General features: G+C 57.5%; 12 protein-coding genes across 16 annotated transcripts; 7 read left to right on the top strand and 5 right to left on the bottom strand.

Annotated features, from left to right (window-relative positions):
* Positions 1–1,522: 1,522 nt before the first annotated feature.
* LOC308530477 (leukocyte immunoglobulin-like receptor subfamily A member 6) lies at positions 1,523–6,966 on the top strand. The gene is made up of 4 exons (XM_081107152.1): positions 1,523–2,067; positions 3,581–3,868; positions 4,022–4,327; positions 5,900–6,966. Exons 1-4 carry the CDS (start codon positions 1,743–1,745, stop codon positions 6,034–6,036), a joined length of 1,056 nt encoding a protein of 351 aa, XP_080963278.1. The 5' UTR covers positions 1,523–1,742; the 3' UTR covers positions 6,037–6,966.
* Positions 6,967–14,323: 7,357 nt separating this feature from the next.
* Positions 14,324–38,131, top strand: LOC308530702 (immunoglobulin superfamily member 1-like; the record flags this gene model as incomplete). The annotated part of the gene is given in 19 exon segments (XM_081107390.1): positions 14,324–14,364; positions 14,366–14,424; positions 14,427–14,462; positions 14,465–14,512; positions 14,686–14,976; positions 15,123–15,425; positions 15,641–15,937; positions 16,192–16,494; positions 17,183–17,233; positions 18,266–18,553; positions 18,707–19,012; positions 19,234–19,515; positions 19,815–20,114; positions 21,779–21,895; positions 32,430–32,717; positions 32,855–33,166; positions 34,594–34,713; positions 35,631–35,683; positions 36,476–38,131. Coding segments are annotated over 19 exon segments (3,654 nt in total). The 3' UTR covers positions 36,635–38,131.
* Positions 38,132–38,841: 710 nt separating this feature from the next.
* On the bottom strand, positions 38,842–43,163 carry RPS9 (ribosomal protein S9). The gene is made up of 5 exons (XM_081106999.1): positions 42,774–43,163; positions 42,391–42,506; positions 41,990–42,112; positions 40,130–40,316; positions 38,842–39,089 (listed from the first exon to the last, which is right to left on the bottom strand). Exons 2-5 carry the CDS (start codon positions 42,485–42,487, stop codon positions 38,912–38,914), a joined length of 585 nt encoding a protein of 194 aa, XP_080963125.1. The 5' UTR covers positions 42,488–42,506; positions 42,774–43,163; the 3' UTR covers positions 38,842–38,911.
* A 3,349-nt stretch (positions 43,164–46,512) lies between these two features.
* Positions 46,513–52,165, bottom strand: TSEN34 (tRNA splicing endonuclease subunit 34). Of its 2 annotated transcripts, XM_081106997.1 has the most exons (6): positions 51,912–52,112; positions 51,056–51,302; positions 50,852–50,895; positions 50,652–50,808; positions 50,248–50,505; positions 46,513–47,009 (listed from the first exon to the last, which is right to left on the bottom strand). In XM_081106997.1, exons 2-6 carry the CDS (start codon positions 51,296–51,298, stop codon positions 46,701–46,703), a joined length of 1,011 nt encoding a protein of 336 aa, XP_080963123.1. In that variant the 5' UTR covers positions 51,299–51,302; positions 51,912–52,112; the 3' UTR covers positions 46,513–46,700. The 2 variants fall into 2 exon arrangements, with proteins under 2 accessions (XP_080963123.1, XP_080963124.1); XM_081106998.1 differs by having other exon boundaries at positions 50,652–50,895; positions 51,912–52,165.
* Positions 52,166–52,684: 519 nt separating this feature from the next.
* On the top strand, positions 52,685–65,105 carry MBOAT7 (membrane bound acylglycerophosphatidylinositol O-acyltransferase MBOAT7). Its single transcript, XM_081108049.1, has 8 exons — positions 52,685–52,912; positions 53,469–53,547; positions 53,645–53,774; positions 54,325–54,451; positions 57,366–57,525; positions 59,044–59,404; positions 61,161–61,337; positions 64,299–65,105. Exons 2-8 carry the CDS (start codon positions 53,472–53,474, stop codon positions 64,681–64,683), a joined length of 1,416 nt encoding a protein of 471 aa, XP_080964175.1. The 5' UTR covers positions 52,685–52,912; positions 53,469–53,471; the 3' UTR covers positions 64,684–65,105.
* A 226-nt stretch (positions 65,106–65,331) lies between these two features.
* On the top strand, positions 65,332–74,640 carry TMC4 (transmembrane channel like 4; the record flags this gene model as incomplete). The annotated part of the gene is made up of 15 exons (XM_081107388.1): positions 65,332–65,410; positions 66,084–66,294; positions 67,730–67,875; positions 68,328–68,569; positions 68,656–68,777; positions 70,032–70,179; positions 71,082–71,249; positions 71,471–71,634; positions 72,307–72,433; positions 72,648–72,745; positions 73,050–73,230; positions 73,578–73,708; positions 73,808–73,963; positions 74,196–74,274; positions 74,378–74,640. The coding sequence occupies 15 exons, from the start codon at positions 65,332–65,334 to the stop codon at positions 74,444–74,446; spliced, it is 2,121 nt and encodes a 706-aa protein (XP_080963514.1). The 3' UTR covers positions 74,447–74,640.
* Positions 74,641–74,934: 294 nt separating this feature from the next.
* On the top strand, positions 74,935–78,158 carry LENG1 (leukocyte receptor cluster member 1). Its single transcript, XM_081108218.1, has 4 exons — positions 74,935–75,100; positions 76,285–76,464; positions 77,042–77,301; positions 77,875–78,158. The coding sequence occupies exons 1-4, from the start codon at positions 74,969–74,971 to the stop codon at positions 78,086–78,088; spliced, it is 786 nt and encodes a 261-aa protein (XP_080964344.1). The 5' UTR covers positions 74,935–74,968; the 3' UTR covers positions 78,089–78,158.
* On the bottom strand, positions 78,126–93,386 carry CNOT3 (CCR4-NOT transcription complex subunit 3). 2 transcript variants are annotated; one of them, XM_081107485.1, is made up of 18 exons: positions 93,299–93,386; positions 89,186–89,260; positions 89,011–89,078; positions 88,556–88,630; positions 88,327–88,416; positions 88,106–88,234; positions 87,918–88,013; positions 85,853–86,075; positions 85,627–85,760; positions 85,237–85,293; positions 83,694–84,063; positions 83,417–83,540; positions 82,437–82,635; positions 80,941–81,040; positions 80,654–80,852; positions 80,248–80,380; positions 79,522–79,647; positions 78,126–78,485 (listed from the first exon to the last, which is right to left on the bottom strand). In XM_081107485.1, exons 2-18 carry the CDS (start codon positions 89,208–89,210, stop codon positions 78,387–78,389), a joined length of 2,247 nt encoding a protein of 748 aa, XP_080963611.1. In that variant the 5' UTR covers positions 89,211–89,260; positions 93,299–93,386; the 3' UTR covers positions 78,126–78,386. The 2 variants fall into 2 exon arrangements, with proteins under 2 accessions (XP_080963611.1, XP_080963612.1); XM_081107486.1 differs by having other exon boundaries at positions 85,853–86,072.
* Positions 93,387–96,916: 3,530 nt separating this feature from the next.
* Positions 96,917–109,294, bottom strand: PRPF31 (pre-mRNA processing factor 31). Of its 3 annotated transcripts, none has more exons than XM_081108679.1 (14): positions 109,176–109,294; positions 107,131–107,315; positions 106,976–107,036; positions 105,255–105,338; positions 104,354–104,451; positions 103,442–103,548; positions 102,691–102,860; positions 101,311–101,468; positions 100,040–100,129; positions 98,646–98,773; positions 98,492–98,564; positions 97,871–97,999; positions 97,458–97,556; positions 96,917–97,293 (listed from the first exon to the last, which is right to left on the bottom strand). In XM_081108679.1, the coding sequence occupies exons 2-14, from the start codon at positions 107,305–107,307 to the stop codon at positions 97,168–97,170; spliced, it is 1,500 nt and encodes a 499-aa protein (XP_080964805.1). In that variant the 5' UTR covers positions 107,308–107,315; positions 109,176–109,294; the 3' UTR covers positions 96,917–97,167. The 3 variants fall into 3 exon arrangements, with proteins under 3 accessions (XP_080964805.1, XP_080964806.1, XP_080964807.1); XM_081108680.1 differs by having other exon boundaries at positions 107,131–107,318; positions 109,176–109,235; XM_081108681.1 differs by having other exon boundaries at positions 107,131–107,294; positions 109,176–109,226.
* Positions 109,295–109,297: 3 nt separating this feature from the next.
* TFPT (TCF3 fusion partner) lies at positions 109,298–113,754 on the top strand. Its single transcript, XM_081108678.1, has 6 exons — positions 109,298–109,743; positions 110,354–110,612; positions 111,008–111,078; positions 112,942–113,011; positions 113,095–113,313; positions 113,609–113,754. Exons 1-6 carry the CDS (start codon positions 109,721–109,723, stop codon positions 113,726–113,728), a joined length of 762 nt encoding a protein of 253 aa, XP_080964804.1. The 5' UTR covers positions 109,298–109,720; the 3' UTR covers positions 113,729–113,754.
* Positions 113,755–113,808: 54 nt separating this feature from the next.
* Positions 113,809–117,204, bottom strand: NDUFA3 (NADH:ubiquinone oxidoreductase subunit A3). Its single transcript, XM_081108735.1, has 4 exons — positions 116,566–117,204; positions 116,278–116,352; positions 114,168–114,245; positions 113,809–113,979 (listed from the first exon to the last, which is right to left on the bottom strand). The coding sequence occupies exons 1-4, from the start codon at positions 116,573–116,575 to the stop codon at positions 113,888–113,890; spliced, it is 255 nt and encodes an 84-aa protein (XP_080964861.1). The 5' UTR covers positions 116,576–117,204; the 3' UTR covers positions 113,809–113,887.
* A 312-nt stretch (positions 117,205–117,516) lies between these two features.
* On the top strand, positions 117,517–125,966 carry OSCAR (osteoclast associated Ig-like receptor; the record flags this gene model as incomplete). Its single annotated transcript, XM_081107387.1, has 4 exons — positions 117,517–117,525; positions 122,827–123,190; positions 123,649–123,927; positions 124,975–125,966. The coding sequence occupies 4 exons, from the start codon at positions 117,517–117,519 to the stop codon at positions 125,133–125,135; spliced, it is 813 nt and encodes a 270-aa protein (XP_080963513.1). The 3' UTR covers positions 125,136–125,966.
* Positions 125,967–133,641: the final 7,675 nt, after the last annotated feature.

Here is a 133,641-nt window from a genome sequence, read left to right as displayed (position 1 = left end):
CACACCTAAAGGACAATGGAGGACTATTTAAATAAGAATCAGCCTAGCTGGTGTGGCTCAGTGGTTGAGTGTCAATCTATGTATGATCCAGGAGGTTGAATTTCAATTCTTAGTCAGGGCATATGCCCAGATTTCGGGCTCAGTCCCCCATATGGAGTGTGTAGGAGGCAGCCGGTCAGTGATACTCTCTCCTCATGGATGTTTCTATCTCTCACTCACTTTCCTTCCTCTCTGAATTCCATAAATAATATATTTTTAAAATAAAAAGTAAATAAATAAATGAGATCAGTTATGTTCCCCAAACCAGAGCAATAACACACGTATGGTCACTGACTGTGAAGACAGGAGCCCAGGACGAGGAGGAGAGATCTTCCTGAGGAACAAGGCACTGAGGGGAGGAGTGACTCAGCGGCAAGTTCCCCCACTAATGGGGTGGATGCTGTTGCAAGAAAGGGGTGTTGACCAGGGGCTGGGACAGGAAGAGAAACACACTCTGGGGCCACAGAAGGGACCTGTTTCCTTCCCTTATTTCTCTGCATTTCCCTCTGTGCTCACTGTCACAGTGCAATCACCCTGAGCCGCACAGGGAGAGGGTGGGCGTGTTCTTGATGATCCAAGCTCTGCAGACTACAGGGATCCATATCTTCCTGTAAGCGTCTCAAGGTCCGGGTGACACTGACCAAGGTGAGGACCCCAGGGAGGTGCTGATGGACGGGCTGAGGAGGAAGGAGACCCTGTCGGGGAGGCTCCGACAGGGAAGGACGTGCCCTGGGTCACCTCATCTGCAAGGGGCGTCTCAGGAGGCTCAGGGTCTATTTCCTGCTTCACCATGGAAATGAGAGCTGGGCTCCTAGAGAGAGGCTGTGCCCTCCCCTATAGGCTGCTGATGTGACAGCCCTGTGCCAGGAAGTACCGGACTACAAGTGGCCACCACCCGTGCGTCTGTCTGTCAATCCCGCTGGCCTCGTGGCCTCCATCTGCTCAGCTGATGCCAAGGAAAGAACATTCCATGACCCCTACCCTCAGGGCCCTGCTCTGCCTCGGTGAGATGGGAGGGGCGAGGGGACTCTGGACTATCAGGACCCCAGGACTCAGGAGGCTCATGGGGAGGAGGGTGCTGCTCAGGGTTCAGGGCAAATCTCTCACAGGGACTCTCTTCCAGGGCTGAGTGTGGGCCTCAGGACCCCAGTGCAGGCAGGTGAGTCTGTCCCCAGGTTTCCCAGGTCCCACTTATCACAGGGGCATGGTCTGTCTGACAGACGGGGAGCATCTGGGACCGAGAGCTGGGACCAGAGGTGGGAATGTCCTGTGACCCAGCCTCTGATTCCTTCCAGGGCTCCTCCCCAAGCCCACCCTCTGGGCTGAGCCAGGCCCTGTGATCCCCAGGGGGAGCCCCATGACCATCTGGTGTCAGGGAATCCCAGGGGCTGAGGAGTACCTTCTGGATAAAAAAGGAAGCCCAATACCAGAGAAAAGAGAGAAGCCATGGGAGCCCGGGGACAAGGCCAAGTTCTCCATCACATACATGACAGAGCGTGATGCAGGGATATATCGCTGTCTCTATCTCAGCCCTGCTGGCTGGTCAGGGCGCAGTGATCCCCTCGAGCTGGTGGTGACAGGTGAGAGGAAACTCAGGGGTCCCAGCCTCAGGCTCTGCCCTCAGGAAGGGGCTCTGCTCTCAGCGTGTCTCCCTCTCACAGCCCAGCCCTGGGGGACATGAGGGAGGTGTGAGCCCATTTAACATGCTGCCCCCTCCACTCCTAGGATCCTACAGCAAACCCAGCCTCTCAGCCCTGCCCAGCCCTGTCGTGACCTCAGGAGGGAACGTGACCCTCCAGTGTGGCTCAGGGCAGGGATTTGGCAGGTTCCTTCTGACTAAGGAAGGAGATCACAGGTTCTCCTGGGCCCTGGACTCACAGCCACAGCCCAGTGGACGGTCCCAGGCCCTGTTCCCTGTGGGCCCTGTGACCCCCAGCCACAGGTGGACGTTCAGATGCTATGGCTGTTACAGGGACAGCTCCCAGGTGTGCTCACACCCCAGTGATGCCCTGGAGGTCCTGGTCTCAGGTGAGGGCCCCTGACCCTCTCTGCTGAGCTGTCAGCCCAGGGTCCTGTTCCCAGAAGGATTATGGGCCGAAAGGGAGGGAGGGGCTGTAGGGATGGTCACCCAGAGGAGATCTGCCCCTCAGACACCCCATGTCCCCTCCCCACCCCTCCCCCTCACCTGGTCCAGAAGGTATCAGGTGGGCGCTGGGAGGGACTTAGTGAGGACTCTGATGCGGGACTCCATGGTCAGCCCCAGACTCTCCCCCTCTTCCTGTCCTTCCCAGACCCCCTGGGACCCAGCCACCCTCCCACGGGGTCCTCTTTGTTCAGAGGGAGACAGCTCCCCTGGGCAGTTCTGAGTCTGAGGACCTAATGCCGCCCATGCACTAAGGGCAGGCTGTGTCCTAAGGCTGCTAGGAGCTGGGACAGATTTCAGGAAACCAAGGCACCCCAGGGGATCGGAGGCTCGGTCTCCCCCATCCAGGGAGTCAGGCGCACAGAGGGGATGTGGGGGTCTCTGCGGGGAGGTGGTGGGTGCCTCCATGGGGACAGGGGCTGAGCCATGTGGGAGTTCAGGCCCCTCTAAAGTCTCACACATGGACCCGCCCTTCCCCTGTTTGGGCCTCAGTGTCTCCAATTGTAAAAGAGAATCCTTCCCCAGAGTTACATTTCCTGTAAGTTCTGGCCCTGACCTCCTGGGAGAGGGGCTTCACAGGGAAGCCCCATGGACTTGATGCTATGGGGCCTGTCCCCTCTGTCTCAGTGACAGTGACACTGTACAGGGAGAGGCTGGCATGACAAGGGTCCTGGCACCCAGTCCTCCCCCTCAGCTCAGGCTCAGCTCAGAGGAGGGAACGGGGAGGATCAGCCCTGGCTCAGCTCCAGGCTCTGCTGCTCCTGCTGTGGGGCTGGGAGGTCCCTTCTCTCCTCTGAGTGTCGGGTTCCTGTCTGCTCATCCCTGGTCCCATCCTGCTCACAGGCTGCTGGGAGATGAGGTGACATAAGGGCCTCACAGAGCTCAGGAAGGCAGAGCCCCCACCTCAGCCCGACCTTCCCAAGGGGGCATCAGGGCCTGCTGGGTGGGGATGGATGAGGGAGAGACTCAGAGTCCACCTCTCACCTTGCCCCTCCTGTCCCTGCTGTGCTAGGGGCAGGTAATGAGGAAGGACCCTCAGCTCCAGATGAGACATGGACAGGCCCCTGCAGAAGGGGAGCTTGGAGTATGGAAGTGGAATCCCTCTGGGGGACAGCGTGAGAACAGCACAGGGAACCCTCAGTCCCGGGTTCCAGTCCCAGCCCCGCCCCTTCAAGGCTGGGTGACCTGGGGCATGTGGTTAATCCCTCTGAGCCTCAGTGAAGTGAGTGGTGGGGTCAGCATCTCTGGTGCATGACTGCTGTGAGGAGAGAGGAAATGAGTGACAGACCCCAGCACATACCTCACACACAGTAGGTGTCATTAAATGGCATCACTGGCTCATTCATGTCATGAGGGGAGAAGGACTCTCCTGACATTTCATGTCTGATTCCTTTCCAGGAGACGTCCCCAAACCCTCCATCTGGGCTGACCCAGGCCCCGTCGTCACCAATGGGAGCTCTGTGACCATCTGGTGTCAGGGGCCTCTGCAGGCTGCTGCCTACGTTCTGTATAAAGAGAGGGGCTCTGAGCCTTTGGATACGAGGATCCCACAGGACTCCAGCAACAAGGCCGGTTTCCTCATTGGAGCCACGACCCCATCCCACGCAGGACTGTACCAGTGTGCATATTACACGATTGGGGACATATCGTCACATCGGAGTGACCCCCTGCTCCTGGTGGTGACAGGTAAGGGAGACACCGGGTCCCCTCCCCACTGTGGGCACCAGGTCACAGGCAGAGGGAGTAAAATGTGGCCTCAGGGGACCTCACCCCTCACAGAACACACCTGGGGCATGAGGGTGACAGTCCCTTTAACACAGACCCTTTCTCCTCCCTCAGGAGTGGGCGGTGCGCCCTCCCTCTCAGCCCAGCCAAGCCCTGTGGTGGCCTCAGGAGGGAACGTGTCCCTCTCCTGTAGCTCTAACCTCACAGCGGGCCCTTTCCATCTGCTGAAGGAGGGAGGGGCTGACCCGCCCCAACACATGGAAGCAGAATGGAGGATCCATGCTGAGAGGTGGCAGGCCATCTTCCCTCTGGGCCCCGTGAGCACCTCCCATGGGGGGACCTACAGATGCTTTGGTTCTCCCAGCTCCTACCCCAACGTGTGGTCACAGCCCAGTGCCCCTCTGCACATCAAGGTCACAGGTGAGGGACAGACCCGGGGAAATCCCCATCTGTTTCCTGGGCCCAAAATGACTGTGCTGTGTGTCCATTAGGACCCTGGGCTCATGGGGATCCATGACACTGGCTTCTTAGGGACAGACCCACAGGTGGGAGGTTCAGGAAGGGACTTGTGAGAGCTCTCACTGCAGCCCAGTGGGCGATGTGGGGTGTCCCCTGGTGCCATTGTCCCCTTCTCCCAGGTGTGCACAAGGAACCTGCCCTCTCGACCCAGCCAGGCTCACTGGTGCTGCCTCGACACAGCCTGACCCTCCAGTGCCAAGCAGAGGCCGGCTTTGGCACACTGGCTCTGACCAAGGACGAGGGGCTCACACACCCCCAGCGCCTCTTCTGTTAATTAGGGTTTGCTAGGGATGCTCTCTTTTCCTGACAGATACACATCCCCCCATAATTATCTTTTTTCTGACTTTTAACCATATGACACACATTACAAAGGCTTCTTGGTGTCACCCATTTCGATATTAACCCAACTGAGTGACACTGATCATTCGTGTGCATTTTCTGAATTGTGAGGCTGACATTTAGAGTTGTTGCATGGATCACTGTAACGAGGAGAGGTCATCATTTGGTTTAAATCTCCGGTTTTATAGCAAAATTGGGGAAGAGATTGACATGATTTTCTACTTTGGGTGCTCACTCAATAATGAATTTAGGGGGGTTATCTCTGTGACTTAAAGTTTGAGCCAGAAGTGTGGACTTCATTGGTTATGACCTTCCTTGTACTTTGAGATTTAAAAAAACTCACACCATTAGCATCCATATGCCCACAATTTTCATCTGGTAAAATATACACCACTGTAGGTATTCATTTGTATAATTGTAGAATAAATGAGTTAAACCCTAGCTGGTTTGGCTCAGTAATGGCGTATCAGCCTATGGAATGAAGGCTCTCAGGTATGATTTTGGCCAATGACACATGCCTAGGTGGCAGGCTCAGTCCCCAGTAGGGGGTGTGCAGGAGGCAGCGAATCAATGATTCTTTCATCATTGATGTATCTATCTATGTCTCCTTCTCCCTTCCTCTCTGAAATCAAATAAAATATATTTAATAAATAAATAAATGAGTTAATAGAAGAATCAGTAGATGAACAATTCCAGGTGACAATGAAAATGCGGATCCCAGAGAGGAGGTGCCTGGGCGGGGTGGGGTGAAGAAGACCCAGCCCAGATTTTCACCCCTTTGTGCTCTTGAGATTCAAGAGTCCCTGACACCAACCCCTCTTCCATGGACCCTGGGTCCCCAGCTGTTGAAAATGTGGAATCTCAGCTGTAGGGGAATAAGCTCATGGGGTCTTGAGTCTCAGGCTGAACATGGAACACACAGCTTTTAGTTATTTCTGAATTGGGACCATTAGTCCCCTCACCCTCAGTTCTTGGGCACAGCTAACTCTTATCAAGGTGACTCAGAACAGGTGCTGAGTTCAGACATCACAGGGATGCTGATGTCAAGAGGAGGTGGGAACCAGGGTTGGCGCCAGAGCCCTGGAGATTTTAGTCTGCCCTGAACTTTCTGACCTTTGTATCCACATTTTCCAGCCTCTGAACCCCAAGACTACACAGTGGAGAATCTCATCCGGATGGGCGTGGCTGGCTTGGTCCTGGTGGTCCTCGGGGTGCTGCTATTTCAGGCTCGAAACGACACCAGAAGGACCCTCGATGCAGCCAGGATGTGAACACAGAGGGGACAATGCACCGTTCAGAGTGGGGGGGGGGGGGGCCTGGAGCCCATCTGATGAGCCCAGGAGCTGCTGAAAGAGAATGTGGACCACAGTTGGGGAAACTGTCTGCTGAGAATGTCCAGGGGAGGAGACGTGAGAGGCACGTTTTGGGTGCTGGAGAACGTGGGTCATGTCCCTGTAGAGGGCGCCTCTTCCATCCACATGGGGTGCTCTCCCTGTCTCCCTGACCTTGCTCACTCTCCTTCACTGCCCTTCTATTCTCACCCTGTGACGTGAGGGCCTGTCCCACCTGGCTGGTTTGGATTCCCATCTAAACACCCCTTCATGTTGGGCCACATCTGTCCCAACAAAATGTGGTATCTTCATAACACTGGGATTGTTTATTTTATTTCATTTTTACTTTTTTAACTATATTTTTATTGATTTTAGAGAGAGACGAAGGGAGAGGGATGGACAATAGAAACATTGAGGAGAAAAAAACATCAGCTGCCTCCTGCACGCCCCCTTTTGAGGATGGAGCCCTCCATGCAGGCATGTGCCCTGACCTGGATTTGAACCAGTGACCTCCTGACTCATAGGTTGGTGTTCAACCACTGAGCCACACTGGCTAGGCTGTGGGATTACTTTTAAACCAAGAAGAACTTAGTAAAAAAAAAAAAAAAAAAAAAAAAAAAGCGCTGATACCTGCTCCATGTGGTCCAGCCCACTGCACATCTGCAACCTCCTACCATCTCCATGGGGGTTCTTCTTTGTATCCTTATCTGGGACCTTCTGTTCACCTAGATTCCAGGTGGTTCTTAATGCTGCTTGCTCTGTAGTAGTTGTGATTTCACTGTGGTCTTTGGAGGATTTGAGTACTTCCTTTAAGTCTTCTGCTATCTTGAGCAGAAGTCGTAATACTTTGATAATAAATAAGTAAATTTGAATTGTCGGTATCATTTTATTTAAGTAATGCGTAAGGTTCATTTTAAGTAGCTTTTTATAAATTTTCCAGACCAGTTTTAAATTGATTCAGATTCTTTTGTTTTATACATTTACATCAATCACTTTGGAGGTCAAACGTGCATTTCCAATAGGAACAGTTACCACCATTGTTAATGTTGGTAAACGGGTCTGTAGGCCAATCAGTAGCTGCAACAACCATTCCTCCTGGATCGATAGGGTCACTGTGCCTCAGTGTTTCTACCAAAGGGGCACTGCTGATGCCGGCTGCACTGAAAGGCTCAGCACCACACGTGCCCACAGGGTCAGGAGAAGATCGCCTGAGAAGGCTGTCCAATGTACATGGATCTGAACCCTTGAAGGATCACCTCCTAATAGATCAATTTCCCCAAAAGGATTGTCCTTGAAAGGATCACTGCCAACAAAAATATAAAACTGGAAACAATCCAAGTCTCTACCTGCACCTGGATCTGCCAGGGACCTGGATGCTATAGTCGGTGGGTCTTCCTCATTGAGGTATCCGTCACTGTAGGATTCAGGACAAACTCGTTCTTGTCAGCTGCATGTCCATTCCCTTCACAGGAGCCACCGTTCCCACACCTGCCTTCCCCACACTAATGTCTGTGTCCCTGAGCTGTGCATATATGCATATAAGGCGCCGGTTAATTTTTCCTCACCCACCCAGCCCCCTCCTCCTTCCCTGGAGATCCCACAGTCTGTTCCGTGCTTCTATGTCTCTGGATCTGTTTTATTCTTCAATTTATATTGTTCCTCAGAATCCACACACAAGTGAGATCATGTGATACTTACCTTTCTCTAACTGGCTTATTTCACCTGGCATAATACTCTCCAGGTCCCTCCATGCTGACTCAAAGGGTAAGAAATCCTTCTTTCCTACAGCTGCATAGTATTCCATGGTGTAAATGTACCAGCTTTTTTATCCACTCATCTATTGATGGGCACTTGGGCTGTTTCCAGATCTTACCTATTGTGAATTGGGCTTCTATGAACACCAGAGTGTATATGTTCTTTCTGATTGCTATTTCAGGGTTCTTAGGATATATTCTGGGTGTGGGATCACTAGGCCAAAGGCAATTCCATTTTTAATTATTTGAGGAAACTCCACACCATTTTCCCTAATGGCTTCACCAGTCTGCATTCCCAACAGCAGTATACCAGGGTTCCCTTTTCTCCACAACTTCAGCAACAATTGTCATTTGTTGATTAGTTGATGGTAGGCATTCTGACAGGTGAGGTGATACCTCATTGTTTTTTTATTTTGCATCTCTCTGATGATCAATGACTGCACCAATTTCATTGATTACTATGGGATTCCAGCTCTTCCCTTTCCATCCCTTTCCTTTTCATCCATTTGCATTGAACTGATTTCCTGCTATGAACCATGCAGGAGCCACTGAGGGGGTCCAAGGTGGCCCTGGCCTGACTCCTCACTCTCCCCCAATCCTGCTGTTCCTTGCTGAAGGCTACTCCACTCGTCCCTATCGTTTGGCCAGCTCTTCCTGAGAAGCTGAACTCTGCAGTTCTTAACTAGTTCCTTCGGCTTCCATGGATGTGACCAGCTGGGCCTCCTCAGCGCATTTCCCGCTGACTTCACTGAGTTGCTCCTGCAGCTGGGATTCCTGCTCATGGAGCCCATTAAGGAGACCCTGTCCTTGCTGTGTCTGGGCCTGTAGTGTGTGCAGACTAGCATGTGCCCTTTGAAGTTCATCCTGAAGACCATGAACCTCGCCATTCTCTGTTTAACCATCTATCTTTCCCCCAGTTGGTTGAGCATTAGCCTGTGCACTGAAAGGTTGTTGGTTCAACTCCAGGTCAGGACACACACCTGGGTTGAGGGTTCAGTCTCTGGTTGGGGCACCAGTAGAAGGAATCTGATCAATATTTCTCTTTCACATCCATGTTTCTCTGTCTCCCTTTCTCCTCCCTCTCTCTAAGCATGTCCTCAGGTGAGAATTCTTTAAAATAGATCATCTTCTTTCTCCTTAAGGTCCTCTTGCACATTATTCTTGTCTCTCTTTAGGTCAATGGTATCATTGATCAGGGCATCTAGCTCCTTAATAGCAGAGAAATCTGTAACAGGACTGGATCCTATGATGCTCTTTGGTAAACCGGCCCTGTCTGGTGGTGGAAGCATCTCGGGAGTAAAAATGTGAGGAGGATCAATGCCCTTTATTAACTTCTGATTGATTGAGTGAAAAGCCAAAGCCAGGCGTGGGCAACCTTTTTGTGAGTGCGTGCCAAAACCAGCAAAATCTCTGACTCAAAATTCTTCTGTGTGCCAACCCTAACTTTTCGAGAACATGTTATGCCTACTTGATATCTCTTAATGTGTACATATGTGAAGAACCTTGAAGAAATTATAAAATTCATTCGAGCGACAAAAACACAGTATATGATGATGAAAAATACATTTATTTTTTAATGTATACATGTACACTGATAGTCTGACAGAAAATTTTATGACTCCGTTTGATATTACCAGTGGGACTTTTACTGCTGCATCACTGATGACAGAGATTTTACATCAGGTTTATATTTCGTGACCTTCAGAGATATGCACGAGCTACTACTTTCATCCGTCAGACTACTCCTATTACGAGACTTAACAAAATTCATCACTGAGAACAAAGAGTCACAATTGTAAATGGAAGATTATAAGAGAGGGTTTCCCGTGCCAGCAAAAGTTACTGGCATGCCATGTTTGGCACGTGTGCCAGGGGTTGCCCACCCCTGGCCAAAGCAAACAAATCCTTTGAAAGCTTCCCACAGAGTTAAAAAAAAAAAAAAAAACAAATGTCAGCTAGTCAGGTAGAAGATAAACCTGTCTCCCGGAAGATCTCACAAACTTCCAATCCAGACACAAACTCATCCATGTCCTTATCAGTTTCCAGGAAGATGCCATCCTATTAAGATTTTCTGCAGGGGATACAGCCCATGTTCTCCTCTTAGCAGGTGGCACAAGGCTGGAGGCCAGGACATGGGCCTCCATGCTTACTCCAATGTGCCCTTTACCAAGCACATGGCACCTGCAGACTCATCTCCGTGAGCATCGCACCAGGGCCCACACCACTCAGCTCCCAAATGCTTCCAAGGGCAGCCACAGGCAGCTTCGAGGTGAGCGACGTTGGTTCCCTTTTTTCACCAACAGAAATCGACATACAGGGCTCAAAACGATAAAAAAAAAAAAATGGCACCATGCTTGGCCTTGTCTTCGGATTTTATAGCCCACAGGAGCCCCGATGCAGACGTCCCGCTATCCAGCAAGGCACTATGGGTGTGGTGAAGTGTTGGTGGAGAAACAGCCAGGTTCAAGTTCCTCAAAGACACTTGCAATGCATTCTGGGTACATGCACAAGACACAGAGCAATGAACAATTCCCCTTTGCTCAGGAAACCTTTGCCTTCTGGGTCAGCAAAATCCCAAACTTTTCCCAGTATCGGATCTAGGAGCCTGGTATGTTCAGGAAAGCAGCACCAGCAGCAGCCAGTACCCTCAGGGATGGCCCGCACCCCCCTCTCTGTAGCATTTTCCACATGAAGGGGTCCCACTTGATGACTGTGTCAGGGAGAGCTGGGCTGTCACAGCCATGGTGCCCCCATCCTGTGGGGGGTGGGGGAGGGGAAGGAAGGACAGGCAGGCAGGGGCCAGGTGTGGAGGAAGGGGAGGGTGCAGGGGAGGCAAGCCCTTCCCTCCTCTCACCCCCTGGGATTTCCCTTTCACCTCCATTCCTATTGGACGCTCCCCTCCCACACACCTGCTTCTCCACAGAGAGTCCCTCCCAGGCCTGTCCTGATGTTCAGGACACAAAGAGATAGAGAGTGGGATCTGCCCTGCCCCATGGCGTCCTCTCTCCCTAAGTTAGCATCTGACTGTGATGTGCCCAGCAGGGCTCACACCAAAGGTGAGCCTCACACTCACACCTGGGCAGATGCCCACACGCGACTAGAATGGATTGAATCCATTTCAGTCACACACACAGGGGACCTGGCTCCATGCTGACCATGGGCTGGGCCTGTGGGGAGAGAGACCCCAGTGCCAGCATCCAAAGCATGTGGAGGGGCAGCCCCACTCCAACTTTCACCCTGAGTCCATTCCCCTTCCTGTGAGTGGCCACTCTGGGTCACTCTCTTGTCCACACAGAGGTGTACCCAATGCATTATGGGAACAGCAACGCTGATGACTTCTGGTTGCACGCAGCCACCAGTGGCCACTCAACTCTCACAGTGGTTGTCTATTCTGCTTCCCTCTCCATCTAGGGAACTTCCACTTCCCTTTTTGGGCACTGAGGATGGCCACCTGTTTCAGAAACAGTGTGCATAGCCTGTCTCAGTATCAGGACCAGGTGGGGATTTGTACGTGGGTATAGGAATCACCCAATTCCTGTGAAGTTCTAAACAACACCGCTCATGGCTCACCTCACAGGGCCTAGTCAGGTGTGGAAATAAACCAGGATGGCTCCCTCCAGGTCCCCGCAGCACCCACCCCACAACCACTGTAAGGAGTTGGGTTCTTGACGACGTGCTGCATGAGAGGAAACTGAGATTCAAGACAGTGTATGTTGAGGGTGAAGGTCAAATACCTAATGGACAAGGGAGGACTATTTAAATAAGAATCAGCCCAGCCGGCATGGCTCAGGGTTTGTGCATCATTCTATGAACCAGGAGGGCGAGGTTTGATTCTCCGTGAGGGCACCGGGCTCAATCCCCCATGTGCGGCATGCAGGAAGCAGCCAGTCAGTTGTTCTCTCTCATCATGGATGTTTATATCTCTCTCTACCTCTCCCTTTCTCTCTGTAATCAATAAAAATATATATTGAAAATAAAAATAAGAATTCGATTAGTTCCCGAAATCGGAGCAATAACACACTTATTGTCACTGACTGTGAGGACAGGGGCCCACAACAAGGAGGAGAGATCTTCCTGAGGAACAAGGCACTGAGGGGTGGAGGGACTCAGAGGCGAGTTCCCACCCTGATGGGGTGGATGCTGTTGCAAGAAAAGGGTGTTGACCAGCGGCTGGGATAGGAAGAGAAACACACTCTGGGGCCAGAGGGGAGACCAGTTTCCTTCCCTTATTTCCCTGCATTTCCCTCTGAGCTCATTGTCACAGGGACATCGCCCTGAGCTGCACCGTGAGAGGGTGAGTGTGTCCCTGCTGATCTGAGCTCTGCAGGCCACAGGGACCCACGTCTTCCTGAAGTGTCTCCAGGGTCAAGGTGGCACTGTCCATGGTGAAGACCACAGGAGGTGCTGATGGACGGGCTGAGAGGGAAGGAGACCCTATTGGGGACGCTCTGACCAGGTGTCCTACCTGCAATGGCGTCTCAGGAATTCCCGGGTCTATTTCCTGATCCATCATGGAAATGAGAGCTAAACATCTGGGAGACACTGTTCCCCTTCCTGTGGGGCTGCTGAGGTGACAGCCCTGAGACACCGAGGGCCACACCCTGATGGCACCTTGGTCTCCTCTATCAACAGCCAGAAGGAGACAAGAGACACCATGACCCCCACCCTCAGGGCCACGCTCTGTCCTGGTGCGATGTGAGGATTTATTTTCCAAGACGGTCTCTGGGATAAATAGAAAATGTGAAGCCTTGTGGAACCAGTCAGAATATCATCTGAAAAGTGAAATCATCGCACACAATTAACTCCAGGCCCACCCAGCACGCAGCGAGGTCATCTGAACAATCCCGGGACATTGGACACTGGTGTCGTAGACACTGTGGCAGAGCAAACGCATTTAGAGAGGCGAGACGAACATCTGAGAGGGATGTTTCTAGTCAAAATGCACACTTAGGGTTTCAACCTATAGTTAGATGCAGAAAACTTTTAAAACTGGACGAAGAGCCCGGCCAAGATGGCTCAGAGGTTGAACGTCAACCTATGAACCAGGAAGTTGTGGTTCAATTCGCAGTCAGAGCACGTGCCTGGGTTGCGGATTCGATCCCCAGTGTGGGGCGTGCAGGGGGCAGCCATCAGTGATTCTCCCTCATCATTAATGTTTCTCTCTCTCTCCCTCTACCTTCCTCTCTGAAATCAATAAAGATATATATATATATATATGTTTTAAACTTGTTGGGGGGGAAAAAGGAAGAAAAAAAGTATGAATGGCACTCGTGCTGCTGGCCCTGGGGCCCACAGGAAGTAGGACTGCTATGAAAACAAATAAGTGTGGAAGCTGTGGCTTGGACCAGCTCTGTTGGTTTCAGGCGGGGTCTGGGGACCAGAGGGAGCTCACAGCTGCCTTTAAAGCTGAAGGTGTGTGTGCGGGAGATGGAACTGAACTCTGTCTGGGCAAGAGATGGGCTCCGTGTACAAAGCAGAGCAGCACAGTGACTCCTGGTGGCAAAGCGCACAAATCCGGAGTCACCTGGGGAGAGGGAACTCGTGCTCATGGAGACAGTGGACGGTCCTGCCAAATTTCAGAGCAACCGTCCTGCTAAGACCATTGGGCACTGAATCCGTGTAATGTAGTAACCCTCCAGGAGATAAACTCATTGAAGAGTAAGTAAGTAAGAGTGGGTGATCTCTTGTAAAAAATGGAAGAAAACACCTGATTGAGACATTATTGCTCAGTTGAAATAGGAAGCATGTGGGACACAAATATTTAACTAAAGAGTTTACACAACAAATCAAAGCTCTAGACCAAATGACAGCTTTCTAATGTCTAGGACAAGCCATGGTCCCAGGGGGACAGCTCTGCCCCAGGAACGAGGGTCCCTGAGCAGGGAAAATGACCCTGAGGCGTGTTCCCAGGAAGGAGGGGCTGAAGGCCGTGGCTAAGAAAAAGGGAAGTTCATGAGGAAACATGTGATAGAAAGAAAACCCAGATTCTGGGGCCACAGAAGAGACCTGTTTCCTTCCCTTATTTCCCTGCATTCCCCTCTGAGCTCATTGTCACAGAAACATCGCACTGAGCTGCACAGTGAGAGGGTGAGTGTGTCCCTGCTGATCTGAGCTCTGCAGTCCACAAGGACCCACGTCTTCCTGAATCGTCTCTAGGGCCCGGGTGGCACTGTCCATGGTGAGGACCCCAGGGAGGTACTGATCGATGGGCTGAGGAGGAGGGAGACCCCATGTGGGAGGCTCTGAGAGGGAAGGACGTGCCCTGGGTGACCTCACCTGCAAAGGGCGTCTCAGGAGGCTGCGGGTCTATTTCCTGCTTAACCATGGAAATGAGAGCCAGGCTGCTAATGTCAGAGCCCCGGGACAAGGAGGATCAGCCTCCAAGTGACCACCACCCTTGCATCTGTCTCTCTATCCTTCTAGCACCGTGGCCTCCTCCATCTGCTCAGCTGAGGCCACAGGGAGAAGACACCATGACCCCCACCCTCAGGGCCCTGCTCTGCCTCGGTGAGATGGGAGGGGGAGGGGAGCCCTGGTCAATCAGGACCCCAGGACTCAGGAGGCTCATGGAGAGGAGGGTGCTGCTCAGGGATCAGGGCAAATCTCTCACAGGGACTCTCTTCCAGGGCTGAGTGTGAGCCTCAGGACCCCAGTGCAGGCAGGTGAGTCTCCCAGGTGTCCCAGGTCCCACTCCTGCCTGGGGAGAAGGGCCACCCTCCAGGCAGCAGAGGGAGGAATACAAATCTGTCTGAGAGACAGGAGGGGGAGCATCTGGGACCGAGAGCTGGGACCAGGGGTGGGAATGTCCTGTGACCCAGCCTCTGATTCCTTCCAGGAACCCTCCCCAAGCCCACCCTCTGGGCTGAGCCAGGCCCTGTGATCCCCCGGGGGATCCCTGTGACCATCTGGTGTCAGGGGACCCCAGGGGCTGAGGAGTACCGTCTGGATAAAGAGGGAAGCCCAGCACCATGGAAACTACAGAAGCCACAGGAGCCCGGGGACAAGGCCAACTTCTCCATCCCACACATGACAGACCATGATGCAGGGATATATCACTGTTACTATCACAGTCCCACTAACAGGTCAGAGCGCAGTGACCCCCTGGAGCTGGTGGTGATGATGACAGGTGAGAGGACACTCAGGGGTCTCAGCCTCAGGCTCTGCCCTCAGGAAGGCGGTCTGCTCTCAGGGTGTCTCCCTCTCACAGCCCAGCCCTGGGGGACATGAGGGAGGTGTGAGCCCCATTTAACATGCTGCCTCCTCCTCTCCTAGAATCCTACAGCAAACCCAGCCTCTCAGCCCTGCCCAGCCCTGTCGTGCCCTCAGGAAGGAACGTGACCCTCCAGTGTGGCTCATGGCAGGGATTTGACAGGTTCATTCTGACTAAGGAAGGAGATCACAGGCTCTCCTGGACCCTGGACTCACAGACACAGCCCAGTGGGCGGTTCCAGGCCCTGTTCCCTGTGGGCCCTGTGACCCGCAGCCACAGGTGGATATTCAGATGCTATGGCTGTTCCTGGAGCAGACCCCAGGTGTGCTCACACCCCAGTGACTCCCTGGAGCTGCTGGTCCCAGGTGAGTCCCATTATTGTCTTATCCATGGATTGAGGCACCAGACACATTATGGGCATATTGCTGTGAGCAGAGCCCCATGAGACAGGGTGGGGTGAGAGAAGCACAAGGGCTTCTGGGCTAGGTACACAGAGAGAGACAGTGAGACCTGGGGGCCAGGCCAGGAGAAGGAGTTTATGGGAGGAGGAGCCCCTATCACTCATGTCTGGTCTCCCCAGGTGAGTTTGGGAAGCCCTCCCTCCTGAGCCAGCAGGGCCCCATCGTGGCCTCTGGACAGAGCCTGACCCTCCAGTGTTGCTCTGATGTCGGCTATGACAGATTCGCTCTGCACAAGGAGGGGGGATGGGACTTCCCCCAGAGCCTTGTCCTGCAGCCCCAGGCTGGGCTCTCTCAGGCCCACTTCCCCCTGGACACTGTGAGCAGCTCCCACGGGGGCCGGTACAGATGCTACGGTGGATACAACCTCTCCTCTGAGTGGTCGGCCCCCAGTGACCCCCTGGACATCCTGGTGGCAGGTGAGGAGCCAATGGGTTCACTCAGGGACCCAACTCTGCTCAGGCCCTGCTGGAGTCTCAGGGGGTGAGGCCAGAATGATAGTGCAGGGCCCCAAGGAGGGAGAGAGACAGAGAGAGGCAAGAGGTGGGAGGGGAGAGGGGAGACTCAGAGAAACAGAGACAGACATAGAGGAGGGTCCTCAGAGAGAGGCCTGGTGACTCTCAGGTCACAACAAAGTGGGCAGGCAGCCCTCACACTCCCTCTCTCTCTCTAGGACACCTGCCTAACACACCCTCCCTCTCGGTGCAGCCAGGCCCCAGGGTGGCCTCAGGGGAGAACGTGACCCTGCTGTGTCAGTCACGGAGCCCAATGGACACGTTCCTTCTGTCCAATGAGGGGACAGCCAATCCCCCGCTGCGTCTGAGATCAAAGCACCGAGCTCAGAAGTACCAGGCGGAGTTCTCCATGAGCCCTCTGACCTCAGCCCACGGGGGCACCTACAGGTGCTACAGCTCACGCAGCACCTCCCCCTTCCTGCTGTCACTCCCCAGTGAGCCCCTGGAGCTCCTGGTCCCAGGTGAGGGCCCCTGATTCTGTCTGCTGAGCTATCAGCTCAGAGTCCAGTCCCCAGAACAATCATGGGCTAAAGGGGTCTCTAGGGATGGTCACCCAGAGGATTTCTGCCCCTCAGGGCCGCCCCCCCAATTTCTCTACCCCTGTCCCTCACCTGGTCCAGCAGGTTCCTATGGACACTGGGAGAGTCTCGGGGGCCACAGGGAAGATGCAGGAGGAATTGAGAGAGGTTGAGACTCTAGGGTCAGCCCAGACCCTCAACCTCTCTGTCCTCCTTCCCAGGAACCTCTAGGACCCCAAACCCCCCCCCCCCCCGACATACACACACACACAGGGCCCATGTCCAAAGCTGATGAACCACTGGGTCCCATTTGCTTAGAGAGGCACTGACTACCCAGAGCAGTTCTGAGTCTCTCAGAGGATCTAATGTCCCCCAGTCCGGACACAAAAACAGGCTTATGTCCCAGGGGGGTTGGGAGTGGGGGAGAGATTTCAGGGAACCACAGGGCTCCAGGGACTGGAGATTTCACCCCTCCCCCACCACACAGTCAGGCTTGCCCAGGAATAAGTGAGGCAGGGACAGGTAGGGAGGTCATGGCAGAGGGAGATGTGGGGCCCAGCTGGGGGAGGGGGAGCTGTTCTCTAGTGGGGAGAAGACAGCCCCGCCCATCACCTGTCATCCTGATCCCCAGGAGGCTCTGATGATCAGCAGCTCCCACCCATGGAGTCAGGACCCCAGAGGGGTAAGTGGGGGGCTCTGTGGGAGGTGGTGGGTGCCTCCATGAGGGACAGGGGCTGAGCCATGCGGGGGTTCAGGCACCTGTGGAGACACTGACTTGGACCCACCCTTCCTCTGTCTGGGCCTCAATGTCTCCAAGTGTAAAAGGAGAGAATCCTTGTCCAGAGCTTAGATTTCCTGTCAGTTCTGACCCTGACCTCCTGGGCGAGGGGCCTCTCAGGGAAGCCCCCAGGACGTGATGTTATGGGGCCTGTCCCCTCTGTCTCAGTGATGGTGACACTGCACAGGGAGGGACAGGCAGGACAAGGTTCCTGGCACCCAGTCCTACCCCTCAGCTCAGACTCAGCTCAGAGGAGGGAACCGGGTGGATCAGCCCTGGTTCAGCTCCTGGCTCTGCTGCTCCTGCTGTGGGGCTGGGCGGTCCCTTCTCTCCTCTAGTGTCGGGTTCCTGTCTGCTCATCCCTGGTCCCATCCTGCTCACAGGCTGCTGGGAGATGAGATGACAGAAGGGCCTCACAGAGCTCAGGAAGGCAGAGCCTCAGCCCAGCCTGACCTTCCCAAGGGGCGTCAGGGCCTGCAGGGTGAAGAGGGATCCAGGAGAGACGCAGAGTCCACCCCTCACCCTGCCCCTCCTGTCCCTGCTGTGCTGGGGGCGGGTAATGAGGAAGGATCTTCAGCTCCAGATGAGACATGGACAGGACCCTGCAGATGAAGCACCCAGAGCACCAAGCTGCTGTCCCCCAGGGGGCAGGGTGAGGACAGCACGGGGAACCCACAGTCCGGGTTCCAGTCCCAGCCCCGCCCTGACCTTGCTGGGTGACCTGGGGCAAGTAGTTAACCTCTCTGAGCCTCAGTGAAGTGGGTGGTGGGGTCAGCAATCCCTGGTGCATGACTGCTGTTAGGTGAGAGGAGATGAGTGACAGACCCCAACATGTGCTTCGTACACAGTAGGTGCTCATTAAATGGCATCACTGGCTCATTCATGTCATGAGGGTAGAAGGACACTCCTGACATTTCATGTCTGATTTCTTTCTAGGAGTCGTCCCCAAACCCTCCATCTGGGCTGACCCAGACCCCATCATCACCAATGGGAGCTCCGTGACCATCTGGTGTCAGGGGTCTCTGCAGGCTAGTGCCTACGTTCTATATAGAAACAGGAGCTCTGAGCCCTGGGATACGAGGACCCCACACGACTCCAGCAACAAGGCCGGTTTCCCCATTGCATCCAAGACCTCACAATTCGCAGGGCTGTACCACTGTGCATATTACACCACTGGGGACATACTCTCAGAGCGGAGTGACCCCCTGCTCCTGGTGGTGACAGGTAAGGGAGACACCAGGTCCCTTCCCAACTGTGGCCACCGGGTCACAGGCAGAAGGAGTAAAGTGTGGCCACAGGGGAGCTCATCTCTCAAAGAACAAACTTAGGGCATGATGGTGATGGTCCCTTTAACACAGACCCTTTCTCCTCCCTCAGGAGTGTACCCTGCACCCTCCCTCTCAGCCCAGCCCAGCCCTGTGGTGGCCTCAGGAGGGAACGTGTCCCTCTCCTGTAGCTCACAGCTCACATCAGGCCCTTTCCACCTGCTGAAGGAGGGAGGGGCTGACCCGCCCCAACACATGGAAGCAGAATGGAGGATCCATGCTGGGAGGTGGCAGGCCATCTTCCCTCTGGGCCCCGTGAGCCCCTCCCATGGGGGGACCTACAGATGCTATGGTTCTTCCAGCTCCAACCCCAACGTGTGGTCACAGCCCAGTGCCCCGCTGAACATTGAGGTCACAGGTGAGGGACAGATCCGGATGCATCCCCATCTGTTTCCTGGGCCCAAATACCTGATCTAAATTGTGTTCCCAGCGGAGCCCTGATTACATGGGGGTCAGTGACACTGGCCTCTTGGGGACAGACCCACAGGCGGGAGGCTCAGGGAGGGACATGTGAGACCTCTCACTGCAGCCCAGGGGGCGATGTGGGGTGTCCCCGATGCCACTGTCCCCTCCTCCCAGGTGTGCACAGGGAGCCCGCCCTCTCGGCCCAGCCAGGCTCGCTGGTGCTGCCTGGACACAGCCTGACCCTCCGGTGCCACGCGGAGGCCGGCTTTGACACATTCGCTCTGACCAAGGACGAGGGGCTCACACACCCCCAGCGCCTCGATGGGCAGCACAGCCCCCACTTCCCCCTGGGCCCCGTGAACCACACCCACGGGGGCCGGTACAGATGCTACAGTGGACACCACCTCTCCTCTGTGTGGTCGGCCCCCAGCGCCCCCCTGGACATCCTGGTGGCAGGTGAGGAGCCAGCCCTGCCCCTGTCCTGAGGGTCTGCTCAGGGCTCTGGGCCCAGGGTCACCTGGGGGTGATGGGGTCCAGGAGAGGGGCCTGGAGCAGAGGCCGAGCTGAGCAGATGCCTAGGGAAGGGAGTGAGGAGGGGGGTGAGGGCCATGGAGATAAACGACACCCCCCAGGGGAACTGAGAGGTGGTGGCAGGGGTCACAAATTCTCTGGAGAAGAACTAGGTCCCTCAGCTCAGGGTCAAGAGCGTGAGGGAAGGGGTGGCTCTCTACACATCACAACCTTCCTCCCCCCAGGAATGTACAGGAAACCCTCCCTCTCAGCCCAGCCAGGACCCTCAGTGCCCAGGGGGGTGAACGTGACCCTGCAGTGTGGCTCTGAGATCTGGTTTGACACCTTCCACCTGCACAGGGAGGGGTCACTGGACCCTCCCCAGCACCTTCGTCTGCAGGACACGTCTGCACCCTCTCAGGCCACCTTCACCCTCAGTTCTGTGACCTCAGGCCACCAGGGGACCTACAGGTGCTATGGCTCACGCAGCACCTCCCCCTACCTGCTGTCACAGCCCAGTGACCCCCTGGAGCTGGTGGTCTCAGGTGAGGAGCCCCAGCCCCACCCCCGTATCCTCAGATCAGTTCAGGGCCCTGTCCCCAGGGGACCTTGACTGTAATGGGTGTGATGGGGTCACAGAAGGAGGGTCCCCCAGAGGGAACTCTCACCTCCCAGAGGGATGGAAAGAGCCAGTGCCGCTCACATCCCTGCCTCATCCCCATCCTCCTCCCTGAAGACCAGGCAGAGGGAGGCTGGCGAGGATGGGGCTGACCAGGAGGAGAAAGGCCAGAGGCGCCCATCCTGACCCTCCAGTCCCCAGTCCTGTGGCCTCAGCCAGAGAGACCAAGACAGGAGTGTGACCAGCAGAGGCTGGATTCCCAGAGAGAGCAGGACCCCTGCTGGCGCTTGGCCTGTTTCCCAGGGGGGCTCGGCAGGGGGCGGTCAGAGATGCTGGGGGACCACCAGGGGAGGAGCAGCCCTAAACCCTCGCCTCCCATCCTGATTGAGGAGCCTCTGAGGATCGGTCCCCCAATGGGAAGTCAGGCCCGCAGAGGACTCAGTGAGGGTCTGGGGGGAGGTGGTGGGTGGGAGGAGCTCAGTGTTGGTCTTGGCTCAGCCACTTCCTGGGTAATGGCCTGAGGAACGTTCCTCCTTCTCACTGGGACCAAATTCCCAAAAGGCTGCCAGGACACTGTGTGTACAAGTGTGCGTGTGCGTGTGTGTGTGTGTGTGTGTGTGTGTGTGTGTGTGTGTGTGTTGGGGACTCAGGTGGTGTCTGAGTCTCCTCCAAAGCCTTCCAAGGAGCAGTCGCAGAGTCAGGAGGAGAAGCCTGAGCCCTGGTTCAAATCCCAGCTCTGCTACTTCCCGCCTGTGGGACCTTGGATAAGTTTGTTCCTCTGAGTCCTGGTCCATGGGCTGTGGGTCAGACCCCCACCTCCGACAAAAGGGAAGGCCCTCAAAACACAGCCCTGCCCAGTTAGAGCTCAGGAAGGACCCAGTCCTCTCTCCTGCCCTTCCCGGAGGCGCCCCATGTGCACAGGCCGCACTATGGGTTTGCTTCAGGCTGCAGAGTGAGACATTAATCTGGGCTGGGATGGAGAAGGGTGGGTCTACCTGCAGGTACAGGGACAGCATGAATAATAATAATAGTAATAACAATAATAGTAATAATGCCCTGACCATTTCTGCTCCGTGAGTTAGAGCATTAGCCCTCGGACTAAAGGGTTGCAGGTTCAGTCCCTGGTGAAGGGCACATACTTTAGCGTCAGATTTGATCCCCCACCCTGGTCAGGGCACATGCAAGAGGCAACCAGTCAATTTGTCTCTCTCACATCAATGTTTCTCGCCCCCCCACCACCACCACCTCTTCCCCTCTCCCCTTTCCCTGACTTCCACTCTCTCTCTAAAGATCAATGGAAAAAATATCCCTGGGTGAGAATTTAAACAATAATAATAGTAACAACAACACACAGGGATCCCCCTGTTTCAGGTTCCAGTCCCAGCCCTCCCCCGCCCAGGCTGGGTGACCTGGGGCTTCTGATTAACCTCTCTGAGCTTCAGTGAAATGGGTGGTGGGGTGAGCACTCCCTGTCGCATGACTGTTGTGAAGTTAGTAGAGATGAATGACAGACCCCAGCATGTGCCTCACACACAGTAGGTGCTCATTTATTACGTCATTGGCTCATTCATGACATCACTTGTGTTCAAGATCACGAATGGAACCTGATCATCCTGATCGGGGTCTCAGTGGCCCTTGTCCTGCTGTTCTCCCTCCTTCTCTTCCTCTTCCTCCGCTTCCGGCGTCAGAGCAAAGGCAGCACATCAGGTGAGTAGGGGTGACCTGGGTCACAGGAGGAGCTCAGAGCACCTGCCACAGGAAAACAAACAGCTGGAGAAGGTTAGCTGAGTGGATTCTCCAGAACCTCAAATCAGGAAATGTGGAGCCCTAGCTGGTTTGGCTCAGTCGATAGAGCGTCAGCCTGTCCCAAATACCCCAGGCTTTCACTGACCTTGCCCCCCCCCCATCCCTAACCCTCCTGTCTCCTCCCCCAGCTGCAGCCCAGCTGCTGATGCCCAACAGGAGCCTCTCTGTGAGAGAAAGAGACAGCTTCCCTGGGGGAGAGACACAGGGATTTCAGGGGATGACTGGAGAAGGGAGGGTCTGGGAGGGTGTGGGTCATGGTGGGAAGGACTGAGACCCACACTGTGTGACCTGGCTCTGCACCTCACCCTGGGTTAGTGGCCCATCTGGGAGCAGGTGGGTCTGCAGCCCTGAGATCTCGGGGACCTGCCAGGAGACACCCCCCCCCCCATTCTGCCCCAGCAGATGCTGCCATGAAGGACCCCCAACCTGGGAAGAGCCTGGAGCTGGACCCGCGGGTGAGACCCCTGCTCCTGTCCAAACCGCCAAGGACCTTCTGTTGCCCAGTTTAATCCAATGGACCCTCCCCTGTCCCACCTCACCTGCTTCTCAGCAGCGTCCACATTGACCTCCCCTCTGGGCCCCCAGGTCGTCCTGCTGTGACTCACTCCTCCTGGTTTCCTTGTGACCTCATGGCCCCTCCTACGTGGTCCCCTATGCCGGCCCCTCGTCCTCTGTCTGACCTTGTGCAGCCCCAGGTCTCAGGAGGAGGCAGGAATGAGTGACTCACCCACAGGCCCCCTCGATCCCCTTCATTCATTCACCCAGCAGATGTGACAGGGCTGTTTCCTGGCTCTATTTAGGGCCCACGGTGCAGCCCTAAGTCACACTGTCTCCACACACATCGAGCTCCCCTGTGGGTGAGGGAGACAATATGCAAACAAGCAGACAGTGTCCCAGAGAGCAAAGTGCTGTGAAGGAACATAAAGCAAGAGGAGGGGATAGAGTGCATGGTGGGGGGACAGGGAAAGAGCGGGTGCAAAGGTCCTGGGGCAGGACATGCTTCTTCAGGTGGATGGGCCATGAGAATGGAGCCCAGTGAGCAAGAGAGAGTGAGTTAGGATAAGAGTCAGAACCATAAAAGCATCCAGAGGCCCAAGGCTCAGGAAGTCCGTGCAGATTCCATCAGGAAGGGGACCTGATCTATTTAGACTGTAAGTCATTTCTCTGGAAACATGTGGATACTTGACAGGAGGCACTGTCTCCAGCAGAACAGGCAGGATGAAGACCCCCAGGGAGTGACGTACGCCCAGGTGAAACACTCAAGACCAAGACCCCGGCAGGGAAAGGCCACCTCTCCTTCCTCCCTGTCAGAGGAATTGCTGGACACAAAGGGCAGACAAGCAGAAGAGGACAGACAGGTGGACAGTCAGGTGAGTCCCATTCTCTGCAGAACTCCAGGTTTCCCCAACCCCAACCAAGTGTCATCCCTCTCTCTCCCCCTGCTCCAGGCTGCACCTGAGGCCCCCCAGGATGTGACATACGCCCAGCTGAACCTCTTGGCCCTTAGACGGCAGAGAAGTGCACCCCCATCCTCCCCATCAGAGGAGCCCCCAGAAGAGCCCAGCTTGTATGCTACTCTAGCCATCCACTAGCCCAGGAAGGACCCAGACCCCACACTTCAGGGAGGGGGCCTGCAAGGACCCCAGAAGGCATGAGTACTTCCCCCATGGACTCTCAGCTAGTGACCCCCGCCAGCCTGGAGACCAGACATGCTCCCCCGGCAGCTCCTGGGACCCTCTGGGAGTCACCCGGTTCTATAAGCAATATGCCTACATTTTGGAATGAAAGCAAGACTTCTCAATAATCAATGTGTGAACTTAGGAGTGAGAGAATGCTTTAAGTGAATGACAATGTAAATATCATACATCAAACCTATGAAGTGGAACATAGGATCAACCTAAGTGTCCTTGAACCGATAATTGGATAAAGATGTGGTTACTATACAAACAGAATATTTCTCAGCCATAAAACATGAAAAACTGCCATTTGCCACAACATGGATGGATCTGCAGAGTATCATGCTAAGTGAACAAAGTCAGAAAGAAAAGGACAAGAACCATCTGATTTCACTCATGTGGGTGAAATATGAACCTGAAGTGTCATATATGTTAAATACATTGAATCTGTAATTAAAACTTTCCTGCAGCCCTAGCCGGTTTGGCTCAGTGGATACGGCATTGGCCTGCTGACTCAGGTTCAATTCTGGTTCAAGGGCCCGTACCTGGGTTGTGGGCATGATCTCCAGTGGGAAGCTTGCAGGAGGCAGCTGATCAGTGATTCTCTCTCATCATTGATGTTTCAATCTCTCTCTCCCTCTCCTTTCCTCTCTGAAATCAATAAAAAATATATTTTTTTAAAAAAACTTTCCTGCAAAGTGACCTTAGAGTTCAGAAAGTTTCTCTGCTAAATGCTTCTGAACACTTATGCATGTATGAAATACACACACATATACACATGCACGTATGAAATCCACGCATATACACATGGACATACACATGGGCACATACAGACATATACACAAACATACACAGACATATAAATTGGCACACATGGACACACACATCAACATACACACACATAGATATACACACAAAAAAATCTAAAATAATATAAAGATCTATTATTCTATTTTGAAAGGATGTATCCAATGTCACTGGATACATCATTAATATCTAAAAACCAATTGCGTTTCAGACTTCCAGTTTTAGACCAAGGGGAAGCAGACCGATGGCCCCCTAACCCCCGTACAGCACAGCAAAACCCCTGGTCATTGCACATACATCAAACAGAAGCCCACGCCTGACGTGGGGCTGGAGCTGTGAGGTGCGGCCTCCTGACCACAGCAGCCTGGAGACCAGACGTGGACCCGGCTGCTTCTGGGACTCTCTGGGAGTTACCATGTTCTATAAGCAATATGCCTACTTTTTTAAAATTTATTTATTGATTAAGTTATTACATATGTGTCCTTGTCCCCCTTGTTGTCTACGTCCATTGGTTAGGCCTATATGGATGCATATAAGTCCTTTGGTTGATCTCGCCCACTTACCCCCACCCTCCCCTACTTTCCCTCTGAGGTTTGAGGGTCTGATCGATGTTGCTCTGTCTCTGGATCTGATTTTGTTTATCAGTTTATGTTGTTCATTATACTCCATAAATGAGTGAGATCTATGCCTACATTTTGAAATCAAAGCAAGACTTCTCAATAATCAATGTGTGAATTTAAAACAAAACAGAAGCTAGAGAATGTTTTAAGTGAATGATGGGCAGCAGCTGCCATGGGAGACCCTACAGCAGCTGTCCTCTCTCTCTCCTCCTCACCTCTAGCCTCACTGACTGACCTGCAGGCCCCCAGGAGCTGCAGAACCCCTACAAGGCTGTGGCTGACCAGGTGTGTGCCACGCTGCTACGGTCCTCTTCCTTCAGTCCTTTGCATGGGGCCTCCTGACAACTCCAATGTTAACGGCAAATGCAGATTTCAAGGTGGAGGCAGAGTATGTGGAAGTTACTACACTCACCTCCTCTCAGGACCAAACTGGAATTACAACTAAATGAAGGAGCAATCACCCTGAATAACCACCTGAACACTAGCTGAGGAGGAGTCACAGAGCCAAGGATTTACAGAAGTCACATGGAGACTGGCAGGAAGGGCAGGCACGGGAAAAGGGCCACCTGGCTTTCCAGGCAGTGGCTGACCTTGGCCTGCACCAGAATCCCTCCCAAGAAGCCCAGAACCAACCCACCAGTGGGCAGCTTCAGACAACATCAGAGCAGGACCCAACTAGCCTCACAAGCAACACATCCAGAGGGAGATCTCCAGACAACAGACCCTGCTGAGGCCAATGCGCATAGTCTGGTCAGCATCTGCCCAGCAGCTTGCCTCCCAGCCAGCCAGCCTGAGGGTCGATCCCACCCACAAACACAATAGCCATCAAGACTCAATTACACAGGTCTGGTGTGGAGAGCCCCTCGCCAATCTTGGGGAACCTGGTGTGAAACTATTCCTAGACGACCTGCTTCTGGGTTGGGGTTTCGTATGTAGCAGAGCAGCTCTCTCGCTGGCTGGGGGAAGGTCAAGGGGGAAAAAAAGGAGACATATGTACTACTCTTTGTAATATTTTAAGCAATAAAACAAAATTTAAAAAATGAAATAACATAAATGTAGATTTTAAATTCAAAAAGTAAAAAGAGAAGGAGAGAGAGAGAAGAAGAAGGAGGAGGAGAAGAAGAAAGTCAGCCCTCAACACAAGGGTTTGTCTCGCTCCCGGCCTCTCTCCTTCCCCTGAAGAAGGCTGCCCACCAGCCGAAGTGGCAACGCGGCGGTGGAGGGAAAGAAGGGAGGGCGGGCGGGGGGAGGGGGCGCGGGGGGAAGGGAGAAGAGGGGAAGGGGGAAACGCGCGCGCGCGCGTGTGGAGCCAACAGCGGTAGCGTCCGTTCCTTCCTTTCGCGCATGGCACGGGGACCTTCGCTTCCTCTCGCGACCCCGCCGGGCTGGGACGGGGAAGTGGGGGTGTGTGGCGGCGGACGCGGCCCCTTTCCCAAGGGGCCCGAGGGCCGGCACCCTCCTCCCCATTTTTTCCTCCCCCTCCAAGGAGCCCGGTCGACCAGCACGCCGAAAACCGCAGGCGCAGAGCAGCCGCAAGGACAAATGTTTGCGGTGGCTCTGGTAGACCAGATGGCCCGGACTTAGACTCGAGTAACAGTGAGAGATGGGGTCGACCAGATAGCCGGTCTGGATTTAGTCTCGTGTGGTAGTGGAATTGTGAGTGATAGGGTCAACCAGATAGCCCGGCCCAGACTTTGTCTCTGGCATTGGGTCAGAGTGATGGGATTGACCAGTTGTCTGTGGAGAGATTGAAGACAAGGGACTGGTGATCCAGCAAGGGTAGTAGGCCAGGGGCGGGGCAGGAGGCGGGGCCAGGGGAAGGGCGGGGCCGGGCCAAACAGGGAGGAAGAGCAAATAAATGTCGACAGAATATATATATACATATATATATATGTATATATATATATATATATATATATTTTTTTTTTTTTTTTAAAGACTCAATTACAGCCCTAGCTGATTTGGCTCAGTGGATAGAGCGTCAGTCTGAGGACTGAAAGGTCCCAGGTTCGATTCTGATCAAGGGCATGTACCTTGGTTGTGGGCACATCCCCAGTGAGGAGTGTGCAGGAGGCAGCTGATCGATGTTTCTAACTCTCTATCCCTCCCTCCCCCTTCCTCTCTGTAAAAAATCAATAAAAATATATTAAAAAAAAAAAAAAAGACTGCCCTAGCCAGTTTGCTCACTGGATAGAGCGCCGGCCTGTGGACTGAAGAGTCCCTGGTTCGATTCTGGTCAAGGGCATGTACCTTGGTTGCAGGCACATCCCCAGTAGGGGGTGTGCAGGAGGCAGCTGATGGATGCTTCTCTCTCATCGATGTTTCAACGCTCTATCCCTCTCCCTTCCTCTCTGTAAAAAATCAATAAAATATATTTTTTTAAAAAGATAAAAGACTCAATTACAAGAGGAGGGCCCACATAACCCACACAAGGGACATCCCTAGAGCACCCAGCTTAGGCGATCAAAGAGACTAGGCCACTTGGTCCCACAGGACACCTACCCCGTTAGGCCACCCACCAAGCTGGGAGCCATGGCAGACCTAGCTAAGACACAGAAACAAACACAAAGATGCAGCCAAAATAGGGAGACAGAGAAACAGGCCCCAAGTGAAAAAAAAAAACAGTAGAAATCTTTAAAAAAACAACAACAGCTAAATCAAATGGATGCAAGCAGTTTATCAGGTATAGAGTTCAAAGTAATGGTTATAAGGATGTTCCAGGAACTTAGGGAAAGTTATAACAGCATGGAAAAAACTTTTTTAAAAGTCAGAAATGCCGAAACCGGTTTGGCTCAGTGGATAGAGCGTCGGCCTGCGGACTGAAGGGTCCCAGGTTCGATTCCCGTCAAGGGCATGTACCTGGGTTGCGGGCATATCCCCAGTGGGAGATGTGCAGGAGGCAGCTGATCGATGTTTCTCTCTCATCGATGTTTCTAACTCTCTATCTCTCTCCCTTCCTCTCTGTAAAAAATCAATAAAAATATATTTAAAAATAAATAAATAAAAATAAAATAAAATAAAAAGTCAGAAATGAAGAATACAATATATGACATCATGAATACACTGGCCGGGGCTGAGTGGCTCATTCAATTGGAGCATTGTCACATACACCAAAAGGCTGTGGGTTCAATTCCTATTCTGGGAACATACCTAGTTGTGGGTTTGGTCCCGGGTTAGGGTGCCTATGGGAGGCAGCCAATCAATGTTTCTCTCTCCCTCTCTCCTTCCCTCTTGTCTCAAAAATCACTTTTAGCCTTCACTGGTGTTTCTCAGCGGGTAGAGCATAGGCCCCTGCACCACAGAGGCTCAGGTTCAATTCCAGGTCAAGGGCATATACATAGGTTTCAGGTTTGATCCCCAGCCCCAGTTGGGGCATGGGAGGGTGTAAGAGGCCGTGGGGCTCCAGGAAAGGCCTGACCCCACTCCAAGTCATGTAAAGGACATGAACTTGGCTTGCACCCCAGTTCTTGTGATTTAGGCAAGCAGACATTTTGTCATAGCAACTGTTTGTCATAGCAACTGCCAAACATAGATGGAACTAGACAAAGCTTGCCCAGTCTTGCCCCAGTCTGTAACGATCTGCTACTTCCCCATGATAGGCCAAGCCCTAGCAGTGATCTATGAAGCATGACCAGCCACAGCTTAGCTATAAAACAGTGTGTGTAAAAAACAACGTTGCTGGTGCCTTGTGCCAGTCCTCCTAACCCCGGTCTCTGGTGCTTTCATCCCACGCCACCATTACCCTACAGGACCTTTTGGGAGCGGGTCTCCACAGGAGGGAGGCAACCAGTTGATGTGTCTCTCTCACACTGATGTTTCTCTCTCCCCAAGCCCCCCACCTCCCTTCCACTCTCTGAAAAGCAATGGAAAAATTATCCTCTGGTGAGGATTAACAAAAATAAAATAATTTTTAAACAATATCCTCAGTTGAGGATTTTGAAAAAGAATACACTGGAAGGAATAAACAACAGGTTAAATAAAGCAGAAGATCAAATGAGTGATTTGGAAGACAAGGAAGAATAAAAAAATCAGAGTAGCAAAAAGAAAAAAAGTTAAAAGAATGAGGATAGTTTAAGGGACCTTTGGGACAACATGAAGCATCATAGGGGTACCAGAAGGAGAAGAGAGAGAGCAAGGGATTGAGAATTTATTTGAAGAAATAATGACCAAAAACTTCCCTAAACTAGAGAAGAAAAAAGACAAACAAGTCCCAAACAAGAAAAATCCAAAGAGGCCCACACCAAGCTACATTATAATTAAAAAGGCAAAGGTTAAAGACAAAAAGAGAAACTTTTTAAAAAAATTTTTATTTATTTCAGAATGGAAGAAAGAGGGAGAGAGAGAAAAACATCAATGTTGAGAGAATCATTGATCAGCTGCCTCCTGTATGCCCCACACTGGGGATCGAGCCCACAACCGGGCATGTGCCCTCACCAGGAATCAAACCATGATGACCTCATGTTCATAGGTCAACTCAACTACTGAGCCACACCAGCTGGGCTTTAAATATTTATAGCTGAGTACCTTGGATGTGTAAATGTGTGACTTTCAGCAAATTTGTGAAATGGTCAGCTATCTAATTGTTCAAATCTGTTTTTTCTTCATTGACATCATTATCCTTTGCTGGGAGATCAATAACATAAATTGTCATACAGGTCCCGAGTCTGTCTGTGTCCATGGTGAAATCTGGATTGCCTCCCATGCAGGTGCTTGCCCAGTGCTGGAGACCAAATTCCCAGTGTGGGGGAGGAGCTCTAATCAGGGGCGGAGGGGCTCAGAAAAGGCAGCAATGACTCAGAGGTTTCGAAGGAGAGCCATGAAGAAACAGATGGTGCTGACCTACAGAAACAGGAAGTCAGTGAAGGGAAGTGTGTGGGGAAAGAAAGTCCACAGTCCCAGTGGGGCCCTGCTTTCCTCTAAAAAATGGAGAACAGTCTTCTCAGCATCTCCCAGGCCTCCCTCTCCCCTGGGGTGTCCTCCCTGGGATGGCCCCACTGGCTCCTCCAGGCACCAAGGAGAGTAGAGCAGCCTTCACTTCCTCATTGGAGCACTTCACATAGACCATCAACTCACTCCATGTGCCCCATTGAGCCCTTCTGAGCAGTGCCCCCCACTGACCACAGACTTAAGATGATTCATCTATGTCATCCAATCAACCTCCTTCCTGGTCCTCCAACCCAGACCCCACCCCTTCTGCAGGTCTCTCCTCTCCCCACTTCCTGAGGACCCTTCCTATAGCCCTGTCTGGTCTGAGCCTGCCTGCTGCACCCTCTCCACCAGTTTCCACCTTCAAAAGAGATCCAAGGTGCACATCTGATATTCAAGGCTGTGAATGGTCAGGTTGAGCTAAACTCACCAGCCCCAGCAAGCAGGACTCTCCCTCCACAACCCACCTCACCCAGTTACCCACACTCCCCTCCACACCAAACCACACTCAGAAACTGAGTGTTTAGAAATTCTGTGCCTTCCTCCGCTGCTCCCTCAGCCAATCGGAACTTAGCCACCTCCCCTCCAACCTGCTGGACCAAGCCCGTCCTGTCTCAACCTACTCAACTGAATGTGTACTTTGTGTTACAGGTTTGTGTAAGAGTTATACGCTGAAACCACATGAATGACTGAAAATACTGATCAGCACACCCTCCACGAGCCAGGTGAACGTTGGAGTTTTATTACTGATGAAGTGAATTTTCAACAGAGCCAGCCTGCATAACATCTTCACATAGTGGTAGCCTTTAAAAACCGAAATATCTTCGTTCAACCTGTTGCTAAAAATTTTTCCCATTGACTTCAAGAATATATTCCAAATATTTGCGTGGTGCGCTAGCCCTTGTGTGACCAGCCTGCGCCTTTGCCAGACTGCTCTCATTTCTGACAAAAGCTCTAGATCTTTCTGGTCCGATCCTCTGGGCTGCTCCCTGCTCATGCTTTGGGTTGGTCCATCCTTAAGAAGGACCCCTTCAGCCAGGATCCGGGTTGCATGGCCTCTACCAGTTATTGAACCTCACTGTCTCATTTCCTTTATTCTCCCAACGTGTACATGAAACTGTAACTGAACTGTCTGCCGTCTAAATATCTGTAACATCTGCTTCATTCATCTCAGCCCCATGAGTCCAGGGAAGGGATCCCTGGGCTTCAGCTACGACTCTCTAGAGCAATGGTTCTCAACCTGTGGGTCGCGACCCTTTTGGCGGTCGAACGACCCTTTCACAGGAGTCACCAAAGACCAGCCTGCATATCAGATATTTACATGACGATTCATAACAGTAGCAACATGACAGTGATGCAGGAGCAACGAAAATAATTTTATGGTTGGGTCACAACATGAGGAACTGTATTTAAAGGGCCAGAAAGTTGAGAACCACTACTCTAGAGCCTGGCCAGTGACGGCCCTGGGTCACTGCTCAGTAAGTACTGCCTGACTGCCTGGCCAGTGAGAGAAGGGAAGAGCAATTGCATTTACAGAGGCTCAGGAAAGGGAAGTGTCTTACACAAGCTCACAGAGGTTCTAGAAAAGGCAGAGTCAGAACTGGGCTTTAATTGGGTGAAGTCCTGCCCTGTTCCTCCACCCTCCTCACCTGGGACGGCTGTCATCCTCTGGATTTGGGTTTGGCATGAGGTAGAGGCAGAGCGTGTGGGGTCTGGTGAGACTCTGGTGGGTCTCAGAGTTCCCACAGCTTGCTGTCCCCTAGGGCCCACCCTTCAGGGAGGGGCTACTTCCCTTCCTGTGAGGCCACTGATGAGGAACCAGTGACATGTCACATGAAGCCTGGACCCTGTCACACCCCATTCACCTATCCTGGGAGGCTCTGCGGAGTTTACACATCGTCTGCACACTGAGGACCATGGGAGGACGCTCCATGACCCCCACCCTCATTGCGCTTCTCTGCCTCAGTGAGCTCCGGGGATAGGAGGCGGGATGGGGTCCCCTCCCCTCCCAGGTCCTGGCCTTTCGAGAATCCAGGACTCAGGAGGCTCAGTGGGGACAGGACTCTGGGGGGAGGAGACGTGCTCAGCCCCAGGTCTGCCCCCAGTGCGCAGGGGCCCAGACCAGGCCTGGAGCTTCTGTGTGCGGTTGGGGATGGTTCTCACGGGGATTCTCTTCCAGGGCTGTGTCAGGGCCCGTGGGACCAGGTACAAGCAGGTGAGCCTCCCCCTCCCCACTCCCCACCCCTGTTCCCCCTGACCTCCTGCTTCAGCACAGTCACCCCTGGGCAGCTGGGGAGACACAGGGGTTGGAATAATCGTGATCAATCTGGGAGGGGCCTGGGTGTGACAGCTGGGGGAGGTGGGGAGAAGGACGCCCCTGACCTTTCAGGTCTGATTTCTATCCAGGAGACATCCCCAAACCCTCCATCTGGGCTGCCCCAGGCCCCATCGTCACCAACAGGAGCTCTGTGACCATCTGGTGTCAGGGGTCTCTGCAGGCTAGTGCCTACGTGCTGTATAAAGAGAATGGTTCTGAGCCCTTGGATACGAGGATCCCACAGGACTCCAGCAACAAGGCCGGTTTCCTCATTGGAGTCACGACCCCATCCCACGCAGGGCTGTACCAGTGTGCATATTACACCACTGGGAACATATCGTCACATCGGAGTGACCCCCTGCTCCTGGTGGTGACAGGTAAGGGAAATGGGACCCCTCCCCACTGTGGGCTCTGGGTCACAGGCAGAAGGAGTAAAGTGTGGCCTCAGGGGACCCCACCCCTCACAGAACACACCTGGGGCATGAGGGTGACAGTCCCTTTTCTCCTCCCTCAGGAGTGGGCGGTGCGCCCTCCCTCTCAGCCCAGCCAAGCCCTGTGGTGGCCTCAGGAGAGAACGTGTCCCTCTCCTGTAGCTCTAACCTCACATCGGGCACTTTCCATCTGCTGAAGGAGGGAGGGGCTGACCCGCCCCGACACATGGAAGCTGAATCCAGTACCCATGCTGGGAGGCAGTGGGTCAAGGCCATCTTCCCTCTGGGCCCTGTGAGCACCTTCCATGGGGGGACCTACAGATGCTATGGTACTTCCAGCTCCTACCCCAATGTGTGGTCACCACCCAGTGAGCCCCTGGAGCTGGTGGTCTCAGGTGAGTAGCCCCAGCCCCGCCCCCATGTCCCCAGGTCAGTTCAGGGCCCTGTCCCCAGGGAACCTTGGCTGCAATGGGCGGAGGGAGTACCCGGTGGAGGGCCACCCAGAGGGGACTCTCATCTCCCAGAGGGATGGAAAAAGCCAGACTGCTCCCATCCCTCCTTATCCTCCTCTTCCCTGAGGCCCAGACATGTTCCCGTGGGCAGAGGGAGGCTGGCGAAGATGGGGCTGACCAGAAGGAGAAAGGCCAGAGGCACCCATCCTGACCCTTGTCCCTAGTCCTGTGGCCTCAGCCAGAGAGACCAAGACAGGAGTGTGACAACAGGGTCGGATCCCCAGAGAGAGCAGGACCCCCTGCTGGGGCTTGGCCTGTCTCCCAAAAGGGTTGGGGGGCGGAGACGCTCAGGGCACCAGGGCTCTGAGGCTGACAGGTGACAGGTGGGTGGTCATGCAGAGGGAGATGCTGGGGGACCACAGGGGAGAAGCAGCCCCCATCCCCACCTCCCATCCTGATTGAGGAGCCTCTGAGGATTGGTCCCCCAACAGGAAGTCAGGCCCGCAGAGGACTCAGTGAGGGTCTGGGGGGAGGTGGTGGGTGGGAGGAGCTCAGTGTTGGTCTTGGCTCAGCCTCTTCCTGGGTAATGGCCTGAGGAACGTTCCTCCTCCTCACTGGGACCAAGGTCTCCAAAGGCTGAATATTTAGTGTGCCCGTGTCTGTGTGTGTGCATGTGCACGTGTGTGGGTGTGTGGGTGGGTGTGTGTGTGTGTGTTGTGGACTCAGGTGGTGTCTGAGTCTCCTCCACAGCCTTCCAAGGAGCAGCCGTGGAGTCAGGAGAAGCAGCCTCAGCCCTGGTTCAAATCCCAGCTCTGCTCCTTCCTGCCTGTGGGACCTTGGACAAGTCTGTTCCTCTGAGTCCTGGTCCATGGGCTGTGGGTCAGGCCCCCACCTCCCGCACAGGGAAGGCCCTCAGCACGCAGCCCGGCCCTGGCTAGAGCTCAGGAAGGACCCAGCCCTCCCTCCTGCCCTTCCCAGAGGCGCCCCACATGCACAGGCTCCACTGTGGGTTGTGGTCAGGCTGCAGAGTGGGACAGGGATCTGGGGTAGAGAGGGGTGGTGATTGGGTTTGGTAACAGGTCTCTGCACTGGTGTTCTACTGGGAAGGACAGAGACAGCATAAGTAATAACAACACGTAAGGGAATTCACAGTCCTGGGTTCCAGTCCCAGCCTGCCCCATCCAGGCTGGGTGACCCGGGGCACATGATTAACCTCTCTGAGCCTCAGTGAAATGGGTGAGGTCAGCAATCCCTGGTGGATGACTGTTGTGAGGGTAAAATTAGTGACAGACCCCAGCAAGTGCCTCGCACACAGTAGGTGCTCATTAAATTGCATCACTGGCTCATTCATGATGTCACTCATGTTCAAGGTCTCAAATGGTACCTGATTGTCCTGATCGGGGTCTCGGTGACCCTGGTCCTACTGCTCTCGCTCTTCCTCTTCCTCCTCCTCCGACACCGGTGGCGTCAGAGCAAAGGCAGGATGTCAGGTGAGTAGAGATGACCTGGGTCACAGAAGTGGGGGGCTTAGGGCGCCAGCCCGCGTGAAACCAAATGGATGGGGAAGGTCAATGGTAAAACCTCCTGCAGCGTTTCCCAAGGGAAATTAAACGTGGATGTGTAAGTAAGTAGTCTTGAGTATTCTTTTGGCTTTTTCAACCTTATCAGGTGTGTGGGAACGTGTGCAAGTTTTGTTTTTTATCACTTAGAATGGCTTTCTCTTCATTTTTTAAAAATATATTTTATTGATTCTTTAGAGAGAGGAAGGGAGAGGGATAGAGAGTTAGAAACATCCATGAGAGAGAAACATCGATCAGCTGCCTCCTGCACGCCCCCCACTGGGGATGTGCCCGCAACCAAGGTACATGCCCCTGACGGGAATCGAACCTGGGACCCTTCAGTCTTCAGGCCGACATTCTATCCACTGAGCCACACCAGTCAGGGGCTTTCTCTTCATTGTGAGGAGGTGTGAGGGGTTGTGACCTTCTCAGTTGTTAGGTCCTCTGCTCATCTTAGTGCAGCCCCAGGGGGGGTGCTCTTGGGGGCTGGAGGCTGACCCCACCTTCCCGCAGTGGCTGCAGCATCAGAGCAAGAAGACAGGGGCCTGCAGAAGAGGTGCGCCCTCTCCCTAAGAACCCGAGCCCCACCCGTCCGGTCCGAGGCCCCCTCTCAGCCTAATGCTCTGTCTCCTCCCCCGGCTCCCGCCCAGCTGCTGAGGTCCAGGAAGAGAGTTTGTGTAATAGAAAGCAGCTGGGGGAGCAGGTCCAGGGAACATGGATGGGCTGTGAGACAGCTCGAAGCTCATACTGTGTAACCTTGGCCCTGTCACTGACCCTCTCTGGGCCTCTGCCAGGTGAGATCTCAGGGAATCTTGGCAGATGAGATGGTCTTGTTCTGTCCCCACCAGATGCTGTCGCGAAAGACACACAGCCTGAGCGGGACAGACAGCTGGACAGTCAGGTGAGCTCCATCTGGCCCTGAGCAGGGCGCCCACACCTTGTCCACACACTACATCCAGGGGACATGGGGGCAGTCTGAGCCCCACACAAGGGGCTGAAACCCAAGCTCTGGGCCTGCAGAGGATGCTCCTAAAACCCACACACAGGGTCCTAAAGCCTCCCTCAGCCCTCGCTGGGTCCATCCTCCTGCCTGGCCCAGGAGCCACACAGGTGCCAACAGGCTCTGTACACGGCAGGCTCCCTCAGCTCACCCTAGGGCAGGGATGGCGAACCTTTTGAGCTCGGCGTGTCAGCATTTTGAAAAACCCTAACTTAACTCTGGTGCCGTGTCACATACAGAAATTTTTTGATATCTGCAACCATAGTAAAACAAAGACATATTTTTGATATTTATTTTATATATTTAAATGCCATTTAACAAAGAAAAATCAACCAAAAAAATGAGTTCGCGTGTCACCTCTGACACGCGTGTCATAGGTTCGCCATCACTGGCCTAGGGAATGGCTGGCACTCCGTTGAGGGCAGCAGTGGGGTCTGTCTCCCCATGGTGATGGCTCCACACCCAATTCCTGTCTCCCCGGCACCAGACTCACACCTCCAACCTTCCAACCTTCCATCCCTCCTCCCCTAGACCCCCAAAGACACGATGACTGGCGCAGGGCAAGACTAGAGCCAAGGAGACCACCCCTCGCTGTGTCCAGCAGAGCCCTGGCCACTGAGGCCACAGGACTGGGTCCTCCCTGGCCTCAGGCTCCCCCACCCCAACCACACGTCTTCATTCTCCCCACCACAGGCTAAAGACCCACGGGCTGCACCTGGAGACTCCCAGGATGTGACCTACGCCCAGCTCAAGCCCTTGACCCTCAGCCAGGAGTCAAGTGCACCCCCTTCCTCCCCATCAAAGGAGCCCCCAGAAGAGCCCAGCCTGTATGCTGCTCTGGCCATGCACTAGCCCAGCAAAGACCCAGACCCCACACTCCAGGGAGGTCCCTGCAGGGACCCTAAAAGGCGTGAAAGCTGCCGCCATGGACACTCAGGTAGCGACCCCTGCCAGCCTGGAGACCTGACGTGCCCCAGCAGCTCCTGGGACCTTTTGGAAGTTAACTGCTTCCAGGAACTGCCTCGTTACTCAGCTGACTTCCAGACCCCGCCACCGGGCCCCCGCTGACTGCAAGGATCCCAGGGAACTGCCATGGAGGCAGCAAGTATGCAAGTGGCAACTTCGGGCTGAGGGAGGGCCTACTGCCCGGCCACTGTCACTGACTGAGCCCAAAAGTCCCCAGACGGGGACCAACCGCAGGACGCAAGGTGGCTGCACCACTGAGGGGTTGCTCAACTGTGTTCCTCATTTCCCAAGACTCAGCCACTTCCTGCCCTGCCTGAGAAAGCGTCTCAGCCAGGAAAAGGGAAGCCTGCTCCCTCCTGACCACTTCTTCATCCCCCAGACCCAGGGGGAGGGGCGCTTCTCCACAGGCCACTAACCAGTCCCCACTTCACTTAAATCTCAAGACAGAACTGGGAATCCCCCCATCCACCATCCTGTAACCAGCTGTGAAATAAGCCTGTAGATCTTGTCATTTAAAACTCATCAGCAAAGCAAGGTGGATGGATCCGGATCAGCTCTCAGCTCCCACCCCCTCCTCACCCAGACTCCTTGCCAGGGACCAGGGTCAAAAGCTGTAAGTGGGAGCTGAGCCCTGACCTCCACTTGCTACTTCCTCTACATGCAAATGACTCCAGCTTTCAGAAGTTCCTGGTTTTTTATTCAGAATGCTCACCTTTAAACTTAAAATGATTTCCACCCTAGGTAATTTGGCTGTGGCTAGCACGTCAGCCTACAGCAGTGATGGCGAACCTTGACACGCCTGTCAGAGGTGACACACAAACTCATTTGGTTGATTTTTCTTTGTTATATGGCAATTAAAAATCTATATATATAAAAGACTAATATGCTAAGTGTCCTTCCCACTGTCTGACTGGTTGCTATGCTGCACACTGACCACCAGGTGGCACTCACTGCAGGAGTTGCTGAGCTGCAGTGACTTGGCAGCTGCAGTTCTCCGGTGACACACCCCAAAACCAGGGGTTATGTTGTTGCTGGGGCACTAAGCCCAGAATCTGGTTCACTGCACACTTGTCTGATTCCACACCCTGGAGGAAAGCAACTTTGCAGAGTGCCCTCTCTTACCCTGGGACCCCTCGGGGATGTTGGAGAGCTGGTTTTGGCCTGATCTCCGCAGGCCAGCCCGAGGGACCCCACCTGCCTAAGGGACCCGGCTCACTCCACAGATGCCCGGGAGGGAACTTGGGAGGCTGGTTTCAGGGCACGTCCCACCTGTCTCACCCAGTCCCACCCCGCAGGCCACCTTCTAATTAATTCCTGTTCAATGTGCACAAACCTGTGCACCAAGGTCACTAGTATAAAATAAATATCAAAAATGTCTTTGACTATGGTTGCAAATATCAAAAAATTTCTATGTGACATGGCACCAGAGTTAAGTTAGGGTTTTTCAAAATGCTGCCACGCCGAGCTCAAAAGGTTCGCCATCACTGGCCTACAGACCAAAGGGTCGCGGGTTTGATTTGTCAAGGGCATATACCTGGCTGGGGCTTGTGCAGGAGGCAACCAATGTTTGTTCTTCCCTCTCTCCCTAAAAATCAAATTGAAAAATACCTTCAGGCAAGGATTAACTAGAAATTTGCTTGCCAATAGTTATCAAGTTTTGATTCAAAGAACCTTCCCGTTATAGCCTTGGTCTCCCTGCTGTGGTGTGAATGTTAGGACAAGGACTGGCACCTACAGGCTGTCACAAGTACCTACAGTGGTGGCTTCAGCAGCCATACTAACAGTGGACAGACAGCATGGCTCCTAGCGAGGATGACAGGCAGATTCATGAAGCATCCCGTTTTCTGATGAACAGCAACTAGACTTTAGGGGGTGATGACTTTGTAGTGTGTATGGATGTTGAATTGTGTTTTACACCAGAAATAAAAGCCCACACGGATGTGACCAAACCAGGCTAGCCAGGCCCCCTGTGCAGAAAGCAACATTTGACAGGTGTGAACTAGCTCTAAGTAACCTGGTGAAGAACCCAGGCCACGCTTTTCCCAGCTACAGACTATGTTCGGAGCAGGGAGGGAAAGAGATCACCATAGAGACCAGTTCAAAGTGTTTTATTATCTGAATGGAAAACTAGACACTCTGTCAGTCCAGGGGGGATGAGGGGACCTAATCCTCCTCCTCGTCATCACCGGCTCCAGCCCCGCCCTGGCCCTTCTTGGCGTTCTTCCTCTTCACGCGGCCTGGGCGGCCACCCCCGTATGGAGACCGGAGGGAGAAGTCGATGTGCTTCTGAGAGTCCAGACGGACAATGAAGGACGGGATGTTCACCACCTGCTTGCGGACCCTGGAGGGGGGAATGGCAGGTCAAGGGGGAGTAGGACCCCACACCGGACAAGACACCACTCTCCTCACTTGTGCCTCGAGCTGACAGGTTTGGCATTTACAGCTGCGCTCACAGCTAGGCTGGCTGGGCCTCCTGACCCTATGGCCTCCGGGTCCATCTAATCTAACCCGCACAGATACTTTGTGAGATGAGCTTCTCTCATTTCACACAACAGGGAGATTCAGAAGTAACCACACAAGGCCACAAAGCCAATGAGGTGAGGTGGCAGTGTATAAACCTGAGATCTGACCTTCCAATATTCTGAATTGTGCCAGACACGGAGCTTCGTTTTCCTGCAGTTTCACTGCCCTGGAAGCAGCAGCCAGAGGCTGGGCTCTATGAAGTCATTTCCAACAAGAAATGTGACTGAGGCTCTTGCCTGTGGGTCATCGCAGGGCTGGGGAAGGGCTTAGGCAGCAATTCCATAAATCAGCATCCTGGCCACTTACTGCATAGCTCCCCCTGAGTGGTGCCAATTTACAGAAAGGGCAAGACCTGCTGCCCTGAGTGGTGTCTTCACTGTACCAGCCGCCACCCTGAGCCAGCATCTGCGCGCACCAGACCCTGGACTGTGGTCCATTAGCCAAGTTAATACCCACTGTGCAAGAATCCAAGAGGACCAGGGTCTGGAACAACTTCACGAGTGGGCCCGGGATCCAGCTGAGCCCACCCAAGCAAACTGAGGACCAATGACTTCTCTCTCAACTGGGGGCACCAGAGCTGTTACCTGTCCAGCTGCCTGCATGCCTGGCAGAGGCCTTCGCAAGGTGTACGGCTCAAGCCGCAGTGACCCTTGCGCTGGGCTATGTGGGGGGGAGGCGGCCCCCAGCTCCCCACAAGCTGTTTGTAGGGGTCACTCTGTACCCTCAAGGTGAGCTCACACCTTTGTCACCTCCGAGGGCTGCACAGGAGACAGGGACAGCAGGCTTAGTGAGAGCAACCTTCAGAAGGGATGGGGTGGCGGGGGCTGAGGGATTCAGGGAGCCTGGCATAGGTGGTACCTGATGTGACGCTGGCGGATCAGCACACGGGCATGGTGGATGGACTTGGCCAAGCCCAGCTTGAAGACCTGGGTCTGCAGGCGCCTCTCCAAGAAATCCTCGATCTTCAGGCCCAGGATGTAATCCAGCTTCATCTTGCCCTCGTCCAGCACCCCAATGCGGACCAGCCGCCGCAGCAGGGCATTGCCTGGTGAGGGGGAGGAAGCATGAGCGATGATTCTGGCTCATCTCACACTTGATCGGTGCAAGTACGAGCTAATTCTGACATAGGAGTCAACATGCCAGCCACCATGCGACTGGTGTGACCCTCACACAACCCTAAGGCAGGTCCCTATGGCTGCATCCAGCTCACCAGGGAGGGCATGTGACCACACACAGCTATGTCCTCATCTGGAAAAGGAGAGCCCTCCTCAGAGTTGTCAGGAAGGAAAAGGACAACCCACTGAAAGGGCTCAGCATTCACCTGCAAGGCTAAGGGCAGCTGTTCCCAAACTGACTCTCAGGAAAAGCCTGGGGGTAAGCTAATATTCCAGAGTTAAGAAAGCCCTACCAGCTTCACAGCACAGGCATATAGCTAGTTAGCACCTTAATACGGAGATAAAAGCCCAAAACTTTTGTCCTTAGAAAGATTTAGCTTCACTTCTCCCCTCCCTTTCCTGTGGCTAAATGGCTTCATTTACTAGAAAGTGAATGTGCTGACTTCCCCTTGCAATTTCCATTTCTACCCTGGAAAACCACAATCCTTGGACACCTACAGGTCACCTGTCATCTCTGCCACATGACTGTCATCTAACTACAGCTTTGAGTAAGTTTCACTGTGAGTCTCTGAGTCCTGAGACCAGAACCAGCAGTGGCCTGCTCCTTACAACCTCTGGGATTAAGTCTCACCCAAGACGTGTCACTGGGAAAAGGGATTCTGAACTTTCATGATTGTCAAAGGGAGGCCTCTCACTATTTGTTCTTACAGGTATCAGTAGCCACCCTTATGAGGTGCTGTGCAGGTTAAAGAACACATATGAAGATCTTAGAAAAAAGCACTTAGCCAATCCTCATAAAACATCAGCTATTTTAATATTACTGCCACCTTACAATCTAAGAGGTACTATTAAAATTTTGGCTCAGTGGATAGAGCCTCAGTCTGCAGACCAAAGGGTCCGAGGTTCGATTCTGGTCAAGGGCATGTACCTTGGTTGCAGGCCCATTCACAGGAGGGAGTGTGCAGGAGGCAGCTGATTGGTGTTTCTCTCATCAATGTTTCTAACTCTCTATCCCTCTCCCTTCCTCTCTGTAAAAAAGTCAGTAAAAAATATATTAAAAAATATTGGGGTATGATTGTGTCCATCTTCCACTAACTTCCCATCTCAAAGTAGAAAATTAAGACCTTGAGCAAGAGTCTAAATGTCTTCCCTGTGACATCCACAAGTCCTCTCCTGTTCAGGCCTTTGCTAAAGCTCACCTAAATGTCCCTGACCGCCTTATTTAAGCAGGCAAATGTACACAGCCAAGTCCCCCTCCCTGTAATCCCCATCAGAAATTTCACTGTCTATCCCCACCAGAACCATGTCACATTACATACACACACACACACACACACACACACACACACAGCATAGCCAGGTGCCCCAGCTTGGCGGGCATTATTGATTTTGGCCAACAGTAAACTAACCTCCATTATCACTCATAAGGGACAGTGTAGGGATTTGTATCCAGAGCCACTTCTCCACGCCCCCCCCCCCACGTTCCCATTAAACGCCAAGGACCACTTATTCCACTTTAACACTCTGACCACTGGACAGGCACGCCTAGAAGAGCCGCAGTGGCCCCGCACCTCAAGGCTGCCCTGTGGGCTCCCCCACACACCTTCAAACAAACGCCGCTGGTCTTTCTCGTCCAGCGTCAGCAGCTCCCGGGCGGCCTTGCGGATCTTGGCCAGGGTGAATTTGACCCTCCAGACCTCACGTTTGTTTCGGAGCCCATACTCTCCTGCAAAAAAAAAAAAAAAAAAAAAAGGTGGGGGGGGTGAGAAGAGTAGGAGTTAATAGGCGAACAGACTGTCCCCACGGACTAGGGCCAAAGCTGGTTTGGTGGTTCCGGGGTACATAAAATCCTCCCAAACCACTAAACGTTCTGAACTATGGGGAGAAGAATGGGGACACACCGCGGAGACCTAGAACAGTCCGAGCACGTGGCCGGCCTCACCCACGCGTTCGCCTCCCCCCCCCCCCCACCCCGGAAGCCGAACCCCTGCCCTGGCCCCTCACCGATCAGCTTCAGCTCTTGGTCGAGGCGGGACTTCTCGAAGGGTCTCCGCGGGGTCACATAGGTCTTGCGACAAACCCAACTGCGGGCCACGGGCATGTTGGCGGCGCTGCTCCGCCTGCGCAGGAGAGAAACGCGACGGTGAGGAACGCGCTTGGCGCCTGCGCGGTCCCACGACTACGCTAGAATCCCGTGGCGGCCAGAGATCTCGCGAGAACCGGCCCCAAAACTTCCAGAACCGCCTTCACTCCACAAACGTGTCGCCGTCCTGTCCAGCCATCCTCATCTCACCGCCCGCCCTAACCTCTTCACTGTTTTTATCCGAGTTTGAGAGGCCCACGCGGCCTCACAACCCACACCAGAACCAGGAAGCACGGCAACCCACCTAACCCAAGCGCGGACCCTGCTGAGAAAGAGGGGCGCACGCGCCCCGGCCGCGCTTTTATAGCAACGCCGCCGTCGCGTGACGTCATCGCGCACGGCGCCCGCCTGCACCAATCAGAAGATGCGTTGGCGGGCTGTGGAGACGAGAGGCGGGGCCAGAGCGGCTTTAATAAACTGGGGCCCGTGGCTTTCGGCCTGACAGGGACTCGGGGCACCGACGACTCCGGAAGTGGGGGCCTTCTTCCGCCCCGTGGTGCCCTAAGTCCCGCCTGCTGGCCTCCGCGTCGGTGTCATGCCGGAGGCGTTGTCGCCGCCCTCTCTAGGACTCAGCCGGCTCCCTCTCACGGGCCTCACAGCTTCTTCCAGAAGATTCTCCGTGGATTCGGTGAACAATGAAGTCATTCTTTCCTCAGAACAACGTCACCCCGAAGCCAGCGGCTCCGGCTGCCTCGGGACGGCCGCCCTCCCGCAGCGGGCGCCAGGATGTGCTCCTCACGGTGACGGAGCCGGGAATGCACAGCCCCTCTGCTCACGGAGCTTCGAGTCTCAGGGGAACGGAAAAAAAATAGGAAATTGAAGGAAGTAAATCCCTTCGGAGCGGGAACCATGAAGAAAATATAAATTACTAATAATGACTGAGGGGAAATAGTACTTCCCATAGGATGGTTCCGGCGGACTCTGAGGAGGGGGCGTTTTCTGTGTGTGTTTTTAAACGTAAGACCCAAGGATTAAAAAGCTTTGTGCCTATTTTTTTTTTCCTTCTAATTTTCTGTGGATTTTTAGAAATGAAAGAAGACAGACATCGACTTGGCATGCTCTCACTGGTTGATTCCGCCTGTGCCCGGGGCGGGGATGGGACCGGCAGCCCTGGCGCTTCAGGACGAGGCTCTAAGCAACGGAACCACCCGGGCCAGCGCGGCTGGTGCCTCTTTCCCCAAGACAGCAATTTCTTTTTTATTTTTAATTTTTTTAATCCTCACCCGAGAATATTTTTCCATACACTCACCCTGACTAGGGTCCCTGGTCGCTCTGCCAGGGAGGAGCCTGCAACCTAAGTACATGCCTTGACTGGAATCGAACCCAGGACCCCGTGGTCCACAGGCCTACCCTCTATCCGCTGAACCAAACAGGCTAGGGCAGCAGTTTCTGTTCTGAGGTTGGTTCCCAAGACCTGGTGACTGTTGGGCAACCTCTCCCTGCATAGTCTGCTCCACCGTGACACCATTTGTCACCTGGAGGAATTGGCAGTTTTTTTTATCTCCTTTGCCCACATCTTAACCTCAGGGTTGTTTTCTCTGGTCCTTTTCTCCCTGGAATAGTCCCATTCACACCCAGGGCTTTGCTTGTCCTTGTTAGATTATGTTTATTGAGCTCTTTAAATGTACTAGGCTTTGGGCCAAACACTGTCTGGGTTTTAAGGATTCTAATGGCCCATGATTGTATTAAAAATAATAGGTGGCATTCTGAAATGCTTACTGCACAGGAAGCACTGTTCTAAGAATTTTACATGAATTAATATATTTAATCCTCAATACATGCTTACGAGCGCTCTCGGAGAAGTTGCCCGGCCTCATTAAGGAGCACTAACACTGTTATCAATCGTATTTCACAGAGACCATCTGGAGGCACCAAAAGATGGTTATAGAATATGTGCAAGACTGCACAATGTGGAAATAAGTGAAAACAAGCAAAGGATATTTATTCAGAGTGAGAGCATCAATCACCATCACTTGCATTTTAGCAGACTCCAAGGCAGGCAGAAGGGTTTTCTAGTGCAAAAAAGGTACAGTTTTATTTTTTGTTTTGTTTTTTAAATATTTTTAAGTTATTACATGTGTGTCCTTATCCCCATGTTACCCCCTACCCTCCCCACACACACACACACACTCTGTTGTTGTTTTCTTTAATGTTTTTATTGATTTCAGAGAGGAACAGCGAGGGAGATAGTAACTTCAATGATGAGAGAGAATCATTGATTGGCTGCCTGCTGTGCCGCCCTCCTCCCCGTTACTGCAACCCAAGCATGTGCCCTGATCAGGAATCAGCCAGGATCTCTTGGTTCCTGGATGCACCCTCATCCACTGAGCCACACCAGGTGTGCCCTGATTGGAGGTTGTTGGCCTGGGCAAAGCTGGAGGTGGGCTATTTTCATGTGTGCTATCTGAAAACATTTTTTAAAATATTTTTTTATTGATTTCAGAAAGGAAGGGAGAGGGAGAGAGATAGAAACATCAATGAGAGAGAATCATTGATTGGCTGCCTCCTGCATGCCCCCTACTGGGGATCGAGCCTGCAACCTGGGCATGTGCCCTTCATCAGAATCGAACCCGGGACCCTTCAGTCCATAGGCCGATGCTCTATCCACTGAGCCAAACCAGCCAGGGCTTGGCTTTCTCTTGATCTTAAATTGGAACCAGGGACAAAAATTAGGGAAACTATCAGTTTCTAATCAAGTCCTGGCCCTGGCACTGTTACAAGGATCATTGTTTCATCCATCTGCCCACCCCCATCCCATGGATAAAGCGTCCGCCCATGGACTGAAGCGTCTGGGGTTTGTTTTTAGTAAAGGGCACATGCCCGTGTTGCGGGCTCCATCCCCAGTAGGGAGTGTGCAAGAGGCAGCCAATCAGTGATTCTCTCTCATCACTGATGTTTCTCTCTCTCCCTCCCCTTTCCCCTCTGAAATCAATGAAAATATATTTAAAAAATAATAATAAAGGAGCTAGAATATAAATGTATGCTATTCCAGAAGACCCAAGAGCATGTCCTGAGATTCTCCTCCCCTTTCTAAACCCCTGTTCTGAAACAACATTCACCTCCTTCTTCTCTTCATGCATTATTTTTATTTACATACTAGAGGCCCAGTGCACAAAATTCATGCATGGGGGTCGGGGGAGTGTCCCTCAGCCCAGCCTGCACCCTCTCACAATCCAGGATGCTGCATGCACCAGTGACCATACTTTTCATACAGGTCAAAGACATCTTGCTGTTGTATGGGCAGCTACATTTTTTTGCCCTGATTATAAAAAGTATATAACATGATCCTTCTGAAGCAGTAGTACCATTTTCCCCATCTTATGGGTGGAAAAACTGAAGCAGAGAGAAGTTAAGTAATTGGCTTCGTCACACAGTTATAAGTGTCAGAATCAGGGCTGACCACAAAATGTGCAAGAGTCCATGCACGTCATCACTGCATCATCCTGTTTTTTCAGTGTTAGAGTAGCCTTGCCAGGTTTTAATTTTTAAATCTAAGAGACTGTTCCCAATATATAAGGTAGGGTCCCTAGGCCTGGCTGGTGATCAGGGCCATCTGTGGGGCAACTGGTGGGTGGGGCGCCCACTGGGCAGCTCCCCCCCCCCCTCATTGCCACTGCTGCCAGTTGCCTCCCTCTGGGGTGGGGAGGTAGTCACTCAAGTCAGGAGCATCCCCTGGTGGTCAATGCACATCCTAACAACTAGTTGTTCTGCCATTCAGTCAATTTGCATATTGGGATTTTATTATATAGGATGCATGTGAAATGTTTCATTAAAATATTTTCAAAAGGAAGTTTAACACAGTGGGAATAGCTCAGACTTTGTTCAGAGTCAGAAAGACCAGGTTCTAAATCCCAGCCCTGTTACTTACTAGCTGTGTGACTTTGGGCAAGTCATTTCCCCTCCAGACGTTTGCTCATGAAAAGCAGATGCAAATGGCCATACTCCCCAGGACTGTCCTAAGGATTCAAATCACAAACTCCACATTTATTCAACAAGTTTATTGAGATCTCTTGGGACCTGAGCCCTGTAGAAAACAGAGATGAATCAAACTGAGTCTTCACTCTCAAGAAGCTCACAGTTTGGAAACAAGTAACTACAAAAACAACACAGCCAGTAAGTGCTTTGAAGCATGGAGGGACACAAGGAGGATGTAGTGTTTATACATCTGGAATCAAACACTAGCCGTAGGCAGAGGTAGGACGGTGTTCTCGTCTCCCACACAGAGATGAACTTGGGACCAGGAAGAAAGGCTCTCGCCCCAGACAGAGCCACGCCCTGTAAGTCCCTGGCGTTCACTGCAGGCTGGCCCACTGCAGGGAGGTGTAGACCACCTTACCGTCCGGCTGCGGAGAGCAGAGGAGCAGCGTCTTCCTGACGCTGGTTCCCAGGCGGCCGGCAGACACCAGGTCCTGGAGGGGGATGGGGTCCCCAGGAGCCCAGCACTGGGCGATGTAGTGGGCATGGAAGCGGAGCGGGTCACCTGGGTGAGGAAGGGAGGCATGCAGCGGTTTCCAGGCACAGACTGGGAGACACCGGACTGCCCGCCGATAGGAGGCAGGGAATCCTTTTAGCCAACACTAACTTTTTTTTTTTTTAATCCTCACCTGAAGCTATTTTTTGCATTGCTTTTCATAAGGAGTGGAAGGGAGGGAGGGGGGGAAAACATCAGCCAGTTGCCTCCCCCATGCACCCCAACCTGGGGACCGAACCCAAAACCCAGTACTTGTCCTCGAGACCCTTTGGTGTGCAGCCGATGCTCTAACCACTGAGAAACACCAGCTAGGGCCACTGTGAGTATTTTTAAAATAGACACCCTTAGCCCTGGCTGGTGTGGCTCAGTTGGCTGGAGCATATTCCTATATATCAAAAGGTGGAGGGTTTGATTCCAGTCAGAGCACATATGGGAGGCAGCAGATCCATGTCTCTCTCACATTGATGTGTTTGTTTTTGTTTTTGTTTTGTTAATGCTCACCAGGAGATACTTTTCCATTGATTTTTTTAGGGAGAGTGGAGGAGAGAGGGGAAGACAGTGAGAAACATCAGTGTCAACTGGTTGCCTCCTGCATGAGCAACAACCAGGGCCCAGGCCAGGGAGGAGCCTGCCACCAAGGTACATGCCCTTGACTGGAATCCTTCAGTCTGCAGGCCTATGCTCTATCCACTGAGCCACTCTCTCTGTCTCTCTCTAAAATAAATTTTAAAAATTAAAAAATAACACCCTGGCCGGAGTGTTCAATGGTTAGAACACTGGCCTGTGCACCGCCAGAGAGTCTCGGATTCAATTACCAGGCAAGGGCACATACCTGGTTGCAGGTTTGATCCCCAGCCCTGGTCAGGGTGCATGGGGAAGCAACCAATCAATGTCTCTCTCACAGTGATTTTCTTTCTCTCTTTTTGCCTCTCTCTCTGTCTCTGTCTTTCTGTCTCTTACCCCTCGCTCCTTTCCACTCTCTCTAAAATAAAAAAAAAAGCAGCCCTAGCTGGTTTGGCTCAGTGGATAGAGTGTGAGCCCAAGGACTAAAGGATCCCGGGTTCAATTCCAGTCAAGGGCACATACCTCGGTTGCAGGCTCAATCCTTGGTTCCAGTGATACTCTCTCCCTCTCCCTTCCACTCCTCTAAAAATCAATGGAAAAATATCCTCGGGTGAGGATTAACAAATAAATAAATGATTTAAAAAGTATTAAAATTAAAAAGCCACAAATATCCTTAGACCCAGATATTCATCTTCTCGAAAAGTATAGAAATACAGCAGAGGGAGAAGAGTGTCCTAATATATGGTGACAGGAGATTTGGTGGTGGGCACACGGTGAAATATATAGATCTTGTAACATAGAAACCCATACCTGAAACCTATGTGATCATGTCAACCAATGTCACCCCAATAAGTTTAATTAAAATAAAAAATAAAAAGAAGTACAGCGGCACTAAAATCTACCTACGCACATCACCTAGTACTAAGACTCTCCCTGCAGAAGACTTCTTCTCAGCTGCAGAAGACTCAGTGGGCAGTCTCCAATCAATAGCTGAGCTCTGACTACCTTATCAGATAGATCTATCTTTTCACGTTCTTAGGGGGAACAAAAAGGGTGATATTCTGCAGACTTATTTCTTTAACCTTTTATTTATTTTTTAATATTTTCATTTATTGATTGATTTGAGAGAAAGAGAGATTAAGATTTGTTGTCCCTCTTATTTATGCATTGATTGATTGATTGATTCTTGTATATACCCTGACCCTGAAAACCTTGGAGTATCGGGACAGTGCTCTAACCATCTGAACTACACAGCCTGGGCCTAATTTTTTTAAACTTTTAGTTACATAATAAAGGTACCCTTACTACAAAATCAAAAATTAAGTGATTCATCAAGTCCCTTTACCTATACCTAATGCAAATTCCCTTCCACAAGTAACCACTGTAGTTGGGCCGGAGTACATCCTTTCATGCCTCTTCTACTTTCTTGATAGGATTCTCTTAGTCTACTTAGTACTTCATTTTATTCTAAGTTCGTTTCATAGTCTTTCACTAGAGCCACAACCTTTAAGGCTACTTAAATAATGTGCATATAACTGTATAACACTATAAAACATGATTTACTTTTTACTAAACATGTTTTCTACAAGCTATTCTTTTTTTCTCTCTGGTCATTTTTATTTTTTTTATTGATTTTTTATTTTTATTTATTTATTTTTTTTACAGAGACATCCACCTGTCATTCCACACATCCATGTATTCATTGGTTGTCTCATGTTATGTGACCTGATCCAGGATCAAACCCACAACCATAGCTCATTGGGAGGATGCTCCAACCAACTGAGCCTCCAGGCCAGAGAACTCCCTTTGGTCATTTTTACAATAAATGTGCATGGACCTCTATCAGTCTGACAACTGATGATGCTTCTCTGACAGCTACCAGTGATGTTTAACCACTAGCTTATTAACCCCTAGAGTGCCGGGGAGCATGATCGCGCTCCTCCTGTCTTTCGGCAAAAGTGCCGGGAGCACTATCAAATCTTCGAAATGGCGTCCAGTTCTAAGTCTGCTTTTATTAGTGATGATGATATTGCTAAATATGTCAATGTAGTAAAAGTTTCCTTAAGTTTTTGAATATGTAACTTCATTTACTTGCGATTCAGAATTTTTTTTCTAAACTGCTATAAAATCAGCAAAAATGCCTTGGCAATTTTAGCATAGTTCCTAGGATATTGGTTGGCACTCAAAGGGTTAATCATCATCCTGATTATTATCTAACTTTTGAATACTGTAAAAAAATCAGAGCATCAGCCTGCGGACTCAGGGGTCCTGGGTTCGATTACAGTCAAGCGCATGTGCCTTGGTTGTGGGCCCATCCCCGGTGGGGAGTGTGCAGGAGGCGGCTGATTGATGTTTCTCTCTCATCGATGTTTCTAGCTCTCTGTCCCTCTCCCCTCTCTGTAAAAAATCAATGAAATATATATATATTTTTAAAATCCTGCAGTTAATATTTCTTATATGTTTGATATACCTATCTAAGTATTTTTAAGTGAAACTTCTGGATGGAAGTATTAATAAAATTTACTATCCTGTCCTCCAAATTAGCTTGGGGGTCCCAAGTGTCTCCTGTCCTTCCATGTGTTTCAGACGCTGAGAAAATGAGACCAAAAAAAAAGAAAAATGCAGAATTGTGGTGGGCCTGTGAAGAAAGGGCCAGCAACCGGAGGCCCTGGGCCAAACTCACCAGGATAGACCAGGAAGTCGCCCCCGAACTTGCCAGCCGCGCTGAGGAAGAAGCCTCGCTCCCACAGGTCTCTGTAGATGCTGTAGCGCAGCTCATGGGCCGGGCGGCCGGCGTGGGGCCAGTCCTGGGACTGCACGCGCCAGTCCAGGGGCCGGGCCTTGATGGGCCGAGGCCTCGCCGTGGCCAGCTGGACGAGCAGGACAGACCTGGGCAGGGGGGCCGCCTCCTCTGAAGGCCCTGGCTGGGGACCGGAGGAGCCTGCGGGAGGTGAACCCCAGAGTTTGGTGAATCCAAGACGGAAGGTCTTCCTCCCATCCCCGAGGGAGACCCCCAAAGTCCCAGCAGAATTCCCCAAAGATCTCCCCTCTCCTCCCCCAGGTCCCGGGCTCCACTCCCACCCGCACCTGCTTCCTCCTGCTCTCCGGGAGCCTGGCTCGCACCGGCCTCATCCTCCCCGGCTGCTGGGTTCTCACTGGCCGCCTGGCTCTCGCTGGTCCCGGAGCCCCGGGCCAGCTTCTGCTTCTTGGCCGCCTGGCCCTCTGCGATCTTCTCCAGGAGCTCCTGGCGGCGGGTCTCGCGGGCCTCGGCCGCCAGGGCGCTTTGCTCCTGGAAGCCCTGCTCCTGCTGGCGCTTGAAGGATGCCAGAGCCTGCGGAGTAAACTTAGCTGGAACCTCGGGATCCAGGTACGTCCTCCCCTAGGAAGCCCGACTCCCCGAGCCCCCCAGCCTTAGGGCCGAACCCGGAGATCCCAGGTGCCCGCCCCCACCCCATCCCACCCGCACCGGTCCAGGGAGGTCGCCCCCTTACCAGGCTGTGTTGGCGGGGATCCGGGCGCGGGGCGCTGACCAGGGTCACGGCGCCGATCTCGGCCAGGAGCCGCGCCTCCTCCGGCATCAGCAGCAGCGGGAGGCCCAGGCGCGAGTTCTGGCGGGGCCCGCGGGGCAGGGCGCCCACCGTGCGGCCCCCGACTCCCAGGCGCTCCCGCAGCGCCTGCACCGCCTCGGCCCCCCACACCAGGGAGCGGCCGTTCGCCACCTCCACCACCAGCATCCTCCTGCGGGAGCCGGGGCACCGCGGTCACCGACGGAGCCGCCCGGAGTGATCCCACCGCCTCGGGGGTCCCGGCGAAGCACCGCCCCTGGGCCTCCGGGGGCGGAGCCTCGCTCCCGCTGCGTCCGCCACCTGCCGAGCCGGAGGGACAGGTCCCGCCCCCAGGGGCCAGGCTCCGCCCCTCGCCGAGCTGCCGGAATCAACTTTCGGTCCCGGCCAACATTCGCGCCTCCGGGCCCCGCGCCCCCAGAAAAGCCTCCGAGCGGAGCCACGCCCCTTTCGAGAGGCCCATTTGCACCGGCCTCTTGCGAAGCGGGCGTCTCCCTTCGGCCGTTCCCGTCAGGTGCCGGGACATCCCGAGGCCAAGGCCACGCCCGATCCGGATGCCTCGGAACTTGGCTCCTTTCACGCACGAGGCCCCGCCCCTTTCCGAACGTAAGCAGTTCGGTGTTCGGTCGTCTCCAGCTCCAATCAACCCGCAGCCTGAGGCCCCGCCCCCTCCTGCCGCAAGCGCTCCCCCTATTGGGGAGTCCTCGCCCCAGGACCGAACCCCACGGCCGGAGGCCCCGCCCCCTGGGCGCCCGCCGTCGGTTCTCCGCTCGAACAGGCTCACCCCACTCGTGGGCGCGCTCTCCGCCGCCTCGCTCCCCTTCAGAATGTGGCGGCGTCTTCCGATGGAACCAGCTGGTCACCTCGTAAACACCAGCTCCCAGCGCCGGCGGGGCCGCCCCCTAGCAGCGCACCACACGCGGCTTCCTCCCCAGCCGCCCCATGCGGACCCCCTGCGTCAATTTCGTCACGCCGCCACCTCAGCGAAGCGGGAAGCCTGGGACCCGCCCCGCAGGACCGTAGCCCCGCCTTCCCCCTGAAGTGAAACACCTTAGCCCCGCCCCCCGAGACGCACCTCCCTAACCTGAGGCGTATTACTCTGGCTCCGCCCTCCTCGGCTGACGCAGCCTGGGGCCCCGCCCCTTTACGTCCGGACTCTGTCGGCCTGGCCCCCTGAGAATGTCCTGTTACCGCCTCTTTCCTGTGGTCTAAGCCGGTGGCCCCGCCTCCCTAAACGTGAGACTCCGCCCATCAGCCAATCCAGTTCACTTGCACCCAACTATCTCCGAAGGAAAGCGAAGCCCCGCCCACCTCCGGTCGAAGTTCTTGGCCCCGCCCACTTCCGAACACAGACCATCGGTATTCGACCATCTCCGAAGAACACCGAAGCTCGTAGCCCCGCCTCCAAGCTGCCTCGAGGCTCAGCCAGAAGGAACCCGAAGCGGAGGCCCCGCCTCCTTCCCTGACCAGTCCTGTTCCTCGGAGCCCGAAGTTCTGGCCCCGCCCCTTTCCGAGCACTAAGCCCCGCCTCGCTGTGTATTCTGGTTCGGTGGTTCCGGAGTCCAGGTCCAGTCGGGGACGCGTGCTCCCGGCGCCGAGTGCCAGCTCCTCCACTGCCTCCGAGCCTGTCGGGGGCCCCGCACCCGGCTCCAGATCGCTCAGCCCGTCCGGCTCCCGAGAGAGGCGGGGGCGCGCGGCGGGGAGGCGTGGCTGGCCCGGGGTGGACCGCGGGCCGGGACTGCTCAGCCGCCTCCTGCCTGGCGGGCGGCGCGGACGCGGACCCAGGTGGGCCAGGGTGGGAGCGCCCGGAAAAGCGGTGGGGTCACTGCCCACCTGGGGGTAACTGGGGCGGGGGCGGCGCTGGAACGCGGCCGATCTCGGGATGGCGTAACTGCCTGTGGCTTCTCCGGGCGGACCTGACAGCGCCGGGTGCGCGCAGCCCGAGTAGGGCTGGGGAGGGAGCCTGGAAGACCCTCGGGAGGCCCGCCCTCGGGGCTGGAGGCAGGAGGGGGTGGGGGAGATGTGCAGGCTGGAGCCGGGCTGGGGGTCGGGAGACCTGCGTGCTCGAAGAGGGAAGTGCTGGGGGGCCAGATCCTCGTAGGAGGAGGGGGCTGGAGGCCTGGGTTCCCGAAAGAGGGGGCCTACGGGTGGAATCTATTCTTGGAGGAGGAAGGGCCTGGAGGTCCGGATTCTTATGTTCTCAAAGGAGAGGAGCTGAGGGTAGGGCTCCAGGGTCCTCGGCAGCCGGGGACCGAGGACCAGATTCCTGGGTCCCTGCAGGGGGAGCGGCTGGGGGTCCCGACTCCTGGGTTCTCACTGTGAGCCTCTGCCCCTCCCCCAGACCATGTCGCCAGAGGAGTGGACATATCTAGTGGTTCTGCTTATCTCCATCCCCATCGGCTTCCTCTTTAAGAAAGCTGGTGAGTCAGGTTCCCACCCCAGTGGAAAATAAGGAGGGGGGGGGGGACCAAGAGGGGTGAACCCCTGGAAGGCTTATGCTCTCTCTTCTCCCTGCAGGACCTGGGCTGAAGAGATGGGGGGCGGCTGCCGTGGGCCTGGGGCTCACCTTGTTCACCTGTGGCCCCCACACTTTGCACTCTCTGATCACCATCCTTGGGACCTGGGCCCTCATTCAGGCCCAGCCCTGGTGAGGATGCGGTGGGGGAGGTGGGGGGAGAGGTAGCAACCTGTCTCTTCTCTCGAGTCTTGCCTGACCTCTGCCTCCCTCTGTGGGCGTCTCTCATTGATCTGTTTCTTTGGGTCAATCGTGTTTTCCTCTCCTGCCTTCCTGGGCCTGTTCCTGTGTGTTTGTTTGGGTCCTCTACAGCCTCCTCATGGATTCAGGAGAAGGCGACATCACTCCCCTGCTGGCCCTGCCACCTCTCATGTTCATATTCATATTCATATTCATATTCATATTCCCTTTCCTTCCTCCCAGTAAAAGGTGGATGGAAGGGTGTTCACCCCGAAGCTCTCTCAACCTCTTCTCATTCTCTTTATTTCTGTGCATTTGTCTGTGGCTATGCCTCTTCTCCCGCTGTCTCAATCTTGCTAATTCTGCCCCCCATTTTCTGTCTCTGAAGGTGGGGAGGTGGGGGAGGGCTTGTAGCTAGAACCTGGGGAGGCGGAGGCCGGGCCAGCTGGAGGCCGGGCCAGCTGCCAGAGCCCAGCACCACCTCCTCCTACCTCTGCCCCAGCTCCTGCCACGCCCTGGCCCTGGCCTGGACCTTCTCCTACCTCCTGTTCTTCCGCGCGCTTAGCCTGCTGGGCCTGCCCACTCCCACGCCCTTCACCAACGCCGTGCAGCTGCTGCTGACACTGAAGGTCAGACTCCCCTCCACCCTCCCGTGTGCCAGTTAACCCCCCAACTTCACCTCCTCCTCCCCGCCACTCCCAGGAGGAACAGGGGAGGCGGGATTTTATCTCCCACGCACCCTGGGCGGGGCTGCACCTCTCATTTCTCACCCTGGGGGAAGAGGTACCTTGAATACTGCGCGCCTGGGAGGCCAGAGGCTGGTTAAGTGCACACCTACACGCCTCCCTGCCTCTTTGGGGCAAGCTGTGCTGTGAAAGAGGGAGACCAGCTTTGGGGGAAGGCACTTATCCAAGGACAGGAAACCAGGACACCCAGGTCTGGCACTAAGTCACCTGGGAAGATCGGTGAAAACAGCTTCCCTGCCCTAGCCGGCTTGGTTCAGTGGATGGAGCATCAGCCTGCGGACTGAGGAGTCCCAGGTTCGATTCTGCCCAAGGGCACATGCCTGGGTTGCGGGCTCCATCCCCAGTGGGGGGTGTGCAGAAGGCAGCCGATCAGTGATTCTCTCTCATCATTGATGTTTCTATCTCTCATTCTCCCTTCCTCTATGAAATCAATAAAGAAATTTAAAAAAAGAAAACAGCTTCCCAGACCCCATCCCAGGTCACAAAGTCTGAGTTCCCACTGGGCACGGAGCCCTGGTCACCAATCAGTGAGCGAATCAGTGATTGGAGCAGGCACCCGGGCTAGCGGACCAGGTCCCTTCAGGAGGGAGTTGGGGACAGCAGGCGATGCTTAGCGAGAAGAGGTGGAGGTATGGCCGTCAACATGCAAGGACAGCGCTAGTGGAGGGAACAGCTGCTGGCCAGCTGTGTGCCCGCCACATGGACAGGTCACAGAAGGAAGGAAGAGCGGCAGGGACCACACCACACAGGGCCTTGCTGGCCGATGCGAGGAGTTTGGACTTCTCCCTGTGGGGCCCAGATCCCTCGGAAGAGGTTTTTGGTTTTTGGTTTGTTGTCCGGAGAGGTAATGTGACCAAATTTGGTGTTTTTTTTTTTTGTTTGTTTTTTTTTCAAATTTTATTGATTTTTAGAGAGGAAAGAGGAGAGAAACAGCTTATTTGTTGTTCCACGTATTTATGCATTCCTTGGTTAATTCTTTTTTAAAATGTATTTGTTGATTTTAGGGAGAGATAGGGAGGGGAGAGAGAGAAACATTGACTTGTTCCACTTATGCATTCCTTGGTTGATTTTTTTTTAATGTATTTATTGATTTAAGGGAGAGAAGAAGGGAGAGAGAGAAACATCGACTTGTTCCACTTATCTGTGCATTCATTGGTTGATCCTTGTCTGTGCCCTGGCCAGAGGTCAAACCGAAAACTTGGCGTCGGGGACGATGCTCTAAGCACTGGCCAGGGCAGATTTGTGTGTTTAGAAATCTCGCTCTGGGTGTTTCCAGGCGATTGCAGCAGAAAGGGCAAGATGGGATGCGGTCCAGCTAGCAGCTCAATCAGGCTGTGGGCAGGTCGGTCAGTCAGTCCAAGTCCCAACAGGAAACGCCCAATTTAGGATGAGTACGTGCAGGAGCTGAAGGGACAGCTCAGGAGGAACCCTGGCCCAGCCGCTGGGGAGGAGCCGCAGGGTGTTGGGGTCCAGCCCCAGCAGGTCCAGGGGTTCCCAAAGGTGTGGACAGAGTCGGCGAAGAAGAGGAGGCACGGAGACAGCGTTCAGATGATCAGCATAGTTGGGTTCTCTCTTTATTGTCCTGTTACATCTGTATTTATACCATTTGATCCTATAAGCATGCCTCTATAGTCACCTCCCTCGACCTCTGCAGTTCCTTGTTTCATGTCCATAGTTTCTTATCTGACCTTTGCCAAAAATCCTGTCTCTATCTAGTTCTGTTGAGTTTAATCCTATGTAGGTTAATCTCTGTGTTCCATTATAAGGGCTACTCCACTGCTCTACTGATAAGCTACAAGGAAGTGACTGAAGGAGATTATCCTACCCAGTAACGGTTATGGCCTCCCAGCCTCGCTGCTTGCCTTCCCTGGGACTGCCCTGTGTCGGTGGGTCTCCAGGGGTATAGGCTTTGGTGCTTTCCCTGGTGGGCAGACCCCTGGGGATGTGGGCCCAACACGTCCCAAATTTATTGCCAACAGTCTTAGTCCAAGTTCTTCATACGTAGTCCATGGTATTAGTAACACCAGGGGGTTTTACTGATTCATTCCCTTCCTTAGTCCTGTTAATCCCTAACTCCAGGGAAAAATCCCCACCTGGGGAAACAGCCTTTCTCGGGGAGGTGGTCCTGGTTAAAACACATAGCGCTAAGAGGGGGAGCAAACATATGCCATATACGCCAGGTCCCTTGAAACATATGCTGTGCAGATGTTTCTTCCCTGCAGCGACTGTGTCAAGCGGCAAGGGTGGACCGGCTTCCGGCAGAGTGTAGGAGTCATGAGGTGAGGGTGAGGGGTATCTAAAGCCCCAGACGGCAGGAGAACAAAGAAGGAGGGAACACAGAGAAAGAAGACTGGTCAGTGGGCTCAGTGGTTAGAGCTTTGTCCTGTGCACTGAAGAGTCATGGATTCACTTCCCGGTCAAGGGCACACACCTGGGTTGCAGGTTTGACTCCTGGCCCTGGTCAGGGTGCGTGTGGGAGGCAACCAATTAATGTGTCTCTCTCACATCAATGTTTCTCTCTCTCATTTCTTCCCTCCCTTCCACTCTCTAAAAATCAATGGGAAAATATCCTCGGGTGAGGATTAACAAAACAGAACGACAAAAAAAGAAGACAGGTGGGCCCAGAAGTGAGCCCTGGGGAGCACCTGCCATCGACAGAGACTCTAAGATGCCAGATGCTCCCCGGGGAGTAACACTCGGCTCCCAGCTGCACCCAGCATCCTTGGCTGCCGAGAGGGAGGCGGTGTGAGGCGGGACCGAGTCTGACTTGTTCCCCACCCGCACCCCTTCCTCCCAGCTGGTGAGTCTGGCCAGTGAGGTACAGGACCTGCACCTGGCCCAGAGGAAGGAAATGGCTGCGGGCTTCAGCCAGGGGCCCAGCCTGGGGCTGCTGCCCTACATCCCCTCTCTGACGGAGACGCTCAGCTACAGCTACTGCTACGTGGGAATCCTGACCGGTGAGTGCCTGCTCCCCGGCCGCCTCTCCTCGCCTCCCTGCCCCTCTCCCCATCCAGCATCCACCGCTCCCATGGTGAGCTTCTGCGTCAGACCCTCCCACTGGACCCAGGCTCCTCCAGGGGAGACTCGGACGGGTCTCGGCCTGTGGTTCCATGTAGCGTTTTGGGAATGACAGCTGTATTGAGCTATAATTGACACCTTTTCCCACCATCGCCACGGCCAGCTTGCTGGTTTTCAGTGTGTTCACGGAGTTGTGCAACTGTCCCTGCCCATAGTGGTAGAACAATTTCATCACCCCACAAAGAAACACTTCGGCCCTGGCCGGTCTGGCTCAGTGGATAGAGCTTCAGCCTGTGGCCTGAAGGGTCCCAGGTTCGATTACGGTCAAGGGCACATGCCCGGGTTGCAGGCTCCATCCCCAGTGGGGGGTGTGCAGGGGGCAGCTGATCAATGATTCTCGTTGATATTTCTGTCTCTCCCTCTCCCTTCCTTTCTGAAATCACTAAAAATATATTTAAAAGAAAAAAGAGAGAAACACTGCCCTTCAGCCATCGTCCCCCAAACCTCCTCCAGCCCAGCACCTGGAACCACCGATTACTTTCTGTCTGCGCCGTCCTGCTCACCGTGAGCATTTAGAATGAACGCGCACGCTCCACGGCCTTTGTGACGTGCCAGGCTCCTGACAGCTGTCACCTCTGTCACCCACTGCGCCCTCCCTCACATGGGCTGTCATCTTATCTGGAACAGCCTCCCATTCTCCATCGTCGTCCCTCCGCCGGCCCCGCCCCACGCAGTGGCCGAGGAGTCCTTGTGAAAGGTGACTGGTGCCGTCCAGCCCGGGTTTCCTAGCACTGAGAACAAACCCCAGAGTCCTCCTGGGTTCCCGGACAGTCGGTCCGTCGGTCCGTCTGTCTGTCTGACTCCGTTTGTGTCAGAGCCTCTGTGCCCCTCACTGTCGGTGTCCTTGTCCCCCTCTACAATTGTCTGTCCCATTTTTCTTGTCTTTGAGTCCCTTGTCCTCCCCTCTGCTTCCATGTCCCTTTTATTTTAGTTTATTTTTTATTGTTTGTTAATCCTCACCTGAGGATATCTTTCCATTGATTTTTTTATTATATTTTTATTGATTTCAAAGAGGAAGGGAGAGGGAGCGGGAGAGACATCAGTGATGAGAGGGAATCATTGATTGGCTGCCTCCTGCACGCCCCCTACTGGGGATCAAGCCTGCACCCAGGCATGTGCCCTTGACCAATATCGAACCCGGGACCCTTCAGCCCATGGCCTTGCTCCGTCTGAGCCAAACCGGCTAGGGCCCTTCTTGTCCCTTTTACTCTGGGTCTCCGCCCCCTCCCTCTGGGCTTCCCTCCCCCACCCCTGTCTCTGCTTTTCTCTCGGTCTCTGCCCTCCTTCAGCCCCCAGGTCTCTGGCCCTCGCCTACCCCAGACTTGAGCCCTGCCCTCCGGCCCCGGTCCCGGCCGGCCGGGTAGGTCTCTGACGCCGCCCCTGCCCCTCCGCCACAGGCCCGTTCTTCCGCTACCGCACGTACCTGGACTGGCTGGAGCAGCCGTTCCCGGGCGCCGTGCCCAGCCTGCGGCCCCTGCTGCGCCGCGCCTGGCCGGCCCCGCTCTTTGGGCTGCTCTTCCTGCTGTCCTCGCACCTCTTCCCGCTGGAGGCCGTGCGCGAGGACGCCTTCTACGCGCGCCCGCTGCCCGCCCGCCTCTTCTACATGGTCCCGGTCTTCTTCGCCTTCCGCATGCGCTTCTACGTGGCCTGGATCGCCGCGGAGTGCGGCTGCATTGCCGCCGGCTTCGGGGCCTACCCCGTGGCCGCCAAGGCCCGGGCTGGGGGCGGCCCCACCCTCCCATGCGCACCCCCTAGCAGGTCAGGCGGCGGGAGGGCGGTGACCCCAGACCTGGCAGGCCCCATCACCACGGGCTGGCCCTGCCCCTAGCAGGGAGGATAGCGGGGATCCGGGCCAGGGCCACCACCTGTTGTTGTCACAGTGTCGCCCCTGGGCCACCCACAGTTCGCCTTCCCCTGCCCTAGGGAACAGCATTTCTGATACCTATGGATCGTCCCTTGTTGCTAGTGCCTACCACCCCTTGGGATGGCGAGTTGCTCTCTGTCGCTAGGAAAAGAAAGGTAGCAACCTAGCAACCATGTGTGTCCCCTCGGTGCCATGGAAGTGTCACTCCAATAACCCGATTTTTCCTGGTTGTTCAGGATGCCATCCTTAGGCAGTGATGGGTTGCCCTTTGTTCCTAGGTAAACGGTTCCCTAGCAACCGTGGTCCACTCCTTCCAGCCAGAAGGGTTGCTCTTTGATGCTATAAAAATGGCACCAACTTGCCCCTCTGTCGCTAGGAGCCAGCATTTCCCTTCTCCCCGCCACCCCCCAAAGGGATGTTATCACAGCCTGCAGTTCCCCTGTTTCTAAGGAAATGGCATCCCTGACGCGCTGGCCTCTAGCGGAGGGGACACCATTCCTAGCAACCGCAGGTCCCCTTCCTATGTTGCTAAGGAAGCCAGTTCCCCTGGTAACAATGGATTGACATTGTTGCTAACAAGGCTACACCCCCAACTCCTTCACTGCTAGGTAAGTCACACTGCTGGGCTCTCTTGTTGCTAAGGAAGTGTTGCTCCTGTGTTGCTAGGGAAATGGTGCCCCTAGCAACCAGGAACGACTGCCTCTCTGTTCCTAGCAACCACAGTCATCTCAGCCAGGACTTGGGGAGCAGCCCCTCCTCGGTGTAAATTATGAACTATTCCTTGATCGGGTGGGGCTGTGCCCTAGCAGACACGAACTGCCATTCCACGTGGGGGAGGTGGCACCCCCACGGGAATTTATTCCACTGCCCTTCTAACCATGGCGGACTTCCAGTGGCTGGAGAGGACGTCCCCCAGAAAATGCCAGGTGGGAACCAAAGACTTTTCTAACCCTGCTTGCCCCCCTCCCAGTGGATGGCTCCCCTCCCATTATCAGAAGCCACTAAGCATCCAGGTGGGCCAAGGATGCGCCCCCCTGCTGCTGGGGGTGTTGGCACCAGTAAACCAGGAACCACCATATTGCTGGGGGTGACACTTCTTGAACATTCGTAAGAACCAATAGCCAAAGGCCCTTTCCGGAACCTTTTCTAAACGTCCTAGATCTTGTTGCTAAAGAATGACCTTTCCCTAGCAACAGAGACCATCCAGGCCTAGAACATCTCCCTAGCAACCACGGGCCACCTCGTTGTTAAGGATGCTACTTCCCTAGCAACCGCAGTGTCCGACAGCTCAGAGAGGACAGCACCTGGAGGCTTCTCTGAGTGCACTGGTAGCCAAGGAACGGCCGTGCCCTGGCATCGGGGACCAGAGAAGGGTCAGGTTGCTAAGACTCGTGGCCTTCAAGGCTTTTCCTCAGGGCCCATTGCCAAGAGAGCACGATTGTTGGTGAACTGTGCGCCCCACCACCTTCCTCCCCAAAAAGGCTCCCTTTGGGCTACCCTCCCCTGTTGCCCGAGCCACTGTGACAGCCAGGGGGCTGTCACCTGCCCTCCACCCCCTCCTTAGCACCGGGGCTGGGACAACACCCGGCATCGGGAGGGGGCCTGGCTGAGTTGCATGTCTGTCCCCCACTCCCACCCTCCACCCCCCAGTCTGGAGGAGGCGGCCGCCCTGGAGTACGACTACGAGACCATCCGCAACATCGACTGCTACGGCACAGACTTCTGCACGCGGGTGCGGGAGGGCATGCGGTACTGGAACATGACGGTGCAGTGGTGGCTGGCGCAGTACATCTACAAGACGGCGCCCACTCGCTCCTACGTCCTCAGGTGAGCCTGCCAGCCCCAGACCAGACGGGACTACGTCTCCCAGCAGCACACAGGGCAGCCTGCCGCTCTCTGGCTGGGCCTCCTCCCCTGAGGGTCAAGGGAGTCGTAGTTTATTTCTTTCTTTTTTAATGTATATTTTATTGATTTCTTACAAAAAGGAAGGAAGAGGGATAGAGAGTTGGATAGAGAGTTAGAAACATCGATGAGAGAGAAACATTGATCAGCTGCCTCCTGCACCCACCCCCCACCCCCACCCCACCCCCACTGGGGATGTGCCCGCAACCAAGGTACATGCCCTTGACCGGAAACAAACCTGGGACCTTTCATTTCAGTCCGCACTCTATCCACTGAGCCAAATCAGTTAGGGCTCATCCAATATTTCTTCAGTGGAGACTTTGTGCAATACATTATCTTTCAAACCTTAGGAAGTAGGAACTGTTATCCCCATTTGAAAGATGAGAGTAAGGCTCAGACAGGTTAGGCAACCTCCTGGGTGTCACTCAGCCTTCCTGGAGCCACCCGATGAGGTCAGGATACCCAATGAAGCTTTCACATAATGAAGCCATTACAAAAAATGGTAGTGGCAGTGCTACAAAAATAACACACACAGGGTTGGCGGCCTGCCACAAGGAAAGCCAAATTCATGAGGCAGGTGCTGGTGCAGAAGGAAAGAGGTTTATTCGGGTGCTGCACAACCTGGGGGAATGGTAGACTCCCATCTCTAAGACCATCTCCCCTTCCTGCTCTAGCCCACAGTTCTGACAGGGAGGGGAGGACTTTTTAAAAATACCCAATTATTTTGCTAGCTTTTGATGTGCCGGGGTTCTGTCCATTCATCTTTCTAGCTTTTAGCGTGCTTGGCGTAAGAACCTCCCCCTGAGCCATCGTGGCCAGTGGGGGAGACTCCCCAGAGCTCCCTGACTATCTGCAGCACAGTGGGAGTTCTGGAAGCAGACCTACCTGAGTGTATAATCAGATTTACCTTATAAAGACCACCCCTGGCCTTGTGTGGGGAATGGAGTGGAGGGGAGAAAGGCAGCGGGAGGCAAAGACAGGAGACAAGTTTGGAGGCCTTTGGGGCTGGCCGAGTGGGAGATGATGATGTGCTGGAATAGAAAACAGAAGCTGAAGAAGTGGGTGGATTTGAGAGCTAGACTCAGGCTTGGCACAGACTGAATGTGGGGCATAGAAAAGAGAGGAAATGAAACACAATGCCGGGGGGTGGGGGTGGGTCACTGAGGGCAGGGAAAGGCCGTTTCCTGAGAAGGGACACAGCAGGAGGGAGTTTCGGGTGTGGGTGGGTGTTTGGTTCCCAGCTGGGCTTCTTAGAGAGGCAGTCAGTGATGTGGTCCTGGGGCTTCGGGGAAAGGCTGGTGGGAGAAGTGGGCAGTGGGGCATCCTCAGGTAGAGGCGATATTAAAGCTCGGAGGCTGAGTGTGAGGCCAAAGCCCAGGACGCTCCCGTGTTTAAACCAGGGGTTCTCAACTGGGGCGCTGGTGCATTTGCCCATGTGCAGGGATGTGCTTGTCATAACTGAGAGGTGCTTCTGGTGGGCGGAGTCCAGGGCGCTGCTCAGCATCACAGGATGCTCACAGGACGGCCCCACCACAAAGAACCCCCCAGCCCCCAATGTCAATGGTGCTGAGGCTGAGAGAGCCTGGTGTGGACCCGGAACGAGGGGGAGCAAAGACGCAGCCATGAGCTCCGAGCTCAGGCAAGTGTTCATTCCGGAAGGGAGCCCAGGGAGCCAGACTTTCAAGGAGGAATCCTTTGTGTCGGATGCTTTCAGGGGCTCAATTCCATGAAGGCAGGTGGGGCCTCTGGGTTGGGCATGATGGGAAGCAGCAACCTTGCCCGGAGCAGTGAGGAGGGCGGAGGTGAGAGCCCGGTTGGGTGTGTTCAAGAGAAGGAAGGTGTTCTGGCCAGTGTGGCTCACTTGGTGGAGTGTTGTCCGGTACACCCGAAGGTCGCAGGTTCTGTTTGCAGTCGGTGTACACACCCGGGTTGAGGGTTTGATCCCTGGTCAGGGTGCTCACGGGAGGCAACCAATCAATGTTTCTCTCACATCGACGTTTCTCCCTCTCCCTTCCTCTCTAATACAAAATAATAACCATCAATTAAAGCGAATGGAAGGGAGACCTTGAAGAAGAGCACAGACAAGTCTTTGGAGAGTCAGGGAGGCAGAGGAGGAAGCAGATCGGATAGAGGACAAGTTTGAGATGCTGTCCTGTCTCACCCCAACCACCCCCATTCCCGGTCCCATGGGGAAAACATCTTTACATTCTGCCAACCCAGGGAATTCTCTCTCCACCGTCAGTAGGAAAGAAGGAACACAGTTCTGTAAACTGAAGGGCCCTGGGGTTGATTCCGGTCAAGGGCAGAGACCTTGGTTGCAGGCTTGATCCCCACCTGGCCCTGGTCGGGGCATGTGCGTCAGGCAACCAGTGGATGGGTCTCCCCCACATTGATGTTTCTCTCTTTGTCTTCCTCTCTCTCTAAACATCAATGGAAAAACACCCTCTGGTGCGGATTAACAAAAAACGAGAGCAGGAAGAGGTCTCTCCTAATGGCAATGGGGAAAATTCTATCTTTTATGGTCCGAGGGAAATGTTGATGCCATGGGCAGGACAGAACACACACACACACACACACACACACACCCCACAGGCCACACTCAAGCTAAACGGAAGAGTTCCGAGTCCTCCATAGAAGCGGAATCAGAGCCCAAATATGTGGGCTTTCGAGGGCCCGCATTCAGGGTGCACAAGGAGAGGGGGTCATAGCTAGCGATGTCAGAGCCATCGCAGAGCAGGATTGTCACCCTGGGTCCCCAAAGAGGAAGTGGGTGCTGAGGGGGGTCAACTGGGTTCCTGAAAAGAAAGTAGAGCCTCCTGGGTCTGGGGCAGGAGGGGCTGGGGCCTGACACCTCCGTCCCCCTCCCCCGCACCCCCTCCCCCGCAGGAGCGCCTGGACCATGCTGCTGAGCGCCTACTGGCACGGCCTGCACCCCGGCTACTACCTGAGCTTCCTGACCATCCCGCTGTGCCTGGCGGCCGAGGTGCGGCTGGAGGCGGCGCTGCGGTGGCGGCTGGGCCCGGGCGGCCAGCAGGCCTGGGACTGGGCGCACTGGTTCCTCAAGATGCGCGCCTACGACTACATGTGCATGGGCTTCGTGCTGCTGTCCCTGGGCGACACCCTCCGCTACTGGGCCTCCGTCTACTTCTGCGTCCACGTCCTGGCGCTGGCGGCGCTGGGCCTCGGGCTGGCCGTGGGGGCGGGCGGCCCCCGGCGGAAGGCGGCGCCCCAGGCCGCCGGCCTCGCCCCCGAGAAGCTGCGGGAGGAGTGAGCCGCCCCCGCGCCGCCGCCGGTCCGGCCGCCACGCTTCTGCCCGGGATGCCGTGACCCCGGCAGCCGCTCCTGCCCGGGAAGCCCCGGGTTTGGGGCCGGGCCTGGAGAGGATCCCGCTCCGCGCAGCACCCGCCCCGCGCAGCCCAGCTCCCCGGCCTTTCCCGCCGGGGCCCCAGGGCGCTGCCAGACAGGACGCCCCGCCCCCCAGCCTCCCGGTGTCCGGGCTCCCGGACAGCAGGGCCCGCGGCCAGGCCCTCGGGGTGCGGGCACCGCTTCCCCGCGGCTTCCGTTCCACTTCCTTGTCCTCACACCCGCGTCTCGGGCCGGGAGGGAACATCGCCTCCCGTTTCCCAAAGGGGAAACTGAGGCAGCGCCCGCGCGCATGTGCGGTTCTCTCCCAATAAAGCGTTGCGCACGGACTGTGTGGAGTGTCTGGGGGGGTCCCTCCACGGGGGAGGGGGGGAAGGGGCCCCGCGCCGTGCCGGCCGGTTCCGTGGACTCCAGCTCCCAGCACCCCGCCCGGAGCGGCGGCGCGCAGGTGGGAGGAAGTGCCGCCCCGGCGGCCCAGGTGCACCTGCCCGGCCCCGCCTCCCCGGGCGGTGCCCTCCCCGCTGGTCGCCAAGGACGGAAGCAGACGCTCGGGGCCATGGAGGAGAGCCCGGCCTGGGAGCCCGAGGGCTGGGGCCCCTCCGGGAGGTGGCCGGCACCCCGGGGGGCCAGAGCAGGTGGGGGCCAGCTGGGCCCGCGGGTCGGCGGGAGGCCCTGCCGAGGCCGGACGCCTGGGCCCGGAGGGCGGGAGTGGGAGGGGCGTCCATTCCTTTCCCAGGTTTCTGGGGGGAAGGGAGTCCGAGGCTGGGAATCCAGGGCCCAGCGGAGGAGTCTGGGGTAGCGGCTGGACTCGAATATCTGAAGAGTGGGCGGGGCCAGGGTCCCAGATAATCAATCAAAGGGAAAAGGAAGTTGAAGAGTGAACTCCTGGGGACTGAAGGGTGCGCACTGGGTCTGAGGGAGGAGGGGCTGGGGGCCTGGGCTCCTGGGTCTGAGGGAGGAGGGACTAGGGGCCTAGACTCCTGAGTCTGAGGGAGGAGGGACTGGGGGCCTGGACTCCTGGGTCTGAGGGAGGAGGGGCTGGGGGCCTGGGCTCCTGGGTCAGAGGGAGGAGGGGCTGGGGGCCTGGACTCCTGGGTCTGAGGGAGGAGGGGCTGGGGCCTGGGCTCCTGGGTCTGAGGGAGGAGGGATTGGGGGCCTGGGCTCCTGGGTCTGAGGGAGGAGGGGTTGGGGGCCTGGACTCCTGGGTCTGAGGGAGGAGGGATTGGGGGCCTGGGCTCCTGGGTCTGAGGGAGGAGGGGCTGGGGGCCTGGGCTCCTGGGTTCTCCCCTCGCCTGCCTTCTTGCCCAGGCCCGACGCTGTCCTCGGTGCTGAATGAACTGCCCAGCGCTGCTACCCTTCGGTACCGAGGTCCCGGGGTGCTGCCCTGGGGCGCGCTGGAGGAGGACGAGGATGAAGAGAGGAACATCCAGGCCTTCGCAGAAGCCGCCCAGAAGGAGCTGCAGGACCCTGGCCCGTCCCGGGAGCTGCCCTGGCCCATGCAGGCCCGACGGGCACACAGGTGAGCCTGGGCCTCCATGCCGCCCTGCCTCCCAGAGCTGCCTCTCTGGGGTCCTCTTCCCCGCCTGTGTCTCTGCCGCTCTGGCCGCCAGGCTGCCTCTCCCTGTGGCTCGGCGCTCACTGCTTTCCTGCCGGGCGCCCAGTCTCACAGGCCTCCCTCCCTCCGAGCCTCTCCCCCCGCCACGTTCTCTCCGTGTCTGAAATCTGAATGGGGCCCGTGTGGCTACTCAGGTGGCTCTTGAAACTGACCCTTGTTTCTTTCTATAATTCTTTTTTTTTTAAATATATATTTTATTTATTTCAGAGAGGAATGGAGAGAGATAGAGAGATAGAAACATCAATGATGAGAGAGAATCATTGATCGGCTGCCTCCCGCACGGCCCCCACTGGGGATCAAACCTGCAACCCAGGCATGTGCCCTTGACCAGAATCGAACCCGGGACCTTTCAGTCCACAGGCCGATGCTCTATCCACTGAGCCAAACCGGTTATGGCTATAATTCTTTTTTTTTTAAATATATTTTTATTGATTTCAGAGAGGAAGGGGGAGGGAGGGAGAGAGAGAAACATCAATGATGAGAGAGAATCATGGATCGGCTGCCTCCTGCACGTCCCACACTGAGATCGAGCCCACAGCCCTGGCATGAGCCCTGGCCGGGATTCGAACTAGTTCATAGTTCATAGGTCAAGGCTCAACCACTGAGCTATGCCAGCTGGACTCTCCGTTTCTTTTTTAAAGTTGATTTTTAGAGAGAGGGAGGAAGGGAGAGGGAGAGAGAGAGAGAAACGTCGATGTGAGTTGGAGAGATTGATGGAATGCCTCCTGCACACCCCCTCTTGGGGATTAGCCCAAACCCCGGGCATGTGCCCTGACCAGGAATCAAACCAGCAGTCTCTTGGTGCACGGACGCCGCCCAACCAACTGAGCCACACTGGCCAGGGCGCTCTCTGTTCCTTTCTGTGTTTGGTTTGTTTTGCATGTTTACTTCATGATGACATTTGCCTGCAGGAAGCATGATGGACAGACTCAGTTTCCCTATAGTGAGAGCCCCGGGGAACCCCGCCCATGGGGAGAGGCATTGCAGCCCCCTGAAGCACCCCGCATGCCCCTCCCCTGGCCCCCCTCCCCCTCTCTCTCCAGGAGAACGCCTTTCCCACGCACACGTGACCTCTCCTGGCGCTTCTGCAGAGCTGGCCGCGGGGTCTCCTTCCCTGAAGGGCAGGGTCCCCGCTCGCTCTGGGACTCTGTGAATAGAGGCCCGCAGTCTTGGGGTTCTGCCGGCTGCCTGTGCTCAGCGTCACGTGTTTCCTTTTATTGCTGTGGGGTCCGTGTTAGGAGCCACCGCAGCGCACTGTTGGGGCGTCTCCGCCTCAGGTGGTTCCATCGGGGGCAGCCAGGTCCCTTCCTTTTCTGTCTCTGACTCTGTTTCCTTCCAGGCAGCGCCACGCCTGGGACCAAATGGCTCAGGGGTCCGGGTCCAGGGTGGCCAACTGGGCCCTGCGGCTTCGGAGGTCCAAGGAGAAGATGCGAGAAGCCTTGCACACCCTGGAGCCCTGGGGGTGGACACTGAAGAGGATCGGGGGTGCGCTGGGGCTGGGGTCCTGGGTTCGAGGGAGGAGGGGCTGGGGGACCGTACTCCTGGGTCTGAGGGAGGAGGGCTGGGGCCTGGACTCCTGGGTCTGAGGGAGGAGGGGCTGGGGGCCTGGACTCCCGGGTCTGAGGGAGGAGGGGCTGGGGGCCTGGACTCCCGGGTCTGAGGGAGGAGGGGCTGGGGGCCTGGACTCCCGGGTCTGAGGGAGGAGGGGCTGGGGGCCTGGACTCCTGGGTCTGAGGGAGGAGGGGCTGGGGGCCTGGGCTCCTGGGTCTGAGGGAGGAGGCTGGGGGCCTGGACTCCCGGGTCAGAGGGAGGAGGGGCTGGGGGCCTGGACTCCCGGGTCTGAGGGAGGAGGGCTGGGGCCTGGACTCCTGGGTCAGAGGGAGGAGGAGCCGAAATCCTGACTCAGAAGGACCCGGGCCTCCTGCCGCCCCCTGCAGGCCAGTTTGGCGCGGGCACCGAGTCCTACTTCTTGCTGCTCCGCTTCCTGCTGTTTCTCAATGTGCTGGCCGCGGTGCTGAAGGTCTGCATGACGCTGCTGCCCACCTGGCTGGACGGCGGCCCCCCGGGCCCCCCGGACCCCCCGGGCCCCGGCCCCTCCTCGCCCTGCGGCTCCTACAGCCCCCACCCCCAGGGCCTGGTTTCCTTCCCCTCCCAGCTCTTCAACCTGCTCTCGGGAGCGGTGAGTGCCGGCTCCTGGGGAGACCCAGCTCCCTGATCGCCGCCCACCAGCCCCGTGGTGACCCCGCTGCGCCCCTCCCTCCGCAGGGCTTTCTGGAATGGTCTCCCCTCTTCTATGGGTTCTACCCGCCCCGCCAGCGCCTGGCCACCGCCTACCTGTGCTCCACCTTCGCCATCGGCCTCCTGTCCCTGCTGCTGATCCTGCGCCGGTGAGTGACACCCCCACGCAGACCCCGGGCGGGGGACGGGGGACGGGGGTGGGGGTGGGGAGGGTGGTAGAGCCCCCGCCCCAGGAATCCCGAGTCTCGTTCTGGGATCCCTCTCTCTGTTTGAGTTGAAATCCATGTTTAAAATGCTTCCTAAGTGCTCAGGGCCAGGGATAAAGACAGGAAAGCTCCCCCCTCCCCCTGTGGCTAGTGGGTTCGGTGCTATTAACAAGGAAGCAAATGAATTACAGCTTTTCTGGAAGGGAGAAGTGCTGAACGGAAAACCAGCAGTGGTCAGTTTGTTTCATTCATTCATTCATTCATTCATTCCTGCAACAAATACTGATCCGCTGCTGTGTGCCATGCGCTGTTCTAGGCATTTGGCAAAACAGACCATAGAACCAACCAACGGCCCTAGCCGGTTCGGCTCAGTGGATGGAGCGTCAGTCCGGGGACTGAAGGGTCTCGGGTTTGATTCAGGTCAAGGGCACATACCGTGGTTGCCGGCTACCTCCCCGGCCCTGGTCAGGCGCATTGGGGAGGCAACCAATCCATGTGTCTCTCTCACATCGAGGTTTCTCTCTCTCCTCCCACTCCCCTTCCACACTCTCTAGAAATCATTGGAAAAATATCCTCGGGGGAGGATTAACAATAACAACAAAGTAATAATAAAATTGCACTTTAAAAAACAAAAAAACAAAAAACAGTGATACATAGAAAACAAATGGGGTGGGATGGTAGAGGAGAGATCAGCTCGTTTTTTTATTATTTAAAAAACGTAAAGGAAACATTTTCATCTTTTTTATTTTTTTAAATATTTTTATTGATTTCAGAGAGGAGGGGAGAAGGAGAGATAGAAACATCAATGATGAGAGACTATCATTGACCAGCTGCCTCCTGCACGCTCCCCACTGGGGATCGAGCCTGCCACCCGGCGCTGTGCCCTGACCAGGAATCGAACAGTGGCCTTCTGGTTCATAGGTCGACGCTCAACCACTGGGCCACACCGGCCGGGCCTCATTGAGTCCCTTTATGTGAATCTCTGACCCGTTGGGGTCTCAGTCCCGTCTGCATCTCCGTCTCCCAGGGCTGGGTATCCCTTGGGTGTCTGACCTCGGACTCTCTCTGGGTCGGTGGCTTCCACTCTTCCTCCGCCAGGTGGCAGCTCGCCCAATGCCGCGGCTCAGGGTGCGCTTTCCCTGTCCCCCGCCCCTGCTCCCACGGCCCTGACCCCGCCCCCGGCCTCCCCTCTCGCAGCTCGGTGTCGGGGCTGAAGCAGACGCTGCTGGCAGAGTCCGGCGTCCTGACCAGCTACAGCCACCGGGTGTTCTCCGCCTGGGACTTCGGCCTCCGCGGGGAGGTCCACGTGCAGCTGCGCAGACGCCGCATCCGATACGAGCTGCAGGTGCGCTCCGGGGGCGGGGCCTGCAACCGGGGATCGGGGACGGGGGGCGGGGCCTGCTACCCGGGACCGGGGAGGGCGGGGCCTGGACTCGGAGGGGACTGCAGAGGAGATGCTGGGCGGAGCTTTCTCCTACGGGGGCGGGCCTTGGGGAATGAGTGGCATCTGAGGAGGCCGAGGTGCGGCTGGAGGTCAAAGGATAAGGGGACGCGCTCGCTGCAGCAGAGAGACGGGGCCTGGAGCTGCTGGGCTCAGAGCTGAGGAGGGTGTGGCCTCGGGGGGCGGGGCCTGGGGTGTGGCTTCTGGTGCTGGGTGTGGCCTCGGAGGGCGGGGCCAGGAGATCTAAATTGTCCCCTGGAGGCGGGCAGGTGCGGCTCAGCGGTTGAGCGTCAACCTATGAACCAGGAGGTCATGGTTCCATTCCCGGTCAGGCCATGCCCGGTTGCGGGCTCGATCCCCAGTGTGGGGCGAGCCGGAGGCAGCCCATCAATGATTCTCTCTCATCAATGATGTGTGTCTCTCTCTCTCTGAAATCAATAAAAATACATTTAAAAATAGCCCTGACCGGTTTGGCTCAGTGGATAGAGTGTCAGCCCTCGGACTCAAGGGTCCCGGGTTCGATTCCGGTCAAGGGCATGTACCTTGGTTGCGGGCACATCCCCAGTAGGGGGCGTGAAGGAGGCAGCTGATCGATGTTTTCTAACTCTCTATCCCTCTCCCTTCCTCTCTGTAAAAAATAAATAAAATATATTTTAAAAATAAATGAATTGCCCCCTGGAGAGGCTGAGGACAAGGTGACAGCAGTCCTGGGCAGGGTGCTGCTGCCTCCCTCGTGGTGGAGCCGGGGCTGTGGGCGGCGGGCTGGGCCTGGGGGACGGCGCCCAGGGGACTGTCTCCCGGTCCAGGTGGAGCTGGAGGAGGCGCAGGTGCGGCGCCAGGCGGCGGTGCGGACGCTGGGCCAGCAGGCCCGGGTGTGGGCGGTGCGGCTGCTGCTCAACCTGCTGGTGGCGGCGCTCCTGGGGGCCGCCTTCTACGGTGTCTACTGGGCTACGGGGTCCACCCAGGCGCTGAAGGTGTGCAGGGGCCGGGGGCGGGGCGGGAGGTCCTGGAACCTACATTTCCACGGGCGGAGGGGACTGAGGCCAATGACGCCTGGGCTCTTAGGGAGGAGGGTGGCGGCTAGGGTTTGGAGCCCAGACCAAGGGGTGCGGAAGGAAGAGGCCGGGGAACCCCCTCCAGCGTCGGGGCTCCTCCGGGACCCCAGCCTCTCCTCGCGGCCCCCTTTCCCTCCCAGGAGTTGCCCCTTGTCAGCCGGACGCGGCTGCTCCAGCTCGGGGTGGACTACCTGCCGTCCATCTTCATCTCCGGGGTCAACCTGGTGCTGCCGCCCGTGTTCAAGCTCATCACCCGGCTGGAGGGCTACACCAGGAGCCGCCAGATCATCCTGATCCTGCTCAGGTTCCAGCCTGCGGGGGGGAGGGGGGGGGGGTCCAGGGAGTGAGATCTGGGTTCCACCCCGGCTCCTTGTCACTGAGCCTCCGTTTCTTTTCTTTTCAAGCTCTTCTTTTTTATTTATTTTTAAAATATATTTTATTGATTTTTTTACAGAGAGGAAGGGAGAGGGATAGAGAGAAACATCGATGAGAGAGAAACATCGATCAGCTGCCTCCTGCACACTCCCCAATGGGGATGTGCCCGCAACCAAGGTACATGCCCTTGGCCAGAATCGAACCCGGGACCCTTCAGTCCGCAGGCCGACGCTCTATCCACTGAGCCAAACCGGTTACAGCAAAGCTCTTCTTTTTTTAAAAAAAATATTTTTATTTTTATTGATTTCAGAGAGGAAGGAAGAGAGAAAGATAGAAACATCAATGATGAGAGAGAATCATTGATGGGCTGCCTCCTGCACGCCCTCCACTAGGGATGGAGCCCGCAACCCAGGCATGTGCCCTTGACCAGAATCGAACCCTGGGCCCTTCAGTCCGCAGGCCGAGACTCTATCCACTGAGCCACACCGGCCAGGGCGAGCCTCCCTTTCTTCATCTGTGAAATGGGGAGACCATCGAATCCTGTCCGCGCAGGAGGGGCCGGCACTCCGCCCGGGCTGACCCCCCTCCTCTCCCCGGCCAGGACCGTGTTTCTCCGCCTGGCTTCCCTGCTGGTCCTGCTCTCCTCTCTCTGGAATCAGATCACATGCGGGGGCAATGCCGAGGCCGAAAAGTGCAAAGCCTGTGGCTACAATTACAAAGAACTTCCGGTGAGGAGGACGAGGGGCTGGGACTCCAGGTTTGGGAGGAAGAGGGGCTGGGGTGCTAGAACGCCGTCGCCCGAGGACTGGGGTACGGGTGCCCCCCCAAAACTGAAGGCCCCGGAGGAAGTCTCTCATGCGCTTGTTACTTAGGGACCCGGATGCTCGGGCCCATGGGTACCCGGGTCCTGAGGGCATCCTCACCCCTTTCTTCCGCCCTTAGTGCTGGGAGACTCGGCTGGGGCAGGAGATGTACAAACTCCTGCTCTTTGACCTGCTGACTGGCCTGGCCATCATGCTGCTCATCCAGTTCCCGCAGAAGTGAGAGCCCCGCCCCGCTGTGGCCCCGCCCCCTTTAGAACAGGCCCCGCCCCGGGTTCGCCCTCGTCACCACGCCCCTTTCCGGTCCCGCCTCTGCTCCCTTTCTTTGCTCTAACCCCGAAGACCCCGCCCCTTCCACGTGATAGGTAGTTACTCCCTTTGGCCCCGCCCCCTGGACAGACCCCTCCAGGACCCTGACGGCCCCGCCCTCAGATAGGCTCACTTCTGATTGGTGAGCACAACGGTGGAGGCGGGGAAACCCCTGGCTGGCACGCCCCTGACTCCGCCCCGCCCCGCCCCTCAGGCTGCTCTGTGGTATGTGCCCCGGGCCGCTGGGTCGGCTGGGGACCCAGGAATTCCAGGTGCCCGACGAGGTGCTGGGGCTCATCTACGCGCAGACAGTGGTCTGGGTGGGGAGTTTTTTCTGCCCTCTACTGCCCCTGCTCAACACGGCCAAGTTCCTGCTGCTCTTCTACCTGAAGAAGGTGAGGGCGGGTGGGGGGCACCCGCCTGGAGTTGGAGATGTGGGGGGTCGGGGAGGGGGGGTGGCGGAAGAGACAGAGGGATGTGACTGGGTCCTGAGGGAGGTGGATGCTAAGGTCCCAGACTCCTGGATCCTGAGTGAGGAGGGGTCTGTCTGCAGGACTGATTCCCGGATGTGGGAGAAGGAGGGGGTCTAGGGCACCCCAACTTCTGGGTCTGAGGGAAGAGGGGACCCGACTCCTGGATCCTGAGTGAGGAGGGGCCAGGCACCAGGACTCCTGGGTGGGGAAAACAGACAGACTAGAGAGTTCAGTCGCCGGTGCCTCAGACCCCCCTCTTCCCTTGTCAGCTCACCCTCTTCTCCACCTGCTCCCCGGCCTCCCGCACCTTCCGGGCCTCCACGGCGAACTTCTTCTTCCCCATGGTCCTCCTCCTGGGGCTGGCCATCTCCGCCATCCCTGTGCTTTATAGCATCTTCCTGTGAGTGTGGGAGGCAGCGCCTGCCTCCCTGACCCCGCCGCCCTCACCCGGGGTCCCGACTCTCGGCCATCCTCGAACTCTCCCTGTCTCCGACGGCAGGATCCCGCCCTCTAAGCTGTGTGGTCCATTCCGGGGGCACCTGTCCATCTGGGACCAGATCCCGGAGTCCATTTCCAGACTCCCTCAGACCACCCAGGACTTCCTCTTCTTCCTGGGGACCCAAGCGTTTGCTGTGCCCCTTCTGCTGATCTCCAGGTGAGGGGCCCAGGCTCTTGGTGTTTTCCGTTGGAATGTGTGTGATCGGGGCGCCCCGCTGCCTGCGTCCAGGTGACGAGGCGGGGCTGGGGGGGTGGGGAGCTAAACTCCTGAATGAGGGAGGAGGGGGTGGAGCCACAAACTCCTGGGGCTGAAGGAAGGGCGGGGGACCCACACACGGAAGCTATTCTAAGAGCCGTCAGGGAGTGGCTCTGATTCTTGTCGCCTCCAGCATCCTGATGGCCTATACCCTGGCGCTGGCCAACTCCTATGGAGGCCTCATCTCGGAGCTCAAACGGCAGGTGGAGAAGGTGAGCCAGGCCGGGTCCCTGGGCAGGGGTCCTGGGGAGCGGAGACAAGGACCTGGGGGAGAGCAGCTGCCTCACCTCCACCTCTCTTTACCCTTTATCTCAGGAGGCGCGGAACAAGGTCTTCCTGGCACAGCGCGCCGTGGCGCTGAGCTCGGACCACGGGGCGCTTTGACCTCCCCAGCCTGGCTCAGACCCGGACCTGCCCCCAAACCTTTGTAAGCCTCGGCCACGTCATCTGTAAAATGAGAGAATGGAGAGGACCGTCCTTCCTTCCGGCCCTGGGACTCTGAGATTTCCGGGGCCCTGCACCCCTGACTGTCCAGGGAACCACGTTCTTGTATCAATAAACACATCCCAGTCAGCTGAGCGCCCTTTGAAACTGGCGAGCGGAAGCGGGGGGCAAGGCTTCCGCGGCACAAGCCAATCACAGGTATTGGCCCTGACGGGCGTGCCAGCCAGTCAGAGGCCGCGTCCGTTTAGCGTCAAAAGTGGAGACACCCTGATTGGCTCAGGGCGTTGACGCGCGGCGGTCGCTAGGCGACAGCACGCGTGATTCGAGGCGTTGGGAGGCGGGGGCGTGTCAGTGAATCCAGGACCAATCCGTGGCTGGGACAGGTACGATAGGGCGGGGCATCCTCTCGCCAATCGGAAGTGCTAGGAGGCGGGCCTGCCAGTCTGCGGACGTCACGGCGCCATGAACATCTTGCCCAAGAAGAGCTGGCACGTCCGGAACAAGGACAATGTAGCCCGCGTGCGGCGCGATGAGGCCCAGGCCCGGGAGGAGGAGAAAGAGCGCGAACGGAGGGTGCTGCTCGCTCAGCAAGAGGTAGGCTACGAAAGCGGCCGGGCGGGCCCCTGGGCCCAGCGCGCAGGCGCGGTAGGGGCCGGAAGTGGAGGCGGCGCGCAGGCGCAGTGCGTCCCGCGCGGGGTGGGAACCGTGGAACCTTCCTCGGTCTAGTTTCCTCGGCTCTTGTTCGCGAGGCCGGAGCGCTGCCGGGCACAGAGCAGGAGCGTATGAATAAAGGAACCCCGGAGCAGTTCCGGGAAGCTCGGGCCACTCTGTAGTTTGCTTGTAGTGTGTTTATTGAGCGCCTACTGGATGCCCTCCCGCGCAGAGCGCTCCACTCGCGGCATCCCTGCAGCTCGGGTGGTGGTCGGAGGGGCGCTGCCATCAGCCCCCGGAGCAGAGGGCGGAGTGACGGGCGCGAGCCAAGGCCTCTCCGTGGGGAGCCTTTGCACTGCCCGTCCACCCCCCACCCCCACACGGGAGACGCGCTCCCTGTGTAGCTCCTTCACCTGTCCGGTGCACACCTGGTGGTCCTCAGCGCTGGCTGGGAGGTAGCCTGGGCTTTTTAAATTCACGTGTCAGTAGAGATTGGAAACCGACCGGGAGCCGGCCAGGTAGCTCAGTTGGTTACAGCGTTGTCCCCCATAGAAGGTTGTGGGTGCGATCCCCAACCAGGGCGCATACACGTAACCACCAGTGAATGCTTAGGTGAGTGGAACAACACATCGATGTATCCCGCCCTGGCTGGTTTGCTCAGTGGAGAGAGCGTCGGGCTGCAGACTGAAGGGTCCTGGGTTCGATTCCAGTCAAGCGGGCTCAATCCCCAGTGTGGTGCCTGGAGGAGGCAGCCAATCAATGTTTCTCTCCCTCTCTAAAATAAATACATTTTAAAAATCAATGTATCTCTCGCCCTTTCTGTGTTAAAAATATTAAAAATTCGACTTGGGCAGTGACTTGGAGCCCTGTCTGGAACTCAGGTCGCCTGTCCTGATGTTTGGCTGCCTCCATGGTTATCTGCTGTGTCACTGAGGCTGGGAAACCCTCTGGCCTGTGGTTGAAAGGCATCTTCCAAACCAGCCGGCGCCTCATTTCCCCTCCTCCCCAGGCTGGGAAGGTGCCTCTCCGGGGCCCCCAGCACAATTCTCTGTGGCAGCACCACACTCGCGGTTCCTCGGATCACATCTAGGTTCTGAATGTTCTGCCCATAACTTTCTCCCCGCCAGGCCCGCACAGAATTCCTGCGGAAGAAAGCCAGGCATCGGAACTCGCTACCGGAGCTCGAAGCAGCAGATGCGGGGGCCCCGAGTTCTGGCCCTGTGGACCTGTTTCGGGAGCTGCTGGAGGAGGGGAAAGGGGTGACCGGAAGCAACAAAGAGTATGAGGAGGAAAAGCGACAGGAGAAAGTAAGCGGCCTCACTCACCCATGTCAGGCAGGGAGCAGCGGGGAGGGGCACTGCCCTCAGGTGCCTAGGACAGTTGGGGACCAAGTGAGCTAATGGACCCAGAACAGACTGAAGGGGGCGCAGGGAGCTCTGGTCGTAGCCCTCCAGGCCGAGGAGGCTTGGGCGTGGAAGCTGGTCACTCCCCCCACCCCACCCCACCCCACCCCACCCCAGGCCTGAGGCTGCAGGCACAGACCCCTCAGGCACAGACCCGAGGGAAGGGATCTGAGCTTTGTAAAATGAATCAGGTCCTGTCCTCCCCTGCCTCAGCCTCTTCTCTGCCTGGCCTGCTTGTTCAGATTTGTCCTCCAAGTGCCTCCCCCTCCCCGTGCTGTTAGAGCCGCCACCGCGCCCGGTGCAGGACCCCACCTGTGATGGTCCCGTGTCTCCAGCACGGAGCAGAGCTGGCTCATGACAGGCCCTCAACACGTGGCTGAACGACAGGTTCCGCCCCCCCAGCCATGGGAGTCCATGTTCACACCCAGGGCTCCCTGTGGGGAGACACACCTGACCATCTTCCGGCTTCCTGTCGCCCCAGGAGAAGCAGGAGAAAGCGCTGGGCATCCTGACGTACCTGGGCCAGAGCGCGGCCGAAGCCCAGACCCAGCCCCCTTGGTACCAGCTGCCCCCGGAGCGAGGGGCGCCCCCGCCCGGCCCAGGACCAGATGTGAAGGTCAAGAACCGCCTGGACCCTCTGCTGGAGATGCAGAAACATTTGGGGAAGAAGAGAAGGCACAGCGGTGACCACGGCGGACGCAGCAGAAAGGAAGCGGGGCCTGAGAAACAGCGCCCCAAAGAGTGAGGAGGAGCCCGCGTGGGTGCCGGGGCTCTGGGACAGGCTGGCTGGGCAGAGGTGGTTCTCAGCGACCCTGGGGGCTCGGCAAGGTCCAGCCTGTTTTCACAGCCACACTGTTAGCTTTTCAGTGTGTAGTGGCTCCCAGGGGCTGCATGAGTGACGTGGAGGGTCCACTGCGCTGATGGCCGGTGGGACACAGGCGCCCTGGGGGGTCCTGGAGCTCTGAGAACCGCAGGGTTAGCGCAGAAGCAGGCCTGTTGCTGGGCGGCAGACCCGAGCACAGGGGGGGAACGGAGGCTGAGAGGCCCGGGTGTGTGCAGTGTCACCCAGCTGATGAGCAGCAGCCTCTCCTGATCTGAAGGGGCACCTCATTGTTGAGACTGGGGCGGACAGAGGCCCACAGGGCAGCACAGGTCCTGGTCCCTGGCGGGAGGTCCGTTTCCTGGTCCCAGAGGCTCCAGGAGCACGTCAGATACAGGGGGGGGGGGGGGCGGGGGGGGGCGGTGGCGGTGGCTGCTCCCTCTTGGGGGAAGCTGGGGCCGCTCAGCTTTCTAACCTGATTCTCCTTCCCCCAGATCCCCGTCCCTGGACCAGCTTCGAGCTGAACGCCTTCGGCGGGAAGCCACTGAGAGGGCGCGGGCGGAGGCCCTGCTGGCCCGGGTCCGAGGGGGGTCACAACAGGAGGAGCCGCCAGAAGAGACAGACGATCGGCGGAGGCGGTACAACTCCCAGTTCAACCCCCAGCTGGCCCGGCGCCCCCGCTGGCAGGACCCCCCTCTGGCTCACTGACTCCTGAGGGTACAGGAGAGGCTGCTGCCGCCAGCCGTCATATAAAACTATTTATTCATAAATATTTTCCAAAATGAAAATAGGTTTACCAAAAAATGTCCCTCAACTCGAGAGGGGAGGAGGGGGCAGCCCTCGCCCCCAGGCCCCCAGGGTGGGGCTGAGAGGAAGAGAAAACCTCCCGGCCCCTCCTTGCTTCCTGGGGGAGGGGGCTGCCCCATGGCCTGGGGCCTCCCCGTCTTCCGGGGCGGAGCCCTCGGGGCAGGGGTCAGCATGCTGGGGGGGGTGGGGGCGGCCGGTGTCACTGGAGGTCCCGGTCCTCCAGGTAGCGGTACTCGAAGGTGAAGCCTTCCTTCTTGCGCTGGCCCCACTTCTCGTAGTCGAAGTAGATGTAGGTGCCCTGGCCGGGGAGAAGGCGGGCAGTGAGCGGACGGGAGGTGCTGGGGGCGGGGCCGAGCTGACAAAGGGGACTGTTCTCGGGCCGTGGAGGTGCCAGGCCCTGACCCTGCGCCCTCCAGCATGGCATGCTCTCCACGGGCAGGAAGGGTTACCACGCCCACTTTCGGGGAAGCAGAGGGAGGCACAGAGGTCACACAGCAGAGCAGGGCCTTGGCCCCGCACTTTGCAAAGTCCTGCTTCTCAGGAGGCCGTGGCGTCCTAGCGCTGCATCTCCGCCCCCCCGAGGCCAGCACCCCGGCTAGACGGACAGCTGTGTGCGCACTGACGGTCACTGGTGCCTGGTGGGCGGGTCTTTCTGGAGGAGTGATGCCTGGAAATACACTAACTTGGCAGGTACTTTGGACCCAACCAGGAGGGGACAGGTCTGTAGGTCAGAGGCCTGTGGGAATGGGGCTGGGCTCTGAGCGGCTGAAATGCTTCAAAGAACCTGCAGGAACCGAGGGGAGCGGGCTGTCCTCTGAGGACACAACCATCAGGCACCAAGTGAAAGCACGCTGGGACAAGTGCAGCGCGCCCAGGACCCTCCATGGCAGGCACCCGCCACGTACACACACGACTAACTCATTCAATCCTCACCACTGCGTAAGGGGGGCCCGTCACCCCGTTTTTACAGAAAACGGAAATGGCACAGGTTTCAGTGCCTCGCCAGGGCCCCAGCTGGAGGCGGGTCACACCCAGGTTGAGTCCCCTGAGCGTTTTGTAAGGAGGCCCACCATCACTGGAACTGGAGAAGGCCATTCAGACAGTAACAGCTTCCCCATTCGCACTTGCTGAGTGAGGGCTAGGCACACGCAGGGAGGCAGCGGCAAGGCTCTGGGCAGCGTGGCCGTGGGGAGCGGACAGGCACAGGGTGTGTGGCTGGGGGAGGCTCCCCGAGGAGGGGGCGTTTAGGCCAGGACCTAGGGTGACTAGGAGTTGCTTAGTGTGAATGACAGACAGGTGAGCTGGCCGCAGGGTGGTGAGGGGCGGGGCCTCACCTGCTCGAACTCGTCGGTGATGGTCTTGGGCTCCTCGTGCCTCTGGAACCACATCATGTACTTGGTGTGGAACCGCCACGACTGCTTCTTCAGGGCCTTGGCTGCCAGGTACTGCGCCTTAGTGCCCTGGGGGAGGAAGGGTGCAGCGGGGGGTCAGGGGGCCCCCCAGATGGGAGGGGCAAGGGGGATGGGCAGGGCATCAGGGCTGACCCCGGGCCCCGCCACAGACCAAGATGGGCTGGACCCTCCAGCAGGAGCCGGGCGGGGCACAGAACATACCAGTGCTGGCCAGAAGGAAAAGGAGACAGGAGGTGGGAGTGCTTCCAGAGAAGCTTGGAGAAGGAAGAGAGACTAATGCATGAGGAGTGCTCGGAAGAGGCGGCCTAGGCTTCCCAGGCGGGATGAGGGCGGAGGCTACACGTGACGCCCGGGGGTCACAGAAAGGCTGCCCGCAGGGACAGCAAGCAGCCTGCAGGGACAGCTAAATGGGACGGGCACTGGGGGTGGGCAACCTAGCCCTCCGCCTCAGCCATTCTGACCCCCCTGTGCTGAAGTGGGGACCAGGACGGGTTTGGTTTGGGGGGGCCCAGGACTGGGGGAATGGGGAGGGGTGCGGTCCCGGTGGCCGCAGTGGGGCACCCACCTCACCCCTCCAGCCCGAGGGGGGACAGCGGCGGTGGCGGCGAAGCCGGGGGGCCCGAGGCTGCCCCGGGGGCCCTGCTGTACCTCCAGATAGTAGAAGATGAAGAAGAGCGTCTCGGTGGACAGGCGCTGGTAGAATTCCACGGTGTCCGAGTGCGGGGGTGGCATCTGGTGGTGGTAGGGGGGCGTCGGGCAGGGGTTCCGGGGGAGGTACTGTCTGTGGGGGGCCGGTGTGTTAGTGCCAGTGCCTGCCACCCCTGCTGTATCGGGGTGGCAGAAGGCCCCCACCGCGCTCTCACCTCTCTCTCCCGCCCACCGCCCGGGGATCAATGGGAGCGTCTGTCGCCTGATCGCCCAGCCTGAACTCATCCCCACCTACCGTGGAGCCCACGTCAGGTGCCCAGCAAGCTTTACTGGTCTCAGGACTGGGGACCAGTTCCCCACCCCAGCCTCCTCCCTAGACTTGGGTCCCCTCCCCGCAGCCCCTCACCTGATCCGCTCTGAGTCTGAGGGGTGGGGCATGTGGTGCCAGGCGGCCTCTTCCATGGCCTGCTGGTAGAGCTGCTCCTTGGTGAGGGGCACAGGCCCCAGGGGGCACACCCCCAGGGACAGCGGGATGTTCACCTCCGAAAGCTGCAGAGGCGGCTGGGCCGAGGCCGGAGGAGCTGCCGTGCTGCTCAGGATGATGTCTGTGGGGAGGGCAGGGCCAGGCCCCTGGGTGAGGCTGGGTGGGCGCCCTTCCTCGCGGGGCTGCCCCCACAGCACCGGGACCCTCACCTCGCTCAGTCAGGTGCAGCGTTGGCACGGGGTCCTCGATGGCGGAGCTGAGAGCTGCCCTCTCTGCCATGGACTTCAGGGAGCTGAGGGGCTCGGGGGCCTGGGGAGGGAACGGGTGGCTCAGGCCCCAGGCAGAGGGCTGGTGCGGGGACTCATCTGCTCGGGGGAGGGTGGCACAGCCAGAGCCTTTCGTGTGAGACAGTGTTCGCTGCGGCCCTAACGGGGGCACTGGCCAGGGAAGCACCCCCAGCAGAGCCGGACATGCGCTGACGCTGCAGACGCTGCAGGACGGGGCACGCAGAGAAGAAACCACCTGCTATGCACATGTGCGGCACCCCTCCTTCAACGCGGGGAGCACCTCCTCCCGCTTGCGTCTCCCTCCGCGCCCCAGCCCGGCTGTCCTCGCCACCCAGACCTTCACAGCACCTCCGTCCTGTTCTCCCCGGGCCCCAGGTCCTCTCCAAGCTCCCACCACTCACCCCAGCAGTCCCTCCCTGTGGGACCTCCCAGCGGAGGGCCTGCTCCAGGACACGGACACGTGAACTTCCTGCCCTTGCACCTCTCGGTGGGAGTGCTGGCTCTGGTTCCCAGCCTTCCAGCCAATGTCACCCGTGGTGACTGCTGAGTCGGGCGGAGGGGGAATAGAGCGCAACGCGGGCTTGGACCCGGGCAGTGGGCATCACGCTGCCCGTGGAGCCGGGTCTAACCGCAGTGTCCTGCTGATGGCGATCAGGACCCCCGCCCTCAATGGCGACACCCCACCAGGTCAGGCAGCCGGCCTGCACCCCCTCCTGCAGAGAGGACACCTCCTCTCTCTGCTGAACCCCCCCCCCACCCCAGCCTTCTAACGACCACTCCGACATGAGCCTGCGTAGAACTCAGCAGACACCCACTTCTCTTCCTCCGTCAGCATTTCCTGCCACTGGGACCCCACCTGCCCCATCCGGTCCCCGCTTGGTCACACCCCCAAGAGGCCTTGCAGGGCCGTCGCCACAGGTGAGACCACAGGGGCCAGGCGCGCTCCCACCCGGCGGGGCTCTGTCCGCACGGAAGGCGGTGCTGGGTGCATTCACACACAGACGCCAGAGCAGACGTCAGCAGGCGTTTCCTCAACTTAGGTGACTTCCTCAAGGGAGCAGGAGGGCCGTGAGCTGGACAGTGTTTGTGTGAATGAAGTACAATGTGTCTTAGGAGGAGAAATGGAGACAGAACTGGAGGGAGCGAGGATGGTTGGCGCCTGGAGAGCAGGCAGCAGGCGAGTGAGCACCACCAGGCGCAGGGCAAGGCCGGGGAGCAGTGGGGGTGGGGACCCCGAGACGGTGAGGGTGCAGGAGGAAGGAAAAGACCAGAGAGAAAGCAGTGACGGTGTGAGGAGTGGAGCCGGGGGTGGCAGTGGAGGCCTGGGGTGTGTGTGTGGGGGGGGGGGGGGGGCGCGGGTGTGCAGCGAAGGTCTGGGCAAAGCTGGCAGGGGCAAGACACACAGGCTTGGCACCCACCTTGATCTCCGGGGCGGCGCTGAACTGCGGGGGTCCATTGAGCAGGGCGCCAGCGGCCTTGGCATCACTGAAGCTGGGTGTCGGGGAGCTGGGGGGGTTCACAGGAAGTGGCACGAGGAGGCTGGGTCCCCCAGCGCTGTTCCCTGAGCCTGGGGCCACGCCCCCAGCGCCTGCTGGGGCAGCTGCACTGGATTCCTTCCTGGAGAGAAGACAGAAGAGGGGGCTCATGGGAGTGTCCCCACGGTGGGACGGACAGGAAGGGTGACGAGGGAGAGAACAGGGAGGCGGCCGGCAGCAGCAGAGGGACCGCGAGGGGTGGGCTGAGGGACGGGGGGAGGGAGGGCTCTCTGGGAGGAGAGCTGCCAGGTGGGAAGACTCGGCGCTCCAGGCCGTGCAGCCGACATCCACTAGGAAACAGGGCGGCCTCTGGACGGTCCACGGAGCAGGGTGTGAGTGGGTGTTCCAGCCACAAGATGTGCCTCAGGCAGACACCCCCTTGGGAGCCCCCCGGAGAGGAGGGGTGAGTGGGAACAGGCTCCCCGAGGTCCCACCCCGGGGGGAAGCTCTCGTGGGGCGCTGTCCTGGGCATCGGGGACCAGGGGAAGGTGGCTGGGGACGGGGAGGAGGACTTTGGGGGGGTCTTTCACTTTGGGGAGCAGACAGAACCCTCCATGGAGTCGGGTGATGGTGGGGCAGGAACAGAAAAGGGGGGCTGGGGCCAAACCAGAGTTCCTCCGGGAAAGAGGAAGTCAGACTGCCCAAGGGGGTGTGGGCTGAGAACCCCATCAGTGAGGAACGCTTTACGTCGCAAAGGGCAAAGCTGGGGGACCCGTGCCCCATGTCCCAGACCAAAAGAGGTGGGACACGGCTCGTGAGGGTGCCAACGGGCAGGGCAAGGCCTGTGTCTGCACCATGGGCAACAGTGGGTACCCCGTGCCTGTGCGTGCCTGTCCCCAACCCCGACGGAGGCCGACACTCACGAGGTGCTGGAGGGTGGGTTGTGGGGGCCAGATGGGGGGCCCAGAGCCTGGCTGCTGGCATTGTTGCCCCCACTGCTGCTGAGAGCCACCTCCGCCGGGCTGTCCGCTACGACGGAGCTGTAACCTGGGGGAAGAAAGAGGGGATGACCGAGGCCACCAGCAGCTACCCCAGCACCCCAGCACCCCCTGCTCCCCAGCACCCGCTGCTCCCCAGCACCCCTGCTCCCCAGCACCCCCTGCTCCCCAGCACCCCCTGCTCCCCAGGAGCCCCACTCACTGGTGGCACCGTTCTGCTTGCTGGCACCTCCACTTCCACTGCTGTTACTGCTGCCGCTGCCTCCACCACCTCCCCCGCCGGGCTGGACGCTGGGGGGCCGGGGCTGGGCAGCACTGGGCCCACTGGGGGCTGGTGGGGCCACAGCCTGGGCGTAGGGGGCGGGGGTGCCCGAGGTGTGGCTAGGAGCGGGGCTGGCCTTGGGGCCCAGGGCACTTGGAGGTGCTGCCGGGGCGGGGGCCCCGTTGTTGCCGGGGGTGGTGCTCAGAGCTGAGGTGGCGGGCGGGGGGCCGGCCGGGTAGCTGGGCGGCACGGCGGGGGACTGAGAGTGCTGGCTGCTGTGGACCGGCTTGGAGCCGTTTTTGGCTGGAGACTGCAGGGGGAGAGAGGAGGGTCAGGACCCGCGGGCCAGCAGGGACGCCATGCCGAGCCTCCGGCACCCCTTCCCGGGGCTGGGCGGCCTCACCGGAATGGCTTCCACAGCCACCTTCGTGCTTCAGACACTGATGCCTTCCCAGCCCCACCCAGCCTGCGCCTGTCCCCACAACGTCCCCCAGAGGGACGTGACACACACAAGAGAAACCCGCTGTCCGTGCCACGGCCAAGTGCAAACACCTACGGCCTCACGTGAGGCGAGATGGAACCAGCCCGAGCCCAAGAGAAGGAAAGAGCTGCACCGGACAGTGATCCCGCCCATCACGTAGAGGGCTAAGCACCTCGTGGGGCCTATGAGCACCGCCCAGGAAGCAGGCTGGTGGCGCGCCCATGGCGCTCCGAGCCAAGCTGCTGGCAAAGACTTGCTCTTGGCCACCTGGGCCTGTCCTGATGCCCCGGCCCCTTGTGCTCACCACACACCCAGCGGGACACGTGCTGACTCCTTCCTGGCACCTCACAGCCTCGCCACTGCCTGCCTCAGGGCCCGGGACGGCCCTCCCGTGGCCCACGGAGAGCTAGGGCCTGGGGCCTGCTCCGCTCCCACCGGGAGACACCACTCAAGCAGCGTCTCCCAAGGTGTGCTGCCCGGGAGGCGCTGATTCTCGGGGCCACCAGGGGAGAAAGGAACCCTGAGTGCTTCCCCCCCAGGGAAATCCAGCAGACCAGGCACAGCGCAGCCAAGACCCAGAACCTCCCAGAGAAAGGGCCCTTCCCGAGGCTGCACAGGGTCCCTCCGGGCTCTCGGCCCGGCCACCCTCGGCCCTGCGCTCACAGCCGGCCCCGCACACCTGGCGGGCTCACCGCGTGGCACTTTGGGTTTCACTGACCACTGACGACGCCTGTTACCTGCCACTACCTGGCCCAGGAACGTCACCCTTCCCCACTGGGCAAGCTCGTCTCCCTCCACACCCAGGGCGGATATGCCCTCCGGAGCAGCTTCTGACCTCCCTGCCAGGGAGGCGCCCGGGCCATGCCTGGACCACAGCCCGTGCCTGCCTGCCCCTGGCCCCTCAGGGCAGCCTGTCCCAGAGCCCGCACTGTGGCCATCCTCAGGCTTCAGTGCACCTTTGGGAACCAAAGAAGGAGCAAGCGACATGCCCCTCAGACCCACCTGGCTGACTTCACTGTCCGTGGAGCGTCCCCTCTTCTTGTCATCTTCAGAGTTTTCCTGAGGTGAGGGAGGCACAGTCAGAAACGCATCATCTCTGAAACCCCAGGACCTGTCACCAGCTGACCCCTCGGGCCTCAGAGCATTCAGGTCCCTGTGCCCCATCTCGCTGGGGATTCTCACTGGGAACCGAAGCCCAGGTCCCAGGTCGTCTCCTGGAGCCAGCACCGCCCGCCAGCCTCCTCGGGGATGCAGGCCCGACCTCTGCCCAGCCTCCCGCCTCCACACCAGCACCCCGTGTGGCCGTCCATCTCCTCAGCTCTCTGGGGCCCTCCATACCCTCCCGTGGGCCCTGAGACCTCGCCCCCGTGCTGGGCCGGGCCCAGGCCTCACCGTGGTGCAGTTGGCCGGGCTGGGCGGGATGGGCGAGCTGGAGGTGGTGGAGGTGGGCGTGCTGCTCGACTGGTTGAAGATCTCGTCCTCCATGTGACTGTGGCTGGGGGGGGAGGTGGCGACCAGCGCCTGTGCTGTGGGGCAGGGGAGGGGCGTGCTGAGCTGCCTGGGGCGCCCCCTGCCCGGCCCCACCGCCCTGCGCATGCAGGTCACCCCTGGGCCTCACGAATGTCCTCGAGGTCCAGGTCGTCATAGAGGAACTCATTCTCCTCGAAGTCGGGGTCCTGAGAGGAGTCGACGTAGTACTCCACGTCGTCCTTGATCTTGCGGATGGCGTCCACCAGGATGGAGTCGTTGTCCAGCATGCGCAGGATGGTCTCCAGCATGCGCACGTGGTAGCGGTGCTTCTCGATGTGCCGCTTCAGGCCCTCAATCCGGTCCTGCTTCTGCTGGTGAGCCCAGGGCCAGCTCAGGGGCTGCGGGCGCCGCCCAGCCCTCCTGCCCCACAGAACCCGTCCTCAGTCCCACTCGGGCCCCCCCTGCGCGGGCAGTGTGGAGCCTGCCCGCCCTGCCCCCCGGGATCCCACAGCTGCCCAGACGTCCCTGCAGACTCGCGAGGACTCGGAGACCCTGTGCCTCCCACAGCCTGGTCCCCGCGTGTGCCTGACTGCCTGGACCTCCCACCTCTGCTGAGGCCCCCACATCCTGTCTGGCTCCCACAGTAATAATGACGACCCCACTCGAGGGAGCTTGCGGTTTACAATCACAGCCCTTGTCACGCCATGCCCCACCCTAGCTGTGCCCGCTGAGGAGCCCAGAATCTGAAGCCTGGCTCCCAGGCACTCCAGGGACCTCCTCCGAGGCCCCCATTCCCTTTGGGATTTGACACCTTAATCCCAAGTCTAACCCCCTCTCTGAACGGACCTATTACATGACCACGCGCCACTTAACAGGGACATGTTCTGAGAATGTGTCGTCAGGCACTGACGCAGACCTGGAAGGTCCGGCCCACCCCACCCCAGGCTGCCTGGCACAGCCCGCTGCCCAGGGCTACAGCCTGTCCACCCCGTTCTGTGCTGAGCAGTGTAGCAACTGTAACACCACCTAAGTATTCGTGTACCTAAACATCCCCACACAGGAAAGGCACGGCAAGAACACAGCGCCAAGCATCACGTGTGCAGGAGCCCGTGAGTGTGCACACGTTGGAGTAGCGGGGGGAGGGCCGCGGTGAGAGTGAGTAGAGGGAGGAAGAGAGGGAAAGAAGGGAAGGGGAGAGAAAGGGAGAACAGAAATCAAGAGACCCAGGAAGGTACAGCTAGAGATGAGAACAAAGGGAAGGGGCTTGGCAGGGGGAGGGGTGATGGGGACGGGAGCCGGAGGGGAGCAGCACTGCTTGGGGGGGGGGGGACGGAAGGGGGAGAGAGACAGAGAGAGAGGGAGGGAGAGAGAGAAAGGGACAGACCCGGGAACCAGGGAAGTGAGTGTGTGCACACGAGTGTGTGATTGCGGTGCGGGCGGGGGGCAGGCTCCCGGGCGGCCCTCCTCCCCAGCCCACTCCTCACACAGGGCGGGAACGCATGCTGAGCCTCCTCCTCCACTTAAACCACCGCTCAGGCAGCAACTTCATCATCGTAGTTGGGTCCAGCCTTTCCTTTCAACATCACAAGTCAGCCTTTTGCTTACAATGTGATCAGCTCATGGACCACCACCCGCACGCAGACCCTCGCTGACCGGAACGTTACTCAGCACGTGGCTCTGGCCCCCTCCGAGCCCGGTCCCCAGAGCGCTCGGCTCTCACACCGTGTCTGCACCTCCCTCTGGCAGGCCATCCCCGCGCCAGCTCCCTGAGGGCAGCTCTGCTCCCTGTGCTTCCCACGCCAACAGCAGGGGTCTGCGCCCTGCGAACTCACAACCTGCATCCTGGGTTCTGGAACCCGAGGCCCCAGCCTCTGGCCGTCCCAGACCTCACTGCTCCTCGCGCCTCGCCTGCCTGTACCCACTGTCCCCTCCTGAGGACCCGGGGCTGCAGCTGCTGGACCTCCCACCCCGGTCCGACGGGTCTCACGCTGTGCGACCCAGGCAGAACTCTTCCCCTCCCCCCACTGCTCCTGCTCCTGCTCCTGCTCCTGCTCCTCCTCCTCCTCCTCCTCCTCGCCGGCCCCTGTTCACCCAGAAGGCACTGGGCCTGCCTCACCTCCTCCCTGCGCCAGCCCCGTCAGCTAGGCCCTGACCCGACCCGAGCCCCCGTCCCACCAGCCAGCCCACCCCCTCAGGGGGCCGGCCCCACTCACATCCTTGTCGCCCTTCTTCTTGCGCGTCTGCACCGACAGCGACTCCACTTCGCTCTCAAACTGGTCCACCTGCATGTTTAGGGTGTCGATCGTGTTCTGGGGGAGGAGCAAAGGCGGGGTCAGCCAGGGTCCCCTGCGATGCCTGGGGCAGGGCCCCGAGGTCACCTCTCCTCTCGGCCCCGACTCACCGTGAGCCACTGGCCGACCTCCTCCTTCTCCTTCTGGGCGGGGTCCACCTTCTGTGCCAGGCCCAGGCCCTCCTTGCTGTAGGCTTTGGTTTTGGTCTCTCGCTCCACGACTTTGAACCGCTCCATTTGCTGTGGAGAACGCAGTTGGCAGCCTGTCCCCTGCCCTTCTCTCCTCAGGACCTCGGGGGCCCTCCCGCCTGAGGCCAGGCTCTGGCTCCTACCGTCTCAATGAGCTTGCGGTTGTCGATGAGCTGCCTCTTGTCCTTGATCTCGTTGGACGCTACCCATGTCTTGATCTGGTCCCTCAGCCGCTGAAGGGAAAAGCAAGACAGTCAGACTCCTCGGCACCCGGGCACCAAGGCCCCAGCCCTCCTCTTCCTGGGACCCAGCAGTCCACTCTCCCGTCCTGCCACCCTCAGGACACAGGCGTCCCGGCCCCCAGCCCCTCACTTGAAGCTTCTTAATCTCCTTCTTTAGGTCAGCCTCATACTTTTCTTTCTGGTTCGCGTTGGCTGCATTGTGGAGCTGGGAGAGGAGAGAACGCACACGGTCAGTGTGGGACTCGCTGCCCCAGTGCCCACGCCTGTCTGTGCCGGGACTCTGAGGACACCCCCCAGGATGGGCTGCCCTAGTGCCCACGCCAGTCTGTGCCGGGACTCTGAGGACACCCCCCAGGATGGGCTGCCCTAGTGCGCACGCCAGTCTGTGCCGGGACTCTGAGGACACCCCCCAGGATGGGCTGCCCTAGTGCCCACATGTCTGTGTGTGCCCGGGACTCTTAGGACACCCCCCAACCCATCTCAGAGCTGCTTCCCTCAGGTCCTCAGCATCCCCTCCCCAGACACCCTGCACCTCCTCCTAGCTCTGCTCGCTGGAGACCCAGGTTCGTAGGCCCAGACCGGTACCTTCTGCCAGATGTCTTCAAACTGCTCGACGCCCTCGGACACCTTCTTGAGGCAGCGGTCAATCTCACCTGCGGAAGGAAGGAAGGAGGGCAGGTAGTGAGCACCTGCCGGGCAGCAGGCACCCAGGAGGAGCTCCAAGGGCCCGTGGCCGCAGGCGTGGGCTGCCACCGAGTACCTTGGAGTTTGCGCTTGTCCGCCATCTTCCCTGCCCTATAGGCGCACTCTCTTCATACTCTCGTGGAGACAGACGCTGCTGGGAGAGAGGGGGAAGGAACACACATTTACTCTCTGGTGGGCGCAAACCCAGACAGGAAAGGGGCTGGGAAGAGGGGTGCAGGGGACGGGAAAGGGAGGAGGAGTCTACTATCGAAGACAAGGACCTGGCCCAGTTCTCCATGCTGCCTCACCTGCCCAGCACAGGCCCGAACTTTGCTGAAATGAGGAAACAGATATACTTTTGTGTACGTGTGACCCAGGAAGTGGAAAATTTCTAGAGTGCGGGGCACCTTGCCCCAGATGACACTCCAACGCCTTTTCAGAGCAGAAAAGAGCCAGCGCACAGCTGCCTGCTGGGACGAAGGTGAGACCTGGAGGCCTCACTTCCCACCGAGGGGTCGGGGACGCAGGGGACTCGCCCCTAACACCTGAGAGGCACCCTCAGCCACGTCGGGAGGCACAGAACAGCTGCGCCCCCCAGAGAAGGGCCGGCACTGAGTGTGTGTGAGCTGTAAGGGACAGAGGGGGCGTGGGGGGCAGACACGCCATAACCAGGCAGCACTAACCCCCCCACACCGACAGGGCTGGGTCCCAAGCAGAAAAAGTCTATCCCAGAGCGAATGCTGAAACCAAAGGAGACAACATGCCCACACCCAGGGGCGACAGCCACCCAAGAGGCTGGGAGGAGAGCTCTGCGGGAGACGAAGGGTGAAAGGGGACCTTCGCCGAGAGGAGCTATCTGCACGCAGGAGGGAGTTACATATCAGAGCATCGGAAATGGAGACTCGGAAACACACACCGCCAGGGCAAGCACCCAGGACTCAGGGGGGCACCTGCACCCTGAAGAACTTGCAGGCACCCCAGGGGGACTGAGGCCCTCAGGGGTCACCAGGAGCTTTGCCTGGAGGAGGAAGCTACACCTTAGGGCCCGACATCAAGACCAGGGGAGAGCGGGGCCTGGCAGCGAGGGTTACACACGAGGACTCCCGACGCCAGGCTGCCCCCCGAGAGGCGGCCTCTACTGAAAGGCCCAGCACCCTAGGCTCCGAGATGGGGGACAAGGAAGAGGGAGCCCTATGACAACGACCGAGCCTCAACCCAAGCAGTCCCCGCCCACAGGGGGAGTGTCTCAGCACCGTCCTGCGGCTGCGCGGACACTCCGCACTCGACTCGCAATGTGGCCGGAACAAGTCACTCCTAAGTTCACAGTCAACACTACCTCCCACGTGGGCAGTAGCTGCTGGGGGACAGGGTGCCAGAGAGCAGGCCTTGGACCGGGCGGGGGCCCATAGAGACGGGCAGGTCCCTAACCTCAGGGAGGCCCCCCACAGGGACCCCTCTGCATGGGGGTAGTGGGTGTGGCACCTGAGGCTTGGAGGGCGAACATTACTCTGCAACAGGCCCAGCCAGAGAGCCTGCCACTGTCAGCCCAGGGCCAGCTGACCAGCCAAGGGGGTGCTGAGCCCGACTGCCCAGTGCCAGGACGGGAAGCAGCCGTAGAGCCCAGGAGAGGGCTGCCCAGAGGGAACTCAACCAAGAAGCACACGGGGCCCAGACCCCAACATGAGGCTGAGGGGCCCAGAAAAGCCTCTTGCTGCCCAGGGTGGGATGAGGACAGGACGTCAGAGAGTGCGTGCTCCCTGCCTCTCCCCAGGACGCAGACACGCTGACCCCTACCCAAGGTGCTGCATGCCTCCTCCGTGAGGGAGGCCGCTCCACCCCCGAGGGTCGGAATGCCTGGCAGGGAGGAGCTGACCCCCTAGAGCAGTGGTTCTCAACCTCCCTGAGGCCGCGACCCTTTAATACAGCTCCTCGTGTCGTGGTGACCCCCAACCATAAAATTACTTTTGTTGCTACTTCATCACTGTCATGTTGCTACTGTTATGAATCGTCATGTAAATATCTGATATGCAGGATGGTCTTAGGCGACCCCTGTGAAAGGGTCGTTCAACCGCCAAAGGGGTCGCGACCCACAGGTTGAGAACCGCTGCCCTAGAGGGTAGGGACTGCAGCCGCGAGTCCTGAAGGAGTTGGGAGCCCGGCGCCAGGGGAACCAGGGGAACCAGAGCCCGAGCCCGGGGAGGAGGTTTCAGGCAGAACCTCCAAGGGACACAGCCAAGACCCAGACAGGACACGCGTGACCTGGGCAGCAGCTCCCCCAGAGAAGGGCCAGCAGCACAGCCCAGGACACCTGTGCCCTGGAGACTGGCACTACAGCGGGCGGGGGACTCAGCCACAGAGGAAAACCCCACATCGAGGTCCCCAGCGAAGGACAAACAGAGGAAGCCGGCCAAGGAGAGCCCCACCGCTCTGGGAACCCCCCAGACCCCCCACCGCAGCAGGTCTGCAGTGGCTCTCAACCTTCCTGATGCCACGACCCTTTCATACAGCTCCTCATGTTGTGACCCAACCGTAACATTATTTTCGTTGCTGCCTCATCACTGTAATGTTGCTACTGGTATGGATCATCATGCAAATATCTGATAGGCAGGGTGTATATTCTTTGCTCGCGACCCACAGGTTGAGAACTGCTGGTCCAGAGGAAGGCCCATCCCGCGATTCAGGAGCCAGCGCTGAGGGTGGGCGAGTGCCCCGCTCTCCACCCGGGGAGCCAACGCTCAGGAGATGAAAGGCCCCGACTAAGGGAGCCCCCCGACTTCCCCTGGGGGTGGGGAGAGCTGTCACGCAAAGGCCCCAGGAAGAGCAGGGCTGAGTCCAGGGCACGGACACCAAGCCGCCCCGGAGGACGAGGACCAGGACGCTCGGGCCACTGCGAGGTGATGCTGGGAGGCGATCCTGGACCCTGGGGCCCACCTGGGAGAGGGGACACCACAGGACTCTAGTCCAGGGAAAGTGACAACACACAGGGGGTCGCTCCCCCATCCCAGGCTCCTTCCCCCACAGCCAGGAGCCTGAGCCATCAGCGCGGGGCAGACGCACTAGCCCTGCGCCCCTGTCCCTGCCTTTGGGGGGGGCGGGCCCTCAGCAGGGACAGACAGATGGGCCAACACCCAGGCAGGTGGACCGCCCCCCACAAAGGTCCCCTGCCCCGGGGAGAAAGCACAGCCCCCCCCCCCCAACATCGCACAGGAACCTCATTCCCTGAGGTGCCAGCAGGGTGGGTGGGGGTGAACCCCGGCTCTCGGACTGGGGACACCGAGAGGGCTCTTCGGAGCTGCGAAGCTTACACGTCCACAGGATGGGGGGGGGGTACCCCTGCCTCCCGGAAAGGCTACACCCCAATGGAAGGACTGATGCGAACGGGGCGGCGAGGGCCGGGGAGGAAGGTCCAGAGGTGACAGCCCCCGACCCGACCCGGCCCGGCCCGGGGGGGTGGGGGGCAGGCTCAGGGGAGGGGGCGCCCCCCCGCGCACACCGGGAGGCGGGGAGCAGCGCGGAGCAAGTGGCAGCCGACGGGTGTCAGCGAGTCGGGACCAGCTCGTCCCCGAGACCAGCACCATCCCCGCCCGAGGGGAGTGGCGGCAGGAGGCCCCCACACCCGCGGCCGGTTCTCCGGCTCCCCGGTTCGGACTCGGGGCTCCCCCGGCGCCGGGAGCACGAAGCGCGAACTGGCGGGGGCTCCGGCGGCGGCGTCCCGCGTGCGGGGGGCTCCCCCGCACCCCGTCTCCGAGGAGCGGGCACCGCACTGGGTGCGAGCGGCGGGAGCCCGGCCGCCGTCCCTGCCCGGAAGGGGGTCCCGCACCGGCACCGGCACCGGAGGAGACCCCACGCCCGCAGCCGCGCGGACGCGGAGGGGCGGCACCTCGCCCGGGCTCACTCCCCGCACCCCGCGGGGCAGACGCGGACGCCACGCGCGGCCCGGGTCGCGGGCGGACTCCGGGTGACGCGGAGGGGCGCGGAGGGGGGAGCGGCGGAAGGAGGGGCGCGCTCGGCTGGGATGGCGGACGCCGGACGGGGGGCCGCGCCGCGCTGGGACCCCGGGCGCCGAGCGGGGGCGGCCATGTCGAGACAGGAGGCGGTGTGGCAGGGGCGGGGGCGGCGGGGAAGGCGGTCGACGGCGCCGGGGGGAGGAGGGGAAGGGGTCCGGCCCAGTCGAGCCTGACGCTCTCACCACAGGAGCTGGCGCCGCCGCTGAGGAGCGTATCGCGATAGGCGAGGGAGGCGAGCGCCCGCCGCCTTTTTCTCGCGCCGCGGGCCCGGGCGCTATCGCGATAACGGCGCGGAGCGGAAGTGGGGTGGGGGGAAGTGGGCCCGGGGTTGTTCTGACGATGGGGTCGGGGCTCAAGGGAGGCCGCGGTGTCTGCCGATGGCTCCGCGGAAGCTGACGGGCCCGGTCCAAGATGGCGGCGGCGGAGGAGGCCTCCCCTCCGCTCTTCTCGTCTCTGGCGCCGGCCCGCCCCCAAGCCCCGAATAGAGCCCTACCATTGCTCCTGCCGCACGTCGCTCCTGCCGCTCGGGCGCGTGCGATTGGTTTTTGGCAGGGATGCGTTCGGCCCCCTGCCACCGATTGGACAATTGCTTCAAGGCGCGGCGTTCGATTGGCCTCCCGCGCAGGCTACTAGGATTGGCTCAGGTTTTGTTCCCCGTCCCTCCTCCTCCTCCCGCCTCAAGGCACAACACGCCAGCGCGAGGGCCCGCGCGTCAATCAAGAGGCTGGTGTCGTGCTGATTGGACACACCCGCCCCCCTTTCCTAAACCAATTGGCAGGGGGGCGGAGCTAGGCTGATCAGGGGAGGGAAGTCGTCCGTCAAGTTTAGAGCCATTTTTAATTGGTTGGGAGGGAATATTCCATCCCGAAGCCATTGGTTGGTCCTGGAAGTGGGTAGGGAAAGTGGAGGAAGGCATGCTGAGTGGGAGTTAAAGACCGAGCACCTAATGGGATACAGACAGGTGCCTTCAAAGCTGAAGTCACCTGCCAATCAAAATAATCCCCTGGGCCAAGGGGGAGGAGCTGAGCGAGAGGGCCCACCCCTTTCCCCTCGTTGGCCCTGACTGTTATCACTCATGACAGTCTGTCCAATAGTGTAGCGAGGGGGCGGTACCCGCTCCTGCAGCGTGTGAAACGGGGCGTAGCAGGCAGACCTGGGTACTGGGGCGCATCCCTCTCTATCCCCAGCGTCCGGGCTGTCGCTCCGCAGCACGGTCCGTCTCCAGGTGCCTTGCTGGGCACGAGACAGCGCCCCAAGTCACTGGCACCACGCGAAGCTGCAGTCGTGGGGAAGCGCCGCGGAGACTCGGAGTTTTGTCCTCCCTCTGAGGGCTACATGGCTGTTCCTCTCCTGTGCATCTTCGTTTCCTCGGTGCAGAAGGTGCAGGTGACATAAGGTTTACCCTCCCACGGTTGCCACCTGATGCCTGTTGATCCTTAATATCTCAGCTCTGTGCTCTACTCTTGGGAGGAAAAGTTCCCTGACATCCCACACCACGGGCTCAGGTGAGAGCCCTGTTGGTTCGTTCGGATGGACGCTTGCACGTCTGACGTCGTTTTCGTCATCATTCAACTCTCTCCTTATGGGTTTTGCATCCCCAGGAGGCACTGAGTTAACGCTTTGCTAAGCGGATGAATGAATGAATGCAAGGAATGACTGGTGAAGACTTGCTAAGCACGGGTGTTTCCATGAGCCTCCAGGATCACACCCATCAAGACGGGAAGCCAGAGCTGCCCATTATCTCCACGTGGAGGAAAGTCAGATAAAAGCAGTGGGAACTGATCAGAGTCACCTGTGACAAGGGAGATAAGAATGCTTGTGAAAATGCAAGGTTGCCCTGGCCAGTGTGTTCAATGGCTAGAGCATCACCCCGCGCACCGAAGGATCACGGGTTTGACTCCGGGGCAGGGCACACACCCAGGTTTCAAATTCAATCCCAGGTTGGGATGCATGTGTGAGGCAACTGATCGGTTTCTCACATCAATGTTTCTCGCTCCCTTACTCTCTAAAATCAATGAACATATCCTCAGATGAGGATTAGCAAAAAAGCCATGCTCTTAGGGCCACACAGCCTCAGAGATTTTGTACTTATACAGACTTGCCAGGTGATCCCTGTGCTCATTGGAGTTTGAGTTTTGCTGAGGGGCTTTGCCATTCAAAGTGTCCCCCTGCACGGGGACTTCCCAGGAATCGCTTGGGGGGAGAGGGTGGCATGGTGAAAATGCGATCCTGATCCAGAAGGTCCCAGGTTCTGCTTCTCTAACAAGTTCCCAGGTGAATGGAGTGTCCACAGTCCCCACATCGAAGAGCAAAGACCCAGAGGACTGGTTCTCAAACGTGGCTGCACCTAGAATCAGCTGGTGGCTTTTTAAAAAACCCAGTCAGGCCTCACCGTAACCAGTGGAATAAAAATAAATAAATCTGGGGCCCGGCCGGTGCTGCTTAGTGGCTGAGTGACAACCTATGAACCAGGAGGTCCTGGTTAGATACCTGGTCAGGCACATGCCCGGGTTGTGGGCTCGACCCCCAGTGTGAGGCGTGCGGGAGGCAGCCATTCAATGATTCTCTCATAGTTGATGTTTGTCTGTCTTTCCTTCTCCCTTCCTCTCTCTGAGAGCAATAAAAACATGTTAAAAAATAAATCTGGGGGTCAGAACCAGGTAGTAGGAATTGTAAAACTTCTGAGATGATCCCGACATGCATCTAACTTTCTGGAGCAGTGGCTGCAAGTGTGGCCCCTACATCAGCAGCGTAGACATCACCTGGAACCTTGTTAGAAACGACAGTGTTGAGCCTATGATAGACCAACGGAATCAGAAGCTCTGGGCCCAGCAGCCTGTTTTCATCAAACCTTGCAGGCAGCTCTGAAGCAGAGTGAGCTTTGAGGATCTTTGTTGTAAGTGTACACAGGACGGCAGGTCAGGCGACTGGATTCTGTCCGGAGACCTGCTCCCCTCCCCCGCTGCCACACACACACACCATTAGAGTCCCTCTGGCCAGGGGAGATGGGATTCCAAAGGGCCGTGCCCAGAGGGACAGAGGGCCCTTCCCTGCAGAGCCCCAAGCAGACCAGCCAGGGCTGTCACTTTTACTTACACAGGACTTGGGCTCAAGCATGAACTTGGGGAAGAGCTGTGTGACCGGGGTACTTTGGCCGGTAGAAGGAAGCTCCCAGGTGGAGGAGATTCAGAGAGCTCCAGGGTCCGCGGGAGGCACTGGGGTCCAGGGACACACACCGAGCCCTGAGTGGGGGTGGGACGGCCCAGAGGGGAACAGACAGGGAGATTGCAGCCGGGACCCGGAAATGAGAGACCCAGCAAGAAGGCTGCTGGAGAAGCCTGGACTGCTCAAGCCATTCCCGGGAGGCCTTCCCACACCCGCCTTTCAGCCTCTGCTTCCAACCCAGGGGACAGGCTTGGCCGGCCCACCTCCCCCCAGACTGGGGGCTCCTCTCGCACCTGGTGAGCAGCTGAGCTTGGCACAGCAGCGGGAGCTCCCAGCAGACGGAATAACACAGTGCCAGTCCCCGGGTGGGGCCATCCTGTGCCCAGTGCCTCCCGGCATCCGGTGGAGTTTGGTGACCTCCCAGGTGGCCCACATGGGAGCTGGGCTTCCGCAGGCTCCTTGCTTGGGTGTGAAATGACAGGTGCCCCGCGGCGTGTGGGATGGAGGGGGTGCTCCTCTTCCTGGGATCCATGATGGGGACTGACTGGGCCGGGAGCCCACCCAGATAGGGGGCCCAGAATCTGTCCCCCAAACCCGGTAGCTCTGACTCCTCCAGTGCTTGGCAAACAATCAAATTCAGACAATGTGCTTTTAATCACACTTTTCCCAAAAGCATCTCCTTTCCCAGTTAAAATAACAAAAACGAGGTGTGGTGGGGACCGCTCTGCCAACTGGGGCGGCGATCTCGATGCGGGGGCCTCCGCACCCCCCTGGACAGTCCAGGCACTGGGCACTGGCGGGCTCCCCCCGTCGGAGCCCCCGGCCCTGGCCCCTTGGGAGCACATGGCCTCCACGTCTGCCGTGGGCGGCCACCCAGGGTGCACCCTCAGGTGGACATGATGCCGTTCTTCTCGCCCTTGACCTTGAGGAACTCGGCCATGCTGGAGAAGTACTTCTGGTTGGCCTCGGCCACCTTCTTCTCGGCCGCTTGTGGGTTCACAATCTCCAGGCCCTGGGCAGGCGAGGGGGACGGACAGCTGGGTGAGGAGATGGCCTGGCCCCTTGACATCAGCCCCCTCACGCCCTGCTGACACACACACACACACACACACACACACACACACACACACCCGAGTGAACAGGCGAAGCCGAAGCCCCGGGAGGGGTTTCCGGTACCTGGAGCGGGGTGAAGGCCACACTGGAGGCGGTGCCCGAGGAGCGGTCGCGGATGGTGGACTTCCCGCCGTACACCACACTCTGCTTCTGCAGGGTCCGCTGTGGGCGGGAGGGCGGGCGGCTGTGACCTGGGCCCTCCCTCCTGGGCCGCATCAGCCCTCCCACCGGGCCCTCCCTCCTGGGCCGCCTCAGCCCCCCGCCAGACCCTCCCTCCTGGGCCGCCTCAGCCCCCCACCGGGCCCTCCCTCCTGGGCCACCTCAGCCCCCCACCGGGCCCTCCCTCCTGGGCCACCTCAGCCCCCCACCGGGCCCTCCCTCCTGGGCCGCCTCAGCCCTCCCGCCGGGCCCTCCCTCCTGGGCCGCCTCAGCCCTCCCTCCTGGGCCGCCTCAGCCCCCCGCCGGGCCCAGCGCACCTGCAGCGTCTTGGAGATCCTGGCTTTGGTGGCCTCGTTCACCTGCGTCTGCCGCACGCGCCCACTGCCCGACTTGCCCAGGTGGCCCAGGCTGAAGCCCAGGTCCTCCTGGTAGGCGTCCTCCTCGATCTGGGGGAGGGAGAGGCATCTGGAGTCAGTCACCCTGATCAGCTAGAAGCCCCATCGTCTGTCCCACCAGCCAGTCCTGGGGCCCCTGTTCAGGCGCCCTGGGGCCCCTGTTCAGGCGCCCACGGGCCCCGCGAGCAGTGAGCCTTGCTGAGGCCCCAGTAGCAGAGGCCAGTGAGGAGCTGGGTCCTGTGACTGCTTCCCAAGCTGGCAGGTGGGGTGTGTGTGTGCGGTTCTTGTGGGACCAGGAGGGTGCTCGGATGAGACTGGGGAGGGGCATGCAACCCAGGGCATGGGAAGGGCAGGGAGGAGGGGCCGGGGTGGCCGGCAGTGCCCAGACCAGGATCCTGGGTCAATGCAGAGCCTCGGGGTGAGGGGCCCGGGGCTGGGGGACCAGGGAGGAGGCTGGGTGGGGCCCCAGATCCGAGGGGCCATAGGCAGACAGCCACAGCCAGGAGCGCAGGGGCGGGGCCGGCTGGGAGGGCGGGGGCCCACCTCCCCGAAGCTCATGCGGTTGGCCTGCTTCCGGATCTCCGTCAGCCCCAGCCGCTCCTTCATTTTGCGATACCTGAGGACAGGGCCTGGGGGTCAGCTGGGACGGGGGAGCCCCTCCCCTCCCTGCCCGCCCAGCCTTCCGCGAGCGCCCCACCTGCGGCCGCCTCGCTTCTTGCGCTGCCCATCGAGGGGCGCAGGCAGTGGCTTCACCTGCTTGACAGGGGGAGGCTCCTGCCACTTGTCGAACTTCCGCTCGATCTCGTCCTTGAGTTCGTAGCCCACCTGCGGGGCACAAGAGGGGCTGCGGCTGCTGGAACCTCAGCCGTCCCTGGCTCTCGGGGGCAAGCTCCACCCGAGACCCACCGATCCCCAACTGATCCCGAGAGACAACTGTCTCCTCAACACCCAGATACCACGAGGACCCCTGCCCGCCCCAGCTCCCACCCTCGCTCCCCACAGGTCAGCAAGGGGGGGTGCCCGGGGGTCGGTCAGCCTCGCCCTGCTTCTCTCTCACCTCACCCATCCCAAGGGCTCTTCTTCAGGGAAGACCCCAAATCGGCCTCTCCTCAGCGTGTCCGCTGAGTCCGAGCACCCCGAGGCCCCCTCCCAGGCTGGCTGTGCACCCGCCTCAGGGCCTTGGCACTGACCTCCCCAGTGCGCACGAGGTTCGAGATCCGCCTGCCAACCTCACTCAGGTCCCCGTGAAGCCCTCCCGCCTGGGCACCCAACGCCCTTGCTTCTCTCCTGGCACTGACCTGGCACTGACCCGGCACTGACCCGGCACACAGCACCCCAGGTTTTCCTACCGTCTCCGCCCCCTCCCCCAACTGGAATATGAATGCCCCAAGGCAGGGCTTTTGTCTGTGCTGCTCACCCTGCACCCCAGCCTCCAGACCAGGGAGAGAGAGGGAAAGAGGGGGAGAGAGAGAGAGCCTGGAGCCCTGGCTGCCGCCAGGCTGGGTGCTTGGGCAACAATGCACAAGACAGCAAGCGTCTCTCCTCTCTCTTAACAAGTCAGCCTAGAAGACGGGGGTTAGCTGGTGGGGGACAGGTCCTAGCCCAGCAGCAAAGAATGGCGGCCCCCACCCCGTCCCCAAAGGGTCCATGCGGGAGTCTCGGTCCCTGTGAACATGTCAGGTTAAGGTCAGGAGATGGGGAGGGTGTGGGCCAGTGTCACCAGGTCCTTCCGAGGAAGCTGGGAGGCCACACACTGGAGGGAAGGGCCTCTGGAAGTGGGAGGGCCCGGGACCCCCTCCCCCCCCGGGGCCCAGAGGAACAACTCGGGGACACCTTGGCCTGACCAGCAGAACCCATCCCGGACCCTGACCAAGGCCTGTGGGCTCCGGCCCCTGCGCTGCACTGAGCCACGGCGTCTGGGCATTTGCTAAGAGCAGCGGCGACAAGCAGATGCGGGGGGCGGGGTTTGAGGGGGGAGTTGACGGGGGTTGGGGGGGTGGTGACCTTGGGGCCACAGTAGACACCACCCGTCAGGACCATCGCTCTCCCTGGACAGCCCACAGCCCACGAGCTCAGCCGCCGGCCCCTCACCTTCCCCTCCGTGCTCTCGTGGAAGCTGTCCACGCGGGCTGCCAGCGTGCACTTGGCGGCCACCAGGCGGGCCGCTTTCCGCCGCAGATCCTGGAAGAACGGAAACGGAGGCCGAGTCACGGCGAGGATCACGGAGGCCACGGGGCCCCGAACGCTCGCCCCGGCCCGTTCCGGCCTGGCCGCGGCCACCCTGTGCCGTGCGTCAGTGACAGCGTGTTGCGGCAGCAAAGCATCGTCGCCAGCGCTTTCTTCAAACTACTCTTTAAAAGCTTAACCTGGTTTGACAGACAACCTACTACACTGCTCCGGCGGGAAATACCACAGACCAAAGGCTAAGTGTGTTAGGATTAAAACAGGCAACGTGCAGGTTAGCGCTGAGAACACGGGAGAAAAGGTGGCCTGAGCTTTGGGGACACCGCGACGGGCGTGGGAAACCCGTGGCCACAGGTCTCGTTAGTGACAGTTACACAAACGATGAAGTCAGCAGCGGCTGGTGCAGTGAAGACGCCTGCCCCTACGGGTCTGGTCTGGCCAGGCAGGAACCCTGTGAGTTCGGGGGGTCTTTGGGTCTAAGGCTGACGTCACTTGTCAGGTGTGAGGCTGCCCGGATGAGTGGGCATCATGACCGAGAAGCAGGCTCTCGGTCCCAGGCGGGGGTGGGGGGATAGGGGGGGCTGCTTAAGGAGCTCGGTTTGTGGTCATTTGTTGCAGCCGCCACAGGAAACCAGCGCACCCCAGTCACCCCTGGGGAAACTGAGGCACGTGAGGTTGCCTGCCCAAGGCAGCGAGGCCAGTGAGAGGGAGCAGGACCCACACTGAGTTCCCACCTGCGACTGCACCCACCTGCCCTGAAGGCGGCTGCGAGGGGCCCAGCTCTGGCCCCAAATTTCACCTGTTGGCGTCCTCACCCCACCCCGTGCTCAGAATGAGACGTATCTATAAGTGGGGCCTTTAAAGAGGTGATTAAGGTGATAGACATCACAGGATCGGCCCCAATTCAATCTGACTGGTGCCCTTAAAAGGAGGTTGGGACACAGACACACACAGAGGGACGACCATGTGACCACATGGGGAGACGGCCATGTGACCAGGCCCCACTTTACAGATGGAAAGACCGAGGCAGAGCGCAGGCCTGTTGCCCGAGGTCACCTCACTGGCAAGTGGTGCTGCCGGATCCCAACCCCAGCGCATGTGCCCCAGGTCCCTGTTCTCACCCCCGGGCCACCGTCCCCAGGGTCCCCACCAGTCCTCACGGATGGGAGGGTGCTCACCGGGGGCAGGGACTGCACGATGTCGCTGTGGTAGATGTAGCCAGTGTGGGGCAGCACGGAGGTGGACGAGAAGCCCGACAGCGTCTTGCGCTGGGCCCCCAGCAGCATGATGTTGCAGGCGGGCATCTTGGACAGGTTGGTCAGGCCGCCGGCCACCCCTGCAGCAGGTGGGGAGGGGGGGGGGGTGAGGAGAGCAGGGGCATCTGTCCATGTGCCTTTACCGAGTCTCTGGTTGGATGCCATGGCGGCCCCGCCAGGGAGGGCCTCTCATTTCAGAGGGGGGATGTGGAGGAAGCTCAGAGAGGTGAGCAACTTGCCTAAGGGTGCACAGCGAGCAAATGGCCCAAGAGGAACCTAACTCAAGTTGGAGAAGCAGCACAGCCACCCTGGGGCGCGCCAACCACAGGGCCTGGTGTGCAGCACCAGGGTCCCCTGAGCTGGTCTGCAGGGGGGGCGGGGAGAGGGCTGCCTGAGGGAAACACCTCCACCGCTGAGGGGCCTGCTGTGAGCTGGCTGGCGCTGGGGGTCTTTAAGGGAAACTGTCATCAACCCCACGATCCCCTAAAGTGAGCCTCAAACACAGCGCGCCAACCCACTGGGGGCAGAACAGCCCCGAGAGGCCATCGCAATCCCCTGCAGGCCACTAAGGTAAGGACCCCGAGTTGGGGTGATTGCCCTGGAGGAGCCGGGCTCAATGTCCCCACAAAGGGCCCTTCGAAGTGGAAGAGGAAGGCGGTGTCAGTCACAGACGTGAGAGCAGAGTGAGCAGGAGGGAGGGGCACGAGCAAGGGACGCGGGCATCTCCAGAGGCGGGAACAGGCCAGGAGCCGGTCCTCCGGAGCCTCCGTGAAGGAATGTCCAGAATCATGAGGATCATGAGGTGACAGCGGGCAGGGGTGGGGGGATAGGGGGGGGCTGCTTAAGGAGCTCGGTTTGTGGTCATTTGTTGCAGCCGCCACAGGAAACCAGCGCACCCCAGTCACCCCTGGGGAAACTGAGGCACGTGAGGTTGCCTGCCCAAGGCAGCGAGGCCAGTGAGAGGGAGCAGGACCCACACTGAGTTCCCACCTGCGACTGCACCCACCTGCCCTGAAGGTAGCTGCGAGGGGCCCAGCTCTGGCCCCAAATTTCACCTGTTGGCGTCCTCACCCCACCCCGTGCTCAGAATGAGACGTATCTATAAGTGGGGCCTTTAAAGAGGTGATTAAGGTGATTGACATCACAGGATCGGCCCCAATTCAATCTGACTGGTGCCCTTAAAAGGAGGCTGGGACACAGACACACACAGAGGGACGGCCATGTGACCGCACGTGGAGACGGCCATGTGACCAGGCCCCATCTCGTGGAGGACATGGGCCCCTCTCCCAGCCCCGGGCTCACCCATGATCTTGGCGGCCGTGGACGCCCCAATGATGATGGAGAGGTTGGGCGCGATGAAGGACATGCGGGACTCCACGTACTCGTAGATGCGGTGCTTGGAGGCGTTCAGCTCCAGCGCCATGTCGCAGGCCTCCTCCAGCCGCTCCAGCTCCTCCTCCGACAGCTGCTGCCTGCAGGGAAGGGGGGGCCACATGGCTGGGACCCCGGACAGACCCAGTCCCTTGGGTTCCCTGCCTGCTGCTGTGGGAGCCCGCCCCCAGCTGTGTGCACATGTGTGTGTGTGTGTGTGTGCACACGCATGCAGGCGTGTGCAGCCTCAGGGCAATCACCCTCGGCAATGGCAAGCGGGGGCCTGCTGTTCCCCTGCAGAGAGCTCGGTCCAGCCTGCGGCTGAGCCACCACCTCCGGGAAGCAACCCGACCCAGCCCTGTGTGTCTGACATGCGCCCTTTGGCCTTTGACCTGTGCATGCACCTTCCTCCTCCCTGACAGGAGCTGAGAGGGCAGGCCGCCTCCAGCTGCGAGTTCTGTAACCCCATCCGGGGACCTGCCAACGCTTGTTCATCTGTTCGAGGACCAGGATGACAGCCCGAGGGAGAGCCCCATCCCACAGGACCAGGCTGGCTCCTCACTCAGGGGGGACCCCCGAGCCCAGCCTGCTGCCTGGCTGGCACCGAAGTGAACTGTCCCCCGAGATCGCGCCTGCTGCCAGCTGGGCCCAGCGCCTCCTCCCCTCCCCGCGGCGTACGCACCCCTGGGTGGTCGAGGCGGTCACGCTGACCACCATGATGGTGGCGTTGGTCAGGATCTGCTGCAGGTTCTCATTGTTCTTGCACTTGTCCAGGCTGTTGCCCAGCTCCTGGGGGTGAGGAGGCGGCCATGGGCGGGCGGCACGGAGGCCGGGGAGGCCCCACACCCTCTTGCTCCTGCCCCCGCTCCGTCCCCTCCGGGTGCTGGGGAAGCTGGGTCTGTGCGCAGGTGCCTCTCCTGCCCCCACCAGCCCCGAGAGCATCAGTGCTCCAAGCACCAGCTCCGCGTGCTCCAAGCACCAGCTCCGCCTGCCCCGTGTGGCTGATGCGGAAACGGACCGGAGCAACTGGCCACTCAGAGCGCGAATCTGACCATCGCCTCCCTGCACGGACGCCCCTGGCCGCCGCCCTCACCTGCACCTGAGCCGCCGGGGCTTAGAGGTCAGGTGTGACCAGACCTCAACTCGCCCCCTCACTTCCTGTTTCTCGTTCCCTGAGCCGCAGGGCTCCTTACCCTCTCGGGGTCCTGAAACTTAATGCTCTTCCCCCGAATCTCTGCACAGCTGCCCCTTGTCAGCTCTCCACACCCCCTGCTCCGTCCACCAGAGGGACTGGGCACCCCCATCTCCCTCCCCGCTCCCTGGGCCACTCCCGCCTCAGGAGACCCCTCTCCGGAGAGCCAGGGAGCCGAGGGTGGGGCGGAGGAGCCGTGAGAACCTCCTTTCCAGGCTCCACAGCTGGCAGCAGCTGGACCAGCGTCAGTCACCCCTCCAGAGCCTCCAGGCCCGAGGGCGAGGGAGGCGGCCGGGGCCTCCGCCGTCACTAACTGAGCTTGTCCCCTGGCTCCTTGCTCACCCCTCCAGGGTCCCAGGGCGGGGCCTGCCGCCCCTCCACGCGGAGCCCACCCGCACCCACCTTGACCGTGCGGATGTAATCCAGCGCGTTGGGGACCAGCGACTCCAGCTCGGGGAAGCGCTTCGAGTACTTGTCCCGGATGAACTTGTGGATGATGTCTGAGGTGGGCGGGGCGGGAGGCGTCTGATGAGGGGACGGGCGGACGGCTGGCTGTCCCCCACATCCACTTCTCCTTCTCGCTTTAGGAACCGAACCCCTGAGCTTCGCGGGGCGCAGGGACACCCAGAATAAAGGGCCCACTTCCCGCTCCCTCGCTGCTGGACCGGCTGGAATGAGCTAGTTCTGGTCCAGAGGTGACACGTGCGGCCTCCAGGGCACCCCTTGAAGAGGAGAGCTGGGCTCTCGGCTCTGCCCCGTCTTGCTGGTGGGGATGTGGAAGCGATGGCTGGAGGTGGGCAGCCCCTTGGACCACGAAACAGGCAGCAGATCAACAAGATAACAAGAGCCTGGCTGGGCCGGTGTGGCTCAGAGGATGAGTGTTGACCCATGAACCAAAAGGTCCCTGGTTCGATTCCCGGTCAGGGCACATGCCCAGGTTATGGGCTCCATCCCGGGTTTGGGGGCAGGGGGCGGGGAACACACAGGAGGCAGCCAGTCGATGTCTCTCTCTCATTCATGTTCCTATCTCTCTGTCCCTCTCTCTCTAAAAATCAATAAAAACATGTTTAAGAAAATAAATAAATAAAGAGCCTGGGCAGCAGACACTCCGACACCAGGGCCCCAGCCTGGACTTCCACGCGAGGGGGAAGTGCACTTGCTTCTTCGTTCAGCCCCTGCCACAGCAGCAGAGGCCGGACTCAGGCAATAGGAGGGGCTGGGGAGAGGCCAGCGGGATCCTGCATGTCCCCCCACCCCCCACCCCCCACCGCAGGCAGGGCTGTCTGCTTCCCCTCCCACTCACTCAGCTCGTTCTCAATCTCCACGGTCAGGTTGTTGGCGTCCACAATGACCCGGTATTCGGGCGCCGCCTCCACTGGTCCCATCACTGTGAGGGCGAGAAACAGCTGGTGGGTGCCCCATGCCCGGGGCTCTGCCCACCCAGCTCTCTTCCCCTGGGCACACACCACCCCCCCACCCCCCCATTCGCACTTCCACGTCCAATCCAGGTATCAGTTCTTCCCTGACCCCTGAGGCAGGGTCAGCTGGCCCTCCGGGGGCTCCAGAGGGCCCCCAGCTCCCTCCCTCCCAGCAGGCACTGCCCCCCAATTGCTGCCCGGGACCTGCTGCCCTCGGCTGATCCCTCTGGGTGCCCAGCACCCACACGCCTGGCCCCGAGGTGCCTCACTCTTTCCTTTGCAGAAAGGAAGAGTGAATGTCCCTGAAACTCCGCTCTGATGACACCACCCCTGTGCCTGACAACCTTCCGGCCACCGAATTCCAGAGAGTCCCACCCTGGCGAGGTGAACGGGCTGTAACAGGGTCACCCCTGGGAGCTGGTCTGGACAGCCAAGAGCTAACCCAGCGCTGCCCTCAGCTGGGAGGGAGAGGCTTTAGGTGACGCGTTAGGAATCGTGCACGTCTGCGGCTATTTCCTGTTTACCAAATGGCACCAGCCTTCTACTCACAGTAACACAGCTTTCCTTCTGAGATACAGTTAATGAAAAAAGTACCTTGATTTAAAGCAGTGGTTCTCAACCTTCCGGCCCTTTAAATACAGTTCCTCATGTTGTGACCCAACCATAAAATTATTTTCGTTGCTACTTCATAACTGTCATGTTGCTACTGTTATGAATCGTCATGTAAATATCTGATATGCAGGATGGTCTTAGGCGACCCCTGTGAAAGGGTCGTTCGACCGCCAAAGGGGTCGCGACCCACAGGTTGAGAACCGCTGGTTTAAAGGGAATGTGGAGTGGGGGTTGGGAGGCTGGGTGGAAAAGGTGAAGGGACTAAGAAGTCCAAATTGGCAGTTACAGAGCAGTCAGGGGAGCCCGGCCGGCGTGGCTCAGGGGTTGAGCCTCCGCCAATGAACCAGGAGGCCACGGTTCGGTTCCCGGTCAAGGGCACATGCCCGGTTTTCAGGCTGGAGCCCAGTGATTCCCTCTCATCACTGATGTTTCTATCTCTCTCTCCTCCCTTCCTCTCTGAAATCAGTAAAATATATATTAACACACACACACACACACACACACAAACCCCACACAAAGACAGAATAGTCAGGAGGATGCAGAGCACAGCACAGGGAACACCGTCAATAATAACTGTGGACGGTGCCAAGTGCGCACTAGACTTATCAGGGGGTCGCTCTGTAAGGTCTATGTGTACCCCCTATGCTGTACACCTGAAACTAACGTAATACTGTATGTCAACTGTAATTGAAAAATAAAAAATAAAATCAGGTGCTAAAAACAACCACCAAACAAAAACTGTGAAGTAAACAGGACAAGTAGCGAAACCCCAGGAACTGGTCATGTGACCGCTTAGACGCCTGGACAGAGTCCTAGGTGAATGGCGAACGCTGTAACATGCAGCGTCTTTTCGGGAGAGAAGGGGACGGGGCCGGGATGGAGGAGAAGAGGGCGCGGAAAAGGCCGGGAGGGGGAGCGACCCAGCTTCAAAGCCACAAGCAGCGCGAGGCGGGGGACCAGGCAGTGGGCGAGGCCGAGGGGAGGCCGGGGGTACCTTCCGAAGCTTTGGCCTGCTTGCTGATGTACTCCTCGATCTTCATCATGATCTCAGCAAACTAGGGGAGGAGAGGCGGGTCAGCTCCCAGGACCGCCGGCCGGAGAGAGGGCCTGCCCGCCGCGCCCTCCGAGCTCCCGCCCGCGGCCGCTCACCATCTTGCTGTCCCACAGCTTGGCGATGCTCTTGACGGAATCCCCCGAAAGATCCAGCTGCGTCTCCTCCTGCACATCCTCGATGGCCGGCTCCTCTTCCTCCTCCCCATAGCTTCCGCCTTCCTCCTCTTCCGCCGCCTCCTCGAGGTCGGCCAGGAGCTCGTCTGCCAGAGACATCCCGAGGCCTACTGGGGGGAGAGCAGGGTTCCCCTCATTACCGAGAGGGGCTCCCCCCCAGGAGGCCCTGGCCCATCCTCGTCCGCCCCACTAGCCCACAGGCTCCACAAGGAGACCGGCGTTTTCATCTGCGTTGCTCTCCAGCTCCTCACTGTGCCTGGCGCATAGTAGGTGCTCAATAAACACCAACTGCATTAATCCATGAACAAACCCCCAGAACCCAGATAATCTCCAGCCGCAACCCACACCACCTACCCTCTCACAGTCACTTCACTGACAAGACACAGCACCCTCCTCCCCTCCCCCCGCCCCATTAAGGCTTAAAAGATACATCCTCCCGCCTGGCCAGTGTGGCTCACTGGTTGAGTGTCGACCTATGAACCAGGAGGTCGGGGCACATGCCGGGGTTGCGGGCTCGATCCCCAGTGGGGGGCGTGCAGGAGGCAGCCAATCAATGATTCTCTCTCATCATTGATGTTTCTATCTCTCTAGCTCTCTCCCTTCCTCTCTGAAATCAATAAAAATATATTTAAAAAAAAAAAAAAAGAAACATCGGGTAAATGAGTCAACAATTTCATTTAGTCGTTACACCCACCACATTATGGTCCCTTTCCTCCAGGTCTGTGAATATATTATTTTCAATGTATGGCAGAGGCATAAACATTGTCTGGCCACATGGGTTTTCTGTGACCGCCCCCCCCCCCCCCCCCCGCAAGACTGGATCCTACTCCCCTGTTCGTACATTTATGAACTCACTCGATTGCCCTGACACTTAAGAGACCCTAAATTCCTAACATTTGTCAGCCTGGGCACTGAGGGGGCGCGGGTTCGAGTCCCGGTCAAGGGTATGTCTCTGGGTTGCAGGTTCCATCTCCAGCCCTGGTCGGGATGCGTACAGGAGGCAGCCAATCAAGGCATCTCTCTCTCTCTCTCTCTCTCTCTCTCACACCTCCCTCCCTCCCTTCCACTGTCTCTAAAAAGCAACGGGGAAAACGCTCTCTGGTGAGGATTAACAACAAAAAAGTTAAATTTCTAACACTTTTGGGGTTTTCTTTGTTTTTTTAAAAAATATATATTTATTGATTTCAGAGAGGAAGGAAGAGGGAGAGAGAGAGAATCATGGATCGGCTGCCTCCTGCACGCCCCCTCCTGGGGATCGAGCCTGCAACCCGGGCCTGTGCCCTGACCTGGAATCGAACCCGGGACCCTTCAGTCCGCAGGCCGACGCTCTATCCACTGAGCCACACCGGCCAGGGCTCTACCACTTTGCTTAACGCCCGTCTTGGCCCTGAAGCTCCCGTTTCCTTGAGAACTGGGCCCGTTTCACTGTTCACTCTACCCCAGCGCCCGGCGCGGGGAGCAGGTACCAGGACGTCGCCTGACCCCCACCTGCCACCATCACCTTTAGGGGCTCAGCCCCTCCTCAGCCTCCGGTTGGCGCCTGGTACCCCGGCTCCCTGACCCCCGCACCCCGCTCTCGGCGGCACCCCATTTACTTGTGATTAAGCCGTGACTTCACCCGTCCCCCCCAGGACAGTGGTTCTCAACCTTCCTCATGCCGCGACCCTTCAATACAGTTCCTCATGTTGTGGTGACCCCCAATTTCATTGTTACAAATTGAACATAATTAAAGCGTTGTGATTCATCACAAAAAACAATATGTAATTATATATGTTTTTCCGAGGGTCTTAGGCGACCCCTGTGAAAGGCGACCCACAGGTTGAGAACCGCTGCCCAGGCGGAGGGCGCCGAGGGCAGGGGGTGCAGCGGCCGAGGGGGCCCCGGGCCTCCGGGCGGTCGGTCTGGCAGAGGCCGCCCGTGTCCTCCCTCGGCCGGCCCCGCGCTGCCCTCGCCGCCGCCACACTCACCTCCTCCTCGCTCCGCGCGCCACGGCTCCTAGGAAATCAGCTTCGGACGCCGCTCGACGCGAGCTGATGACGTCTCGCCCTCGCGCCGCGGCCGCCTCGGAGCTGCGCTCTGATTGGTCCCCGCACCTGGTCCCTCAGGCCCGCGGTTGGAACAACAACTTTATTGGCACCGGCCGCTAGGCGGAGACGGGCTGAGCAGGCGCGAGGCGAGGAGCTCCCCCGGCCCGCGGCTCGCCGAGGACCGGGCCTCCCAAGCGGAGAGTCGCCGCGGTCAGACGGCGTGGTACCGGGGCCGGAATCAAGACGGAGGCGACTCAGACGCCTGGCGGCGGCGTTAGACCAGCAAGCAAGGCCTTTCAGCCGGGACTCGGGGTGGGGGTGGGGCGAGGGAGGCGAGCCCGAAATAGAGAACTACAACTCCCAGGAGGCTGAGCGGCCGGGGCCCGGTGCCTGGCCGTGAAATCAGATGGGGCGTGTCGTTTTGCGAGCCGCTTTAACCTAGAGGTTTGCAAGGTTGGAAGTTCCGCGCCAGGAGCCGGGGAGAAATGGAGCTGGAGCAGAGAGAGGGGTAAGCGGCTTTGGGGAAAATCCCAAGAGGCAGTGCGGCTGCAGAATATGCAACCTTCCGCGCTTTGCCCTGAGGGCTGATGGGGGTTGTAGTTCGTGCAATGGCTTTGGGTTAGAATTCCTATTAGGGACTGGGGTCTGTACGCCAGCATCCTGGGGGCTGAGGCTGGGGGTCTAGCAGCGGTTCTCAACCTGTGGGTCGCGACCCCTTTGGCGGTCGAACGACCCTTTCACAGGGGTCGCCTAAGACCATCCTGCTTATCAGATATTTACATGACGATTCATAACAGTAGCAACATTGCAGTTATGAAGTCGCAACGAAAATAATTTTATGGTTGGGTCACAACATGAGGAACTGTATTTAAAGGGCCAGGAGGTTGAGAACCACTGGAGAGGTTGGAGGCCTGGACCCCTGGGTCTCAGTGAGGGGTTGGGGGGCCTTGAACTTCCCTAAAATACTTGGGAGGAGGAATCTGGGGTCTGAACTCTCTCGGGGGTCAGGGCTTGAACTCTGGATCCCCCGAAGGAGAGGCTGGGGGCCTGGCCCCCCGCGTGGAGGGAGGAGCAGGGGTCCGGGGGTTCGGGGTCCCTGAGCGCCCCTGCCCCTACAGGACCATGGCCGCCGTGGGCTTTGAGGAGTTCTCAGCACCTCCCGGCTCGGAGCTGGCGCTGCCGCCGCTGTTCGGTGGTCACATCCTGGAGAGCGAGCTTGAGACCGAAGTGGAGTTCGTGTCTGGGGGTCTGGGCAGCTCCAGCCTCCGGGAGCGAGACGAAGAGGAGGAGGCCGCCCGGGGCCGGCGGCGGCGCCAACGGGAGCTCAACCGCCGGAAGTACCAGGCGCTGGGTCGGCGCTGCAGGGAGATCGAGCAGGTAGGTGAGTGTGGGGCCCGTTTTGGGGTCCCCCGGGCTGAGTGCCCACCCCCTCCCAGGCTCTGCCCAGCAGGGTGAGGCTTTCATGCATCGTCCGTTCATTCCGCACCTGTGATGTGCAGGGCCCCTGGAGTGCCGTCTCCTCTGGGAGCGCCCGGGACAGCCCAGATCAGCTCGCTGGTGCCTCACAGGTGCCTGCCCTGCATCCTGGGGGCCAGTGTGAGCAGATGCAGGAGGGACAGCCGCTTCCGGTCCACAAGAGCAGATGCAGGAGGGACAGCCGCGTCCGGTCCACAGGATGACCCTGGGCTGGCTCCCTGGTCCCCAGCAGGGCTGGCTGCACTCACCCTCCGTTGCATGGGTGCAGCTGACCTGTGCTGTCCGCCTCCCCGCAGGTGAACGAGCGGGTCCTGAACAGGCTCCATCAGGTACAGAGGATAACACGGAGACTCCAGCAGGAGCGGAGGTAACCCTGGGCACCGCCCTGGCCGGCATGCTCTGCCCCCGACCTCGTCTCCGCGGGCTTCTCCTTTCTCCACCTTGCGGGTCTGGCCGGCTGGCCGTCTGGGGCAGGAGGAGCCGAGGCTGCAGAGGAGGGCGGGGGCTGAGGCCGGCAGGGACCAGGAGTGGGATTGGGCAGCAGGAAAGAGCTGCCCGGGCCTGGGGGAGCGGGTGTGCACCCCCTGAGTGGAGAGGGCAGCAAAGGAAGGGGTCCTGGCCTTAGGAGTCACAGACCCAGCCCTGGCTGGTTTTGCTCAGTGGGTAGAGCATCAGCCTGCAAACCAAAGGGTCCTGGGTTCGATTCCGGTCAAGAGCACGTAGTTGGTTGCGGGCTCCGTCCCAGCCCGGGCCCTGGTCGGGGCTCCTGCAGGAGGCAACCAACCAATGTGTCTCTCTCACGTCGATGTTTCCGTCTTTCCCTCTCCCTTCCACTCTCCCTCAAAATCAATGGGAAAATATTCTTGTGTGAAGACATACTAAAAAGAAAAGTCACAGACCCCGTTTCAAGCTCTGAGCCAGTTGGCACCCCCTCTCAGAGCCCGTTTCCTGACAACTCAGGGTGACGCAAAGGTCATGCCGAAGCCACAGGCTGCTGAGCTCAGAGCATCCCGCCTCCGGTCACCAGGACAGGGTGGGTGTGAGTCTGGGGCCGGCCGCTGGGGATCTGATGCCCACTGTCACTCCCTGTGTCCCCCTCAGAAAAAGGGGGGGAACCTTCCCCGGTGAGGTACTTAGAGTAACCGAGTCAGAGAGAAAGGAGTGGTGGTTGCTGGGGGCAGGCGACCGGGAGTTCTCGTTTCACAGGGACAGAGCTGCCCTTGGGAAAGATGAAGAGAGTCTGAGATGGACGGGCGATGCTTGCACAGCAGTGAATGCTGCCTCACGCCGCTGCGTGCACACTTAGATACGCTGACGTTAGGCCAGTGTTGCTCTGGAGGGTCTTGTCTTGGGTTCGATTCCCGGTTACAGGTTCCATTCCTGCCCCGGTCAGGGCACGTGCAGGAGGCAGCCTAACGATGCATCTCACATTGAAGTTTCTCTCTCTCTTTCTTCCTTGTCTTCCCTCCCTTTCACTTCCTCTAGAAATCGATGGAAAAAATATCCTCAGGTGAGGATTAATGACAACAGAAAATGCTTAAATTAGTACATTTTGTATCTTACCGCAATTTTGAAAAATAAGTGATTTTTTAGAGAGTGGAATGGAGAGGGGCAGAGAGAAATATCGATGTGAGAGAAACACGTTGATTGGTTGCCTCCTGCATGCACCCTGACCAGGGCCCCGGCCGGGAGGAGCCTGCAACCCAGGTACGTGCCCTTGACCGGAACCGAACCCGGGACCCTTCAGTCTGCAGGCTGAGACTCTATCCATTGAGCCAAACCGGCCAGGGCAAGACAGGAAGCTTTCAGAAGCCGGGATGGGGAAAGAGGAGCAGGCAGAGTCCGAGAGCTGAGGTCGTCAGGGGTGTCCAGCACACGCTTCTCTGGCCTTTTAGTTATTAACACAAATGACAGCCACCTGAACGTCTGCTCAGCCAGCATCCCCCGAGTGCTCTCCGGTCGGGTCTGGTGGTGGTGTCCCAGCCGGCCCTGTAGTCGGCGTTGTCCCCTCCCGTTGGCAGCGGGGAGCTAAGGTGTGAGTCACCTTCTCCTGCCCAAAGTCCACTGGGTGGTCAGGCGCTTGGCACCCGGGCCTCTCAGACCCCAGAGCTCCAGCCCTTCTGGGTCAAGGACACGTGGCTCAGAGGGAGTCAGAGCCGGGCTGTCAGGGGCCCCCTCCCCTGATCACCGGAGATGAAGGGGTCCCCTGGCGGCTCCTCTCTGGGCGCAGGTTCCTCATGAGGGTGCTGGACTCCTACGGCGACGACTACCGGGCCAGCCAGTTCACCATCTTACTGGAGGTGAGCAGCGGGGCTGGGGGCCGGGGGAGCCGGGAGCCGGGAGCCCAGGACACAGTCTTCACCTGCCTCCCGCCTCCCTCCAGGACGAGGGCAGCCAGGGCACAGACGCCCCCACCCCAGGCAACGCTGAGAACGAGCCTCCGGAGAAAGAGGGGCTGTCCCCGCCCAGGAGGACGCCAGCGCCCGCAGAAGCCAGCAGCCCGGCCCCTGGCGAGGGGCCCAGCGGGCGGAAGAGGCGGCGAGCGCCCCGGGAAGGACGCCGAGCGGGAGTCCCGCTGACTCCGGAGCTGCCCCCCGTGCAGGTGGGAGGCCCGGAGCCCAGGGGCCAGGGCTTCACGGTGGGGCCGGCAGGGAGGGGACAGAGGTGAAGCAGGATCGGAGGGTTGGGGTTGGAAGGAGGAAGACCGGGAGGAGGCTGTGGGAGGAGATGGGAGGGGAGACGGCGGCTGGAGCACCTGGAGGCCACGGGGACCCAGGAACGCTGGGACTTTCTGGGGTGCACCAGGAGGCTGTCTGGCCCCGGAGTGCAGGATTGGTGGGGCCCAAGAGCCTTCCCCAGACCCAGGCCCACTCACACGGAGCTTTTCTCCCCCCCAGATAAAGGTGGAGGAAGACTTTGGCTTCGAAGCGGACGAGGCCCTGGACTCAAGTTGGGTTTCTCGGGGGCCAGACAAGCTGCTGCCCTACCCCACCCTAGCCAGCCCCCCCTTTGACTGACCCCCCAATAAACGGACCCCATGCTCTCCTCGGCCACTGTCTGCTGCTCCACCTCTAATCACACACACTGGACTCGGGGGTCGGTTTTCACATTTTATTGGCCACCGGGGAGGGGACCTCCCTGTCAGTCGGGGGGGGGGGGTAGAAAAGTGGGGGTGTTCACAGTTTCTTCAGCCACTCCAGGCTTGGGCCCTGGGGGTCCTGGGGGTGGCTGGGCACGTCGGGCATGTTCCCATCATCTCGGACGGGCACTGAGGGACAGGAGGGCGGACCAGTGAGACCAGCTGATCTCCAGGGCCCCAGAGACGGGCTGGCCCTTCAGTGAACATTCAAAGGAACTGGGGCCCCAGGGGAGGGAAGACAGGAGAGGGAGGGTCAGAGCATCAGGGACACAGACCTAGAGACCTGGGAAGCCAGGGAGACTGCCAGCCCCACTCACCTGGGTAGTTGTAGGGCGTGGCCTTGTTGATCATGATGGCGTACTTGGTGAAGGGGCTGACGAAGGGCAGAAGCAAAGCTGTGGAGACACGGGGGTGAGGCCCGGGAAGATGGCTCTGGAAGGGGGAGGGGCAGAAGCCAAACCCTGGCAAAGTGGGGGCTGAGTGCATGGGGGGAGGCGCATGGGGGGGTACAGCACCTCCAGGAGGCCCCTGGGCACCCCAGGGTCTCCACTTCTCAGAAGGGTTTATCATTTTTTTGGAGGTGGGGCTGCGAGCCAAGCACTCAAGTATGTGGGACCTAGAGGGCACAGAGGGGGGTGGGGTGGGGGTCCCGGAGCACGAGGTGGGGGAGTGTCTTGGAAATGTTCCAGGGGAACCTGAGGGAGAGGGCGGCACAGGAACGGTCCACCAGGGTGGGAGCCAGGAGTCCTGGGAGCCAGGGGGTGGGGCAGGGCACAGAAAGGGACACTCTAGGACAGTGATGGTGAACCTTTTGAGCTCGGTGTGTCAGCATTTTGAAAAACCCTAACTTAACTCTGGTGCCATGTCACATACAGAATTTTTTTGATATTTGCAACCATAGTAAAACACATATTTTTTATATTTATTTTATATATTTAAATGCCATTTAACAAAAATCAACCAAAAAAATGAGTGTGTCATAGGTTCGCCATCACTGCTCTGGGCCAACACTGACATGTGACATTTATAATAGCCACAAGTTAGATAGCCTATATAATCAAAGGCTAATATGCAAATTGTCCCCTCAACTGGGAGTTTAACATGCGAGGGGGGGGGCCAGCTCCCCCCAAATCCACCCCAATCAGGGGCAGGCCAGCCTGACCCCACCAGTGCACGAATTTGTGCACTGGGCCTCTAGTATATATATTTTTTGTTAGTCCTCACCCCAGGATATTTTTCTCTTTGGTTTTATTTATTTTTAGGGAGAGTGCATGGGAGGGGGAGAGACACATCATTGATTGGTTGCCTCCCAGACCAAGGCCGGGGTGGAGCCTGCAACCGAGGTTACAAGCCAGTGCCCTTGACGGGAATCAAACCCCTCAGCCCACAGGCCACGCGCTATCTGCTGAGCCCAACCGGCAAGGGCAAAGCAGGATAATTTTTAAGGTGTATTTAACCTGGTATATCCAAATTGTCGTTTCAACACGCCAGACATTCTATATACCTTTGTCATAGTAAGTCTAGCCTTTCAAGGGCTGCTTCCTGGCTAACGGGACAGCTGTCTTCTAAGAACCTGGCCCCATGGCCTGCAGACACAGCGCTGACAAGACCTGGGGACACTGAAGGGCAGTAGCCCACGCTCCCCCTGCCCTGAATCTGAGCCTGCTTTTTTTTCTTTTTTTTTTTAACATTTTTTAAATCCTCACCCAAGGACATTTTTCCATTGATTTTTAGAAAGTAGAAGAGAGAGGGAAAGACAGGAACATCAACGTGAGAGAAACACATGGATTGGGTGCCTCCTGCATGCACCCCGCCGGGGGGGAGGAGCCCACAGCCGAGGTGCATGCCCTTGACCTGAATCGAACGGGGACCCGCGCCCCCAAGTGGCCCCCGGGCACCTTCAAGTATGTGCAACCCTGTCCCAGAGCAGAGGGTCGCAATGGGGCGCACACTGAAGTCTGGGGGGGGGGGGGGTGTGAGGGAGAAGGCGGGAGGATTCGGACATTATTGCTCACGGGTTTTCCTGCGCAGCCAGGGCTGGGCACCCCTCCTTGAAAGGGGTTGTGGCCATGGCCGGTGTGGCTCAGTGGATAGAGCCAAGGGGTCCCAGGTTCAATTCCGGTCAAGGGCACATGCCCGGGTTGCAGGCTCGATTCCCAGTAGGGGGCGTGCAGGAGGCAGCCAATCAATTATAAAAAAAAAAAAAAGAAGAAAAAGAAAGGGACTGTGGCCCTCGGGGTGGGGAAGGGGTCATAGTATCAGGGCTGGGGGAGGCCAGGGGACCCCGAGAGGGTGCTGACACACAGGTGGGAGGGGAGGCGGAACGAGGGCGGCCAGGGGCCGGGGGTCAGGACGGAACCCCGGAGGGGCCCCGGGACCTTTGGGGCGCGACGCCGGAGGGGGTGACGCACGCTCGCCCTCACGCACAGAGGCTCCCGATGACGCAGGACGCGACCAGCACCGGCTCCTTGGCCCAGGAATCCCTGATGAAGGTGGCGAGTCCTGGAGGGGTGTGCGGGCAGGTCACTCCGCAGGGAATGCCCGCGGTGACCTCTGGCCCTCGCGCGCCACCCCGGCCCTGGAGGAGCCCTCTCGTGACCTCGGCGACCCCCTCCGCCCACGACCCCACCGCCTCCACGGGGGCACCGCCGCGCCCCAGCCCCGCACCGCCCGGGTTCGCTCCGCGCCCCGCGCTCCAGCTGCACCAGAACTTACTCCCGGCCATCTTGGTCTCGGCGGCGGCGGCGGCGGCGGCGAGGGCGCGGAGCACCCTGGGTATTGTAGTCCCTGCTCCCGGTCTGAGTCTGCGCGTGCGCACTGGCGCAGAACGGCGATCCTAGGCAGCGACAAGGGCGCGGAGCACTCTGGGAGTTGTGGTCCGGGTACCCAAGAAGCCCAGGATTCCGCGCGTGCGCACTGGCGCAGAACAGAAATCTGCGGCGGCGGCGGCGGCGGCGGCGTTCCTCTTTTAAGGGCAAGTCCGTCTTGCACACCTGCCACCTGCCGCCGCCCTCTTTTCTCTCTCGCAGCCTAGACATCGCTCTAGAGGAGTAACTTCTCCCCACTCCTGCTGCTGCGGCTCACCCAAGGCGGACTGCAGTAGTCCTCATTTCATAGTTTACCCGTGAAAGCCCATTTTACAGATGGGGAAGTGGAGGCTGGGAGAGGTCGAATGACCGAGTTTTCATTTGAGGTCTCAGCTCAAAATCAGTTCGTCCTGAAACCCTAACTCTCATCACAGGGGTCTTCCGTGGACGCTCACCGTGCCCTGGGGGGTCTCCATCTCCATCACAGCGCACATCACTTCTTTTTAAACTGGCCTGGTCCGCACCTGTCTTCCCATCAGACTGGGAGCTGCTGGAAGGCAGCAACCGGGTCTTGACTCCTCTCTGTGCCCCAGAATCACGCAGCAGGGTCTGGCACAGATCAGGTGCTAATTGCTTTTAAACTTTAATTAATGAACACGAGTTATGCCTGCCCCAATCCAACTTTTCCCACAGCACCATGGGGCTGTGACACAGTCCTCCGGCCCCCCCCCTCCGGCCTCGCTCCCCTCCCTCAACAGGGTTCTGACTCTGACTTTCTGATGTTGCCTCACTTCCTGGGAGGTGAGAGGGCCTGGCTGAGCCCTGCCTTCTGCTCCAGCTCCAGCCAGACCTGCCCACCATGGCCCTGGTACTGGTCCTCCAGCTGTTGGCCCTCTCGTGTGAGCTACCCCACGCCCTCTCTCTGGGTCCCTAGCGGGGCTGGGGTTACAGAAAGACAGGCTCTGGGGACCCAGACACCTAGCGAGGAGGGTGGGAGCAAGGGACCGAACTACTGCGTCTCCCTGGGGGCAGGTGCAGGGTGATCAGGCAGAATTAGCTGAGGGTTCAGAACTCCAGGCCAGAATAATGGGGGACAAGAGGGGGGCCCAGACCCCTGGGGTCCTGAAGCAAGAGAACACAGGGTCCCCGAATCCCCCGGTTCCTGGAAGAAGAGGAAGTTGGGGGCAGGATTCTCTGAGGCAGGAGAGAGCTAGACGCCTGGACTCCTGGGGACAAGGGAGTATCAAGTCCCGGATTCTGAGGTGGGTGGGGAGGTGGAAGCCAGGACACCTGGATCCCTGGGAACAGGGGGAGCTGAGGCCCAGACTCCTGAACCCCATCACGGAGAACCTCTGGGCTCAGATGACTGTCTCCTGCAAAAGGCGGAGTCCAAGGGCTTACCTCTTGGGTACAGAGGCAAGGGGTCCTGGGTCCAGATTTCTGGCTTGAGCAGGTGGGGATCGGAAGTCTTTCTACCGGGAGAGGAGGAAGTGTGGCCGGGATTCACCCAGAAGAAAAAGGGCCTGGGGACTTAGATTCCGGGGTGGTCACTGGCGTGGGGCTTTGACAAGACCGAGCCCCTCAACCTTCCACAGGGCCTCTGTGCCACACAGGCGTCACTTCGAATGGTGAGTACACCCCCCCATGTTGCTGACACCCCATTTCCAGCTGCTCATATTTTATTTTTGGTGCCCACCTCACCCCAAGATTTCCTTCGTTCTCTCCCTCCTCCTCCCTCTCTCTTTCTTTCCTTCTCACTCCCTTCAGTGACCAGCACAGGTGAGTGGTGAGACCATGAACTCTGGAGCTAAAGAGATCTAAACTGGAATGGCACTTTCGCCGTTGTATTCACTTATGAGCTGGAACAGGCCACGGCACGCGAAGACTCAGTTTCCTTCTCTGTGAAATGGGCCAGCGTGAGGATTTAATAGCACCACGTGTGTCAAACCCGAGGCTCAGAATTTGGCAGAGCACAGGGCTCGAGAGATAGAGTTTCTGGCAGCACTAATTATTCCCTTATTTAGAAAGGAGGATCCCTCACTCTGAAGTAGCCTTGGGTCTCTTTCCAGATCTTCTGAAAGTGAGATCTCTCCTTTCTCTCAAACCTCCCCCCACCCACAACACTCAAATTTCAAATAAGAACCACCTGGAAAACCATTAATACATAAGCTATCAGTTTATTTTGAATTACGATGTTTAAAAGACAAAGCAAAAATATATTCCTGGTCTTAAAAAAAAAAATCCAATCATTGCTGGAGGACATATAAACAGTCTCTCTCTTCCCCTTCCTCCTCTTCCTTAAATAATCTCTGAATCCTTCCCGAAAATTTCCAAGCATTCAAACACATACGCGTATTTACATACTTCTTGGTTTTCCTGCCAAGGAAAACTTGATGTTTCGTGACTCACTCTGTTCTGCATCTTACATTTTCCACTTTACAATCCCTCTTGGAGATATTTCCATGTCATTTAGCTAGCTCTTCCTCCACCTCCCTCCCCCCGCTTTTATTTTATTTTTTGTTAATCCTCACTCGAGTATATTTTTCCATTGATTTTTTTAGACAGTGGAAAGGGGGGGCGGGGGAGACACACACACAGAGAGAAACATGGATGTGAGAGAGACACATCGATTGGTTGCCTCCTGCACACACCCCAACCAGGGCCCGGGATCAAGCCTGCAACAGAGGTACATGCCCTTGACCTCGATCGAACCCGGGACCCTCAGTCCACGGGCCAACACTCTATCCACTGAGCCAAACTAGGTAGGGCTCCCCCCGCCCCCCTTTTAACTGCTGTCATTTAAGCACTTGCCATGGTATGGCTGGATTCTCATTTGCTTGGTCCTCCTGATGTATATTTAGGTTGTTTCCAGTTCCCCCCTCCCCACCAGTGCTGTAGGGAATGCTTCTGGTTGAGCTTTTTCATGTGCAACTGGGGCATGTGCCCTTGACTGGAGTCGAACCCGGGACGCTTACGCCCGTGGGCCGACGCTCTGTCCACTGAGCCAGGCTGGCTAGGGCCTCTTTGTGTATCTTGACAGAAACTGGCAAATTGCCTTCTCACAAGGCACACTCAGTGCACCTAAGGGCCTTCACCCACGTGGAATACTGCCGTTGTTTAAAACCGGATCCTCAAATATATCTTACTGTTGTTTCCATTTTTTCTTGTTGTTGTTAACTCTCCCCTCAGGATATTTCTCCCATTAATCTTTAGATCAGCGGTTCTCAACCTGTGGGCCGCGACCCCTTTGGGGGTCGAACAACCCTTTCACAGGGGTCGCCTAAGACCATCGGAAAACACATATATAATTACATATTGTTTTTGTGATGAATCACTATGCTTTCATTATGTTCAATTTGTAACAATGAAATCGGGGGTCACCACAACATGAGGAACTGTATTAAAGGGTCATGGCCTTAGGAAGGTTGAGAACCACTGCTTTAGAGAGAGTGGAAGGGAGGGAGGAAGGGCTGGGGGTAGAGAGAAATATTGATGTGAGAGGAACACATTGATGGGTTGCCTCCCCCACAATCAAACCTTTAACCTAGGTATATGCCCTTGACGATGCTCTAACCACTTAGCAGCACCAGCCAGGGACTTTGTTTTAATTTTTAAATGGGTTTTTAAAGTGAGAGAGAGATTTAGAGAAAGAGAAGACACTGATTTGTTGTTCCACTTATGCATTCATGGGTTGATTATTGTATGTGCCCTGACTGGGAATCGAACCGGCAACCTTGGCATATTGGGATGGCACTCTGACCACCTGTGCGACAGAGCTAGGGCCTGTTCTGGTTTTTTAAATGATTGCTAGTAAGGTTGGACAGTCCTTCCCAGCACCACCACACGTGTATTGGTCAACTGTACTTCCTGTTCTGGGAAACGCCTCGTCATATGTTTTACCCAACTTTCAATTGGGTTGGCCTTGGAGTTCTTTCTCTAGACTCTCCTTTTGTTTGTTTATTAATCCTCACCCGAGAATATTTTTCCCATTGGTTTTTAGAGAGAGTGGAAGAGAGGGAAGGAGGGGAGAGAGAGAGAAACATCCATGTGAGAAAGACACATAGATTGGTTGCCTCCTGAACCTGCCCCCGGGGTGATGGGGGATTGAACCTGCAACCCAGGTACATGCCCTTGACCCTGCGGTGTTCAGGGCCAACGCTTTAACCACTGAGCAACACCGGCAGGGCTCTTTCTATACCAGTGTTGGCGAACCTATGACACGCGTGTCAGAGGTGACACGCGAACTCATTTTTTTGGTTGATTTTTCTTTGTTCAATGGCATTTAAATATATAAAATAAATATCAAAAATATAAATCTTTGTTTTACTATGGTTGCAAAGATCAAAAAATGTCTATATCTATATGTGACACGGCACCACAGTTAAGTTAGGGTTTTTCAAAATGCTGACACGCCGAGCTCAAAAGGTTCGCCATCACTGGTCTATACTCTTACTCTACATCATTTATGAGTAAGTCATTTCAGCCAGTGCTCCGATTGATTTGACTTTCCTCAGACACGACTTGAAAATGTCAGAGAGGTCAAATTTACTAGCCTTATTCCTTCCGAATTTTTCATTTAGTATTTTAAGACAGCCTTCTCTCCCCCAGGACAAATATATTTTCCTGCATTTTCTTCTGATACTTTTATTGTTTAAAATACATGTGGGTCTTTTTTTTTTAATATATTTTATTGATTTTTTACAGAGAGGAAGGGAGAGAGATAGAGAGTCAGAAACATCGATGAGAGAGAAACATCGATCAGCTGCCTCCTGCACATCTCCTACTGGGGATGTGCCCGCAACCCAGGTACATGCCCTTGACCGGAATCGAACCTGGGACCCTTCAGTCCGCAGGCTGACGCTCTATCCACTGAGCCAAACCGGTTTCGGCAACATGTGGGTCTTTAATTAATTGGAAATTGTTTTGGGAAAGGGTGTGAGGTGGAGATCCAACATCCCCTCCTCCCTCGAACCTGAGAGCAAGTTTGGCAGCTGTTGAGTTACGCTGGATGCGTTACAAATATTCCGGAGAACAGTTAAAAATGACAGGTTTCTGGGACCCAACTCCTTGACATGATGTTTGAAAAACGGGGAGGAGCCCAGCCAGAGGGGCTCAGTGGGTGAGCGTGGACCCGTGAACCAGGAGGCGGCCCCGGTTCCATTTCCTGTCAGGGCACATGCCTGGGTTGCGGGCTTGATCCCCAGTGTGGGGCGAGCTGGAGGCAGCCGATCCATGATTCTCTCTCATCACTGATGTTTCTCTCTCTCTCTCTGAAGTCAATTTTAAAAAATATTTAAACACACACACACACACACACACACACACACCACCACCACCAACAACAACCCACACGTGGAGGACAGGTGGGAGTTAATGCCTGGCTCCTGGGAGGGAACCCAGGCTGAGGAAGGGACTGTGGTTGTCCAGGCAACGCTCCTCTCACCCCAGCTTCCCCTCCATGTCTGCAGGCACCCAGGAAGCCCAAGGACCCAGGCCGCCCATGTATTCAAACCCCCGCACCTTGTTCCCCAAGGACAGGCCCAGGCACAGGGGGGGCCTAGCTTCCTTCTCCCTAGACTCATTCCCCGGGACCCCACCACCTAGGCCCAGCTGGCCCACCAGGCCCTTGCCTCCATCCCTCCCACCCCCTTACCCCGAGATCAGGCGCCCCAACCCCATGCCTCCATTCCTCCCACCCTCTTACCCCAAGATCAAGTTTCCCAGGCCCTTGCCTCCAGTCCCCTCACTCCCTTACCCCAAAATCAGGAGCCCCAGGCCCTTTCCTCCATTCCCCTCACGCTCTTACCCCGAAATCAGGCGCCCCAGGCCCTTTCCTACATTCCCCTCACGCCCTTACCCTGAAATCAGGCGCCCCAGGCCCTTTCCTACATTCCCCTCAAGCCCTTACCCCGAAATCAGGCGCCCCAGGCCCTTTCCTCCATTCCCCTCACGCTCTTACCCCGAAATCAGGGGCCCCAGGCCCTTTCCTACATTCCCCTCACTCCCTTACCCCGAAATCAGGAGCCCCAGGCCCTTTCCTCCATTCCCCTCACTCCCTTACCCCGAAATCAGGAGCCCCAGGCCCTTTCCTCCATTCCCCTCACTCCCTTACCCCGAAATCAGGGGCCCCAGGCCCTTTCCTCCATTCCCCTCACGCTCTTACCCCGAGATCAGGCGCCCCAACCCCTTGCCACTCCCATACCCCAAGCCCAGGCAGCCCACTTATTCAGCCCCCCCAACCTCACCCCCCAAGCTCCCCAAGCCGTCACTGGCGGCTCAGCCGGCCGCAGTTGTGACCCCCGGCACCAACGTGACTTTGACCTGCCGGGCACCCCAGCCCGCCTGGAGGTTTGTGCTCTCCAAGTCGGGAGAGGTCTCCCCGGTGCAGGACCACTACCCGGACGAGTCCCTGGCGCTGGCCCGGTTCTTCCTGGAGGCGGTGACCGAGGCCCAGGGGGGCAGCTACCGCTGCCAGTACCACAACCACCGGGGGTGGTCCCACTCCAGCGACGCCCTGGAACTGATGGTGACAGGTGAGCCCGGAGGCGGGGAGGGCGCCTCGGGTGGGTGAGGGAGGGGGCGGGGGGGCAGGGGCGATCAGACCGGCAGGGGCAGGCCAGGCGTGCACACACGGCGGAAAGGGAGGCCGGGAGGGAACGAGGAAATTTTCAACCGGAGCCCCCCGGAGCTTGGCTGGACCCGGGACCTGCCCAGGGGAGAGCCCGCAGGTGCTGCCAAACAGCCCCCCGCGCGCAGGACAGCGCCGCCCGCACAGCAGGGAGCGGCGGTGCCGGGTGGAGGCCCGGGGAGGGTCACGGGCGCGGGGAGAGGAGGTCGGGGACCTGCCCCGGGGGCGCGGGGAGAGCGGAGCCGGCGGGGAGGAATCTCAGGCCCCGGCGGGGGGCAGGGGCGCTCCCGGGGAGAGGACGGAGGGCGGGAACCCGGGCCAGGGCGGCGCCTACCCGCTCCCGCCCGTCCTCCCGCCTCGCAGACCTGCTGCCGCGCCCGTCGCTGGAGGCGCTGCCCGGACCCCGGGCGCCCGGCGCCCCCGTGAGCCTGCGCTGCACCGGCCGCGCGCGCAACATGAGCTTCGCGCTGTACCGCGCGGACGAGCCGACGCCGGTGCAGTTCCGCGAGTCGGAGCAGCCGTGGGCCGACTTCCCGCTGCCCCGCGCGCAGGCCGCGGGCACCTACACCTGCTACTACCACACGCCCGCCGCGCCCTACGTGCTGTCCCCGCGCAGCGACCCGCTGGTGGTCAGCCTGGAGGGTGAGGCCCCGCCCCCAGCCAATCCACCTCCCCCCTGACCCAGAGGCCCCGCCCCCAGCCAATCCACCTCCTCCCCGACCCAGGAGGCCCCGCCCCCAGCCGATCCACCTCCTCCCCGACCCAGGAGGCCCCGCCCCATCCAATCCACCTCCTCCCCGACCCAGGAGGCCCCGCCCCCATCCAATCCACCTCCCCCCGACCCAGGAGGCCCCGCCCCCATCCAATCCACCTCCTCCCCGACCCAGGAGGCCCCGCCCCCAGCCAATCCACCTCCCCCCTGACCCAGGAGGCCCCGCCCCCATCCAATCCACCTCCCCCCGACCCAGGAGGCCCCGCCCCCAGCCAATCCACCTCCTCCCCGACCCAGGAGGCCCCGCCCCATCCAATCCACCTCCCCCTGACCCAGGAGGCCCCGCCCCATCCAATCCACCTCCCCCCCCCACCCAGGAGGCCCCGCCCCCTGCCCCTCCTCCCTCAGACCCAGTAACCCAGGCCCCCAGCCCCTCCTCCCTCAGACCCAGGAGGCCCCGCCCCCATCCAATCCACCTCCTCCCCGACCCAGGAGGCCCCACCCCCATCCAATCCACCTCCTCCCCACCCAGGAGGCCCCGCCCCCATCCAATCCACCTCCCCCGACCCAGGAGGCCCCGCCCCCCATCCAATCCACCTCCCCCCGACCCAGGAGGCACCGCCCCCATCCAATCCACCTCCCCCCGACCCAGGAGGCCCCGCCCCCAGCTCCTCCTCAGGCCCAGGAGTCCCCGCCCCCCAGCCAATCCACCTCCCCCCTGACCCAGGAGGCCCCGCCCCCAGCCAATCCACCTCCTTCCCGACCCAGGAGGCCCCGCCCCCAGCCCCCTCCTCCCTCAGACCCAGGAGTCCCCGCCCCCAGCCTCCTCCCTCTGACCCAGCAGTGGAGCTCTCCCGCTCCTTCGTCCCCCTCATCGACCCTCCTCAACTTGGAGGGAGTTGGGTCCCCACTTCACCCTGGAGGTTAGGGACCTCGGGTGGGGATGCTGACCGCCCGCCTCCCCCACCGGCCCGCAGGCTCTGGCTCCATGGACTACACCAAGGGCAACGTGGTGCGCCTGGTGCTGGCCGGCCTGGTGCTCATCTCGCTGGCCGCGCTGGTGGGCTGGGAGTGGCGCAGCTGGCGGCGAGCGTCCGACCGGAGCCCGGGAGGCCTGGAGCTGCACCCTGCGGCGTGAGAAGACTTCGCAGAGGGGCAGAGAGGCAGTAGGGCGGCCGGCCTCCCGGCTGAGCCCAGCTGAGCCCCGCTTCCCCCCATCACAGTAATAACAACCTCTGTCCGGGGCACGCCTCTTCCAATGGGTCATTCCTCCGGCCCCAGCGGTTCTCAACCTGTGGGTCGCGACCCCTGAAAATACATCCTGCATATCAGATATTTACATGCCGATTCATAACAGTAGCAACATTACAGTGATGAAGTAGCAACGGAAATAATTTTATGGTTGGGGGTCACCACAACATGAGGAACTGTATTAAAGGGCGGCGGCCTTAGGAAGGTTGAGAACCACTGCTCCAGGGCCTCCCAGATCTGGGAGAGCGCATTCCTCGCCAGAAGGCCTGGGTTCCAATCCCAGCGCTGCTGCTCACCCACCGTGTGCCCGGGGGAAAGGGACCTTCTATGCCTCGCCTGCCGTGGCTGTGAAACGGGCGCTTTGTTGCTACTCACCGCTTAGGACCTGTGCAGGGTTAGGTGGGCATGGCGCGGAAGCATTTTAAACGGCGACTGACCCGTAGTCAATGCCCAGTAGGTGTTAGCTCCTGTGTAACAGGTTTCTAGCAAAGTCTGGTGGTTTTGCACTGGCCCGTGTAGCTCAGTTGGTTGAGCAACAAGAGGTCACCGCTGGATTCCACATGTCCGGGTTTCGGGGTGTGATCCTCAGTAGGGGGCATGCAGGAGGCAGCGGATCAATGATTCTCTCTCATCAGTTTCTCTCTCCTCCACTCTTCCTCTCTCTAAAAAAAAAAAAAAAAAAATTAAAAAAAAGAACATTTTAAATAAAAAGTCTCAGGATCTGAGGGAAGTTTGAGTCTTTGTCCCAATGCTCCAGCTCACCTCTTAAGGAACTCAGTGATGTCATTCCCGTCGTGGCGTCACATCTGGTTCCCAAGCAAACTCCTTAAATGGCTCCTCACACCTCCCCTGAAGGTAAACACAGATGGACCTAGTAGCCCTGGCCGGATGCTCAGCGGTTAGAGCATCGGGCTGCGGAGCAAAGGGTCGAGGGTTCATTCTCGGTCAAGGGTACATACCTCAGTTGCAGGTCTGATCCCTGGCCCTGCTGCAGTGCCTGCGGGAGGCAACCAATCAATATCTCTCTCACATCGATGTTTCCCTCTCCCCCCTCCTCCTTGCCTTCTACACTCTCAAAAAAAATAAAAAATCTCAGCTTCATTTGCTTGAACCGTCATTTTCGTTAAGCGGGGGTCCGTTGCCATGGCAACAGCAAGTAGCGTGTGCGTAGTAGAACCTTGAGCCTTGGTATGGACACAATAAACTTCAGTTGGTCTGCTTGGGGCTGTGCTCTTGGCTGTCCTCACGGTTGCGCTAAGACTAGCGCAGCCTGTTTGCTCTCCTTGTCTTGCCTCTCGTCTTCCAAGGCCGGGCTACACGCACAGTGTCTTCTGAATCCATTAATTTAGGTTCTGTTTCCATCTGTCGACATCGATGCCTTTCTCATGGACTCCATGGCGCATGCCAAGCAGGCAGGCTCTAGCTCGTCTGAAAAATCAACTTATTTGGGCTTCGTTTAAAATAACTGGCTATGTAAACAATGGCGTTTGAGAACAGCTGTTACAGTGTTTTAGTGCCCTAGAGAGAAACAAAGCAAGCAAATTCTTAACGCAGGTTAAGGGGGATACGGGCCTATGCGGAGAGTGTAACTAAGGCTTTTGCAGAAAATCCTTCTTAGATTATTTTTAAACTATTATTATTATTAATATATTTTTATTGATTTCAGAGAGGAAGGGAGAGGGAGAGAGAGAAACATCAATGATGAGAGAATCATTGATTGGCTGCCTCCTGTGCGCCCCACACTGGGGATCGAGCCTGCAACTCAGGCATGTGCCCTTGACCAGAATCAAACCCAGGACCCTTCAGTCCACAGGCCAACACTCTATCCACTGAGCCAAACAAGCTAGGGCTAATATTATTTTTTATTTTTTTGTTGTTGTTAATCCTCATCAGAGGATATTTTTCCATTGATTTTTAGGAGGAGTGGGAGAGAGAGGGAAAGACAGAGAAACACCGATGAGAGAGAAACACATCAACTGGTTGCCTCCTGCATGCACCTGACCAGGGCTCGGGCTGGGGAGGAGCCTGCAACCAAGGTATGTGCCTTTGACTGGAATCGAACCCGGGACCCTTTGGTCCATAGGCCGATGCTCTATCTACTGAGCCAAACTGGCCAGGGCCCTTCTTAGACTCTAATGTCCATGAAGCCAGGACCTAACTTGTCAGGCTTCTCTCTGAAAAACACATCCCCAGCTCAGACGTCATTCTAACAAAGGGCAGCCTGGCTGGCGCCTCAGCCCTGCCTTCCTACATTTCTCTCATCTTTGCCATCTCTGGTTCAGCCAAGCTGGGGACCTGTAGCGAGTTCAGAATTTCAGCGCTGATGTAGGAAAGAGATGTGGCCACTAGGTGGCAGTAAGCGCACAACGTTTAGTCCCTCAGCACAGCCACCTGGCCATCCTCCTCCACTGGGCTTTGTCAACGCCGTTCCCTCTGCCTGGAACACCCTTCCAGCCCCTCTTCACCTAGTTAACGTCCGCCCAACTTTCAAATCTCACATCACTTCTTCAGCCAAGCCATCGGCGATCTCCCTGACTAGCTCAAACTCTCCAACGACAGGCTTTCAAAACGTTTTCTCATTCAACCAAAGGACTTGTATGCATGCATCTAAGCCAAACCAATGGACATGGACAACAGGGGGGATGAGAACATGAGTTGGGGGGGAGGGCTTAATGGGGGGGGATAAGGACACATTTGTAATACCTTAACTAATAAAGAATTTAAAAAAATTAAAAAAACAACAACAAACACGTTTTCTCTTTGCTATAGCAGTATAGCTGCAGTGGTGGACAAGGCTAACGGTTTCCCAGCATCCCAAGTTCCCTTCTTCCTTTAGCTCAGGGAAAACTCCTTTCCCATTTTTTGGAAGGACACACGCGACAGCCCATATTCCCCCAACCACTTCTGCTGCCAGACCTTCCCTCTCCCTCCCTCTCCTTTCCCATTTTCTCAGGACCAGATAGATCTCAAACCTACATTTTGATAAAAGCAAAGCTGTTGATGAACAGCTCAACTACACACTGTTAAGTGAGAGAAATTAAATTAGATCTAGTTTTCTTTTCTTGGGGTGTCTTTGTTACACCAGCTTCAAGTGCTCCCTCATCAACACAGTGAGTTGTCATTTGGTTCCTGCTACGGTTTCTCTGTGAGCCTCATGAGAATAGGGTTCATGTCTGCTGTTACTCCTCACTGGGTCCCCAGTACCTGGCACGGGGCCTGGCACACTGAGGGCCTTAATGTGTGAAAAGTGGGCAGGGACTGCTGAAACCGGTTTGGCTCAGTGGATAGAGCGTCGGCCTGCGGACTGCGGGGTCCCAGGTTCGATTCCAGTCAGGGGCATGTACCTGGGTTGCGGGCACATCCCCAGTAGGAGATGTGCAGGAGGCGGCTGATTGATGTTTCTCTGTCATCGATGTTTCTGACTCTCTGTCTCTCTCCCTTCCTCCCTGTAAAATATCAATAAAATAGCCAAAACCGGTTTGGCTCAGTGGATAGAGCGTCGGTCTGCGGACTGAAGGGTCCCAGGTTCGATTCCAGTCAAGGGCATGTACCTTGGTTGCAGGCACATCCCCAGTGGGAGATGTGCAGGAGGCAGCTGATCGATGTTTCTCTGTCATCGATGTTTCTGACTCTCTGTCTCTCTCCCTTCCTCTCTGTGAAAAATCAATGAAATATATTTAAAAAAAAATCAATAAAATATATTAAAAAAAAAAAGTGGGCAGGGACAAAAGTAGAAGTCCCAAGGGCGAGTCCCTGGGTTTGTGGGATAAAAGGGGCGACACAAGTGAAGCTACTAGTATTCATTATTCTTTCTTGTTTAAATTCTCACCTGGGGATACATTTATTGATTTTAGAGAAAGAGGGAGGGAGGGAGAGAGAGAAACATCAATGTGAGAAGGAAACATCGATTAGCTGCCTCCTGTACATGCCCCAACTGGGGACTGAACCTGAAATCTAGATATGTGCCCTGACTGGGAATTGAACCTGAAATCTTTTGTCTGTGAAGCTTCTTATTTCCCCTTCAAGTTTGAATGATAGCCTTGCTGGATAGAGTATTCTTGGATTCAGTCCTTTGCTTTGCATCACTTTGTAAATTTCTGTCCATTCTTTTCTGGCCTGATGTGTTTCTGTTGAGAAATCATTTGACAATCTAATGGGAGATCCCTTGTATGTAACTTTCCGTCTCTCTCTTGCAGCCTGTAAGATTCTCTCTTTGTCCTGAACATTTGCCATGGTAATTATGATGTGTCTTGGTGTGGGTCTTTTCGGGTTCACCTTGTTTGGGACTCTCTGGGCTTGTGTGACTTTTTTCTTCCCCACCTCAGGGAAGTTTTCTGATATTATTTCTTCTAATAGGTTTTCTAATCCTTGTTCATCCTTCTGTTGTTCTGGTACCCCTATTATTCGTATGTTGTTTCGTTTCATGTTGTCCCAAAGCTCCCTTAGGCTCTCCTCCTGTCTTTTAATTTTTTTCTCCAATTGCAGTACATTTTGGGTGTGTTTTGCTTCCTTGTCTTCTAATTCACTAATTCGGTCCTCCGTTTCTCCTAGTCTACTGTTGATACTTTCAATGGAGTTTTTCATTGCAGCTATATCACTCTTCATTTCTTCTTGGGTCTTACTTAAGTTGTTGATTTTTTCATCTGTTTCTTCTAGCTTCTTCCATATGTTATCGATTTTTTCATCTGTTTCTTCTTGCTTCTTGCAGAGGATGTCGATTTTTTCCTCCATCCGGTTTATGCACTCTAGGACCCTTATTCTGAATTCTTTGTCTGTCATGTTGCATGCCTCTGTATTACTTAGCTGCTTTTCTGGAGAGTCCTCCTCTTTCCTTTGGGGGTTTCTTTGTCTACCCATGTTTGATCTCACTGACATATCTAGACGTTGAGTCGTTCAGTGGTTGCTCCCTTGGTGGCAGTGACTCCTTGGTCTGTGGTTGCTCTTCGGGCGGTTGCGGTAGCAGCTGCTCTTCAGTTGGCAGCAGCTCCTCTGGTGTGTGCTGTTCACAGCTGAGGTGGCTCTTCTGGCTGGTGGGGCGAGGCTTCACATACCACTCCTGTTCCTCAGCAGAGGGTGTGGTGCTCTGGAGGTTGCTGTAGCTTCGATCTGCTGTGTTGATTTAAAGGCACAAAATACAACACAACAAGGCACCACGTACCCGGCAGTATACACAAATATATTCACGATATTAATAACCCCAAATAAAGGTGACCACCCGAATTAAGAGAATTAGGGGATAAGGAGGATGGAAGGGAAAAAGATAAAAGAGAAAAAAGAAAAGAAAAGTAGGGACCAAAAAAAGGAGTGCAAAAATGAAATTGGGAAAAAGGAGGGGGGAAAAAAGCGAGAAAAGAAAAGACAAGAAAAAAAAAGGAGAAAAAAGAAAATAAAAGAGCGAAAAGAGAGAATGAAGTGGAAGAGGGGAAGAGACTTTTAATATGAGGAGAATACTCCTATAGAACAGCCATTAATCCCAACAAATTCCAGCAACAGCTCCCTGGAGATGAATGCAAACTAGAAACAACCAATAATATAACGATGAAAATAGAATGGAGAACACTAATCCCAAAATAAAATAAAGAGAAAATAAAATGGCACTTTAAAAAATGGTAAAATGGTAGCAGTAATAATACTGGTTAAAAATAAGAAGGTAGTAGTTAAAAGGGTAAAATGAGGTGATGGAAAAAGAAGAAAAAAAAAAGAAAAGAAAAAAAAAGAAGAAGAAAAAAATTGGTTTCTTAGTTAAAAGGTGAAAAAAGAAAAAAAAAGAATTGCAGTAGTGAAGGTCCTTCGGTTCTTCTATTCTTCAGTGTGGCTCGCCTTAGACCTGCCAGGTATTCAGGAGAGTGTTGGGTTTCCCTGTGATACACTGTTCCTCTGTGTTGTAAACCACAGTCCTTATTTTAAAGCAGGCCGCATTTGTTTCCCAGACTGCCTTATTTTGTGTTTAGCAAAGAGTCAGTTTGTGGGTCAGCCTCTGGGTGGCAGTGTTCTGGGGTTGGCCTCTGAGGCTATAGGGCCTCTCTGTCCAGTGGAAGTTCACTGCCCAGAGCTGGCTGCGTAATAGTTAGTTACCGGCGCTGTGTTGTTGCTGGGATTGAAAATCCCTCTATAGGCCAGACCCTGTTAACTCCCAGGGATTGATCAGATTATTTTAATCCTTGATCTCCTACAGGGTGGAATCTGGGTGTGGCTGTGCTCCTTGCCTGGGGGCTTGGGGGAGGAGTCTCACTCTCCGGAGAGAATGGCTGCCCCAGACCTGGGCTCAGGGGTGTCTCAGCACTCAATTCGCTGCCACCTCTCCCGGCCCCCCTCTCTCTTCAGTCTCTCCCCAGATTCCACTCCTCCGCACACTCTCCCTCTCTTCAGCACAGGTGAGTGTCTGTATCCGAAATGTCCCATGAACAGGATTCAGTGAAAACAAACAAACAAACGCCGGCCGCGGAAACGGGAAAGGCTCGGTTTCTGTAAGCTTCTTCTCTTACCGGGACTGCATGGTCTGGTCAGCTCTTCAGGCTGCCCCCTTTAGGCTCAGTCCTCCGTGATCACAGAACCCAGCTCTCAAAGCTTCTTCTCTTACCGGGACTGCATGGTCTGGTCAGCTCTTCAGGCTGCCCCCTTTAGGCTCAGTCCTCCGTGATCACAGAACCCAGCTCTCAATTCCCCAGGCGGCGCCAGGAATCCCACGGTTCTCCTTTCCCCCGTCAGGGGCTGTGCCTGTCCCAAGGGACGCGGCTGTCTGCCACGCGGTCTCACTCCGACTCTCTGGGCTCAGAGGCCTGGCAAACTTTCCTGCCCAAAACCCTGGTTTTTTTACCTTTCCAGGGGAGTTCTGCTCTTCCCGGCTGCAAACCGTCTCACCAGCTGAGCAATTTCGCCAATTCGGGGTGGATGCTATTAGTTTCAGCTGCTCTCTCCATTTGCTCCGGGACAGGACCTGGGACGCGTCTGCCTATATCGCCGCCATCTTCTCCTCCTCTGAACCTGAAATCTTTTGGTGCACAGGACAAAACTCTAACCAACTGAGCCACCTGGCTACAGTAGTATTTTTTTTTCATACACACACACACACACACACACACACACACACACCTCTATATACAAAAGTCTAATATGCTAAGTGTCCAACCATTCGACTGGTAGCTATGACACACCCTGACCACCGGGGGCAGACGCTCAATGCACAGGCATGGAAACATGGAACAGACTGATGAATCTCAGAGGGAAGCGGGGAGGGTGGGAGGGCGGGAAGAGATGAACCAAATATCTTATATGCATACTAGGGGCCCGGTGCATACATTCATGCACTGGTGGGGTCCCTCGGCCTGGCCTGGAGGGATAGAGCTGAAACCAGCCCAGTGCATGGATTCATGCACCAGTGCGGTCCCTTGGCCTGGCCTGCAGGGATCAGGCTGAAACTGGCAGTCTGACATTCCCCGAGGGGGTCCCAAATTTCGAGAGGGCACAGGCCAGGCTGAGGGACCCTATAGGTACACGAATCCATGCACCAGGCTTCTAGTGTGTGTGTGTGTGTGTGTGTGTGTGTGTGTGTAGTGTGTATATATAAATATATATATATATTTCAGAGAGAAAAGGAGAGGGAGAGATAGAAACATCAATGATGAGAGAAAAATCACTGATCAGCTACCACCTGCCTACTGGGGATTGAGCCCGTAACCCAGGCATGTGCCCTTGACCAGAATCGAACCGGGATCCTTCAGTCCACAGGCCGACGCTCTATCCACTGAGCCAAACCATGTTGGGCTGTGCCTCCCTCTTATAAGGACCCTAGTGATGACATTAAACCCACCCAGATAATCCAGGATGCTCTCTCCGTCTCATGAGTTTTCATTTAATCACACCTGTGAAGTCCCTTTAGCCAGATATAACATCCACAGGTTCTGGAAACTGGCACTTCACATGTTCAGCAGAACCACTATTCTGCCTACCACTGAAGGGCAAAAGTTCGGAGCCGGCTATGGCATCCTCAGCGTGGTGAGCTCATGCAGCCACACTGGGCATGTTTCCCAAGCCCTGGGGATAAAACAACCCGGTCCCTTGGGAGGAGCTTGTGGTCTGGTCCAGGAGAGAGAAAGTCAGAATACAGTACACTAGCCCTGGCCAGTGTGGCTCAGTTGGTTGGGCATCGTCCCATGCACAGAAAGTTTGCAGTTCGATTTCCAGTCAGGGCACATGCCTGGGTTTCTGACTTGGTCCACAGTAGGGGGTGCTGCAGGAGGCAGCAATCAATGTTTGCTCTCACATCTATGTTTCTCTCTCCTTCTCTTTCTAAAAATCAATTTTTTTAAAAAAAAGAATATGGTATCCTAAGTACTCAGTTAGGGTGTGATAAGGCACCAGGGAAGCACATATGGGTCAGGCAAGAGTTTGCA

This window comes from Myotis nattereri (assembly GCF_964212035.1).
Source record: "Myotis nattereri genome assembly, chromosome: 15".
NCBI classification, from domain to species: Eukaryota; Metazoa; Chordata; class Mammalia; order Chiroptera; family Vespertilionidae; genus Myotis; species Myotis nattereri.
This window is presented reverse-complemented; position numbering and strand designations above follow the sequence as displayed.

What these genes read in the sequence shown, in the direction of transcription:
- TFPT (XM_081108678.1), top strand. Translation starts at nt 109,721, where the DNA reads ATGGAGCTGGAGCAGAGAGAGGG. An exon ending in AGTTCACCATCTTACTGGAG is followed by an intron (nt 113,012 to 113,094) that starts GTGAGCAGCGGG and finishes GCCTCCCTCCAG; the next exon opens with GACGAGGGCAGCCAGGGCAC. An exon ending in CGGAGCTGCCCCCCGTGCAG is followed by an intron (nt 113,314 to 113,608) that starts GTGGGAGGCCCG and finishes TCTCCCCCCCAG; the next exon opens with ATAAAGGTGGAGGAAGACTT.
- PRPF31 (XM_081108679.1), bottom strand. Translation starts at nt 107,307, where the DNA reads ATGTCTCTGGCAGACGAGCTCCTGGCCGACCTCGAGGAGGCGGCGGAA. An exon ending in AGCTGTGGGACAGCAAGATG is followed by an intron (nt 107,037 to 107,130) that starts GTGAGCGGCCGC and finishes CTCCTCCCCTAG; the next exon opens with TTTGCTGAGATCATGATGAA. An exon ending in ACGAGAGCACGGAGGGGAAG is followed by an intron (nt 98,774 to 100,039) that starts GTGAGGGGCCGG and finishes TGTGCCCCGCAG; the next exon opens with GTGGGCTACGAACTCAAGGA.
- MBOAT7 (XM_081108049.1), top strand. Translation starts at nt 53,472, where the DNA reads ATGTCGCCAGAGGAGTGGACATATCTAGTGGTTCTGCTTATCTCCATC. An exon ending in CTCATTCAGGCCCAGCCCTG is followed by an intron (nt 53,775 to 54,324) that starts GTGAGGATGCGG and finishes CCTCTGCCCCAG; the next exon opens with CTCCTGCCACGCCCTGGCCC. An exon ending in AGCTGCTGCTGACACTGAAG is followed by an intron (nt 54,452 to 57,365) that starts GTCAGACTCCCC and finishes CCTTCCTCCCAG; the next exon opens with CTGGTGAGTCTGGCCAGTGA.
- NDUFA3 (XM_081108735.1), bottom strand. An exon ending in CTGCGTCATCGGGAGCCTCT is followed by an intron (nt 114,246 to 116,277) that starts GTGCGTGAGGGC and finishes GTGTCTCCACAG; the next exon opens with CTTTGCTTCTGCCCTTCGTC. An exon ending in CACGCCCTACAACTACCCAG is followed by an intron (nt 113,980 to 114,167) that starts GTGAGTGGGGCT and finishes CCTGTCCCTCAG; the next exon opens with TGCCCGTCCGAGATGATGGG.
- LENG1 (XM_081108218.1), top strand. Translation starts at nt 74,969, where the DNA reads ATGAACATCTTGCCCAAGAAGAGCTGGCACGTCCGGAACAAGGACAAT. An exon ending in AGGAAAAGCGACAGGAGAAA is followed by an intron (nt 76,465 to 77,041) that starts GTAAGCGGCCTC and finishes CTGTCGCCCCAG; the next exon opens with GAGAAGCAGGAGAAAGCGCT. An exon ending in GAGAAACAGCGCCCCAAAGA is followed by an intron (nt 77,302 to 77,874) that starts GTGAGGAGGAGC and finishes TCCTTCCCCCAG; the next exon opens with ATCCCCGTCCCTGGACCAGC.
- LOC308530477 (XM_081107152.1), top strand. Translation starts at nt 1,743, where the DNA reads ATGCTGCCCCCTCCACTCCTAGGATCCTACAGCAAACCCAGCCTCTCA. An exon ending in CCTGGAGGTCCTGGTCTCAG is followed by an intron (nt 2,068 to 3,580) that starts GTGAGGGCCCCT and finishes ATTCCTTTCCAG; the next exon opens with GAGACGTCCCCAAACCCTCC. An exon ending in TCTGCACATCAAGGTCACAG is followed by an intron (nt 4,328 to 5,899) that starts GTGAGGGACAGA and finishes CACATTTTCCAG; the next exon opens with CCTCTGAACCCCAAGACTAC.
- RPS9 (XM_081106999.1), bottom strand. Translation starts at nt 42,487, where the DNA reads ATGCCCGTGGCCCGCAGTTGGGTTTGTCGCAAGACCTATGTGACCCCG. An exon ending in CCAAGAGCTGAAGCTGATCG is followed by an intron (nt 42,113 to 42,390) that starts GTGAGGGGCCAG and finishes TTTTTTTTGCAG; the next exon opens with GAGAGTATGGGCTCCGAAAC. An exon ending in ATCCGCCAGCGTCACATCAG is followed by an intron (nt 39,090 to 40,129) that starts GTACCACCTATG and finishes TCCCCCCTCCAG; the next exon opens with GGTCCGCAAGCAGGTGGTGA.
- TSEN34 (XM_081106997.1), bottom strand. Translation starts at nt 51,298, where the DNA reads ATGCTGGTGGTGGAGGTGGCGAACGGCCGCTCCCTGGTGTGGGGGGCC. An exon ending in ATCCCCGCCAACACAGCCTG is followed by an intron (nt 50,896 to 51,055) that starts GTAAGGGGGCGA and finishes TTTACTCCGCAG; the next exon opens with GCTCTGGCATCCTTCAAGCG. An exon ending in CGGAGAGCAGGAGGAAGCAG is followed by an intron (nt 50,506 to 50,651) that starts GTGCGGGTGGGA and finishes CACCTCCCGCAG; the next exon opens with GCTCCTCCGGTCCCCAGCCA.
- CNOT3 (XM_081107485.1), bottom strand. Translation starts at nt 89,210, where the DNA reads ATGGCGGACAAGCGCAAACTCCAAG. An exon ending in GCTGCACCTGACTGAGCGAG is followed by an intron (nt 80,853 to 80,940) that starts GTGAGGGTCCCG and finishes CCCTCCCCACAG; the next exon opens with ACATCATCCTGAGCAGCACG. An exon ending in TCATCTTCTACTATCTGGAG is followed by an intron (nt 79,648 to 80,247) that starts GTACAGCAGGGC and finishes TTCCTCCCCCAG; the next exon opens with GGCACTAAGGCGCAGTACCT.